Raw genomic sequence first — 144,179 nt, 5'->3', positions numbered from 1 at the left:
ATATATATATATATATATATATATATATATATGAAAGTGGTTAATTCACATTTTAATGTTAACTCACTGGAGATAACAATGTACTGTATTTCTGCAGGAGACTGACAATAATAGTGGCTCTCCCAGGTTGTTCTTAGTTTAATTACTCCCATATCTTGGGAGTAATTAAACCTCATTTGGGAGAGATTTATTTTTCTAAATTTTTGATCCAAAACCTTTTGAGGGCGAGAACCCGGGTTCACATCTCTTAATGCAATATATTTTTGAAATCACACCATATGTGGTTTTACAGTATCATACAGCACAATGACAATATCATACGTGTATCTCTTTATAAGAACTCTATAATAATATAATTATAAATGACTGTTCTGTATATTTGTTTAGTCTGGCTCGGACGGCTGACGTAGTGTTGGGTAGTGTCCGCTCATGCAGCTTGACAGCGTGTCGCGGGTTCGAATCCAGATCCCCCTCTCTCTCCCCATTTCCTGTCAGACTACTGTATGCTGTCTAATAATGGCAGAACAAAGCCAAATAGACAGAATCTTTATAATTGTTTAGTCAACTAAATGGATTTGTCTGTTTCCAGGGCTAGGTCAGAACAGTATGATAATCGTAGGACAGAAATGCAGTATATAACCAAACATATGCAGTGCCTGTTTATTTTATTTTTGAGTAATGCAACCACTCCCTTACGGAGCTATGTGTGTGTGTGGGTGGGTGGCTGGGTGCGTCTGAGCACGAAAACAGCATGGTTGTTTTTCACCACCTGTGCGCAACCTAACACACACACACACACACACACACACACACACACACACACACACACACACACACACACACACACACATTAACTGTATATATGGTGATTTCAGGTGTGCCAGTACAGTACAGTGACAGTACAGTACAGCTCGCCGGAATTGGGCCGGCACCCTGGGTGCGTTCCTGTGGGTCAGTACAGTGACAGTACAGTACAGTCCGTTTCGGACTGTACTGTACTGTGTTATGTATGTGTAGGCCTAGGTTTAATTATTTAAATTGTAGGGTTGAAAACAATTATCACTTCCCTCATCCAAGGCAAATAAATTCTAGGTAATTTATATAGTACAGTATATTATAGACAGTCCATCCATTCATCTTCAACCGCTTATCCGGAGTCACTGATACAGAGTCAGTTTCAGCAGAGAACTCCAAACATTCCTTTCCTGAGCAACACTATAGCCACTTCCTTCCTGGGGAATCCTGAGGTGTTCCAAGCCAAGTGTGGAGATGTATTCCCCCCCCATCTGGTCCTTGGTCTGTCACAGGGTCTTCTCCCTGGAGATGTATTCCCCCCATCTGGTCCTTGGTTTTATCACGGGGTGTGGAGGTGTATCCCCCCATCTGGTCCTTGGTCTGCCACAGGGTCTCCTCCCTGTGAGAAGTGAGGGCCTCCCTAGGTGAAGGAGCAGCACTTCTACTCTGATTCTCTCGCGGGTGACTGCACTTCTCTAAGGGAGAGGCCAGCCGCTTGTATCCGCACCGCAACCGTATTCTCTCGGTCATGACACACAATAATAATATAATGACCACAGGTGAGAGTGGGAATGAAGATTGCTCGGTAGACTGAGAGCGTTGCCTTCTGGCTCAGCTGTCTTTTCATCACAACACTAGTGCGGTACAGCGACAGTATTGCATAATGTTGAATATTATCCTCTGCATTCCCTTTAGTTGAGAGCCCCCCCCCCCCATCTGAAGCTCACTTACACCCCAAATGTGGGCCCATTCCCCGAGTTATGCCCCGGACAGAGATTCTGCTCACAGAGATTTGATGGCTTTATAGAATGATGATCATAATGCACCTTCTTGGGTGAAATGAGAGATCTTGTGAGGTCATTATGAATCTAGCGTGCCTTGGGGACACCTTGCTGTCCCCTGAGGGACACCTTGCTGTCCCCTGAGTGCTGCTAATATGTATATCTTGTTGTTCTCCCTCATGGGTTCTGTGCTGTTTTTGTGTCCACATCTGCTGCGACTAAGTTTGTGTGTAAATGTTTGTCTGCCACGCAGGAGTGCCTCGTGCGAGAGACGGAAAGAGAGACAGATTGAAAAGAAGTATAGAGAGATAAGAAAGGAATGAATGAAGACAATGAATGAGAGAGAGTATGCTGGCAGAGGCTTCCAACCCACATAGCTACCAGTTTGGCCTGACATTGGGCACAATGGGCAGAGATCCAGTTTGGCCTGACATTGGGCACAATGGGCAGAGATCCATATAACCGATTTTCCACATCATGTCCCAGCTAATCAAATCAGGCTAATGACAATGGATTGTCACTGTCAGTCATTGAACATCTCTTGCTGCAGGTCTGGGTCGAGGCTTCCCTGCGATGACCTCTCTGGCGCTGTGACCCGTCTTTAAGCACGAGATTGACGCACACTGGCAAATGAAAGGGCAAAAACAAAAACAAAAAAGTGTACAGTGTATACAAACCAGTTAGGACCAGTTAGGACTGGTTCAGAAACCGCAAGGGGTGGGGGTACGAGAATTGAGGATGAAAAGATGAGAGAGACAGAAAGAAAGGATGAAATAAACCAGAAGCTAGAGAGAGAGATGGAAGGAAAAGCATGGGAGAGTGGGAAGAAGAATGATGGTACACAACCATTAATCAAACAAATATGGAAGAGATGGAAAGAGAGACAAAGAAATGAGAGGCGTACAGACATAAGAGAAAGACAGACACTGTGAGAGAAAGATATCTGAGAGAAAGACAGATACCGTGAGACAAAGACACAGTATCTGAAGGAAAGAGAGATGAGAAAGACGGATACAGTTGAGTACTATAGAGAAAGACATATTGGAGAGAATGACATATGCAGTGTATGTGTATACTATATCCTCTCTTACTCAGACCAGTATAATGTTGTGGTTTTGAATGACCGTCTAATGTGAGTGCATACCAGTAAATACCATTAAATAGATACCAGGGCCCAGTGTGACTCGCATCTCGGCAAACTCTGTCACACACCTACTGTGCGTGTGCGTGTGTGTGCGTGTGTGTGCGTGTGTGTGTGTGTGTGTGTGTGTGTGTGTGTGTGTGTGTGTGTGAGAGAAAAAGACAAAGATTCTGTGTTTCATGTGTGTGGGTGTTTATGTGAAAGAGTCTCTGACTATTAGTGGGTTAGAGGTAGAATTTGTGAAAGAGAGCGTGTGTACTTATGTAAATGTGTGTGTGTGTGTGTGTGTGTGTGTGTGTGTGTGTGTGTGTGTGTGTGTGTGTGTGTGTGTGTGTGTGTGTGCGTGTGCGTGTACTTGCGTGCGGTTTAGTACAGAGGTTGGAGCAGAACTGAGCCATCCAACCCACATATTGACGTGCACACTGCACAGTCGTGCGCACGCGCATGCACACGCTCAGGATCAGTATGTTCTCCAGCTAGCAGACAGAACACTGCATACTCAGCCATTGTTTCCTCACAATGACGTTTGTCTCGATCCGTTCTCTCTCCTCACCTCCCCTCTCCACCCTCTTCCCTCGTTCCCTAAACTAAACCCCATACCCTCCCCTCTCCACCCTCTTCCTCTCTCTCCTCCCTCGTTCCCTAAACTAAACCCCATACCCTCCCCCCTGTCTGTTCTTCCCATTTTGCCGCCCTTTCCTCGCTCCCTCCATCTCTCCCTCCACTTGCTGTCTTCTCCGTCTAGCTGGCCTCTGCTCCCTCCATCTTTGCTGTTATTTCTCTCCATTTGTATCAACCCCACTACTCTCCATCTCCTCTCTCTCTCTCTCTCTCTCTCTCTCTCTCTCTCTCTCTCCCTCTCTCTCTCTCTTCGAGTCTGTTCTCCCTCTCTCTCTTTCTCTCTTTATATATAAATCTGTGCCACCTTGCCTTTTTTGCAAACTGTTAATAAAGTATTCAATCTCTCTCTCGCTCTCTCTCTCTCTGTCTCCTTCCTTCCGTCTCTCCCTCTCATCTGCAGTTTGACATTAACCAGCTGTCGACCTCAGTGAATGTAAGCCAGAGCCTCAGTCCCATCCACAAGCCTCTGGAGTCTCCAGGAAGCAGCGGCGGCTGCAGCAACAGCAGCCGCGGGAGCAGCGTGGCGGGCGCGGCCGTCGGCGTTGCCGTGGAGCAGTCGCCGGTAGACCGCTCCAAGTGCTTCTTCCCCGACGAATCAGAGCCGCTGCTGCGCTGCGACTCCACCTCCAGCAAAGACTCCGCCCTCAGCCGGACTGGCTCCTTCATTACCAAAGGTGAGCGGAACGGAACTGGTCGGAATAACGTGTTCCTTCCATGGATGGGAACGGAACTGGTCGGAATAACGTGTTCCTTCCATGGATGGGAACGGAACTGGTCGGAATAACGTGTTCCTCCCATGGATGGGAACGGAACTGGTCGGAAATAACGTGTTCCTCCCATGTTCCTTCCAAGGATAGGAACGGAACTAGTCATAATAAAGTGTTCCTTCCATGTCCGGCCGGGGAAATCCCCCCCCCCCCCTGTCAGATGAAAATAAGCAGCTTGGACTCCTCATGCATAGAAGGAAGCATGAGGTCAGTCCGCTGCCCCCCAGGTTGGCAGAGGAAGTGTAGCGCCCAGGATTACATTAGGTCAGGGGTTTTCAACCGGTGGTCCGCGGCCCCCTGGTGGTCCGCGGAGGTACTGCTGGTGGTCCGCAGCCAGGCATTCAGAAAAGTTATATTTTTGCCTTTTTTTTCTTTACTTTTTTTTTACCTTTCTAATATATAATATAAAACTTATTTGCACTCTTTTAACTTTTTACTTGTTTGTAAATAATAATAATAATAACTTAAGTCGAATCTAACATTTCAAAAAGTCAAATAAACCAAAAGAAAAGCTGACGGAGTCATCAGCTGCCAGCGGAACAACCATCCTGCTCTTCCACCCAACGCATGCATGCTTACCGTGCTTGCTGCCCAAGGCAAGCACGGTAAGACGGTACCATAAATTATTCATTAAATTCATAATAATACGTTTGGGAAAGTCAAATCTCCCTGCCATAGAGTTATAATATCTGCCGCGGATCGATTGAATATATAATACGTGACGTATTCACTATTCAATGTGCAACTTCTCAGTCTATCGTTGCCGAAAAAGCAGAGCTACAAGCTCACAACGCGATGCAACCAGGTGCGGGCTCCACCGGGCCCGTCAGCGTCGCGTCTCCGTCAGGGAATGTTCCTATTTTAATCAATGAAGGGTGGCTCCACTGGCACTGCCCACGTTGCGTTGTGTGACTGCATTAAAATTGCCCCGGTTGGCCGGTTCGTTTTTTGACGCACACGACGGAGGCACAACGCGCCTGGTGGAGCCCCCGTGTGAGCTTGTAGATTGGCTATTTTTGGTGCGTGACACCGTCGTACGATGATGTATACATTACGCTTTTAAAGTGACGGTACACAATGAACAGTTCCCTCTGTATGTTAGAAAGGTAGGCTACTGTTACTGTATAAGGCCCTAGTAAAATGTAGTGCAGGTTGTAGGTTGGTTAAAATAAAGAGAAGATTATTAAAATAGAATAAGATAAAAATATATATTCTGTGTGTGTGTGTGTGTGTGTGTGTGTGTGTGTGTGTGTGTGTGTGTGTGTGTGTGTGTGTGTGTGTGTGTGTGTGTGTGTGTACTGTGACTGTCAAATGCTCGTGTGCATGTGTCTTCAGTGTTTGGGTGATTAACTGAAATGGATTATTATTTTGAGACTTATTTTGAGTCCTGCTTAGTACAAGTAAAACACACTTTAGTAAAACTTTTGATAATAAAATACTTTGAAACATAGTTTATTTTGTCCAGCTCATGAATGTAGCCTGTGATAGTGTGATTAGTGAGTAACAAGTAAGAAGAAAACAAAAACAATCTTAACCCATGGTGCATGAATGCCCCACCACTATTGTGTCGGGTGGGTCCATCGTAGATCTACGATGAACCCACCCGACACAACAGTGGTGGTCCCCAGGCTGCTGCTAGTCAGAATGGTGGTCCCTGGGTCAAAACCAGTTGAAAACCCCTGCATTAGGTAATTGACACTGAAAAAAATGGGTTGCAAAATATTGGGATAAAAATTATTAAAAAAAAAAAAAAAAAAAAGTGGGATAGGACACTGCTTGCATTGTCATTGTTGGACTGTAACTCTGTAGAGTTTACAATGGGTTATCACTGGGACCCCAATCAACAAAAATAATCTGGTTAATTTAACACTAAAGGCGCTAAAGTGCCCAGCAGATGAGGCAGATTTTACTCCATTTCCTTGTGCACATTGTGCACAACAATGCACAAGGTCAACACGTAAACAGTGATTTAGCGAGGGATTGTCTTTGCTATTATCCTACACAAACAGATCATACTGTAAGAGTCACTGTACAATGTATCATTCTGCTCATTCAGCCGACCCCAAACTACAAAAACATCCACAGTGTTCATTTAACTGAGAGTGTACAATGGGTTCGTTCCATTTGTACACTCTCAGAGTTATAGATCCTTAGCATCATGTCGTGCTTTAGCTATTGAAAAATAGCAGATCTAAAAGCTCATAGCGCGCCACCGAGTGGCGCGCTACGAGCTTGTAGGTCTGCTATTTTTTTTAAATCAAAGAGAGACTGACATAGAAGACATTTTTAGAATCTGATCTCAGGTCAGAATGGAAAACTGTCAGGATGTAGAAGACATTTTTAGAATCTGATCTCAGGTCAGAATGGGTTAAGGGTCCATTTGGGCCCCTAGTGGGTCCCGGACCGAACAGTGCTATAGCATATTATGATAGTGTAGCATAATATATCACCTGGGTACTCATTGTTACGCAACTGAGGTCGGTACCGACTACCGACGGCTACGGTATGTTGAATGCCTGGATGGTCATTTATTTATCTATCACATACCCATTGCCTTATTTAGTCAAAACGACACAAGAGAAAACATTCAAAGTTTGAACAAGGCAGTAACTGTCGCAGCCATGTTCGATATGTTGAGTTCCTTCCGGTTTCCGCAGTGAGGTCACTCTGGGTGACAGTTCAGCGCACTTTGCCACGTTATAGCAGCTAACGTTGACTGATACTGCCGTAACTATTAGCCCAAGTTTGATATCCGTTATCACTCTCTTTGTCCTTTTATCACTCCCCTCACCCAGGGCAAGCATACTGTATAGTGAGTGAGGCAATAATCTTATTGATTCTTTGATAGCTTTCATGGTATAATTAAATTGAGCAAGTGAAATAATGTAAGTGAGAGCAGCATTCGCTGCTGTTGCATTAACATTGGGCCCAGCTTGGCAGACAAACAGCTGGGCCCTGCTTGGCAGACAAACAGCTGGGCCCTGCTTGGCAGACAAACAGCTGGGCCCTGCTTGGCAGACAAACAGCTGGGCCCTGCTTGGCAGACAAACAGCTGGGCCCTGCTTGGTAGACAAACAGCTGGGCCCTGCTTGGCAGACAAACATGGCCCATCCATGTGTGTGTTATAGACCTGTTGTCGAGCAGATGGACAGTGCCTGCAATAACGGCTATCTGTGATCTGTAAATGACAATATATGACGTACAACACCTCAAGTATAACTAAAAGTCTATATATTTGTCACTCCTTTAAGTCAAAACCAACAAGGACAAGCACACCCGTCCACTCCCCCTAAACACTCGCCACATTTACCAGGGGCCTCCTGGCATCGAAGACCTGACAGACAGCCTTGAAAGAAGCCATTTGCAGTGACTTTGATTCAGAACATGCCAGAAGTTTATATAATCCTCCATTTTAAAATCGCCTGCACTCCAAGGCCCCTGCTGAGACTTATAGAGAGGCTTGTGTAGATACAGTATGTTTATAACAAGATATTAGGGATTTGTAACAACAGAGTTACATTTACAACACAGTACAGCTGCGCTGATATGCCGTGTAGGATCAAGAGAGTACAGTCGGTACACGCTTTCATTCCAGGAAAACACAACACTACACTTAATTATTTACGTGCCCGTCCCTGGATGAAGGTGTGTTAATTAGTGACCTCGTGTTGTGTTAACCAGAAATGCAAGCCTTCCCCTCAGCCCTCCAATGACACATGATGATTGGACATGCTAGGCAGTGTTTCCTATGTATAAGGTGTGTGTTTAGCGCCCCCTTCTGGAAGCACGTTGAGTCACACCTTTAGTAGCATGAGAGGAACATGAAAGACATCTCTTTAAAGAAGTAGCTTTCAACACTTAAGTGTTAAGGTTCATTAATTATTCGGCATTTGAGCCACGGACCACCATTTGAAGAAGTTGTATAGAGGGTATGCATGTGACATCATCATCATACCCGGACGTTATGCAGGAATGCCTACTGTGTGGCAAAAGTCTACTTTCTGGCCTCGACAGCCCAACATACAAACAGAAAAGTCCTCTCATCGCATTGAACAACTTTAAACACATTAAATTAACTTTGCCACTCGATCTGCCATTCACTTTATGCATGCGCATGCCCTCTATTGATGTTGGTACTGTAGTAGGAGACATAACAGACAAACGTTGATCAAAATAACAGTACTTCTCCATTCTCTACTTTTGTAGACTTCTTGTAAATGAAGTAATGCAGATTGGTAATGGTTTGTAATGGTTGTTTACACCCAAGAGTTAAATATCTATAAGGGACCGTGCACTGGTGACCACAGGTTGAGCACCACTGATTTAAAGCATCATCGTCCCTCCCCCCCCCCCCCCCCCCCCCCCCCACCCTGCAGAGAAAAAGGACACAGTGCTGAGGCAGGTGCGCCTGGACCCCTGCGACCTGCAGCCCATCTTCGACGACATGCTGCACATCCTGAACCCCGACGAGCTGCGCAGCATCGAGGAGATCCCCGCCGCCGAGGACAAGCTGGACCGCCTGTTTGAGATCGCCGGCGTGAAGAGCCAGGAGGCCAGCCAGACCCTGCTCGACTCCGTCTACTGTCACCTCCCCGACCTGTTATAGTTGGTGGTGGGTGAGGAGGAAAGAGTCATGTCGAAAGAGTCATGTCGATTTAAAGATGGGCTGCTTCTTGCATAATCCGCAAAACATTCTGGGATCAAAAGACCAAGAGATGTCTCATTCTCCAATTGATATTTCTGTCCTTCTGTTTTCCTTTTGGTCAAAAGAATCACCCCCCCCCCCCCCCATCCTTTGTCTAAGGAAGACCAAATGAATCTCGGTGGGGCTGAACGTTATTTCCTCCCACCACCCTCGTAGGCTGACCAGGCTGACCAACCTGACACCTCAGTCCTCTTTACCATCCCATATCCCTATCACATTGCCTTCTGGATATCCAATATCACTCTTTCAGCTCTTCAGTTCTCTACATGAGGCCTGGGTGCCCCGGCTGGGTACATTTTAAAGGCAATGTAGATGAGGTTCATTGTGCAATTTCTAAGGGTCTCATTTCAAATGGCTCTGCATCCATTTGGGGGGATGTTCATTCAGCTAATTTCCATTGCACACACACACACACACACACACACACACACACACACACACACACACACACACACACACACACACATGCGCTAGCACCCTCTAAATTGTTGCTATTTTGTTAGTAAAAGACTGGGTATACTGTAGGTATCAACACTATTCTTGCACATTCTTGGAAGATGAATCAAATACACCTCAACTAAGTTCACGCCATATAAATGATATATATATATATAATTATATATAGTGTGTATATGTCACAGTACGATTGGAAAACCAGTCAGATTGAGCGAGCTAAAGGGAGTGTGTCTCCGTGCCGAGCGCTGCGAAGTCACCTTTGGGCAGCGGTGGCCGAACGGTTTGCGGAGCGGTCTTGATATCGGAAGGTCGCTAGTTCCTATCCCCGGACCGGCACATTAAAATTACCACCGCTGAAGTGCCCTTGGACAAGGCATTGAACCCCTACCATGAAATGTTCTATGAGCAGGGCCTGGCTGTAAACAAGTTCTTGAGCTTAGTCCAGTTACCCTGGGTAAACATAGTACCTTTCCTTTTCCTTACCTTCAATCGACTCAGCGCCGTCCAAGCGGTGGGCACTGAGTCCCCCCTACTCTCGATACCTCCACCATGACAGTATGATTTTTCAATCATACTGTAACATTTCGTCATGTGCCTGATGTTGTAAAATGGCTATTTACCAACCCAACAACCCCTCCACTCACTCTTCTGTATCTTTGCTGCTTACATCAGTCTCTTTGCTCCATAGCTTGTAACCACTCTGCCAAACCAGCAGGGGGCAGTGGTTCTCAACTCCAGTCATACATGCTTGTTTCCTTCTCTGCTCTACTAGATGGGTTAATCGAAATTCACCAGGTGTGCCAGGTGTGAATCAGCCCAGTGAGTTGAGAACCACCGGTCTGACCTGCCTCCCTGCAAACAAACCGCACCGTATCCTGAATATCACATCAATGTTGAATATCAATTAATATATTAATTTAATTAATATTCAATATTAACATTGAGTATTCGTTTCGGTATTAATGTCGAACAATATGCATAATGGTATGGTATTTAAATATTAGATGGATATCGATTCATCTAATTTTGAAATATATTATTAATATTATGATGTATCGCTCTGAGAGATTTTGTTTAAATGCCACAAACGATAGCAGACTGACAGGGGTGCAATGCTCTACTCGGCAACGAAGTCATACATCTACTGCAATATTAGATTACATTTCTGATATCTGAATATTCCATTCAGATTGGAATAATCTTGGATATATGGCGTTGTCTTGAACTCTGATACAATTTACAGGACGGGTCGGAATGTTCTTTTCCCTGACGGCCTGTTTCTTTGGAGCCAAAGCTATATATCTAAAAATAAAAAAGGGATGTTTAGATACGTGGCTTTGGCTGGTTTTAACACTGACGGAACTCATGTGGACAGCACACAGTAGAATCCTCAGTGGTAATCTATCCATTTGTAACTCCCGAGAGTGTACAAAATGTAACCGCGGGTCCGTTTGTATACTCTGGAGTTGAATGAACACTCAGGATTGTACGGGGGTGTACCACACATACTGTTACCAGTACGCACACTAAGTAAAGACTCACTGCTAGCGCCTCGCCTCAACAATGTAGCGTTGAAAAAGTGTTCTTGATACATTATGATGCTTCATGTCTGTGTGTTTTTTTTATTCTTATTTAGACACAGAGAGTGTCAAGGAGAGAGAGAGAGAGGCTTGTGATTTCATGCAGGTGTATGTCAGTATACATGCTCAATGTGATACTAATATGTGTAACAATATTGATGCACTAAATTCTTTTTTTTTTCCTTTTGTTGGAGAAGGATGAGTATGACCTTTTCTCATCCTCTGCCACTTCATTGACTTTGTTTCTAATACCTTTAAATGCTGTTAACTAACTTTTCAATTTGTTGTAGGTCTTTTTCTACATTTTATTTTAATATTGTTGTCATTTATGGTATCTTTTTTTGTGTTTTTATTTCCTTATTACAGCAATCTACGGTATGTTTTCACGGGCATTCAAACTTTTCTTTTCCCTGCTTGGTGTGATTTTAAGAAAATAAAGGAGAAAAAAAAGGCCTTACCAGGGATGTAAGATATGCATACTCCATACCATTACTCTACTTGAAATCTGTCTATTTGTGGTACTTGATTCAAACAAAACAGTAAATGTAAATGTACTCTCAATATTTGCTTCCGATTTCCACATTCTTAAAAAAATTATAATCAGAACAAGAAGGAAACACAAAAATAGAAAACACAACCACTACTACACAGGACACCACCAAAAAAGAAAGAAAGAAAATAAACAACTTCAAAGATGATTTTGCTCTGAAGCATGTTGGCATTGAACTATACCACGCGAGAGCAGACAGAACTATGGAACCGTCTTTTCTCACCAAGCCAAGCTTACCAACTCACCGATTGGCCTGGGATACTTGGGAGGAATCACTCGTCCCCTGATTGAATGAGTGACGAGTGAAGATTTGATTGCACTGCTGCAAACACAGCAGAAATGATGTGGGATAATAAAATGATAATTGTCATTTTGGTGTTGTTGATGAAGATTGATGAGCTAGCTCTCTCCATGTTTCTATGGAGACACTCCAAGTGCAGGATATGGGGAACTATATATTTTCTATATATATATATGATTCTAAGAGGACAGGGGTGAGGTTTGAAATGCACATGCGCTCCGCCCAGTGGCGGTTTTCATTGAACTTCACACGTGTAACCAGTATGTTTACTACTATGTAACCTCTTAAAAAAAAAATTAAAGCTCAACACGTTTGTCATAACACTGTTTTCTTAGTCATCTTTGTAACAGATTTATATAAAGAATATATGGCTTGAAGCTGCAAGGTGGCTCAGTGGTAAGCTGTCACCTCACAGCGAGAAGGTCTTATAGGGCAAGATTTGAATGCTATTATATATATATATATATATATATATATATATATATATATATATATATATATATATATATATATATTCGTAGTGATGCCAATAAATAAGAACTTAAAGCATACAGTGGTATACATGCTAATATACACTTTCAAGATTAGGCCCTGATGCAGAAAAGGTTGGGAATCCAAAGGCCTACCACCAGCCCTTCCCCTGAGCAGGATCTCTGTTTATTTTGTTTATGATATGGACTTATACTCTCTTGGCTTGCTCTCGTCTTTTGACTGTTGCAAGGTAATTTGATCAAGGGTGGCATAACTGGCATAGCCTACTTCATTCCAATCACAACATCTCTGCAGTATCATGTTCCATATAGTCAGGTGAGTGAGTGATGGAGGTCATAGCAAATACAGTTACCATTATGAGTTATTCCGTAGGGTGTGTGTGTGTGTGTGTGTGTGTGTGTGTGTGTGGGGGGGGGGGGTGTCCACAGTCCACCACATGAAAGGCAACACATTTAGTGATTTGTAGTGATTTGTGGCTGTTTTCCACCAAGCCACAGGGGAGTTCCTATTCAGCCATACAGTACAGAATAAGGGACAGGGTTTGTTTCCGTGTGTTTCAGCAGCAGGTACAATGAAAAGTCTCAAAACAATGCACAAGGTCAACACAGAAACAGTGATTTAGCGAGGGATTGTCTTTACTATTATCGTATACAATTTATCACTATTATTTAATTAGCTGCTCAGAGCTTTGGGGAGGCTTTGAGAATTAGCTGTCTGTAAACAGCCTGCTACAACTCAAACAAATATTTATTTTATAATTTGGATGTTGAAATTGTATTGTTAATGTTTTTATTTTACACTTTATTTGCACACAATGTTTTTGTTCTGTTTAATTCGTTTTGTCTTCAGTTTTTTTGCAAAGCACTTGATAAGTGCTATATAAATTGTTTCAGTAACACTTTGTGTTTGTGCAGTCTAATCTTTGCCAGAACAAAACGTCATAGTGACTTAAAATAACACTATAATGCATTATACAATTATTATAATGGAACACACTCTCTCTTCACTCAGAGAACAAAGGTTACAAAGTAACCGAACGTTCTCTATCGTATCGAGACCTCTCTCTCCACCAACATATTTCATATGTATGGGGAACTCTGTAAGAGGAAGCGAAGCAGTCCCATGGAACCCCAAAGACAACACCAGTGGGCTTCGACCCAGCACATACTGAATTTAGAATTATTTATCATGTATGTTCAATGTAATGTATTTACAACCCCTGGAACGGCCGGACAGCCAGACGCCATCCGCCCTTAGTGTATATATGAATAGAGAAGGCACCCAGAGGAAATCTTGAGGCGAAATGGACATAGTGGCCGAATGAAGGTATTGCAGCCTGGCCCCAAACACATGAACGCGCTGTCCGTTGACTAACATTGTACACGTTCACGACGGACGACGCTCGTGCGCGTTCAACGGCAGCGCGTTCATGTGTTTGGGGCCACTCACCATTGCAATCCGTCCCAGAATGCACTCTGTTCCTACCAGGAAGGAGGAGTGAATCCGCCTCATGCGCTTTTGAGCAACTTAATGCAAGTGGATGGAAGGAGAACTCGGGTGTCTTCTCTATAGATATATAACTCTATGCATCCGCCGCCAAATGCTCAGGCGCTAGACATCACCCAGAGCCCGGCCCTGCAAGACGCTAAGGCCAGAGACCACAGGGGTAATTCTTAAGTACTGCTACTAACTATTACAACTGCTGTTCTAAATCCTTTAGACCTGTTATTGACCTTACCAACCTTGAAACCAACCTTGAAACGTACTTAGTTACGTCACCATTAACAGCCAATAAGGGAACACCATTCTTACCCCGACATACACCCAGCCAGCCGATCACCAAATGTACCTTAGTTACGTCATCAAGAAAGGTGGTCCCTTATAGAGGGTATGTGCGTGACATCCTCATCAAACCCGGACGTTATGCAGGAATGCCTACTGACGAGTGGCAGAAAAACTACTTTCTGGCCTTGACAACCCATGCATCCAAACATAAAAGTCCTATCTGATTGCATTAAACAACTCAATTTGCATGTTGCTTTTCCATTTTAGTCACTTTAAGCATGCGCATACCCTCTATTGGAGGGTGGACAACACCGACATACATACCCGGCCGATCGCAGTACTTGCTCGCTCTGCTTGCGCAATACACTGACACGAAACAAGACAGGAACGCCCAAAAACGTCACAGCCGGTTTTTTAACAAGACAGGAACGCCCAAAAACATCACATCCGGTGTTTTACCCTGGGCAGAATTTTCTATGGCTGCCAATGCAACTTTTTCCAATCCTTAATCACATACGGCAAACACCTATGCCGATAATATCTAACTTGCGGAGGTAACGTGCCTTGTCCGCGGGCAACAGATCTTTCAACGTATGGCATTGCAAATACGTTAGATAATCGCTACTCTGCGCAATATTGTTTTGAAAATGCCGCAAATTGCATTGCAGTGAACGAGAGCAAATCACAAATCACAAATCTTACCCCGGGGGGTGGGCGGAGCCGCGGAGTCGCAGCTGACGCCCCTCCCTCCGCTCTGATGACGCGTTGTTATGTCAATGTATTGTACATACATCACACATATACACATATAACATTACGCGGACATAATAAGACCACTTACCATGGGGCAAGCAGAGTCCAGTGCACCATTGCAGAAATCTGCATTTAACATTTACATTTTGAACTATAAAAACGTACGTTGCATATAATTTATATTATAACTTTACCTTATGCCATACCACCATTCTTGCTGGTCACTGGATCCCACTCTGCTCACTCCATGTTAACATCTCTCTCTTTACTCCAAAGCACACTGCTTTTTAAGGGCTGGCACCACACCCACCTGCAATCAATTTGATCAGTTGACGTGTGCAGTCGACACACTGTGATTGGCCAGTCTAAACCTATAACCCTAACCTTAACCTCAGTAAAACTATACCTAAACCTAACCCTAACCTTAACCTCAGTAAAACTATACCTAAACCTAACACTAACCTTAACCTCAGTATAACTATACCTAAACCTAACCTTAACCTCAGTAAACTTAACTTGCCCGGGGGTGTGGTTATAAGCACAACCCGTGTAGGAATTAGTATGTAGCGTCAATGACACAGCTAGATACCAACCCCGACATCAAACTCCACCTGGTTACAATTACATAGAAATGAAACAAAGAAAAGAGGACAAAATTACATTCTGGTTAACATTGGGGTGTAGGTCAAGTCTCACAGCACTTAGACTCTCTGAGGACCCCCTGCCAAAAAACAAAAACCTAAGAAAATTAAAATATCATCTTCTATCTCACTCACTCACTCACTCACTCACTCACTCACTCACTCACTCACTCACTCTATATTTAATTCAAAAGGGCATTATTCCTCTGATCCTTCGACCATTGCCATGTCCGTCATATAGGATGTTGAACTTGCTGAGGAAGCGGTTCATGCTGTTGCAGGCCTTGGTGATGGCGCCCAGGTAGGCCATGAGGCCCACGTCATTGCACTGATCGTGGAAATCAGTCTTGAATTCTATAGTGCTGAGGACCGGCAGTCTATGGCACAGGGTGTTGGCTTCTCGCAGGATCTCGTGGCTAAATGGCACCTCTCCCGATTGCACCGCCTTGACGTAATCCAGGATGACCTTCACCCTGCTGTGAAGCATCTTGATCGCGCTGTGCTGGGCTATGAGGTGTTCGGCCACCGTCGAGTTTCCTCCTGCGCCGGGGGCAGTCATGCGAGCTACGTGGTCGACTCCAATTCTCTCTGCCTCCTCCGTGGCGAGCGTGTAGGCGAGCTCGGTGAACAGCATGGTGGCCTCGCCGTTGATTATGTCAATCACGGACTCGTACACGCTAACGGGAAGGTCGGTCTGTTTGGTCAGTGGATCGAGTTTGAGGAAGAGAGGGCTGTCGATGATCTCGCACACCTGCTTGTGGATGTGGATGTCTGAATGGTCAGGCAGGCCTCCGGTGATATACCAGCCCAGGAACTCCATGTCTTTAAAGACCTGTTTGAATTGTTCTTCCTTGGCGTAGTAATACTCCATGTCAATGTTATGTGCCTGCTGTTCGTCAGCGGGGTGGGACAGCAACTCGAAGGAGTTCATCACCTCAATGTTTCGACCCTCCTGCTTCCCGATTAGGGCTCCAATCACCTGCATTGGTCGCCCTTGCTGAGAACGGACACGTATCCAGTGGTCCGATATGTTGAGGATGACCAGAGGGTGCAGGGCCACAGAAACACTGGCTGAGCCTGTTATCTCTGACGCCATTACATTGGAAGTGGCCACCTCGCCCGGATCCATAAAAGCACTGCTTGTCACCATTGTGAGAGAATAAGAAGTAGGTCTGAATAACGTTACTAATATATTCTATGTATATGAGTTTTACGTCATTATGCAATGATGTCATCACAACACAATGACAACATATATTAATTTAGCTGTGTGAGCATCAGTACTATTAGTACTAAGTTCGCTTGAAACCGGGCTCTCCCAGGGGTTTCCCCTCTACACCAAATCTACTACTATAGTAGTAAGTAATTATAATAATATGCAACTAGTCCATGTGGTATCCATTTTTCATAATAGTCAAATGTTCAACTATGTAATTTTGATCACTGTGCTAATTTGATGGTTAGTTGAGACACATTGTCTAATCAGAAGAGCTTGGTCTGAAGGTCTTCCTTCACTAGAGATCTCAGTCAAGTACCCTGTGGGCAGGCATTGTTCTTTACTCTTTGAGGCTCGGTGAGGTGTGAGAGAAATTTAGCGTTCTATTGTCTCAAGGAACCTTTTGAGATGTGCCATAATTATGTTAAATCTTAACCCCACCCAGAATTCAACTTGTTTTGATGTGAAACCTATATCTTGTCATGTGATGAATTAAATGTCTTGACTGGCCGCGTCCAGCGGTCAGTACTATGGAGCCCTGAGCTCCAAGCTCAGGGTCTAAGGCGAAGCTCTGCTGTCTTGGTCTCGGTTGCAATAAATGGTCAACAACACTTCAGTTCATCTCTCTTTGCCTGCGTTTTCTTCATCCGATCATCTGATGCTTTGATGCCTGGTTTAACTCTTCTACAAGTTTGCTATTTAGTTTAGAGAACTCCAGTCTTCTATAGGCTATAGGTAGTTTGTTGAGATGTGATCTTTATTATATGGTATATGCTCTTATTCTGAAGTGACCAATGCTTAACAGAAAGTGCCCATTAACCTGTGTGTATATATTGGCTGAATAAACACTCTCGTCAGTTCTGTTGTGTGTCAACATTGCTGACGAGTGGATGATGTGAGTGCTGTGCTCTGTTCACTTCATATGGGACATGTCACCTGGGTTATATCCACTTAGCAGATTTTGTATTGACCTGTTTTTAAACAGTTTCAATCAATCAATCAAAGGACAAAAACAGTTAAAGTCCCCCAGGGGGTCTGCAAAGCATTCACCACACATGACACGTAGCTTGCGGAGTTAGTTCAGTCAGTCACACTCGAGGGGGTTCAAGGTTCATGCTGTGCTCAAAGCCGCATACTATACTCAAGAGGTTAACATGCTGCATTACTAGGTGGGTGTATTCAGTGTGTGCAACACCCACATGTCATTCGCTGATTCGTGGCAGTCAGCTGACCAATTGGGCGGGCTACTTAAGCTCACTAGTCTGCATGCTCTTCCCTTCCTGCCTTCCTTCTGCTAAGGTTCCTGGTTGTTATGTGATGTTTGCTGTTCCTCATGGTTGTTGCTGCTTGCTGTCTGTCCGTGCGTGCAGCTACTGCTGCCTAAATTATGCTTCTCAGCTACTGTCCATGCTGTGATAAGGGCCAGGTTGTATGCAAAATATATTGAGTTCGATATGATCCTGCTTATGCTGCTGAATTATATTACAAGTAAGACGCGCAAACGCGGGAAGCGAACGCAGCTCGTGTGTGTGTGGTTGTGTGTGTGTGTGTGTGTGTGTGTGCGTGTGTGTGTGTGTGTGTGTGTGTGTGTGTGTGCTACAGATGCGCCCTGTGTGTGTGTGTGTGTGTGTGTGTGTGTGTGTGTGTGCTACAGCTGCGCCCTCTGGTGGCGGGCGGGTGGTGTAACAGCGGGACACACAGACATTCAGCCCTTGCTGTCATAGTAAGTGGCTCACTGCGTTCGCAATGAGGCTTCAACAAGCTACATAATAGCCTATCTGTTTTGATAATTAAGCCGGATGCGCAGACAGTGCTGCAGCTTCTATTGTAATGTGGTATGTGTTCTATAGTTAAAGCCAGGTTATCTTTTTGCTTATGTTTTGCCAAGTTAGCTCAGGTGCAGTGTTTGTCCCCTCCAGCTATGGGTCCTCAACTAATGTGCACTGTGTTGCCACGTCTGCTTTTATAAGCAACGTTGGGCTTGTTTCCTGTAGTCAATTGTTTGTTTCTGGTGTTCTGTCATGGATCCAAAATTAACTGTATTGTTTCAAGTCATTGTAGTCATTAGGGTACATATTGTAGGTTACTAGGTTTGAGTTCTCATGTGGCGAGTCTTAGTCGGGTATGGGACGGTTCTACACCTGGTTGCTTTCTTTCTCAAGATCTGGTAACTCTGCTGCCTGGTTGTGTCTCCTAGCAGTTTCATTCATTTTGAAGTAAGACTTCAGTCACACTCTGCTTGAGTATTCCTTAAAACACTTTCTATATGTGCCTTGGAAAGTATTGCCTGTGAGTTAAGTACCTTAATTGTCATCTTGATCTAGGTTTGGTGCTTTTGTAGCCATGTAGTTTGTTGAGGTCTCCTCATTGCCATGAGGGTTTGTTCATGCTAAGCTAATGGTAAACCTAGCACCCTTTCACCCTGTGCTTTATTATGTTTCAGTTCTTCGTCTGGTTAACAAATAAGTTTATGCATCTCCAGAAGAGCTCTTTGACTGTGTCTAATCATATGCGGCATAGTTATATATCTTAAAGTTATCCCATGTTTCCAATTCATAAGAACAGTATCATATGTTGTTAATTAATCTCAATCCATTTCAGTTATATGCAGTGCTATTTTAAAATGGGTTCAAATTGCATTTGCAGTAATTGCATGTCAAATATTAGTAATTGCATGGCAAATATTCAAAATCTGTTTCATGATCGGGAGGGGGGTTACAATCTGAGGGGAGAATTTAATTTCAAAACTTTAAGTCGTAATACCACATTGAAAAGTTTCTGCATTTCCATTTCTGTTGTAACACTTTGGAACAGCTTGAACAAGGAACAAAAGCAATGTCCAAGCATCAATCAATTTAAAGCATTGTACAAAAACATGATATTTTCAATATACAGGGAGGAAGAAAATGATTAATTCACGAGTACTCAAAATATATTATATTTATGTATAATGTTATGTTATATTGGTATTTAATTGTCTATATAATTAAAATAGACAATTTTTGATATGTATAATATGGATGTATGTGTGTAAGTATATGGGTGTACATATGTGTATATATGTTTATATGTATACTCGTATTACTCTTGAAGAGCAGCTTAACTGGCACAGAATCCAGCGAGTAATTTCAGTTATAGAGGGGTGGGAGTTTATAAGTTTTTACTTCTTCTCACTCATTTTTGGATATGCTTAGATTTCTTTCTTTTTTTAATTTCCTTTTATTTCTTGTTATAGGTTGCGGCTCGATCACCGGCTGGGTCATACCAAAGACTCTGGAAAATGGGACCCAGTGCCTCCTTCGATCCTCGGCACTCCGCATCAATGGTCGGAATGGAGTAAGTCCCTGCGTCATACTAGTGTCACGTCCAGGGGCTGTACCAATCAATCCGCCTCACACTAATGAAGAAACGTTAACCTCCTGCCCCCGGGCCTCATGACTCGGCAAGGCTAGTTTTTCCGCTCATCTTAGTTATTGCAACTAATGCCTTTAGATGGCAATCTAAATTAACTAGACCGCCCAGGCGATGGCGTAACCGTCTGGGCACCCGACTGGTAATCCAGTCGCAGTGTGCCGCGGGTTCGACTCCCGAGCCCGACACAGCCTTTACTGCATGTCTTCCCCCATCTCTCTCCCGTTTCCTGTCAGCCTACTGTCTGTCCCTTAAAAAAAAACAAAAACAATAAAAGGCGTAAGCCGCAAAAAAATATCTTAAATTAACTAGACCTGTACGTGCCCGTCGGCCACCGGCCTACTTGACGTTGAGAATGATGCAACTTGGGAACCTAATAATACCCGTCGTCAACTTGTCATAGAACCCATTTTAACTATCTGTCCCTTTTGTGCCCATACTGTATATGGAGATCTTCGTATCTGTGTCTGTCTGTCTGCATGTGAAGAGTGCAAACTGACCGTGAAAGTGGACTGGTTAAGTAATCAATTTAGGCCGATTAGGCCCACTGGCAGAGCCTGACCAGAGCTTTCGAGGTGGTTCTGGACAACCGTGGGTCCGAGCGACTCGATGCTGGGCACTGCACTCCCTGTGGGGGTGTGGAATGCGTGCGTCAAATTTGAAGTCGGTGGGGAACTCGGTTCTCGAGTTACGTGCATTACAACCGCATGCATGCTTGCACGCACACAGAGACGTGGCGCATAATTTATAGTAGGATGCAAGTAAATAAATTCATATAGTTTGGCATCGATGTTGTCAAATAACCGTAGCCATTCGTCATCGCTTCCTCATAGAAGCTGTTTAGTGTTATGTTAAATTAATTAATACATGTATTAATTATTATTATAATAAAAATAAGTGGCTATACAGGACAGGCATATATCTTGCTTTCTCTCAAAGCATATCATGTCTTATCTATTATCTGTGGCTCATTTTGTTCAACAGGTTCATGACCCTCAGATGTTCTTTTGGTCCTAAGCCTTCTTTCAACACAGATCACTGCAGATGTCCTAAGGTCAGATTTACCAATGCTTCTTCAGCCGGTGTTGGCAGGTTGGGGTCCATCACCCATGTGCAGGCTGCAGTGCTGTTGATTCTGCAGCATGATTATAGAGTTCTTGTATGGGACATAGTAGTGTATCTCATCTTAGTTCTGGACGAGGGTGGTCTTGAACAGTTCTCGGGTCTGCATGACATGAAGCTTATAACTTCTTTAAAGCTCATAATCAATTGCTCAAAGCAAAGGCCTCATGAAGAGCATATGCCACTCATGTAAATTAATTTATAAAGGGCCTCTATCACTTGGGTGTTTAAATAGTTTAGGATTAAGATCTAAGGCTTTTCTCTTTAAATATTGGTATCTCTCTAGTAGGTAACATGTTTGGCACTACTTTCTCCAATTTAATTGTGTAATAATTGTGAACACAATGGTCAATACAACCAGCGACGTAGAGTCTGTGGGGGCCACGGCGCCATGGCCCCCATGAAGAATCCTAGGGCCCCTTTCGGCCCCCATGAAGATTTTCGTGGACATTTTACATTTACATTACATATTTTCTGGGAATTCCGAACATTTTGGACCTCTCCGCCGGCAATCTGAGAATCCCATCGTCAAATATTCGGGAAAACAGCGCCTCCCCTGTTGTTCCTCAGGCAACAGTCTGTCTTGAGAGACACCGGCCGTCCAAGAGGTGTTAAAAAGTGCTAATCGGGTTTCTTTTGTAGATGATCTTGAGGCGTGACATAATAACACTGATCAAGAATTCACCAAAGAGACCTAACCACAGACTAGTGAGACTACACACTGACTCGAGAAAAGACCCATATCGTCCAAAATAGGTTGATCAGTCGCTGTCTGTGTATAGGCTAATTCATTGGTAAAAGTATGCTAAAGAACTCATTTTTAGACCATTTGGGAAATAAATAAATAAATAAATCCGCGGCGGCGGCCTCGCTTCGCTCGGCCGCGACAGTCCCCCCCAACGCAATTCTGTAGCCTATACCCAAAGGTAAAACGCACCCGCCGCCTATGATCTCTCTCTCTCTCTCTCTCTCCCTCCGTCCGTATCTCTCTATATCTCCCTCTCTCTCTCTCTCCCTCTCTCTCTCTCTCTCTCTCTCTGTCTCTCTGTCTCTCTCATAATAATAATAATATAGTCCTGAAAGTCCTCACCTTGGCTTGGACATTGGCCTATAGAAGCTGCTTTAAAAGTACCAGCGAAAACAACTTATTTTTTTCCGCGCTGCGGCGGGGGGGTGCGGGGAGGCGGGGCTGTGGGGGGGGGGGGGGGCCCTTGAGGATTGATCAAACTCTTCGGCTCTGAATACAACTATAGTGTCATTGGTCCTGATTCTTCAAAAACGAAATGCGCCAGAGTGTAACGGTGGCGGAAACAGATATCGTATTTATCCGTCCGATCAAGCTAAGTTGAGATGACGTGTTATTCAGAGAGTGGTGTGTACCACAGGTTCGCAGGCGTATCGCAGGTGTATGTCATACTGAATGCAGCGGGTGCAAAGTGATCGGAAAAGCAACCGACAACCTCATCTGCATAGATCCACGCCCCATATCGTACCATAAAAGGCTTCAAGCATGACTCAGCAGACAGCAGTTTGTCTGAGATCCGTCTGTCAAAAAAAGAAAAAAGGCTTTGCAGCCGCAGACTATAGGCCTATAGCGGCTTCACAAATTACAATAAAAATGATTGCTGGAAAGAAATTACAGCCGCGGTCACTGCTATGAATATAGCCCGCACTCTATTAATTTAATAATTCTACACATGTAGGAGCATGACAGTTAGGGCTTTTATGTTATGTCGTTTTTGCACCATTGTATATTACCACTGTAGGCTACTATATATGTACAAACTATGTACAACGGTGCGTGCTCCGCTGAAGCAATATAATTATAATTTATTTAATTAAGTTCTGGACCAAGGCGGGTGCTCACTCACACCTTTGCAGAGGTAAAACATATCCGATATTTAAAATATCGGATATATGTCAATGCAAAAGAGAGAGAGAGAGAGAGAGGAGAGAGAGAGGGAGGGGGGCATGGGCCCTCGACACTGGTTTGCGCGATAAAGAACAGTAGCCTATACATTCATAAGTGAATAATTATAGGCCTACCTCGTAGGCCTGGGATCCTCTTGTCTGAAGAAATTATAATCCAGTGAGTTTATCCAGTGAGTTAAACTATTCTGTGTGTGGCATCCATGCATGTGATCAATATCAATAATATACATTATTATAAAGTCTGTCCGTCATGTTTGTGAACAAGCGCGAGTGGAGGTGAGCTGGCTTAAAACTATGATATGACTGGCCGACTTTCAAACACGCTGATGCCATTCATTAGGCTAATGTGGTCTTCTATTTTTTTCCAATGTGAATCGGATCGGCAGCACGCTGCTGTCTGCCCCCCCCCCCCCCCCCCCCCCCACACACACACACACACGCACACACACACACCGACAGTCAGAGAACTGACTCACTAACTATACAACACTAACCAGGCCTATGTTCTTATTATAATTGTGAGTTTGTTTTTTAACATGCAGCGAGTCCGCGAGAGCCGATCTACAAGCTCACAACGCGTTGCACTGCGAGTAGAAAGCTGTCAAGTGAGCAGCCCCAATCGCGCATGATAGAAATATCCTAATGCATGCATTTAGGCATACAAGTGCACTCGGCTTTTATATATATATATATATAGGCTATCATTTTTTTATGACCAATATGTTGGGGACACATGCCTACATATTTTATCTGAGATTTGGGAACAATTTATTGATTCAGCATGAAGACTAAAGCCTTCTGAATAAATCTATACGCAAGTGTATGCTTCCGCAAATTTCTCCGCCACCTAAAGAGGTCCCGGAGGATTTAGCGGAATTTCCGACCAACCAAAGACAGCGTCAAGTTCACGGCCATTTTCATGAATTCCAAATGAATGTGGGAAATCCACGTAAATGCCTTTCCGCTAGCGTCACGTCAATATATAAGCGGAAGCGCGTTGAAGAATCAGGCCCATTGTGTGTACTTTGGGAGCTGTCAGAAGAAGGAGGGTACAACTCCCGAAGCACCGCCCATTCACCATGAAATCTGGTTTAAATACTGTACCTAGGTTCCATCCTGGAGGCCAATCTTTCCGGTGATAAGATGGCCACCAACGTAATCAAAAAAGTCAATCAAAGAACAAGATTCCTTTACAGGATCTCCTCACTGGTCAGCAAAAACACCTTGAAGACCTTAACAGGAGCCCTCGTACAAGGTTTCTTTGACTATGCATCCACCTCTTGGTACCACAGCACCTCAAAGGCCCTTAAAACAAGGCTCCAGACCTCCCAAAACAAACTGGTCAGGCTCCTACTTGGCCTCACCCCCCGAACCCACCTCACCCCTGCCCACTTTGACTGGCTGGGATGGCTTAGGGTCGACGACAGAGTACAGCATCTTGCAATGGGTCAGGTCCACAAGATTCGATACACCACCAAGATACCCATGTACCTGTCTAAATACTTCCTTAATGTAAACGAAGTCCACACCCACAACACCAGAGGGAGTGCAACAAACCATGTACAACCCAGATTCGGCACAAACAAGGGACTAAATTCTTTTCGCTCCTATGCCACCAAAATGTGGAACGCCCTACCAACAGTCATTAAGACATGTGAATCCCTTGACTCCTTCAAAACCGCTCTCAAAGGGCACCTACGGATGGCTGCAATTCGAAACTGGCCTCTGTAAAATCTGAATCCCCCCCCCCCCACCCCATTTCCCCTCACTGTATATATATCTTTTCCCTTTTTGCTTCCTATATGATGAATTCCTGTTCTGTTCTTTAGCTACATAGAAGTGTCTATTTGTATGTCTCTAAATGTTTTGATGAATTGAACAATGTGGACCCTGTTGTAAACAAGTGTAATGCTTAATTGGGTCGTCCACTCACAGTTAACAGTCTTTGTATTGAGTTTGTGCTTAAAATGTACTGTAAATTCTACAAACTGTTAATAAATATTTCAATCAATCAATCAATCAATCAATCAATTAATCAATCAATGTTCTTTCAAATGTGTCTGTAGGAATGAGCTGTGTTGAGGCAGCCGGACACAATGATTGATTTATTAATTCATTATTCATCATATTCGGTACAAAGGCATGGTTGGTGCCACGGTGGAGAATACGATAATATAACGCACATCCTCCGGTCTTGGTGCTGAGCCAAACGGATCATAATCGAAAACAAGGGCTCGCAGCCTCCCATTTGTTAATGCTCCAGGTGACTTTATTCACGAACACAGCAACGTTTCGAACTTTCGACCCATATGGTCTTTCTCAAGTAAGTGAGATGAGATAACAGGTAATTAGTATTTTCATACAGATGCCACGGTGGACATGCACATTCACAATATAAAGCACCTGCACCACTTATTGGCATGTGAATCATAACTCACCCGACAAGATGTTTTTCACTGGAATACATATCCACAATAAATTTACCGGTATCGTTCCTGATACAATTTGTAGTGGGCCAATTTAATGTCAAATCGATCAAATATTTTTATTATTATATTGGCTGCTCTCTCATTGCAATATGGCAAACATTTTCTGTCTCCATGGGCTATTAGAAAATGAATGCCAACATTAACACACGTTTGAGCAGCTAATATCTAAGCAGGTCGATGATTGATGTCCTAAACCATGTTAATTGGGTAAATATATATATATTGATATATTATTTATGTATAGTAGTCTAGTCTACTCGTCATATTTAGATAGACGTCTTGTCACCATGTCAATTCAGTGCAGGTTTTATAGTGGTTTAGTTCCCGAGTTTTACGGACACGTACTGAATGATCTACAAGCTGAGTTGTAAGCTTGGAGATTTGCTATTTTCGTCACAACTGCGCAATCGTAACCATTACCCAACTACCTGTAACTAAACGACCCCGTGACCCGGACTACAACGAAATGAACATGTCTGCAGTGAGAGTGACAAGAACAGCGTGCCGGCCTCCTCAGCAAGTTCAAGTGAAGATGATGATGATGATGTGGCGATTGGTTGTGCAGCAGCAGCTCACGTCCAACCTTTTAGGTTTGAACCTGTAGCAGCTGCACTTGCAGGCCTCAGCCAGGCCCAGCTAGAGGATCTCCTCCAAGAGTGGGCAACACCAATTGGTAAATAATATAGTCTGCATAGTTTTAAATCGATTTTTCAATTCAATTTTCAAGTAATCGTGGTAACCGTAAATCTATATTGCTGTTGCAGGTGTAACTGTGGGAAGTGCGTGCCATAGTCACTGATCGAATGTAGTGAAAATATGATTGTCAATGCTATAGTGCTCTTGATTCTATTTATTTTATTGTATTATTATTTTACTGGGCAACAATCAACCATAGAGTCCAGCAGCCCCCATGCATGCAGATTCTAGTGGTTGCTAGTGGAAAGGCCACCATGGGGTCACCAGAATATGTATAGGGTTCATCCTAGAACCTTCGGTTAATGAGATTTGTACAGTATTTCGAAATGTGTTGTTTGGGACCAAAGTGGCGAACGGATAATTTGACAGACAGACAGACAGACAGACAGACAGACACTGTAGACCAGAGCAACCAAGACCGACCGACATATAGGCCTACATACAGTAGCTATTCTTATAGCCCCACACTGCGAGTGACTACAAATCCAGTCTTCTCTTCAGTGAACGGAATTCTACAGACTGTGTGCTGCAGTATGTTTATCATTGTGTAGCCTGCTCTCAAGGGCACATTGATAGCATGCGGGACTTGCGGGTTGTTTACAGAGAGAGGGAATAATACAGTAGCACACACTTAGCTATATAATACATTAGAGTTTTGTAGGCTACTATAATAATATTAATAATAATATCCTGTAGAGACAATGTAAACATGTCAGTCTGTTGTAATATTGCTTATAATCACACATACAATGCATTTACCGTATGTTCATATTATGTGCAGAGATCTACGTAAGGAACATTTTGATGAACTAGCCTATGATATTAGATGGATCAGATGAGGTTATTGATTATATTGTTATCCCATATTTCTTTTCTTTAAAAGAAATGCAAAAATGTGCTTACTGTTTTCATTGAGATACTTCAAACTTTCATATTATCTTCAAATTGATTATTTAGTTTGAGATAATGTGATCTTCCATTGGAAAATAACGCATGCTTATAGGCCTACAGCAAGTCAGATACAGTAATTTATTTAATCTCACTGGTGGCCACTAGACCACCTGTACAATCCATGTTTTCACATTATCTTTTCATGGTATTTGCAAACAAGAAAAACAAAGATTTTGACTAATGACATGTGTTTTCCATGCTTTCATGTCTGTGAAAACATTAGGATTATATGGGTTACGTTAGGGTCAACCACAAAAGGGCTGCAAAAACTAAAATCCCAGATTGAAAAGACAGTGGTTGTTCCACAATCCCTTTCAATTTAAAGAGATCTCTGTCGCTCACATGCAGCACATATAACCACATCCTCATTATTTGAAGAAAATGGGGTTCAGCACATTTTGCATATCATTTGTATTTACAACTACTTACGTTTTTCCTTCTTTTTTAGTTCAATGTGTCCATAGAGATAAGTAAAGTGGTTGATACATCCCTCTTTATCATCGACTTAATTTCATGCTTCTTGTGGCCTTTACCCACCTGAGTCAATTTGACTGTGAGGAGTGTTTTAGTTTGAAAGTACACAATCCACAATCCAGTTAATTCACCTCTGAGTATACAAATAGTGTAAAAAAACAATAGTTGTCACTGCTGCAGACTCCTATACAGTTAATTGAAAAGCACAATAGTTTAGCAGTTTATGTAGTTTCAGTGGGTGATTTCTCATCCAGGATTTGTACAACATTCAGGTGTGTGGCTTGCATATTTCTAATGGCATGTTGTCAATAAGCAGATGGGGAAAATCCTACACTGCCCTTTGATACCGAAACAGTGCTTACTGCCAAGGACTCATGTATATAGGATTGGGATTTATTTCCAGTAGCACTGTTTAGTCATAGCTCTTTCATTGTGTGTGTGTGTGTGTGTGTGTGTGTGTGTGCGTGCATGTGGTGTGTGTGTGTGTGTGTGCACACGCGTTCATGCGCCAAATTACGGCTGGTCCGGTGCATCTCACATCTTCATCATAGACCCGATGAAGATGTATTGACATTGAAACGTTGTCACGTTCGCCTGTACCCTGTTATTAAAAAAGGGCGTTCATTGTCAGAGTTTGCTCCAGTGCCTTCCTTCTTCATATAATTATGTGTGTACTACTGTGTGAAAGAACAAGGGTGCAGAGAGAGAGAGCGAGAGAGAGAGAGACTTGAAATGAAGTGGCTCTGGTGGTACTGTACACACAGCTACACACTACTGTGAATTGGCCTCTAAAATAGCACCCAGCAGAGAGGCACCAGTTTGCCAACTACAGTATGCCAAGTCTGTTGTGGAGCCAATATATTGGCAGAATTATTCATGGCAGCCCAGGCGAGCATTAGTGAGGCTCAGATGGATTTCTGGCACGTCTGTCCTTTCAACAAGTGTTGTATTAAAGAGACACCTAATTTGACGGTTGGTAATAAAGGTTTGATTCTTCTGCTATAAGTATACTGGGAATCCCGCCACCCCTTACTCCTTATGCCTAATCTTATTTTCCATTTTTTAACTATTTTAAAACATTTAAAAATAGCCAATCTACATCGACACGTTGTTAGCTTGTAGATCGGCTATTCGTACTATTTTAAAATGTTTTAAAATAGTCAAAAATGGCAAATAAGTTTAGGGATAAGGGGTAAGTAAAAGAATAATTGCGAACGCAGTGAGCCACTTACTATGACAGCAAGGGCTAAATGTCTGTGTGTGTGTCACGCTGGTGTGTGTGTCACGCTGTTACACCACCCGCCCGCCACCAGAGGGCGCAGCTGTAGCACACACACACACCACACACACACACACACACACACACACACACACACACACACGAGCTGCGTTCGCTTCACGCGTTTGCGCGTCTTACTTGTAGTAAAAGAGTGAGTCAGCTTTGTTTTCTCTGGATCCTGACTCGAGTCCCCAAAAAGTACAATGTTCAATTCAATTCAATTCAATTGGAGATGAGAGGGGTTCTTCAGGATAGTGTCCAGCTTCCTCCTCACCACAACCACCTCCAGACTGTCCAGTTTAACTCTCCAGCTATGGAGCTAACCTTCCTCACCAGTATGTTTGTTGGAAATGGCATCCCTTGTGTTGATGTTAGCCTACCCAACAGACCATGGAAAAGAAGAGACAGTGGCTAGTGGCTACTACAGACTGGAAGAACATCTGCTGCAGCCTGTTGCACACATTGAAGGACCTGAGCCATCCGATCTCAGGAAGAACCGCTTGTTCCAAGTGCCTTCCAGTGTAGAGCATAATAACTCTATGGTATAGACTGTGTAGACTAGACTGAGTGTGCCCGAGGGCCACATGCGGCCCCCACCTTCACTTAATGTGGCCCACAGGTTAAGAAGCAAGCATGACCCGCTTTAAATACTATATAGTCTATTAAATAATCTATAGTCTAGATTAGTATAGCTTAATGAGTCAATGACTGTAGTATTAAAATGGTGTTATCTTTTTTATGTTCAATATATTTAAGTTCATGATGTTTACATAAATGTATAACTAAATGCATTTGAAATAAAATAAACATTTAACTTTTCAGGATTCAGGATTCCAAGTTAAAATATAGAGGTATAAGAAGCGTCTGTTCTGTCCTACAGGCTACAGCTATACAGCAATGCAATGTGGCCCTCTGGAGTGACAAGTGAGTGTGGAAATATAGTGGCCCTCGATCTCATCTAGTCTCCATCATCAAAGTTTCCCACTCACGCCTGATTGCATGTTTTTGTGTGAAAGTAGTAAGTACACAATACAATTCACCTCTGAGTATACAAATAGAGTGTAACGAGATCGAATCGATCGATGCACGTTTTTACTTACTTTACTGTTTACTTACTTATCTTTTAATATCTCAGTGATATTAAAGCATCATAAGCAGAGGCGAGTCCATGTTTATTTGAGACTCAGTTTTCAACAAATTTCCCCTGAATGTCCATCTCTCTTCTCGTCTGTACCCTGGCAGTGGCCTCACTGGCCTGTCATATCGCCATAATTAATCAATACCCTACTCGCTGAATGGGCTAATAATAATAATAATACAGGAGAGGAGAGATCAACATTCCATTCAAAGTTCCTCTCGCGGGACTGTCCCGGCCCGAAACATCGCGAAGTTTCCTTCCATTTAGTATTTTGATGGCAGCCAGGCAGCAGCAGGCAGCGGCAGCACAGAACAGCCAGGGAAGTCCAAGAAAGGTGGAGACTCCTGGATAACTTCCTGCACAATAATCCACATCCACAAGCCACCAAGTAGATACGTTTTTTCGGGAGGCTGCTGCTGGTGGAAAGACGAATGGATATACGACGCATTTTGCTCATTTATCGGCGGTGAACCGACCAAATCCACTCCCAGGCGTTAGTAAATAGACATCTACCTGGCTAGTAGCTAAGCTAGCATAGAGGGCTGCAAGATAAGATTCCCAACATTTGATAGCGAGGCGGTGCGGGCTTCGAAGCGCAGGAATGGGTGAGTTTTCCCACCGTGTGTCGATCGTGTGGTGTTTCCAGTGGTGTGGTGTGATGTGTACGTAATACGTTATATTACATTTTCTCGGCGTCGCCGAAGGAAGTTGAGCGCAGAATAGATCAATCATCAAGCCAGCCATGTATCAAGGATTCCCCTGGTATTGATCTGTAGTGCACGCTTTGCCAACTGGGAGTAAAGTTAGCTCTGCAGTTAGCTGGTTAGCTTAGCGAACTATAGCTAGCAAGCTGGTTTAGCTGGATAATGGCCAGTATCGAATGTTAACTTGAGTCTTGAAGTCTTGAACTACACTCTGACTGTAACCAATGTCAATGTGGCATTTTGTAAGTGGTACTACTATCACAGCAGTCGCGAAGCCAGTGAAATAAGCCGGGGTTCAATTTCCAACTCTGACTAAACTTTCATGTTCTCTGCAGTGACGTTTCTCAAGTCTAGTCTCAATTCTATTCCAGAAATCATAGTAGCGTCTTGAATGTTTTCTGCGTGAAACCTTTCCATTTCCTGTCTTGCTGACTTATTGACAAGATTGCGTGCTCTGTATGGAGTCTTGACATTCTTTCCATTTGACAGCCAGCCATCATGTCCAGTCCCCACACCCATCTGCATTCTGCACCTTGTAGCCCAAAGTTGAGTGAGTCCATGGGCTCTGTGCTGTGTTGAGAGAAGAGCCAGAATGCTCACCTGACGAGAGTAATTATGTATTTATTAATGAGTCTGGATCTCAGGGTGAATTTCATTAAGGAGGATTACATACGGTAATGTTTTTTATAGGCCTGGCTGTGGATTCACTCGTCAACCTGTTATGTGAACTGTGGAACATCACATAGTAGGTAATAACTGTATGAATAGTACTCTGGCCAACAACAGTCACAGTCAGAACTCCCACAATGCCACCAAGGACATTTTCTATATCGTTATTTTGAGTCACTAATAAGCCTGGATAATGTTTTACTATTTTACACTTTCCTCAAGGTGAGTTTTTGTATGAGGGCATGACTGTTGGCTCCATTTAGGGGAAACAAAGCCTTTCTCCTGGTCAAAACAACAGACCTAAATCACAAGCTTACTGTACTTTGTGTGAAATGGTCCCAAGTTCCTCCAACTGTGAGCTCGCTGAGCTGTGTGATTCCTGAGATTGTGTGTGTGTGTACCGGTAAGATTGTTGTTCAAAGTCTTTGCTATGCAGTGAAACGGGTTACTCAGCCTAGCTCGTCTGTCTTCCCTTTTTTAAAGTTTGCGTATTCAGCCTCGGAAGCAGAGCTGCCAGTTAAGACCTTATTATAGCGTGCCGTGCACAAGGAACTTGGTCACATTGGTGGTTAAAGTCACCGTTACTGTATGTAACAGTACACATACAACAGTGGCAAAGACGGAAACCGTGAGGGTTAAGCGTACGTAGGTCCCTTGTTGAATTTCCCAGACGCTCAAGCTGTGTGTTGTTGTGATGGGTTGCTCTTCTCACTGTGGTATGCCTCTTCTTGTTACAGGAGATTTGTTGCATAGCTTTACCTCCTCTGTGTTTGAACATGTCCTGCTTAGTTGTGTAAGCGAGCCCCTCACATTCTGTGGTCACACACACTAGTATGACATGGTTTAAGTTACATGCATGCACCCTGCTTATTTGGTTAAATGATGTATGTATTGGAACTATAATATAAGTTGTCTAAAATTTGAATATTATTGTTATCTGTCAGGGCTGTATAAGAAGTCAGTTCAGCTGTTCAACTTCTCACGGGTCTATAGTTTCTATGAAATAGTAAAAAAAAATATATATATTACGACTGGCTGGCTGGCATCTCCCTTAGAGATAGGGTGAGAAGTTCAGTCACGTGAGAGAGACTCGGAGTAGAGCGACTCTACTCTACTCTACTCTGCTTCTTCGCCTGGAAAGGAGACGGCTTAGGTTACGGGCATCTGGTTAGGATGCACCTTGGCTTGAGCGTCTCCCTAGGGAGGTCCTCGATGCACGTCCCACTGGGAGGAGACCCCAGGGCAGACCAATGATCAGATGGAGGGAGTACCTTGACTCACTGGCCTTGGAACGCCTCGGGATCCCACAGGAGGAAGTTACTAATGTTGCTCTGGAGGTCTCTGGTGGAGCTGTTGCCCCCCCGTGACCCGACTACGGATAAGCGGTTGAAGATAGATGGACATTTTTATTAGGATGACTGTTTTCACAACGTTGATGATGTTATTTCCATACAACATTTAATGTTGTTACAGGCCTCTTCTAAATCAATGAATCAAAGTCTAACTCTTCAGTTGGACTGAACTGTGGTTCTCAAGAAAACATGCAGATAAGAAGCTGAATTTATTTTAAGAGGCCTCAAAAGAGTCATCGTGCCATGATTCCACTACCCATGGATTTTTTGAGTATACCATAACCTCCAAATTATCATTCTTATACAGTAGATATGACCACAACAAGTCACACAGTACAGTCACTCTAGTTTATCAGAATCTAGTGGTAGTAATTAATTTCCTTTCCCCTTTTTAACATGTCAGCTTAGTCTAATCAGGTTTGTTTGTTGATGTTTTGAGGTCAGTTAATTTGCAATCTGACTAACCTAAATTGGGCTACTCCAGTTAAGGGAAATATCCATTTAACCCCCAGAGTTAAATGAAAGCTGAGGATTTTAAAGTGTAAAGTTTACTGCATGTGGCCATACATACATTAATAGCCGTTTCTTAGGCTACTTACTTTGTCACCAAACCCCAACCCTTCTTGGAATGATGATTTCTAACATAAAATGTAAAAATAAATAAAAATCCACAGTTAACCATAAGTATTACAAAGATGCACAGTTTGCACATCCCCCTTCAAAAAAGCTGCCATGGCATATTTTTGAAGGGGATGTGATGACTCTTGAGAGTCGGTTCACAAATCATCACAATTATCCTAACTTCCTAACTCAACCATCAGACCTTTAAATGACTCAACACAGATGTCACTGCGAAACTGTGCTTCCATTCTTTTGTGTTTTAAACCTTAAAATGTGCACTTGCACAAAGGTGAAAAAACGAGCAATGCGGAGCATAATATAATCGTGGTCAGCACTCTATTTTCAGTATGACTGTATAGTTAACTATAGTGAAATAAAATCCCTGGTTCTCACTTTTACCACCCACCCTTGATCAGTTTCTGTTAACTTGCCCTAAAGCAGGGCCTGCCTTCCACATATCATTGAAGTATTCCATAGGACTGTATGGTGCTAAGGTTGAGTGTTACTGTTTTCTTGCCTCATGTACCTTGCTGATGCTAGGATATTCTTTAGCCTACTTGCAAGTTACAGGTCAAGTTTGGTTATTTACAGTGCATAAGAGTTGGATGGCCTGCTCATGGGCACATACTAGGGTGACTAGGCCAACTGTATTACTTTTCTTCCCCCTCCAAATAGGGAAGCATGTTTGCAACACTTGACCTTTCTTGGCCTGTTGAGCATACGCCGTATTTTCCACATTGTAATTGCTTGTGACATCTCTTTTTGTAAGTGCTTGGCTGCATAATGTTTTCATGTAGCCTCTAGCCTGATTATCAGACTGTAGCTTTCTTGAAGCTTCAAGAGATGCAGTCCACTCAGAGAGTGGGCGGGGTCTTTGGGCTGGATCCAGGCTAGTTTTCATGTTCATTGTCCAATAGAGGGGATGCGTGTGACATCATCATCAAACCCGTTATGCAGGAATGCCTACTGAGTGGCAAAAAACTACTTTCCGGCCGTTTCACTCATATGGATATGAAGAATCAACTGACTGAGAGAAAATGCTATTGTTACTGCTGCTGAATTGGTTATGATTTCACTAGAGACAGACTGTATCATGAGTGACTGACTGTCGCAAACGATGCAGAGATCAGAGACACACACACACACACACACACACACACACGCTCCCAGCAGGGGTGAATGTGGTTGCCACTGCCAGTGATCTCCCAGCAGGAGTGACTGTGTGTGGATGCCAGTATTCATTCACCCAAACCTTAGCTCCTAGCAGGTGTGTGTGTAGATGCCAGTGTCCAATCTGTCCATTAACTCGTCTCAAACCCTAGCTCTCAGTTTGTGTCTGTTTTTACTAGTAGGTGGCAGGAGGGTGTTGCTGAGAAGTACACCAATGGGCCTAATGTGTTCAGTGAACCTACCTTGGGTAAATACAGGTTTAAGGTCAAGGGTTGAACTATGGTGCCAACTTCCAAGAATAGCCTATTCCACGCACTCCCTCCTTCCTCTTGTTCTCCAGTAAAGTAAAAGTGCACCTCCTTGCCAAAGTCTTCTTTCTAGCTGAGTCTCTGCACATACATTTAAGACAAGTAGATAACTCGGAATTCATGTATTTATCCATTTTGCTCGCCAGTGGCATCGGTCTCTCTCCCAAGTTGTCTCTTCCTCTCTCTATCACCATCTCTGTTCAACCCATTGCGGCCTTTCCTTCATATCAGCAAGCTCACAAATCAGTGTGAAAGAATGTTTCCTTTTCCCGGACCGTGTGCATGTGTGTATGAACGAGCACAGTGACAGAACGCCAGCGTACAGGAGTGCAGAGTGCAGGCTGGATTGGCCTGTGGAGAATGCGTCTGCCTGGCACTCTGCTCGCCTGCGTGGCCTTGAATACCCCCCCCCCCCTTCCTCTCCTCTTCCTTCCTCTCTCTGTGTTCTCTTAAATTCTATCGATCGTCCATCTCTGTCGCATGCATGCAGTGCCATGCACTTTCTCCATGCATGCAGTGCCATGCACTTTCTCCATGCATGCAGTGCCATGCACTTTCTCCATGCATGCAGTGCCATGCACTTTCTCCAAGCATCTGTGTGATCCGTTTATTGTTGTCTTTTTTTGGCATGACCCCCCTCATCTCCGTTTCTCTCGATTCTCCCCATTATCACATAAAATATGTCAAAAGGCCGATGTGAAAGGGCCACGTTGTACTTGAAACGGACTCTCCACCAGGACCAGGAAGTACGTTTGTGTGTGTGTTTGTGTGTAAGGGGGTGTGGGGGCAAAATAATCTGGGACCTGCTTTCCTCTCTTCCTGTTCACTTCAGCTGAACTCTGAGAATGTGCTCTTTCCATGATGCCTATAGAGCCAAATAAAAATATATTACATGTTTAGAGGCAAATTTGTCATTGGTCAAGCTTTAGAAGAGAAAAAAAAACTTTTCTCAAGTTCTCAACGTTGTTATCAACTCGCAGTACAGGCTACAGTAAACTTCTTTTCTTTTTCTTCTTGAAATTCTATAGAATAGTTGTGACTGTGAAAAACACATGTTTATATATTAAAATAAAAACTCTCCAGGCTGGTAGTTTAGATGGGAGCTCAGCACTGAGAGGCAAATTGACACCGCAGGGAGAGGAGAGAAAAGATAAATTAGTGCTTCTGATAATACAGACGGGGCTTTGAGCAAGACTGGGCATGGCGGAGGTATGTTAAAGAAAACACACTCATCATGTGCCCTTGCACACTAACGCATAGTAATGGAATAGCCATTTACTCTGTAGGACACGGGCTGCGAGAAATCGAGGAAGAATTTGTTACTTCATGTTCTTGACATTCTGTGATAAAACAGCCCCCATAAGAACAATTGCTTTAGACTTCTGCCCAAAGTATCTTGAACGCTATACTTTGTTGTTGTTGAGACAGACGGCAGTAAAGATGATTGAGAGACTATGTAGAGGCAGTCACAGCAGGAGGTCTTTGAACAGGCCAGCGGTGGCACGTGTTGTTCCTTTAACCACTACCCCATGCACTGGCACCTACCACTGTTTAATGACCATCCTCTGCTGCCAACAGGAGACCTCTCAATCACAGCCATGAGACATGGCTTTATTGCTGTTGCTTTGAGCCTGGAGGGGGGAAGGAAGGGTACATTCAGCAGCAGGGAGTAGCAAATTGCACACACGCACGGTCGCACGCACGCACAATAGCCTTGACTTTCAGCGAATGCGGATTATTCTAGGACTCTAGGTCAGTGCTTCTTCACTATTTTCAAACTGGGACCTACCTAGCTGTCAATGGTGAAGTCTAGGCAAATCTAGGCTGTTGCAAGGAGGAGTTGTATTGGTGTGCCTAGTTAAAACTAGTTTTGTTGCAAGGAGTTGCAACTAGTTGCGTTGGTGTGGTTTGGGCCTAAGAATGTATCCCCAGACTTTTTGATCATCTCTTTTTTTCCGTCCACACTCTTACGGTCCCCTTTATCTCTTTCTCCATCTCTCTGTGGTATTCTTCCCGTATCTCAACAGTTTTATGTAAGGAATTGTCAGCTGCCTGCCTCTCTGCGGTCCTGTAATGCGAAAATGTCTGTTACTGTGCCTTTTTCCAAACAAAAATGTATAGTCAATCTCGAAGTTGAAATATCTTTCTCTCCCACTGGTCCGCTCTTGTTCTTCCCGACAGAAAAAGGCAGCTGCTGACTTGTGTTGCTCTGAGCCTGTTGAGCTTGGAACAGGATGCTCCATTGTATTGGTTAAGATTAATTGCCACACTTGATCATAAGATACCAGGGAAGAGCAGAGACAAGACTTTCTTGGCAGATATGTTTATTGGTTGATGATTTCTGAGACATCTTTGTGTGCACGCAACTGTGCTTGTGTGTAACCCTGGGCCTGCACACACATGGTGCTTGTGTCACAGTGTGCCTCTAAGAGTTGGAGCTGGCAGTCTGGGTACACAATATCTACCTATAATTTTAGAGATGTCTGTATGAGGCAATTTCGCTGCTCTCTGTCCTCACTGGCTGCACCAATGGCTCTGCATTTGCACACAGGCATTGACCATTACCTTTAATACCTTATGGAGGTCTTATTTAAGCCCTTTTCCGCGGACCACCTGTCTCAAAATACACATCAATAATAGGCTATGATCCATCTTCGACAGGTTAGGACTAGTACTACATAAAGAAGCAGACTGTAGCAGAGATGGTGCTCAGTGATGTTGTTGAGTTTGGAAGCGTTAACCTCCGTATCCATATGCTTCCACAGGATGTGCCCTAATTTTCCACCCCCGATAATGCTTTTTTTCCAAGTTAAAACCAGTCAACCTCTCTTTGAAGTTTGTTTGACATAATATAAGTTGAACACTGCACAGCACGTTTGTCATATAAATGCCATGGGTTTTGTTTAAGAGAGACATCAACTTGTAATATATGTGGGGGACACTTGACTTGCACATCAAAATAATTATGTTTAATAGTGTTTAGAGAAGTTGTTAAAAACACTTATGTGGATGGAATTTTTATTGTCAAAAATATACCAGGGAAATGTTATAACAAAATATAATTTAAATAGTTGACTTTAATTTGGTGTTGGAACTTGGAAGTGGTAAAACGAAAATGTAATGCATGTGAAATGTGTTGCTTGTTAGTGTTCATTTGTAAGTGTTAATCCTGTAGAAATGTGTTGCTCGAGCTCGCCTGTGTGTTATTAGAGAATCCTGTAGACAAACTAATGCTCTTCTATCAGGTGAGAGATGAGTCTAGTCTAGTGATGTTGTCTAACTACAGAAGCCCATATATATATATATATATATATATATATATATATATTGTCTGTGACACAGTATTATAGCCATGACTGAGTATCACGTTATCTAGTATCTACCATTTACTCTTAAATGGTTTGCCCTATTTGGAAATGGATTTCCATGTCTGAGTGCCTGAATAGACCCACTGACCCACATCCACTCACTCACGGCCACACTAATGCCGTGCTGCGAGACGAGTCATGATGTCGGAATTGCATTGTCAGCTAGTGACTAGTAGTGAGACGGGCATTAGCAGCACAGACACGACCTCCCCACCTTAACAAATATAATTGAAATGCATTAGGTAAATTAATATTAATGCAGGTCACACAACGCACTCAAGTCACTGGACTGCACACTGTGCACTGTGCAGTCCAGTGTAAGTGCTTGGGGAATGTGTTTGATTTGCTTATTATAAGTGTGTGTCTTTCCTAAATGCATCTCTCAAAGCTCAAACAGAACATGACAGAAAGATGAAATCTACAAACAGCTTGAGTTTGGTGTCTATTGTTAACCACACTTAAACCCTCTAGTCTTAGTGTATAAGACTTGAATTACAGCTGTTCTTTAACTGCTATTTATGTACAGTACATCTTAGTCGTCTACACCAAATCTCGTTGCCAAAAATAGAAGATCCATAAGCTCAAAACTCATCACATTGCGGCACGTTCCCCCCCCAGAATAGGGATGCTTGAGTTCACATGGTTAAATGCAATGTAATACATATTCATTAAATTGCTACTGTTAATTTGTTTTATAGTGTCATAATCATGTGTTTTTGTTGTTGTGTAACACTATGCTTATATTTACATTACTTGCATCATAGTGCTGCCGTAATTGTCCAAAAATTGGATTCGGATATTCGTTTTAAAAACCCACGTGGATTCGAGCCATTCGGATTTCAATTCGAGCCATTCAGATTTTTTTATAATTATATTTACACCAATACAACCTGAGACATAACATTTAAGATCGCATTGCTGGCACAACTCTCTCTCTCTCTCGTCTCCGCGCATTGGTGCTGCTGAAAAGTGAACCGAGTTGGAACACAACGCATGCATTCTCCCTTCTTCAGTAAAACTTCACTGACATTTTTCTTATAGGTATATTCAGTGATTTCACTTAATTCAAATATCACTTATTTTTTTGTTTTGTTGTGATAATCCTCCCTACTATAGAGTGTGCTGGCCATATAAGGAGTTCCTCCCTGTCCCCAGTTAACCCCTGGGGGTCAAAAAACCGTAGGTTTCGTTTTTGACTCTCTATCCTGATTGGACGAAAGGCTGGGTCCCACAGACAAAAACGAAACCTAAGGTTTTTTGAGTGAAATCACTGAATATACCTTTAAATGAGCAAACCTACCACACAGCCTTATCAAAACGAGGCACGGAGGCAGTATTAATTCACAGAACAGAACACTGCATTGCTGCTTCTGCCGGACCCGGCACCACATTTCATCCTTACGCATTTTATTTATCTTTTTATAATTTCCTGAAGGATAAAGTCGCTTCATGATTGAAGATTGATGAGTGATAGATCTGTGTGTTGTCTAAAAATATACTCTCCCGTCCGTCCGAAACAACACCGAAGCAAAGCCTGTCCCAGCTGATCACTAGATACGCTGTTGACGGAAGATTTCACCCTTCTGAGCAGCGTACACCCACTGCGCAAAGAACGTAAAAGGCTCCCACGGCCCCGCCCGCCTTGTGCTCACTATGCAGGCTGTGCTGCATAGTCTGCGTTTAGGAAGAGTACGAGGCAGAGCTGATTTATTCTTCAATGTATGCCGGTGTCGGCGTGTCGCGTGGCAAATATAACTAATCTACAAGCTCACAAGTCACAACGCGTTGCTTACCTATGGCACCGTCTCGCGAAAACTAATAATAATAATAACAAAAAATATATATATATATTTTTTAATTCGAACCTTAATTTTATATATAAATTTTTTGATTCGAAAATATATTCGGATATAGAATATTCGTTGGCAGCACTATTGCATCATGGTTGTTGGCTATATTTACTTGGGTTTTCACCCATATGTTCATGCTGCCAAGGGAGTCTCCTCCAGGCTGCTTGACCACTCAATAGGACTCTTTGCAGTATGCCTAAAGGCCCCCAGCCTCAATAGGACTCTTTGCAGTATGCCTAAAGGCCCCCAGCCTCAATAGGACTCTTTGCAGTATGCCTGAAGGCCCCCAGCCTCCATAGGACTCTTTGCAGTTTGCCTGCCCTGAAGGTCCCCAGCCTCAATAGGACTCTTTACAGTATGCCTGAAGGCCCCCAGCCTCAATAGGACTCTTTACAGTATGCCTGAAGGCCCCCAGCCTCAATAGGACTCTTTTTTTTTTTTTTTTAAGATATTTTTTGCGGCTTACGCCTTTTATTGATTTTTGAAGGGACAGACAGTAGGCTGACAGGAAACGGGAGAGAGATGGGGGGATGACATGCAGTAAAGGCCGTGTCGGGTCCGGGAGTCGAACCCGCGGCACACTGCGACTGGATTACCAGTCCGGTGCCCAGACCGTTACGCTACGGCCTGGGCCCTCAATAGGACTCTTTACAGTATGCCTGAAGGCCCCCAGCCTCAATGGGACTCTTTGCAGTTTGCCTGCCCTGAAGGCCCCCAGCCTGGCTGGTACCAAAATGGCAGGAAGTTGTGTAGCTTTCTTTACACACTCAACACACCATCCAATCACCTGCATGCTTGCCTGTCTGTGGTTATGTTTAATGTAACTTCCTTTTGAGTGAACAAACCCAGGGTGCTTTGTCCACGCACGCACGCACACACACACGTACACGTCGTACACGTACACAGAGCTGTGTTTCCTGGGGTGGGGGGGGGGGTCTACATTATTTGGGAAGATAAACATAAGATGATGAGTCACAACAGTTCATTATTGAATGAATTTAGATTCAAAGTACCTTTTGGAGCAAGTGTCTGATTCCCCCTCAACAAAATGAGGCCTACATCATATTTTCACTTTGCAATGCACTGTCAACAGTGTTTAAGACTGAGGTCAACAAAGTATAGCCTAAACATGCAGATTGCAATTGCCATGAAGTTGAAATACCTCAAGTTTACCTCAAAATGTACTGTATAGGCCCATAGTATTTTGGAGGAGAACGCTTTCAATGTACAAAACAAGACAACATTTCGATGGAAATAGAGCTAGGTGCAAATCTTGGTTTACAGCACTGAAATTAGGTTACGCCCAACTCCTGGTTCTAGCAGAGGGCCTAGTGGAAATGGAGAGGAATGCTGAAGACTCGGAGCTGGCTTGGTCTGGGGAGTTTAAATTGCTCCAAACCTCAGACTCAAATTGAGTAAAGTTAGTTGTAACTTGTTTGTCACGTGTTCATATCGGATCGGTCAGAAAAGCTGGCTTCTGCACCGGAGGTTGTTGATCTGAATACCTAGGTCTAGGAGAGGGAAAACTAGTCTGACTCTGGGGCCACTCTTCCTTTCACAAATCACTATTGAATGAAATGAGGAATGTCCAATGAGTCCAAAATGACTCTTTTTGTATAGCTTGTAGATCTGCTATACTAGTATATACTATAATGGAATTTCTTTTTGACAATCTACTTACCGGTACTTACTTTACACTTTAGGAATAAGCCCAAAAAAACACAACCTGCAACTACCAACCGAATTTGACAGAAAAAGAAGCCCAAAGTCGCTTATAATAAGCCGACATGACAACACTGCCTGTGAATGTGACCATGTGAGCTGTGAACCCGGGATCTGGGAGGCACTCAGGTGCAGCCCATTGGCTCAGGGCCGATTCATACTCCTATTTTACCACTGTAGTGCCGAAATGATTTCGGCTCGTCAGATGTTTTTAGTAGCACCGAAGAGCCGACTTTAGGACGGTACCCCCCCCCCCCCCCCCCCCCCGAACCTCAAATGAAGTCACATTGTAGGCTCTACAGAGCCGAAACGACTTTTATTCGGCTCTAAAATATGTATGAATAGCGCCTAAGATCCCACACCCTGTGACGATGGGATCTATTTTCAAACCACAACAAGCACGCCGAGCGGAGCATCTCCTGCAGCACAGGAGATTCACACGTACCTCTCATTTGGAAAACATTTGATCATTTTATTACATTTGTGAAACGTAATAATGTCAACTTAGTAGTACTAGTAATTTCAATTTCATATTTGTTGTTATTGTAAAATTTAAGCTGTCCAGTGTCCACACACACATGTGTACATAATCGTATGTAAAATGTTCTCATATTGGAAGCCATTTCCTCCAGCTTAGTAATAGTCAGTGCCGCGGCCCACGACAGATGAATGACTGTGGAAATAGAGTTATTTCCGCCAGCCACTGCGAGCTGTTTATTTTTTTTTCTCCCTTTTTTGCTGTGCATAGAGCTAGCTCAGCAAGGCGTGAGGGAGGGCCTCAGTTAGCATCTTGTCCTGTCAGTGGTGTGTTTTGTTTACCACAGCAGACCATATCTCATCCTGTGGTTTCATGGACAGATAAGCAGAAATTACTGTCTGGTGCTGTACTGGGGCCCTGGCCCACTTGTGTGTGTGTGTGTGTGGGTGGGGGTGTGTGTGTGTGTGTGTGTGTGTGTGTTTCCTTGTCGCCCCAGTGCTACGTGTGTGTGCGCTTGCTAGTGTGTGTGTGTATGTGGGGGATGCAGAACCTTTGCCAGATCAGTGTTGCAGCTAGAAAGGATCTATCATAAGATGTTTAAGTGCCGTGTTTAATTCCCTAGCTAACCAATGAAATTACATGCCAGCCAGATAATGTTTTTTTGTCTATTTAAACTATTTTAAATCTATTGTAAATACTATTATTAATCGTTGGCTCTGCTACATAATGTTTATGCTGTGGAGGAGGCTGCAGGAGGCTAGCCGTCTGTGAGAGGTTCGGTCTTTGTGTGTGTTTGTCAATTGTCCGTGTCCACACTCCACTGTCCAGACTCCACTCCAGAGCTAATCTGGCACACTGCTGGACCGATCGGCGACAAATGTCTGCAAGGCACACTGCCAGTAGGTCAATGAAGTATCCCTGTACATAAGGTTGCCAACAGGCCAGGAACGTTTGTTATCGGTGTGCACTGTTTGGTATTGAGTTGAGTGATCATAGAAGTAGCCGTTAATGACCAATAGACAATGACTTAGATGAAACATTGAGTGTGTTGTAGGTAAAGGATTTCTTATGACGGGATCACAAAGAAAAACAGTAGGTTGATGCGTTGCGTGCGTCCTTAATTTGTAAATCAAGTATGTTTGCTATTTTATAATGTTTTAATAATAGGGCAATGTTAAAAGGGTGGCATTTGTTCCTCGGCCTAGTGGGAATGTGCTTGCACAGAAATCGCACGCTGAGCTCATGATTTGAGGCATTTTGTTCAAAACCGAGCACTCCTGCAAACTTTGGAAGTCAATCAGGATGGACTGATGGAGTATGAAAAATCGGAAAACACCAGTTTTGTGTAATGGCTATAGAGATACTGTGTACCGATTTGTACAAACTATTGGATTGTCTCTCTTTTTACTTTTGTTATCACTTTCAACCCAAGGTGCATAATGGACTACTGAAGGCTACATGCCTATAAGTGTCTTCCTCTGGGGTTTTTAACTTGAACACCATGTTGCTGTAAAATCAGGCCCTACAGTAACAATTTAAAGATATTGATTGGCCAGAGTAGCAATATAATACAACAGAACTTCAAAAGCTGCTTCTATAAAAATGAAGCATGGAATGGCACACGCATTCAGTAAATGCAACTTTGGGAAAACACCATGATGCTGTGCGCGCCATGTTATTAATTTATGATTTATATCGGTCTACCCGCCACCCGGTAGACCGATGCAAGGTTCGAGGGGTTTTACAAATCACATATTGGGACATGGTCTGACAGCTTTTAGTCTTGGGATTGTTTTTGGCTTTAACCCCTGGATGCCGGAGATTAGCTGTTCAAAGACGGACACATAGACGGACGGGGTGCAAAACAGTCCCTCCCCATGCCTTCGGCCTGGTGTAGACAATAAACACATTAGCCAGTGGAGAGGGAGGGTGCCTCCTTGTTTCTAGGGAGAGGTAGTGCACGCACGGATGGAAGACTAGTGAATACAGAACTGTGAACTTCCTTCCACATTCACATTCATTAATATATTATGAACATTACTGTGAGGGTGTGTGGGATAGGGCTGGGCGATATGACAAAATCTCATATCACGATATAGAATTTATTTTATCACGATAACGATATACTCACGATATAGCATATTTTTTACGATACCTATTTTTTTATCTAAAATAATTGATTTTTGTTCAAGTCGAGTACTTTACTGTACTTGGGCTGTACTGTACTGTACTGTACTGTACTGTACAAGCTCTCCTCCCTGGCCTCTGTCTGTGTTAGGCTGCACAACAGTGACACTTGGTGGTGACAATAGTTATGCTATTTCCGTGCTCGGATACAGGGACAGGGACACACATAGCTGTCTATAATGGTTGCACCACTCAAAAAACAATTAAATTCACATTATCCAGTCTACTTATATGAATATAATACTGATGCCCTTCCCATGCACAGACAGGCCCAAAGCAAGTACAAAAATATTACAAAATAAAATGTATATAATAATAATTAGAGGCTGAACTCAATTGTTCAGCCTCTGTAGACATTTTTAAAGCACAGCTCAAGACCCACTTCTACAACATTGCTTTTAATTGATCTTTTATTTTTTGTTATTCATGTCCTCACTGTATTGCATCACTGCTTGTTTTTTAATGTCGTTGCCTTGCTTTTCTTTTTTTCTCCATTGCTCTGTAAAGCACTTTGAGAGCTGCATTTCATGTCATGAAAGGTGCTATACAAATAAAGTTTTATTAGTATTATTAATAATTATTATTATTATGACAATTAAAAAGAAAAAAGAAAGAAATAAGACGTTGCCATTCAGAGTTCAGACACAGAAGTACAGGCCTGTGTCTGCATTAAATTGGCTTAAGGAAAAAATAAATATCTCATGTCACAGTTTGTCACTACAGTTGTTTCAGTTCATTTAAGCTCTGTATAGGGAATCAACATGTTCTGTTGTAGTTATAGTTTAGTTTGTTAAAGACGTTGGGCAGCTTAACGATGTTTAATTGACTACAGGCGATAGAGTGAGAGAGAGTGAGAGAGAACGCGATCTTGTCGTCACCTCTCCATGCCCAGCTGTGCGTATATGCGAGTCTGGGACGAGTGGGGCTTTTTCTTTTCCTTTTTTTTTTTGATGATCACAACAAAGTCAGCGTCTTGTGTTGTTGTTGTAAGCTGTTGCTGAATTAAGGACTTTTCAAATGGAATAATTTATTTGGAACAATAAAACAAGACAGGACTGCACAGGTAAGAGGAACGTCTTCGTCTTGGAAGAAGTTTGCAGTGCACCCGACGACGGACAAGCTTATTGTTCAACTGTGTAAAACATGCGTGGCTCACGCAATTTATCAATTTGACCCAACATGAAACCTGCATTTATAACAGTGAATGACCGGTTACTTTAGGGCGCGTTCGGAAATAGCGCACTAGGCGCACTGTGCAATGCAAACTGATAGATGAGTTCGCTCCGGTGTGGTATTTCCGAACGTGCCCCTTACACCGCTCTGAATCTCGTCAGCCATCATCTCCCTTCATGTAATCAAAACCACTTCCATATCCATACAATGGAAGACGTTGCCCCTCTTTTAGGTGCAAGCACCACCTCGGCTTGTGTTGTGGTCGTGTTAGAGTATATAATAGAGAAGACATCCGAAAGGTGTTGGCTCACTGTTTTCAGTGCGCGCGGTGGGCTGCTGGGCATGCCGTATATAAGCGCTGTGACGTAAAATACTGCCGTAAAGCGAAACGGCGATATAAGCGATATAGCTTTTTTTTCGTGATAGACATTTTCTATCGAAAATACGATATATATCGTCATATCGCCCAGCCCTAGTGTGGGAATCTCCTGCATTATAATCCCCACAGTGAGATTCTGGCCCTGAAGGCAGTAGTTTAGGGAGCGTTTGTACTATGGGCGGGGCACACATTTTAAATGTCAATTATGAATCGAATGACCATGTTCATTTAATTGTTTAAAGCCAAACTTGCCTTTGCAGAGTTCTGTAAGACTGTTTGGATCTCAGCCTGAAGAGTGTAACGATCAGTAAAGTCTATATCTGTCAGCTAGGCTGGCAGTCTCTCGCTCTCTCCTCTTACTCTCATCCCACTCGCGATACACAGGGATGCCCGTCTCTTTGTAATGTCTCATTTAATAAGTGCGTTGTTTGGGATGTGGGGTAATGAAAGCTGATGTGAGACCGTTCAGGCCCTGGCTGCTGTGATATTGTGGGCCAACTCTGATCTCAGAGAGAGAGGCATGCATGCATGCACGCACACACACACACACACACACACACACACACACACACACACACACACACACACACACACACACACACACACACACACACACACACACTCTGGCAGGTTTAATAGTAGTTATCACACACTGTTTTCTCAGTGCAGCTTATTGCTGACCTTGCTGTAAACCCATCCTTCACCTTTACTACAATGTTCCTCCTCTGAATACTATCGGTTTTGTTGAAGGAACACTTTGCCCATTTTCAACCTTATCTTCAGATAATTGGTCCTAATGCCTTACTAATGCTCATTATAAGATGGCACCATGTATTACCCACTCTGCATCATATCTGGGGCCGGCTATGGGCAGTTCAGAAACCTTTCTATGGATTCCAAGCTAACAGTCCGACAGAAACTACTGCTTTCTCTTACTGGAAAGTTAGCATGCTGAAATAGGTTTTTGTTAATTGTAGCCATTTTCTTATTTGAATTGACCAAACCTGTCTACCGAAGATGTCACTGATTGGTAGGCAGGTTTCTGAACTGTCCACACGGCCCTCCTCTGAGACATAGACAGTCGACAGAACAGTGTATCTTCTATGAGCAATAGGATCTTTACATTTCATTTATTTTATCGTTTCTGCTCTTGCAATGATCTTATTTGATATATGTTGTATTACTATTTTAGATGTACAGTACATGACATTTCAACCCGCTAAGTGGCCTATGTGAGAGCTTGCATGAATGAGTGCATGCATGTATTTTAATGAAGAGACAGAGCTACATTCCACACAGTTGGGTCTGCACAGCTATGTGTTTGTGTGTTTATGTCATGTGTTGAAGAGCACTCCAGTTAGGAGACAGCAAGCCTCCACTCTGTCCTATTATTCCACAAACGGCAGACATATGTATTTATAGAAGCTGCCAAGCCTGTTGTGTTGTGCGTAAAACGGTGCAAGCAATGGGAGGTTGGTGAGGGGTGTGCCACTAGTATTACTATAGCATTGGTTAGACATAAGGTTGGTGAGGGGTGTGCCACTAGTATTACTATAGCATTGGTACCGTTAGACATAAGGTTGGTGAGGGGTGTGCCACTATGGTTAGACATAAGGTTGGTGAGGGGTGTGCCACTATGGTTAGACATAAGGTTGGTGAGGGGTGTGCCACTATGGTTAGACATAAGGTTGGTGAGGGGTGTTCCACTATGGTTAGACATAAGGTTGGTGAGGGGTGTGCCACTATGGTTAGACATAAGGTTGGTGAGGGGTGTGCCACTATGGTTAGACATAAGGTTGGTGAGGGGTGTGCCACTATGGTTAGACATAAGGTTGGTGAGGGGTGTGCCACTATGGTTAGACATAAGGTTGGTGAGGGGTGTGCCACTATGGTTAGACATAAGGTTGGTGAGGGGTGTGCCACTATGGTTAGACATAAGGTTGGTGAGGGGTGTGCCACTATGGTTAGACATAAGGTTGGTGAGGGGTGTTCCACTATGGTTAGACATAAGGTTGGTGAGGGGTGTTCCACTATGGTTAGACATAAGGTTGGTGAGGGGTGTGCCACTATGGTTAGACATAAGGTTGGTGAGGGGTGTTCCACTAGGGTTAGACATAAGGTTGGTGAGGGGTGTTCCACTATGGTTAGACATAAGGTTGGTGAGGGGTGTGCCACTATGGTTAGACATAAGGTTGGTGAGGGGTGTGCCACTATGGTTAGACATAAGGTTGGTGAGGGGTGTTTCGTGCTGCCTCCGTGTTTTGTTAAGCTCTCATGTTTTAAATGTTTTGTCTCAGTTGCAAATGCAGTTTGAGAGAGAGGCACTCTGAATGAAGTAAGACAGAAATGTATTGTCTACAAATACATTAAAATGCCTTTTAGTTTATTTACAGGACTTGTCTTTAAACGGCCCTGAGGCTAGTCTAGTGACATAAGATTTCAATCTCTGCTCATTCAAGATTTCTATATCCTGTGAATTAACAAAACATTATTTATTTAATGTGGCTCTTATCACATAGACTAAACTACGTATTTTAACAAAGACTTGTGCGTGTGGCAGTCCTTGTTTGTTAGCCTTTCAGCCTGACTGGGAAGGGAACAACTCATTGTAACACTGCACTTATCTCATCATGATTAAAAAAAAAGAAGAAAGTATACAATCCTCAATCTACAGTAGGACAATGATGAAGTGACATTGTCTCGTCATTTCCCATGTGCAAATATAGTCTCATGTGTGTGAGACTGCAGTGGGACCCTTTCCAGACTGTACCAGGGCAGCCCCTATAATTATTAATTTGTTTTAGAGTTTTGGGGGAAAGTCAAGGGAAAGCCTGTCCCCAGAATTCCATATACTGTAGTTTAACTTTAGAGGTAGGCTAGTCCATCATGATCTGATGAAGGCTCATAGCTGAAATGCCTAAGCGTTCCTTTTCGGTATGTGCCAATAAAAACATGGAAATGTGAGAACTTTGTCCGCCATTTATTACATTTTTGGATGTGCTACCTTTTTGGAATTTTTGAAATTCCTCTTTTTTTTTTTGCTGTATACTGGATTTGGGTTTAGCACTCGACTGAAAATCATTGCTGATGCGCAACCTATTTTTCTCATTTAGCTAGTCAAATATATATATGATTGACGCCGTACATATTGGGACGGACAAATTTGAAGGTTTTGTTTGTTTCAAAACTATGCACATTGTTGAAAAAGATAAATATTAAAAGGTATTTATCTGTTGAATTCAAATTTCCTAACCACTTAACCCATATTGGGCGGGAACCACTTTTGGTGTTTTAAACATTATGTTATAATTTAGCTATTGAAAGATCTACAAGCTCATACGAACTTGTAGGTCTGCTATTTTTGAAAAATCGTAAAAATGTGGCGCAAATCTTTGAATATATATTCTTTCAAAGTGAATGTTTTTAACTCTGGTCTAAATGGGTTAAACCCCAGTAACTAACTACAAAAATATTGTTTGATATTAGCCTATTCTCCATTCTCCTATTTTCCTGCTTGCCAAAATATCACTATCAATCTCTAAGAATCCATATCGGACGACCTCTAATGTAGTTGATAAGCCTGATGTGTACGGCATTAACAACAACACGTTTGTGAGCTTGTACAGTAGACCAGCAGTTTTTGTCTCGTGACACCATTGTACGATAAAGTATCACTCAGGCTTAACCACTTGAACCCTAGGGTCCTTATTCTGGGCATGTTATTATAATACATTTAGGCCAACATCGAGCAAAAATGGCCAATCTACAACCTTGCAGCATGTCCCAACCATAGACTGTAAAATAATATGGACAAAGTGTTCTCCGGGTCTGATATGGACGTAAGATGAAGCCTGTCAGTCCTTGAATTGTAAATCGCCATCTTTCTAGATCCGTTTGGGCCCAGCTGGCCATTGGCTGGCCCAGACAACGAGGCAGGACTTCCCCCCCTTCTTCTTTGTTGGTTTTTATTTTGGCTCCCGTTCATAGACTGTAACGGTAGCCACGCCCCTCAGAACATACGCGACTTTATGGATTTAAAATAAATAAATGGGACCATAATTTTCCAAAAAGAATATTATGACATGAGAAAAAATTAGACTTTAAACTAGTGACTGGAAGCAGAAAGTATTCATGACCTTGTTTATTAAGGTAAGGTAATACAGTCTAGGTCAGTGTCTCTCAACCTTTTTTGTCCCGGGGCACACTTTTCATAGCCTAAAAATCTCGGGGCACACCTAGATATATGGTGTGTGTATATACTGTATATATGTACCGGTGTGTGTATGTATGTATATATATATATATATATATATATATATATGAACCCAATATACTTTTAAAAACACACATGACAGCACTCGTCAAATAACTTTAAAGAGAAAGAAAAGGACAGACAGTGCCTCAGTTTCACCAATTTATTTTTGAAAACTCATACAAAATGTAGCACACACATGTTCAATTTGTCAATGCAAAGTAATACTTCTAAATAAAAAAAGGAGTTGTAAAAACAAGAACAAAAATATTTTGCCACAATACAATGGTCTTAAACTTGAGCACTTTTGTACAAAGAAAATCGTAAAAAGTAATTGATAAAAAGAAAAGTAAATATCTTTGACAAGTTCTGTCTTAGTGTGAACCTTGAGCTTGTTTTCCTGAACAAAGAGTTTTTATCCTGGCTGAGACGCTGGACAAACAGACACGGAGCTCCTCATCAACTGCTCTCAGTCTCTCTCTGCGTTTGTTTTTTATGCAAGTCAGGCTTGAAAAGCTAAGCTCACACAGGTAGGTTGTGGAAAAGGGGAGCAGCACTGACATTGCGCTGGCTGTGATGGCTGGATATTCTTTGCCAACAGCCAACCAAAACCTGTCCAGACTTAGTTCTTTGAATTTCTTTTTGTATTGATAGTTCCCCCGTATTTCCAATAACTGCTCTTGCTCCAGCATTGGGCTGTTCTCATTTTCCGCGATCACTCGGCTAACAAATCCCTTGTATCGCCCGGTCATAGCTGCAGCTCCATCAGTGCACACACTGACACAGTCTTCCCAGTTTAAATTCCATTTCGCCAAATATTCAGATGTCACCCGGAAAACTTCCTCTCCTGTTGTATTTCCAGGTAGTTGTTTGCAAAACAGGTAATTCTCTCTGAAGTCACCATCCGCGTCACAATCAATGAATCTCACGTTTGCCAACAGCTGTGCGTGTCCACTTATATCTGTTGATTCATCCACTTGCAGTGCAAATTTACCACTCGTCATAATTTTGTGCATGACAGCACTCTCGATGTCTGCAGACATTTCTTCAATGCGTCGCCCAATTGTGCTATCTGAGAGCGGCACATTTGCTAATTCCTTTGCAGCATCTGGTGGCACCAAGCCCACACCCCCCGCGAGTTTGAATGATCTGGCTATTACTGTTTCTGCCAATGTATGTGGCATTTTTAACTGTGCCAACATCTCTGCGATTTGGTAGCTTAATTCCAGACCTTTTTCAGAAGTCTTAGTAGTACTGCGTATCAAGAGACTTGCCTGCTTCGTTGTGTCTTTCTCCTTTTTTTCTTTCAAGCTCACGAAAAAGTGTTTGTCCTTCGTAGCGAGTTCATCATGATTGGTATCAAGGTGGCGCTTCAGTTTACTCGGAACCATGCCGCTGTTTGCAAGCTTGAATCCACAAACTATACACAGCGGAATCGGGTACGTTTTATCCCCAGTAAACGTGAAGCCAAACTTCATGTAATCATCGCGGTACAGTCTGGCAGGGGCTTTCTTTGTAGGCGTTGCGTTAGTAGCCGGCGTTGTTGCTGCTGTTGCTGTGCCGTCGTCAGGTGGAGGTGACTCTGCGGCGCTGTGAGTGCTGCTGTCGGGTTCTGGTGGTGTCTTTCTGGAGGTGGAGGGAGCGAAATGTAGCGTCTTCTGGATGCATCTCTTCTTTGCTGCTGGTGGTTCCATCTTGTAGTAGAGGCTGGACAATGTGAATGCCATGTCTATGCTGTGCCCCATTTATACAGTAAAGTTGCCAGGCGATTAACATTTCTATAGCCGATGGTCGTTAAGAGTCTATTGTTCCGTCGTCATGTTGTTTTGGGCGTCTATTTAGACGTGTGACAACAACAACGACGCAACAATAGGACGCCTAGCTATCGCTTTCGGGGGAGGGCTAGTGTTAATTTTGGTCAAAATCTCGAGGCACACCTGGGGATTTCAAAGGCACAGTAAAGTGCCGCGGTACATAGGTTGAGAAACACTGGTCTAGGTGAAGTTGGGCCAATGACAGCGCCACAACAGGCCATTATATGAACTGAAGGAAGTCCCGATTTCCTTAGTGGCTTCACAAAATATCTGTCTGACTGCCCCTCTGGTCCCAACGCAATGTGTAATGAGCTTGTAGATCGGCAATTTGTGTGAAGATTTGTTGTAGAGGTTAAAGATGAGGGGATAATGAGGATAGACCTCTGGGGGACCTCAGTCGAAGAAGTGGTATATTGAGTTCAAGTGGCTAATGTTGTTCAGCATGTCTTAGATCAGATTTGTACGGAGCCAGCTGATGATTTTCCCTCCATGTCTCTAACAGAGGTGGTAGTGGAGTACGAGTACGAGTCCCTCCATGAGGACGAGCTGACACTGCGCCTGGGTGACATCATCAAGAACGTGCGGTACATCGAGGAGGAGGGATGGATGGAGGGAGACCTCAACGGGAAGAGGGGATTGTTTCCGGACAATTTCGTCAAGGTGAGAGAGAGCCCGGTGGTCCCAAGGGAATTCCTAATCCTTATTCCAAGTCCACTGCTAATGGGAAACGCAAACCCGTTCACACACGTCTGTGTTGCAGGCGAAAAGAGCCTTAGGCCTAAAAAAAAAAAACTTTGGTTTCCGGTTGCCGACCGACCGACTATTAAATATGCGCGACCCATATTATTTTATTGGCATTTGGTGAAAAATAAAAAATTAAAAAGCTCAGAATACGACCGAGTCAAGACCAAAAAGGTCTTTGATCATTAAAATTCTCTTTGATGAGACCATCGGGACACGCGACCTCATCCTACGTTATAAAAAATTAAATCCACGTAGGAATAGTTGTAGAACCACTATCGTTTGTAACAACACTGTCAACACAGCGCGCTGTGCGCCGCCATGTTGCTCAGCTCTGACCGGGGAGCGGAGCGCAGCCTCTAGACTAGAGCTGTTTAAAGACAGAGAGTGACGACAATGGACTGATCAATGACGCATGCAGCCCCACGAATAAGCAGTGAACGGAGATGTCGCAACTCTCTCAACTAAACCGCGCTGCCTCCGACAGAAATATTCAGGGGAACATGTTTTAACGTGACATGCAGACCCGGTTCAATGGGAAACACAAACACACATTGAATAACACACGCCGATATTGTTGTGTTTCTGTTGCGTGTGTGTTGTGGTGCCACTGCCACCGCACATTAAAATGCCACCAAAAAAAAGCCAAAAGCCAACCGCAGGGCAGCAGAAAATATCAGCAACCCTATTTTCTAAACCTGCTGCCTCTACTCCAGGTATATGTCACTGTGTAATGAAAACAATGTAAAGTTGTATTAACCATTAAAACTGCCACAGTTATTTCACATAGCCAAAATATGAAATATGTAGAAGCCTATCCATCATTGCCGTAGGATTTTTTTTTTTTTTTATCCTTGCTACCCATCCTTCCCACGAAAAAATAAATAAGTAAAATAAAATAAAATAAATTCCTTGCTACCCATCCTTCCCACGAAATAAAATAAAATAAAATAAATTCCCTACCTACTTAGGCCTTATAAGAAGTCACTTCAGGACACGATACGCGTAGTTTAGTTTCCCAATCCCTCTTTGAGACCACAGCTCTGTCACGCTCATCGAGGACAAATGCCACACACTTCACACCACTTACTGGATTTCATATCATATCCAGAGTCATAATGGAGTTAGCTTGTGTACATTCTACATTGTCGTGCTGACCCTGTCCAATCGCCAGTCATTATGCTGCTGTTGGTTCATGTACTGTAATGCCACTACAAGTACTGTAATCTCATTCAATCTGTGAGGATAATTCTGCATAAAGCAGTCCTTGGCCCGGAGCTTCACAAGCAGGCTACAAAGGGAATGAGTTTCGTATCTCAATTGATTGAGACATTCAGAATGGGAAGCTGATTAACCCATTCTGACCTGAGATCAGTTTCTAAAAATGACAGTTTTCTGAAAAAGCTATGTTTCTATGTCAGTCGTATTTTTCAAAAATAGCTAAAGCTTAACCATAACGTAATGCTAACACCAAAAGGGGTTCCCGCCTAAAATGGTTAATCTTAGGTTTGCGTTTGGGGAGACTAAAGTCATACTGGGTAACTTCAATTAAACAATTGTTGTTTTTGATATAATCTTTAACTGGTATATTTTGCACAATAACCATTCAAGGTTTGTGTCTGCTTTGGACATTAGTGCCAAAATGACACATAGGCATGTAAATGGCATGGAAATGTACTTCTTTTCCGTATACTTGACAGTTTCAAAAATAAAAATACATGTTAAGTTCCAAAATATCCTCAGCCTCTAGGACCAGTAGCATTCAGTTCCGAGTGGTATTTCTATTTCTGTATAGAATGGGATTGAAAATATAATCACTGTGTAAATCCTGCCATGTAAAAGCTTGTTCCAATGATACTAACGTGAGTGTGTGTGTGTGTGTGTGTGTGTGTGTGGGGGGGGGGGGGCAGGGGAGAGGGCAAACTCCGACTTTTAAAGTGAACGGGTATGGTGTCACCTGGAAGTTGGAACTAGGCTTTATGCTAACAGCTAGCCGAAATAAAAGAGTTAAAGAAACAGAAGAGCACCACTACTAGTTAGTGTTACGGCATTTATGACCATCAGTGGTGAGCATATCTTCTCAGTCTCGTTTCAGAGCCCCTGCAATGAACAGAACTTTTTTCTATGGGATAACTTTCCTGCTTGCTCCATTTGCATTGCGTGCTTCTGGTTCTTGGCCTGTTCTTCAGCACCAGCCTGTGGTGGAACTATACAGGCCAGGGTGTTGCAGCCGTGAGAAACAATGCTGCAAATATGAATGGTGCTGCAAAACCACAATGTGAATGGGAAGACTGCACAATGTTCATTTGTGCCAGTGCACTTCCCATAACGTGGCTGTGCTAAATGGCACCTTTCATGGGTGTGCTGCCAGCAGTCTGACATTTAAACAGTCGATTTAAAAATTTAATCATTATTAGCCTACATTTCTATTTGTCCATAGCCCTTGCCATCTAGCAAAAAAAAAGTAGAGTGAAAGTCCAGTTTACAAGACAGAAAAATGTACAGATATGCAAATGTGTTTAACCCATTCTGGGTGGGTTAGCGGGTACCCCTTTTGGTGTTTTAACTAAGCACTATGTTATACTTTAGCTATTGAAAAATATTTTTGGAAAGAAATGCGGCACAAATCTTTAAATATATATTCTTTCAGAGCGAACGTTTTTTTAAATTTCGACGTCGGGCCTAAATGGGTTAAGTATAGTACTCAAGTAAATTAACTTTCCTACTGTCCACCATTGCTTTGCATACACTACCCCCCACCTAAGAGCAGTGCAAATTGATATGCTATACTAAAAGTCCTTAGGGGGTCAGACTGATTGTTTCACGTGGTAAGCCTTATCCTGGCAAGCCCGTCAGTAAGCAATGTTTCTCCCACTGTATTGTGGAAAAGATTGCTCTATAAGTCTATATAAGCCTTGTGTGAAATAGCAATTTAAAAACGTTTGCGCATATTCTGCTTGTATACAAATTCACTTAATTAAAACCCATTTTGGGCAGGAACCCCTTTTGGTGTTAGCATTATGCTATGCTTTAGCTATTGAAAAATAGCAGATCTACGAGCTTGTAGGTCTGCTATTTTTGAAAAATCGAAGAAACAGCTTTTTCAGAAAACTGTCAGGATGTAAAAGACATTTTTAGAATCTGATCTCAGGTCATCATGTGGAGGGATACAATATATCACATGCAGGAGCGAGCGAGCAAGAGGGCATGAATGTGAGTATTCATTGCAATGTGGCTGCCTGTCAGTCCAACCTGCTCGCTTCCTCCACTCCGGACGGCACGAGTGAAGGACACGAGTGGTGGTGTATTGGAATTTGGCTGTTGGAATGTCCTAGGATGCAATACTGTACTTTCATTACATTGAAAAACCTATTTACATCACTGTATTAATACAGATTGCTCTACATGCGTTATCACACGATGAAAGCTGGCATTAACCCATTTTGGGCGGGAACCCCTTTTGGTGTTAGCATTATGTTATGCTTTAGCTATTGAAAAATAGCAGATCTACAAGCTCATAGCGTGCCACCGAGTGGCGCGCTACGAGCTTGTAGGTCTGCTATTTTGGAAAAATCGAATAACGACTGACATAGAAACATAGCTTTTTCAGAAAACTGTCAGGATGTAGAAGACATTTTTAGAATCTGATCTCAGGTCAAAATGGGTTGTTGAGTCTCTTCTCCTGGGATTTTGAGATGCTTGGATACACGTGGACCATGTTGTTTGTATACACTCCCAGCCGCTGTCGTTTCCCGTAAGCCTCACCAGTCCACCTGGGGACTCATAGAGGCTGCTCTGTGAAATCTGCCCTATCAGTGGAATACACTTAACCAGCTAATGCACCGTGTAACAGAGCTGTACTAGTAGGCTCAATCCATCACTGGTAATTCTACCTTCTCTTCTCGTCCATCTTTCCCGTTGTTCTCTGTCGTGTGCGTTCCGTGTAGTGATGGCTGACCGAAGCAGTCACACATGAGTCAAACTAATTATTAGATGGATCCCGCGAGGGTTGCTGACACATACATGTATTGAATAAAGATACCGTAATTTCCGGACTATAAGCCGCGGCTTTTTACCCATGATTTGAACCCTGCGGCTTATACAACGGTGCGGCTAATCTATGGATTTTTACAGCTAACGCAGAGCCATCTCAGGCTCTGAGCTAACGTAGCTGCGGCTTATAGTCCGGTGCGGCTTATAGTTCGGTGCGGCTTGTATATGGGATTTTCCCTAAATTTGGCTGGTGCGGCTTATATTCAGGTGCGGCTTATAGTCCGGAAATTACGGTAATTGTCTCCACCAGGCCGAAGGCATGGGGGGAGAGTATGTTTTGCACTCCGTCCGTCCGTGTGTGTGTGTGTGTGTCCGTCCGTCCGTGAGCAGCTAATCTCGGCCACCGTTAACCCGCACACTCCCTGGATGCCAACGATGAACTTTTTCCAGAACGGCCTGTTATAGCGCCACCAGGAGGCCGCTTTGTGCAAAACAAGTTTTTGCACAGTACACCTACAGATTTTGTCCAAACATCACGCAAATTGGTACACAGTCTCTCTAGAGCCATTCAACGAAACCGGTCTTTCACATTTCTCAGACTCCATCCTGATTGGTTAAGATTGGCATCCAAAGTTCACAGGAGTGCTCAGTTTCAAACAAAATGCTGCAAATCATGAACATGTGATCAACACGGAGCGGCACCATTTCCCATCTTCCATCCTGATTGGCTAAGATTGGCTTGCAAAGCTCACACGATTCGTCCATTTCGAAAAAAGCCCACAAATCACAAACACAGTGTGCAATTTCCGTTAAATTATACACGCACATTTTCACTCGGCCGAGGACGACATGCCACATTTTTTTCCTCAAAATCAGCCTCACGGTGGCGCTATAACAGGCCAATTCCTGTTTTTAGCTATAACTGCATCAATCTGTATACAACTTATGTATGCACACATGGAAAAACATTGTACCTGCATCCCTCCAACACGAACCTCCGGCCCAAATCTTCCTCAACAGCCTGTTATAGCGCCACCATGAGGCCACAACCTGACCTGCCCTGGTGGAGACCTGTGCCGATTGGCACTTTGTCTAGTTTCAACTGATTTGTCTTGACCTGAGATCAGATTCTAAAAATGTCTTCTACATCCTGACAGTTTTCTGAAAAAGCTATGTTTCTATGTCAGTCGTTCTTCGATTTTTCAAAAATAGCATACCTACAAGCTCATAGCGTGCCACTCTTTGGTTAACAAAAAAACATTTTTGGCATGTGAATAATGGGTCTGATATTTACTTCAGTGACCATGCCCCTTGATTAACCGTCTTCCTGCCATTGCCGAAGCCCTTCGGCAATCAAAGCCTCAATTTGATAATACACCTTGCTGCCATTGCCGTAGCCCTTCGGCAATTATACTTTTATAGTGCATATGATCGATCGAGCCATAATGCTACTCACGTTAGCCGGTTAGCTAGCAATGTTGTTAGCACTGCACTGGATCGTTCAGATTAGATCGCGGTCGCCATAAGAATCCATTCTATCCGTTTCTTTCAATCGCCTGTATCTCCTATTCCTTGTCCCAGATGGCATTTTTGGTCAAACCAGCGTTTCTTTGACGGCACAGAGCCGACGTTGTGCAGTGCTATATGTACCGGCATTGATTCGATTATGTAAACAAAGGTTGTCTTGGCAACGTAAAGCTGGCAGGGATAAGCTCACTTCCGGTTGAGGCAAAATGTGGCTTTTCAAAATAAGAGCTCAAATTAAAAAAATGCTGGCATGAATTAGGTCCTAATTTCTCAATAAATGGCAGCAGTAAAAGGGTTAAAGAATATCATAATCTGTGTGTTCACGTTCACTTCTCCCATTTTAATTAATAAATGGAGAATAATAGACTCAACACAACTGTCTGTCTCCTAATGGGGTGGGCACCCACATCACCCACACCCAGATACATACTGGAAGTCATGCAGAGGAGTCAATTGTTCTCCCATTGCATTGTTTTTTGTCATGTTCAAAATTGGGGAAATGTGATTGCTTCAACCAATAGGAAAAGCGTGTGTTTGACCCCGCTTGACAAGCTTTTTGCTTGTAGTTTTCCTTCAGTGAGCCAATGACTCCAATGTAAGTCAAACGACTTACACACATATCAGCACTGCCCACAATCTTCAAGACAACATGGGTAATTGATGCGTTGGCATGCATTGGCTACTCCCTTCTTCAGATATGTACAGTATGTTGCATAAGGAGAAGAGACTGGAGCAGCACGGACATTTAGAGCCTTTTATCAGGTGCTAAAGTATACAACGACTAACGTTTCGACCTTGCGGTCTTCATCAGAGTCACAGTATGTGTGTCCGTACCATTAACCACTTGAACCCCATTCTGCCAGGAACATTAGCCAAGAATGGCAGATCTACACGCTCACCACGTGGTACAGAGCCAACTCAGGTTCATTTTTACCAAGTCTAGAGGTAGTTATCAATCAGCCTTCCCTACACACAATCAAGAGAAGCCTTTGTCCTGAGAGTATGTTACGTTTGAACTCTGTCCTAACTGTGTTTGGGGATGGATCTGTGTGCATCATACCAGGACAGGTGTCCTGCGCAGAGCCTAATTAACTGGAGGCCAGGTGTGGCTGCTCAAACCACACTTTGTGTCCATCCTTTTTCCATCCATGCGTCGCTCTCTCGGGTTGTTACTTCGCACCGCCTTAGTTCCTAGAAAGTAATGAGGATTAGATGCAAGCACAGAGGAATCGATCGGGTTCTTCATGACTTCCCATTCCCTGTTTGAAGTATCGTATTGAAGCGGTCAATTACTTATTACAACTGTGGGTCACTGGTAGCAAATTGTACAGTATAGTTTAGTTGTTTCTCATTTGTCATATTGACTGCTGTATTTCTCTCTAAAAGTTACTGCCATGAGAGAAGAGTCACGAGACCCTCTCTCTCGCTCTCGCTCTCTCTCTCGCTCTCGCTCTCGCTCTCGCTCTCGCACTCGCTCACTCACTCACTCACTCACTCACTCACTCACTCACTCACTCACTCACTCACTCACTCACTCACTCTCTCACACACACCTCTTCCAGTCAAAGTGCTGCTGTGACATCCCGGAGTTTCTACCTTCCTTCCCTTTTTCTGCTTCTTCTTCCTCTTATCTCCCTTTCCTTCTCCCTCCACCCTACTCTCTCCGTCCCCCCCACCTCTTCCTTCTCTCCTTTCCTCTTCTCTTCCATGCCATTTGCTTCTGTTTTGACACAACTCCCCCTCCTTCCTTCCTTCCACCTTCCCTTGGCTCCTCTAATCCTCGGTTGTGAGATAGGTAATCTGCTAAGCGTCCTGCGCGGGTGACTGATCTAGGACACTTAATCCTTTAAGTAGGCTGCGTAGCGGCCGTGAGGTTATACCTGTGTGAACTTTGCTCCCAAACACTGCTGGTCCCAGACGCATTCCCACTTCCTCATTCCTCCCGACAGTACTTAGCGCTCTAGCTGAGAGCGCTACGGCTACGACTATATAGGAGACAACATGTCAGAGGAAGAAACGGTAAGGAGTTTAATACCGTATTATTACCAGGTACTCATTGCCTGGGTTAAAATGAAATACGGCATTGGCAGGGATGCCAGATGCAACTCTGGTGTGTTTTCTTGATTGAATACAAGTCATGCAGTTGTACTGTACTGTTCTAGTTAACGTTTATCGTTGTGAGTAGTACTACTAAATGTCTTGAGGTAGAGGGAGAAAGTGGGTTTTTGATTACAGGAGGTAACATGGAAGTTGTGTGTGAATATCTGTTTAGTCTTTTATGTGTGTTGAAGGATTGTGAATGAGTCAGACTTTCACACTCAGACTTTCACACTTGTAGTTGTTGGTCTTGGCCCCTCAGCCTCTCCTGTGGCCACAGGCTCGCTCCGTTTGTAAAGAGCCTCCACATTTAGCTCACGGAGACACATGGAAATGGGAGGAAAAACTCTGAACATTTCCACACAGCGGGTCTGTTTGTGTCTTTCCTTCACTCCCATTTTTCTCTTTACATCTCTCTCTCTCTCTCTCTCTCTCTCTCTCTCTCTCGGTCTCTCGAGCACGCACTCACAAAAACAGCTGTTGTTGCTCTGGACTTGTCAGCAGCATGTATTAACTAGGAAGTAGAGAGTGCACGGATTCTCTCTCTCTCTCTCTTATATTTAAATCCAATTATTAATACTGTGTATATTTGCACCGTCCACCTTTTGTAAATATGCATATTGCATAACGATGTGCTGTTAGACACTTTTATGGAGACATCATGTGGACTTTGTGCTGTTATCGGGAAGTCACACAGACTTGGAGAATCTCACACTTAAAAGTCTTACAACCTCACTGCCTGCAATATTGTGCAATACCTTGCATTTTCTCTAATATGACAATAGGGGCAGGTTGTGCAGTGCCTTGTAGGTGGTGAGGAGTACTTTGTCGTAAATAATGAAGCGCGATTATATGGAGACATCAAATGTGGGCTTTCGGTGCACAAATCTCATGATGTCACCGGCAGTGTTTAGTATCATTGTCTCATTATCAGTCACACAGGCCAGGAGAATCTGACACTTAGTTCATGTTCTGCTGCCTGCCAGCGGTGGTGATTGTGACATCATCCGCTCTAGTTAGATTCAGCATGACCGCGGTTCATCTGCTCCCACAATGGTGCATTGAATGCTGGAGGCAGGTTGCCATGGTTATTTGTATTTGTTTTGTGATGTGGATGGCTGACGGAGAGACAGTTATGAAGGCAAGGGGACGAGACAAAAAGAGTGGAATGCCATTAGAATTATTTTCTTTTAGCTGGGACTTTCCGGTGGTGGTGGATGAGTGTTGTATGGATGTATGTCTGTCTGTCCTCAATGGTTTTAGGTGTCTGGGCTCCTTCCTACCTTCCTTCCTTCCGACCTAGTGTCTGGACACTTCATTGGCTTTGGTACCAACGGGGTCATCCCTGTTCCCCAGGTTCTATGTTCCCCACTTACCTTAGGGTTTAGGGTTAGAGTTCTGGTTTAAGGACTTCAGGGTTTTGTACTATACAATTGTATGTATGTACAGAACAAAGAATGTTTGTTTTTGCCATCTTTGTTGAAGAGTCTGAGCAATTATGTTTTAGTTTATTTTATGCCAGTGTTAATCTTTAGTTGGCTAAGACTAGATAGTTTAAGTAGCCTAGGCAGGCCTAAAGTTCAATGGATTGTTGCTAAGACTGAGCTTAAATCAGAATTTGATACTAAAAGTAAGTAAATACTTTTAGTCTTATTAGAATTACTAGGTTAGGTTTCTGGTTTAGGTTTATTCTAAGTGGGGAACAAAGAACCTGGAACATACAGAACATACAGTAAGTACACTCCCGTACCAACCAATAATTTCTATTGCCTCGATAATGTTGTTGCTCACTTAATGTCCAAATACTTAAGTACACTGCGTAGTGAAAATCCAATCTTCAATCTCCCAAAATGGGGAACCCAGGTTGAAAGTGGCTATTCACCATCATGACATCATGGCAGTGGCTTTTCCCTGCACTGTTCATTCAGTATGTGTTTGAACCTGTTGCACCTGCAGTCCATTGATGTCATTGTCTAATGGGCTTTAGCCATATATCATGCATAAACATAGACCAAGTCATGACTTTCATTCCTACATAGATCTCAAGAGAGTTCACTGTGATGGATTACTTATTTCAAGCCTCCGCAAGTACATTTCTTGCCATACTAAAACCTATTACTTGCCAGGAAATAAAAACGATACTATGATTTGGAAAATAATGTAATGGCAAGTATAGCGTGAGTCATTGTCAGTGGGCTACACATGCCAGATCACTTTTCTAGTCCTTTTTAAAATCGTGTCTTTTAAAAGGTGCGCAAAAACAGTTGTCCACTGTTGTACGACAATCATTCCTCACTAAAATAAAAGCATAGCCGCTAGCTTGTAACTTTTAGAATCAATGAAGGTAAATGGGACATGCATCTCTGAAGCCTTAACTTTAACACTTGCAGTAATATACAGCAGTGATGTAAATAGGGTTTCAATATAATGGGCCACGGGCTGGGTGCTCTTTTGGGTCCCAGGGACATTTTATCATTCCCACTTGAACGACGTTAGGAGTCACACAAATTGCAGCATTTAAATCCCATTTCATCTTATATTGTTATAATATGGTTAGATTCATGTAGAAAATGTATCTGAATGAAATAAGCACAATTCAAAATCTGACAACTTTAATATTTGCAAAAACAACAGCGCAAAGTATATGTAAACAGAACAGTGTATAAAGTAATGAAATGCCACCAAAAATTAAATAAAAATATAATTAGTAAATTAAATACTTTTGTGGCAGTGGCACACTCGGTGAACTAAATATAGTCTATGGTGCATTTATGCACCGCTCAGTTAAGGTCTCTTATTGTCATCCGACGGTACCAGTCCCAGGATGCAGCCTATTTGCAACACTGCTGCTATAAGTGTACCTGCTGCAGGCCTCTTGTTTTTGTTGTGACAGAGAGGATTTGCTGACCCTGGGTCAGTGTGGGTCAGGCTGAACTACACGCTAACTCCAGGCACAGAGCAGCAGTGCTGGTGGTGACCCTTTGACCTTCACCTCACCTGGCCCGTTCCCTTCCACTGTAATTCCCCTGTGTGTGGCCTACCTGGAGCTTACCAACACTTTGCTGTGATAACGCACGCACGCAGTGGTTCAGGCCAGGTAGAGTGACCGCATGCGAACCGCAAGGTTCCCAGTTCGAACCCGGGCTCCCCCAGAGTTAGTGTCGACGTGTCTTCGAGCAAGACTCTGAACCCCAAATTGCTCCCGATGTGCAGGTTGGTGCCTTGCATGGTTTCCTCCGGCATCGATGTGTGAATGGGTGTGTGGATGGGTGAATGTGATGCACAATCGCTGTAAAGCACCTTGGATAAAAGCACAATATCAATGCACCATTTACCACTCACTCACTCTCGCACTCTCACACATACCTTGTTGTGAGAGTGTGTTTAGGAATGGCTGATTGATTCTGTTGTGATGCACATTGTACAAAAGGTGCGTCGACTCATCACACACAGCTCAGTCTCATTAGTTTGCCTCAGGCCAGGTGTGATCGCTTAAATCAGCCATATAACCTCCACCCTACACAGAGGCACGGAAGGTCAATTAAGAAAGGTATGCGCTGGATGCTGGGCATGCGCCATGACCCTCATGGGTGGCAAACTCACACCGGAAGTTCGATGAAATGCATTGCAGTGAAACGAAGCCTGCTGGACCAGCTTACAAACAAACTATTGCAACCATTGGCATATAATCGGCCGGGGGTAGAAATATAAATGAAGACATATCACAGGTTTTGTGATCACTGGGGTGTGCACAGTAATATGTAGTTTTATTGAGGTATCTAAACGGCGGCAGGTATAGTTTCAGGCTTGTATTAGCGCAAGATTTGGTTGTCAGACTGGCAGTGGTGGACAGTCTTGAGATACTTTGGCACGTTCATGAACCTACTTTTTCTTAAAATGAAATGGTGTACACAGCAGAAAAGCAACACAGCAGAAAACAATGTGTGATGTGTTCTTTTATTTTCCTGGACTGAGGTCTCAATCATTCAGAAAGTATCATTAATTATAAGCCAGGTACACTAATTATAAGCCATTAATTATCATTAATTATAAGCCGGTACACCTGGCTTCCATTGACTGCAATGCATTTCATAATTCCATCGGCTACAAGAATTCGCCAGAATTGCTGGATAGAGAAAACGACGTCGGTGTCCCTTCCTTAATTTACCTTCCTTGCACGGTGCAAAGAACCTCTACCCAAACAAACTCCACAACTTCTATCCACTACTCACAGACTCTCTCTTTGTCATTTTCAGGAGGTGAAGAAGGAAGCAAAGGAGACAAAGATCGAGGCGAAGGAGGAGCCAACACAGCCGCTCAGCCAGAAGAGAGACAAGAGCGCGGGGAATGTCGCCAACTTGGTCCACAGGATGAGCACCATCGGCATCCCAACCGGAGGCTTCCAGCCGCACGCACAGCCCAACGCACAGCCCCACGGACCTCCAGTGCCCAGGAAGAGTACGTTACTGCAGTGTGTTGGTGTTAACTTATTTTGGGTGGGAACCCCTTTTTGTGTTAGCATTATGTTATGCTTTAGCTATTGAAAAATAGCAGATCTACAAGCTCATAGCGCGCCACCGAGTGGCGCGCTACGAGCTTGTAGGTCTGCTATTTTTGAAAAATCAAAGAACGACTGACATAGAAACATAGCTTTTTCAGAAAACTGTCAGGATTTAGAAGACATTTTTTAGAATCTGATCTCAGGTCAAAATGGGTTAACTTATTTGTATGACCCTCTAGATAAGAGCATACAGTGCTAAATGCCCAAATTGTGAGAGAAAGTGTCATTTTTTGGCAGTAATTTTTGTGTGTATAATGTTTAAGCCTTCATTTGATAGTCAAAGTGAAGAAAGATGAGGAAATATGGAGAGATACTATGGGAATGACATAACAGTAAATGATCCGGCCTGCTGGTACTCACTGATCAGGGCATTTATATGCCGAATGTACAGGTGTTAATATAATAATAATATTATTATTAATTTATAATATATAAATATATATTTTGTGTGTAATATGATAAAAGAAAATATATATTCACGTGTGCCCCATAATTTTGAAGTTTTGATAAGAGGTAGAGTAAGAGCCGGAGAGGAAAAAAAATCTAATCATAGATTCAAATGGTCCAATAACCCTCACAATGTTTTAAATGTGTGAGACAGTGAGATAGAACTTAACTTTAAGTTAGACATCAAGTATGCTGAGTGCGTGTGTGTGCCTGTGGGGCATACTATACTATCTTCACTGATCCTGTTCCACTGGATCCAGTGATATCCGCTGCATTTGATGACGGTCTCTCAAGATGTTGACACAAAGTGGAATTCCTTCTACTAGACTTAACCCATTTTGACCTGAGATCGGATTCTAAAAATGTCTTCTACATCCTGACAGTTTTCTGAAAAAGCTCTGTTTCTATGTCAGTGGTTCTTCGATTTTTCGAAAATAGCAGACCTACAAGCTCAAGCTTTTATATTTGCTATTTTTCAATAGCTAAAGCATAACATGATGCAAACACCAAAAGGGGTTCCCGGCCCAAAATGGGTTTAATGCCGTGACACTGACGCTAGTAGTACCACATTTGCTTTCCATTGTGGATGACGTGTCACAGTAAAAGCAAATCAGATGTGCAGAACTTTGAGCATATTCTTGTCATTACGCGTTTGCTCGTGTGCTAATTTGCTTTCCCCTCTTTTATAAGTCAACAGCAGCGCTTTGTTTTTGGTGCAGGAATTCACTGGTGCGGGGCTGCGGGGCAGCTCTGCTTGTTCAACAGGGTGTGTCCGCCCTAGGATCACCTGGTTAAAAACTCCCACACTGCTGTTTGTGATGGGGCGGATATTGTTTTGTTTCCTCTCACTTCCTGGTTTCCCAGGTCACATGTCTACCTGCATGGCCTTACCTCGTCTTGGCACGCGCACGCACACACACGCACACACATGCACACACGCACGCACATACACACACACACACGCACACAGGCGCACACACAGGCGCACACACACGCACACACACGCGCACACACGCGCACACACACACACACACACACACACACACAGATGAATGATTAATCGGTGGGAATTTTAATCATGCAATTCAGACTACTGTGTTTTTGAATGCTGAAAACAGAAAGTCATAAGTCACGTTGCATTTTTTTGTTTTGTTTGTTGTAGTCATTATCTTATACATATCTTGGGTTATATTACGGATGATGACTCACAGAGGAGCATTAGGGGATTTTTCAATAGCTAAATTATAACAATGTTTTAAACACCAAAAGGGGTTCCCGCCCCAGATGGGTTAATCATGCAATTCAGACTACTGTGTTTTTGAATGCTGAAAACAGAAAGTCATAAGTCACGTTGCATTTTTTTGTTTTGTTTGTTGTAGTCATTATCTTATACATATCTTGGGTTATATTACGGATGATGACTCACAGAGGAGCATTAGGGGAAGGTATGAAGAGCTTTGGGATCTATAATAAGCAAGCTGAAGATTTGTATAAGACTTAGTTTATGGTTCAAAGCACAACCTGCTCAGAATGGTGTTCCGACGCCAACACGCACAGTCTTTTCGAACATAAATAAACATAGGTACACATGTGTGTGTGTGTGTGTGTGTGTGTGTGCGCGCACGCACTCTCAGTCAGAGAGGTGACGCCTCTATCTTCTAGGACATTGAGCTAGCTAGTGGTCTAACTGGTATATTCTCTCTCCGTCATTGTCGTTGTAGAGCCAAAGAAGAGGCAGTGCAAGGCATTGTTTGTGTACCTGCCACAGAACGAGGATGAGCTGGAGCTCAAAATAGGAGACATCATAGACATCGTCGAAGAGGTACGTTTGGTTTAACACCCTCGCCTGGCACCAACACAGCTGCAGTACCTCGCTAACTCCAAGCTAGCGACCTTACTGATTCCTGTGACAATAAGAAATATATTTTCTTAAATGCATGTTAGGACCTATATTCCTCTATATATTGTATGTTGTACAGTTAGAATATGGGCTCGTCAGGGAAGGGACATGTAGTGAGACAATGGCACAAGACAACTGGCCTATATTGTAGTTTGCAGCTTTTATATGGCCATTGGGGCACTCTCATCTTGTTTTGGACATGTTGTTCATGGTTTGTAAAAGGACTGGTGGTTTACTGCTTGGATGATGAGTGAGTCGCAACATCTTTCCAGACTCTGACCTTGGACCTGGGTTTTATTGTTTTAGATATTCTTTGGAGCTTTTTCTGCCTTTATTTTAATGGTGTACAATAAGCTGACAGAAAATGGGGGGGAGAGAGATAGAGAGTGACACGCAGCAAAGGTCGTCGGGATCGGCAGTCTAACCCGCGACACGCCGTCAGGCTGGATTAGCAGCCTAGGTGCCCGGACCGCTAGGCCGGCCCGGGCCTTTTTTGTTTTAACAAAAATGCCGTTTCACCCTTTGGGCGTAATTACGCCTAGGTCGTGCATCTTTGAAGCTCGTCTGTAGCATATTTTAAATACTTTGATCAGCCATATTTATAATAGATGATAAGGTAGTGGCAAGCCAGGATATTTAAGAGACAGAAGGAGTAACTGGGACCATGTACTACAATCTACAATTTAGGCATTTAGCAGACGCTCTTAATCCAGAGCGATTTACATCAAGCAAGAACAGAAAGCATGGCAATACATCACATACATAAAATGTTATGTCTCCATAAAAATGGTATTAGTCTACATAAAATGCTATCCAAGTCTACATAAATAAGTCGGGGCTAGGGCGAGTGCTACGGGCCATGATGGAGTCTGAAGAGGTGGGTTTTCAGACTACGGTGGATGTTTGGGATGGAAGTGAGGCTGCAGTTCTGATTGTAACGGGAAGTGCATCACATAGTTTTGGGAATGCACTAGGGAGAAGAGTTTGGGACGTGTGGAGCGCTGTCCTGGTGTTTTTAGTGACGGTACTTTCAGCTTCCCTGGAACTGGTATTAATGTGAAGCTATTAATCATGTGGGTTGCTTATCTATTTATGCTATAGTAATGATATAATGTCTGATACTGTTGTGGGCCTGGCTCCACCCATCAATCTATATGGGCAGAACTGTATTTCGTTGATTTGATTTACGTCAGACGATGTACTGTAAATCACATTTGCACACTTTCAGCCTTTGCCAACTCTGTTTGGGTCAGCAATCTCAGCATTGTACTCATTACGTAAAGGGGTGTTTCACTTCTGGGGTAGTTTTGACGTCTACTTGGGCTTTTGTCTGCACCCCAGACAGTTTTTAGGATGCTTGAGTCAATATTTAGAATGGATATTTGATATTCATTTCATCAGATATTTATCATTTATTTTATTTATTATAATAAACAAAAAAACATTTAAACATAGAAAAGAAAGTAATCACAGCCTCTAACGCAGCGGTTCCCAAACCTTTTTGGCCATGCATCCCCTGTTAGCTCCTGACCTAGCTGACGCACCCCACCCCTTTAAATATAAATTGCATACGATAAATAGTATTTATCCACATATATGCACATAATATGAACCTGGTATGGCATATATACTGTATGCAGCATCGGCTATATTCTGCATATACTTGCCATATATAGGCAAAATATATTTAAAATAACATAGCACCACCATTAGCCTTTTCATGTCGCGCACCCCTAGAAGGCGCTCGCGCACCACAAGGGGTGCACGCGCCACAGTTTGGGAACCACTGCTCTAACGCATTAGAAGGTTAATATCAGTCACCAGAACCAGCGACGTGTGTTTTCAATGAGTAACGTTAGTTAGTAAAGTTAAAATGGAGTTTGAAGTTCAATGGGTTTATATAGAAGGGGGCGTCTCGGAGAAGTATTTTAAAGTGTAATACCCCTTTACAATCTGAACTTTGAATGCCTTAAAGTCAGAGATCCTAGAATAACTACAGTACATGGATCAAAGTAGTAATGGAGGCATTACTCTTACTAGGGTCGGATGATTTATTGACATCGTCATAGGAGACGAAATATCATCTGCGATTTTGCACGTTGTATGTTACTTGTAACATCATTATATGGCAACGGGTGTTACCCTTTCATGGTTCTAGTCACCTGACCTAATGAGGATTTAATTTAATTTTATTATTTTTCTGTCAAAAATCCAAGCTCTTTCACAATACGTTGTGAAATGACAGGTTGTTTTGTTGAAGTTTGGTCGAAAAAGTGAAATTCTGCAGAATGTGGTTGTGTGAGCTTGTTGCCAATTGACAATTTTTGAAAAATGCATATGATCGATATTTAGGTATTTGGTTTTGAAAACATTGTGATATTAGAAATTTGAATTTGTCCATATTGTCCAGTCCTAACTCTTAGTCTAAAATGTAGTACTTTCAGAGCAGGCTGGAGCAATCGCTAATTCTTTACATTTTTCAGCAACACATGAAAGTACACACACACGACAGGTGGATTAATAATGCCTGGCTTGTACCTGCAGGTTGAAGAGGGCTGGTGGAACGGCAGCATGAACGGCAAGTCTGGGCTTTTCCCTTCCAACTTCGTTAAAGAGTTGGAGGCATCGGGAGAAGACGGAGAGCCCGGCGACGCCACAGCAGATGAGACAGGTGAGAGAGACGTACTGTACTGTACAGTTTACAGTACAGTACGAGCTGGGACAGGAAGGGCTTCACTAATGGGCAAAGATACAATTCCAGAATCAAGGCGTCATAATTACGTACGCTAATAGCTTTGAATAGACGCCGCTAAAGGCAAGGTTCGCTTGCCGAGTCAATTCTGAAATGTTTGTCTGACACCAGACACTGTTGACAAAATGACAGCAGCGTGTCTCGTTTTACCGTTTCTTCAGGCAGTGAGTTTGGTCGGGTAACAATACCTAAAGCAAGGTTATTTCATGTGGAGTTGGAACAAGAGAGAAATGACCACAAAAGGAAATGCCTTCTTTTATAGGCACGCGATTTGCGAGCACGTTTAGTCATTAAAGATAACGTGTGACTTCAGCTTAGCTCCACTGACACCAGAATTATAACATAATGAAGACAAGGTTGGCTTACATAATTATTGCTCGGAACGCACATACACAAGGGTGTTATTGCAGGTTGTTTGCAGCTGAGTTTCTCCGCACGGGCACTTTGATGTTATTTCGTGGCTCTCATTGCCTGGTATAATTGTAGTGGTGCAATGCTCCACTTCTAGGAACTAGATATACAGGCCAGTTTTTGTAATAGTATTGAGGTGTGACTGCTGTCCAAGTGGAACAAGCCTCAGCAGGCAGGATTGAGTGTGCCGGCTGCGTCTCTCCAAGCCTTTTGTGAGCGTTACTGTGAATGTATCATAAAGAAGCTGTTTGAACAGGCATGTGTGTGCGTAATGCATATAGGTAACAAGATACTGTGTGTGTGTTAGGCTTTGTGTGAGGGAGTTTGCATGCTTGTAATGTATAAGAATCTTTGAATGCACTTGTGTACTGTACATGTCATGGGTGTTTGTTTACCCTCATTTAAATAAATGTGATACATTTGAGAATGCACCTTATACAGACTTTGATAGCTCGCCTAACGGGTCCCTCATCATGCGCCTGTCCTCCTCTAGTACTGATGTAGATAAATATTGTGTAAAACTGTCTTTCTCCGTCCCTGACCCCCTCCATCCCTCATCAGACGGTAGCGGTAAGGACGGGGCCATCAGCCCCCCCTCGCCTCACCCCTCTCCAGGGAACGGAGTTATCGCCCAGCCTAAGAAGATCCGAGGAGTTGGCTTCGGAGACATATTCCGAGAGGGCTCGGTCAAGCTAAGGGTCAGACTACCCAGCCCAGACAAAGAGGAAAAGAAGGACAAAGTGGGTGCAGAGCCATGTTTTTCTTGTACATTACACTGCGTTGCATATCAGAAATAGATGCGCGATGTAGGTGTTTCTACCATGCGAGAAAAAGAAAAAATAAATATTACTGGATTAATGCTTATTATTATTTATTTTTTTAAGATATTTTTTTGCGGCTTACGCCTTTTATTGATTTTTTTAAGGGACAGATAGTAGGCTGACAGGAAACGGGATAGAGATGGGGGGATGACATGCGGTAAAGGCCGTGTCGGGTTCGGGAGTCGAACCCGCGGCACACCGCGACTGGATCACCAGTCCGGTGCCCAGACCGTTACGCTACGGCCTGGGCCTTAATGCTTATTATTAATCAAATCTCGTAATCTCTTAGATGGCACAGCGGAGTACAGTAGCTATTCACGAGATTTTCTCGTGCCAGCACAGATTGTGTTAACAGTTATTCATGCATGCAAAAAGAATCACTGTCTGTTACTTTTCTTTATTGATTTCATAGTTCTAAATAAATCAAAGTGGTCCTCCTGACCTAGTGTTTTGTGGGTGGTACAACGTTCTTGCATGACAGCTTGATTAATACAGGCATGTCACTCTAGTCAGCTGATTTACAAGATGCATAGTTGAGGTTGCAAGTGTCCCAGACAGCTATATCTGGCCATTTAATTAGTAGTATTTTTCACGGTTCCTGCCTTTGTAAAATGTCTAGGAAATGTATTTGAGTTATCAGCTCTTGGAAAATGTTATGCTTATACAAAAAAGTGTAGAAAGATGTTCAGTCCAAATATGGAAATGACCAAATACATTGATATAGATACAGTATGTAACTGTAGACCCACTGTAAAATGATATCCCTTTGTTGACAATGTTGCGACAACACTCGACAGATATGACCAACCATGTTCCAATTTGGAAATTACCCAGTTCCCATCTGGCATTGGTAGACATTGTGATCTGCAGGCTTTCAGCTTCTTCCTCTGGATTATCTACGGTCGTGTTATTGTTCAGTCGGCATGCACCACACTGACTGAACATTGATCAAATCTAGTCTTATATTCCAGTCTGGAAATGTAGGCCTTTGAGTTGTGAAATGGACAATTATACAGATTTAAGCTTCTGCTTGGATATGACTCTTATTCTATTTTCACATCCTACTTTATGTTAAATTCCTATACAAGACACCACTGTCTGAGCCTCTGGGACCAGAGGGAATAGTAATGCATAACGTGGCTAATAACTAATTGTGTCCTTAATTAGCGATATTTAGCATGTATCCTTCCTTCTGAAACCTGCTCCCCTTTTCCCCTTCTCTCTTCTACCACAGCCTCCACTCACTGCTAACATGGCTTGCTCCACTCTCCTCCACAACATGTCACAGCATCACAATATGTTGCATGGCCTCGTTGCCGCAACCCACAATTCTCCCGTTCTCACAATATATGATCCCCTCACCCTTTATTTTACCATCCTCAAGCCCCTGTCGTCCACGCACTGCTTGCCTCTCTAAAGATAGTGGTGTTACTCATTCATACTACGATGAAGACTCTATAAGATAGCATTGAAATGCATTCTTATTTCCAGTTTTTCCTCCAATACGAATACCTGATTCCATTTGAGTGCTCCAGAACATGGCTTATTGTTTGCATAGTATAGTATTGTCCTGCAGAAGGAGTGCCAGGTTATTGTCGTCACTTTGCCACGCATGGTGATCCGTCTCTAGTTTTTACTTCATGCGGCTCCGTGTTGGTAGATTCACTGTCACAGGAAACATGTGCTAAATGTCTTTCAGATACTTTCCTCTTTGATGCCCACACACCACCCTTGTGGTTCCACCAGTGTTCATAAACAATATCCATTTGTTGTATTCCGAATGCTCCCTCAACCATTACTAAAACAAATGTCAGAACATCACTGGATTTGTTTAAAATGGCTCCCTCTTCTTACTCTTGCCATGGTACAAAAACACAACATGCAGATGCCAGATGTGTTTTCACTGTGTATCTTTTCAGTAATGTATTTTCTTTCATCCCAACATTATTAACTACAACCACTCGTAACCAGTCGGATAGTAGACGCAACTCTCTGTCTGTGTGGATTAAAGACATTACACATGCATGTGCACATCCAATCACGTCTAGGAAATCATTCCCATTTGTGTCGTTTGCTTCATTTTAGCCAATCCCATCATTACCATCCGCCGCAAAGCCCGCCCTCCCCACGCCAGAGTTACTGAGGCCGGACGGAGACTGCAAATCAAAATGTAAGTGAATTCATTAATGACACAATGAATGTTGTTTTTAATTTGTGAGGAAAATGTTTCCACTTTGTCCTTTTGGTTTCCCTCACTAATGACTGGAAATTATGGCACTCCACAAAGCCAAATGCATTGTGGGTAGCTGTGATCACAATGTTCCTACTCTGTGATCTACCAGTAGATCACAAAGGATGTGCAGGTAGAACACATGACATATATGTCCCTATAATATATATAATCTATCACTTGAATTAAGGTGACTTGATTGATTGACATAAAAAGGGCCTGTCAGCTCAAACCCACAATGCAATACATTGTTTTCAAGAGTGTTGCACACAAACATCAGTAGCATCACAAAGTTATACAATATAACCTACCAATTCCATTTCCCCTCTATCTCCTGTTCCAAGTGTGTCTTATGTAACCATTTCCAGCAAACGGATAATACTTATGTTGGTTAGTAGATATTTTTGACCTGGTCATTTTGAAGGTAGCTCAAGTCAAAAAAGTGTGGGCACCCCTGCTGTACACCAATTCTAGAAGTGTACACCAATTCTAGAAATAAATGATCAAGCAGCAGTTAAACGGATGCCTTGGTGTGCTTTTAATTGTTAATATTATAAAAATATAACATCCTTTTTGTCAGTATACTGTAAAGCTCCAATATGTTGATCTCACATGTTTAGTGATTCATTGTGAGATTTCAAACGGAATCAATGATTAATATGAAAATGTGTCTTGATGTTGATGATGATTACACACCAACACATGTACTCAGCCTAGAGTTACAGTTTACCTCATTACTGAAATGTACATCTTCATTATTCACGTTGGATGTGAGCATTATACTCATGCATACACTTGTACACCTTTGTTTTTCCCCCCTTGGTATGAGAAACATTGTGTCCAGCTCACCACCTGAACCCTTTTCTTTCTCCTGTCTCCTCAGCTAAAGAATATTGTAAAGTTACGTTTGCCTTTGACTCCACAAACGAAGACGAGCTCAGCTTGAAAGAGGGTGATGTCATCCAGATACTGAGCAAGGTAAGCCGCCACAGGCCTATACTAAGACTCCACTACGCGAGGAAAAGCCGCATTGTGCTTAGTGGTTATATTAACTCATTTATTGCAGCTAGCTGTTAGCATAAACCCCAGTTCCAGGTGCCACCATACACGTTCACATTAACCCATTTTGGGTGGGAACCCATTTTGGTGTTAGCATTATGCTATGCTTTAGCTATTGAAAAACTGTCAGGATGTAGAAGACATTTTTAGAATCTGATCTCAGGTCGAAATGGGTTTTCTCGTGTCTACGTGTCTTCTCTCCCACACATAATGTCCATGATACGAGACAAAATGCAAATGCTTAGGCTTTTGTCAGTTTGAATAAAATGAAAGTTTCTCTGATTTACATATTATTGTTTGTATGACAGTGATTCTGCACAGCACATATTTTTTTATAATCTGCCTGAAACTCCAGCTGTAACGATAAAAGGGGAACCCGATGGGATTTTGAAGTTCCATTATTCATAGTTGTGAGACTGCTTCAATTAAACTTGCATGCCTTGTCTATACATAGAAAGTGGTTATGACGAAAATGAGACAAAGGTGCAAAAGTGCAGTGAATGCAACCTCAGAATTCTTTGTTTTTATGAAACTACCGTTTAGTTTGTCAAGACTTAAAGGATTCAACAGAGAAGGAAGAATCGATAGCCCCAGCAGGGCTGGCCAACGCTGAAGCGCTCGGCCCTACTGGTCACAGCTGGGACTGCAGACAGACCCGTGCATTTAGCATGAGGAAACCCAGTGCAGTTGGGGACATTTTTGGACACCAAATTTCGGTGTGCAAATCGAAAAAACGCGGAAGTAGAGCGTTCTTCAAAACACCACTGAGCAACGTCCATCTATCCGCCCTCTATCTTTTATAACTATGGGGCGACAGCAAGGGCACAGTCACTGCTGGAGTTTAGTTAGTTTATAACTCTATGGGGCGACAGCAAGGGCACGGTCACCCCTGGAGTTTAGTTAGTTTATAACTCTATGGGGCGACAGCAAGGTCACGGTCCCCCTTGGAGTTTAGTTAGTGGGAGAGCTCAGCTGACCTGACGGACCTGGATGTAGGGAGAGGGGTTCAAAGTTCAGCGATGTACGGGGGTCAACCAAGAGCTTTGTAAACCTACTGGCAGCCAGTGGAGAGAGGCCAGGATTGTGCTTCAATGGTCCTTCGTCCTAGTACAGTACCTGTCGAGATCCTGGCTGCTGCGTTTCAGACCACTTGTAGACGGGACAGGGAAGACTGATTCTAGCGTTTTTTTATTTTTCTTATAATTTTTATCCCATTTTATTGACCCAGTGTCGATTATTGAATCCTGGGCGCTACACTTCCTCTGCCAACCTGAGGGGGCAGCGGACTGACCTCATGCTTGCTTCTATGCATGAGTTGTCCAAGCTGCTTCTTTTCACCTGAAAGTGGAGAGTTTCCCTGGCCCGGACGTAGTGCATGGGAGGAACACGTTATTCCGACCAGTTCCTTTCCCCTCCATCAGGCGCCCCGGCTGGAGGCTGGCCATGGGGAGGTAGTTTAGAGACCAGGATTACTGCATGTTTTTTGTGAGGGTACCTACCCAGTACCCTCCTAGGGGACACGGGGAGAACATGCAAACTCCACACAGAAAGGCCCTTTCGCCAACCCCGCCTCGGGTATGGGCACTGACGACGCGGAGGAGAGGGTTTTTGATTCTAACGTGAAAGCATTACAGCAGAAAGTATACATGGTGATCCCATGTCATCCCATTACTCAGTTGACATCTTCGAAACTCAATTTGACGGCCTAATTTCTCTAATAGACTGTCCAGCCTACAGCCACCTTCCCGGAACCACTGTACTCATCTGATTAATATTGACGTTGCAGTCACATTTGATCGGTCTTACTGTTGCTTGCTTAAAGTGGAATACCAGTGACTTTAAAATACATAAAAAAATTCAGGAACACTCATTGTACTGTAAGTCACATGACTTTACAGTTTTTATAGAAAACTCAAACGTTGAACGGTGTGCCGTATGTTCAACGACAGAAAACGGTGTGTAGTACCAGCTGTCACAGAACCGTTACTGTCATTACTGATATCAATACATTAAAAAGCAGACGTTTAAGCAGAAGTTTAATGTATACACCATCGCTACGGTGTCCCTTGCCAAAATGTACAGATCTTCAAGCTCCGACTCGTTCTTTTTGGCAAGTGAAACCATCGTACTACAAAACACTGCATAATGTATGCTGTGTAACTTGTGTTGAGTGAATGTTACCTTATGCAGAGCATGAATATCGTTAGACTCTGTCATGTCAGTCATTCTTAACCTTTTTCTTTTTACTTTGATGTACAACACTGGAATGTAAGGCCAAATGAGGTGTAGACTGTCGCCACACTAGGACACATTCAGCTTGTATAGTCAGGGACGTGCACACATAGGCCCCTTTTCCACTAGCAAGGTGGAACCAGAACTTTCCAGAACCTGAACCTATTTTTTTAGTTCTGGGTTTGTTTCCACAGCGCACAGCGCGGTACGGCACGGTTTCAGACCAGGTTCTCAGAACCTTTTTTCGGCCCTGCTTTTGAGGTAGTACTAACACTGAGTTCTGGGAACCTATGGGCGGGGCCAGCAGCGCTGCTGCTCTCGATTGGTCGAGCTGAGGTGACAGCACTCTGAGCACTGAGGAGACCGGAGCGAGGACAAGCGCACACAACACAACAGCGCACATTTTAAACTCCTAAGTGCGACACAGCGACAGCGGACACACAGAAAAATAACCTGGAAAAGCACACAGAAACACTATGGCCACGAGAGAGGGAGAGACAGAGCTTGTGTGTGCGTGAGGGAGAGAGAGAGAGCCATAAAGCTGTCGCGACGAGTTGTTTGCTTGCAGTTGTTGTTCTACACTACAGCTAACAGCTAGGCTAACTGCAGATAGGGGTGTGTGTGCGTGTGCGTGTGTGTGTGTGTATGTGTTTGCGTGCGTGTATGTGTTTGCGTGCGTGTGCTTGCGTGCGAGAGCGCCATATGATCTATTCTAAATTGCCAGAACAGAATTTTCTTTCTTTTTCAGGGCAAGGCATTAGGCATATCATTACTAGAAATGTGCTGTACACAATACTACACATTGGAAGAATTAAATTCAACTAGCACAACGGTTAAATGATTTGTATTTGCACATTTCTTGATATTGACATTACAACTGGACTGGATGTTATGGCACAATTTGCTCAATCTGCTCAAGAGGCACTATAATTTCAACCCACACAATGTTAAATGCTATATTCAAAAGGTGGGTTATCATTTATCATCATATGAGCTATAGCCTATATGAGATATATTTTTCTCTTGCAGTTTAAGCAAAATATTGTAGACAGGTAAAGGTTGGAGAACAACTGGTCTAATGCATTTAAAACGGGTGTTTTACTGTTGTCCCACTCCCCACATGGAAAGGAAATCCATATCGGCAAATATAGCCTATATATAATGTATGCTGCATATATCCATGTTCATATAAACTACAGTATGTTCATATACAGTATATGTATTATGTATAGGAAATATATGTGACAGCTGTGGCATGTGGCTGCCACAGCTGTGGCACATGTGGCATATAAAAATATGTTCATATTATTGGTTTAAAAAGTACAATAAAGCAAATCAATTTGAAAATAGACAATCTACAAGCTCACGTGTCTCATCGAGCTTGTAGTTTGTCTATTTTCAAATGGCCGAAATGTATTTAAGTACAATACTATATACAGCTACTTTCCACCACTGTTGAATAATAACCAGTCATTATTTAAACATGAATATCTCTGTATTCCGGGACCCCCCCGGCCGTGCCAAGGGGGGTCCCTGCCGAGCTACACAGCAGTGGGGGAATAGGGGGGGGGGGGGTTCTTGAAAGTTCTGGGTTCTGGTTATATGGAAACAGAAGCAGAACTTGGTTCTGGAACTTCACAGGTTCCTGGTAGTTCTGGGATCTGGAAAGTTCTAGTTCTGGTTCTTGTTCCACCCCATAGTGGAAAAGAGGCCATAGACATCAAAGGGGGCTTCAGCCCCTGCCCTTTTACCTGTCTGTAAAACAACTGCCCTCTCCAGACCACGAATGCAGCATTTACTACGGTGAAAGAAATGCAAATGCCCCACCTTTCCATGTCATACCGGAAGGCAGCGTTCAGTCTCCTGAACTTGAACGTAGCATTTTGCGTTGAACACATTTGTTTTGAAATCCATGTCGTACACCACATCGCCACTAGCTAAAGATTGCTGGGTTGCACCCCGAAAATAGCTGATCTACAAGCTCTCAACACGTCGCAGCGGGACGTGCTGTGAGCTTGTAGATCTGCTATTTTCGCATTTTTTTTGTCAGCCCCTGCCTCTCTGACACTCTGCACGTCCCTGTGTATACTGTAGTACAGCTTTACAGTTTAGACTAGTCATTGGTTAGACATGGGTTAAGGTTAGGTTTAGGTGTGCTGCCCTGTGGGAGGTTAGGTGTAGGGTGAGGGTTTGAGATAGGTTGTAGTTATAGGACTAATGACTGGTCTAGCCAATGACTAGTCTAAACCAAAAACTGTCTAAACTAAGTACTGCACCCCTATACAACGCATTGTGACTTGTGGTTTCGTTCCACAAATGGCACACATCATAACTTACTGTCAAGCGCTTAGTGTTTGGTCAGGGAGACCACACTGTTAATGGATTTAAACAAAATGGTATCTCTATCATGCCTAATACACTATTTATTTTCAATGTCAGTAGATGACACTTTCTCCCCCAGACCTTTAAACCTGCGCATTAAGCATCGTACTTTCCACACAGTGTGAAAGAGGAAGGAAGCCTCATGCTTCTTTTTTTTAACAAGCCTTTTAAGCGCTTTCCCCTCTTCAGGAAGGACATCCCTCTGTTCAAAGACAGGAAATGATCCATCAAGTTTGACAGATTCCCTCATTTCCCTCTCTCTGTGTCTGTATTTCTGCATTACTGTGCCTCGTGGGAGATGGACACATTGTTTGCTGATCTCTCTCTCTCTCCCTGCACCCAGCCCAGTCCCACTCATATTTAGATCCGGCTGTGCACACGCAGGCCCACTCACATTTAGATTATTTATTTCTACCCAAAATCATATCTGTCAACCAACTGGGATTATTGGTCTATTGATCTACCCAAGTTGTTGATGAGACAGTGTCTCAGGAACTCATTTGTCACTTTAAGTCCTAATTGTGTGAATTTGACTTAACTCTTTCAGCGCCACCTGGTGGTCACCAGTTTAGGCTTTGAGTGCCAATTCTTCCATTATAAAGAAAGAGATAATTTGTAATTCTATTATACATGTAATGTGCATGTCATCACCTGTACACCAGATTAGAGGAATTTTCAAAATATGGATAAAAAAAAAAAAGAATATAAAAAAATATATATATTTCCAAGGGAAGACGTCTTGTCGTCCGTGGCATCCAGTACTTAATTGGCAATTAGACGTCTTGACGTTTATGGCTACTAAACAGTTTTAATGTGTGCTGCCTCAAGCATCTTTTTCTTCACCCTTGGCAAGGCACTCAGAAGTGAAGTGTTTGTTTGGGAAGTAGCAAGCAAAGAGAAGGGGGTGGTTTTTTCTGTCCGGCAGAACCAATTTAAATCTTGTTTGTGGTGGCCGTTTGTGACGCACGTGTGAGCCTATTTCAGCTGTGTTGCATTTCAACAAACATTGAGACATATTATATTACATGTTCGATGACATCTTTGAATATTGGTCAAGACATCGGTAATTGGTGGTCTAGGATTCTTCAAAATCTGTATTGACATCAGACCCAAAGTCCATCATGTCATTCTAATTTGAACAGATGAAGTGCTAATGAACCAAATGTTTAAATCATAATAAATCAAACATGATAGTCCACATAATGTTAGATCGCTAGATCAGTGTTTTCAATAACCGAAGGATCTTTTAGATGATCAAAGTACTTTTTTTAATACCTCCCCCCAAATAAGGAAAACATTTATGATGATCAAAGTATGTGTGCAAACAGTTTTTTTGCCAATATTCTGTTTGTCCTGAACCTGAAGACAGGGCTTAAAGTTCTCAGTCCTGGGGACGGATTTCAGTCCTGAGGATTTCATAGGGGTCATTTAATGAGATCAGTGCAGTCTTGGGATTATTTTTGGCTTTAAGCCCTGCCTGAAGACCAGATAGGGGGATCTACTCTACTTTGTAATATCAGTTCAGTTTACTTTTATTTATTTTATCACCCCGACAGTGTTTAAACACACAGGGTAAGAAGAGGTGGACATACTGTAACAATAAAACCAATCAAACTAGGGGGAATGCAAGGGGGAAAAGGCATCTCTCACAGCTGGAGGGAAAGCATTCCAGAGACAGGGTGCACGATGTGTGAACGCTCTTCCCCCACAGACTTATAGCTTGTTACGTAGACGGCACTAGAATTGCATTTTATGTAGTCATAGCACTTTATAGTACACATGTATAATATAGTATAGTATGTATAGTTTACATAGATACTCGTTCTTAGTTTATACATGATTCATGATAACTACTTTTTATATATGTGATGTATGCCATGCTTTTGTTATTGCTTAATGTAAATCGCTCTGGATTAAGATCGTCTGCTTAATGCCTAAATTGTAAATTGCCCCCAACAGTTTTTTTTTTTAAATGATGCTTTGTGACTGTGAGGTGACCAGCAACCTGGGAGTGTAGCGGTCGTCCGGTCCAGGGATGTATGGTTCTATTAAAGTGGACATGTAGGATGCAGCATTGAAGCTTTCTAGGTCAGCAGCAGCACCTGATGTCAGCTCTGGCCTGTGTCTGCAGCCAGTGGAGTGCTACGAGTGCTTGGTGTGATGTGGGCGAGGTTCCTCTTCCTAGTTGGTACTCTAGCTGCTGCATGTTTGACTAGTCTTAACGGCATTTATGGACCAGGGTTTTTCCGTGTCGGGAAGTGATGGTGTTGGTTGGGAAGAATTCTGCGCAGATGAAAGAAGGTAGATTTTGTGATGTTTTTTTAATATGGTATATCTATGGTATGTGAAGAGGTTGGTTGATTATATTGATAAACCCTTGCCTTCTGAAATTCCACGTTGGTAAAAAAAATAAACCTGATCGTTTTGCAAGTAACATTATTTATGTATTTGTATTTATTTGGCAGAGTAGATCAATGCATAATCTCATTGGGTAGCGACAAAGCCTATTGTCGGGTCCCGAGACCCAGACTGTGACGCGCAGACCCACTTCTAGCTGTCCAACTTCATTGCCTTCATCGCTAGAGGTTTGGCCCCTGGGTATGTCGGCCCTCTGAAATGGTGCACTCTGGCTGTAAGGCATTACTGCCAGTCAGTCACAGAATGCCTCCTAAACACAGGGTTTGCGGCTTCGCTCAGCACAACAGCCACTGAGACTCCGTTGAGGTATGATGCCTCTGACTCATGTTTAGTATTAAGTAACACCCAGAAGCACTGTAGGAATCTGCTGCCATCTAGTGGGGACAGTGGAGAAAGGATGGTAAAATAAGACCTTACTACTCGACCTACTCCTCGATGTGTTTTTTTAGTGTAGTTGCTATAGGCATTGGTCAACACACATCATCATTATTAATTTTGTATTATTATACTCCTTGATGTGTTTCTTTAGTGTAGTTGCTATAGGCATAGGGCAACACACATCATCATTATTCATTTTGTATTGTTATTATTAGTGTGGTTGCCCAAAGGGCAAACAGACTATAGTTATTGTCACACTTTCTTATTTTCCTTTTTCCGGAGTAACCTACCTAACGTCCTCTGTGATTGGCTGAGCTTTGCATAACAGTAGCTAATTGACCGTTGTTACGTAACCAACAACAGCTATGTTTTACAATAGTTTATAAAGACATGAATTCCCTTGCAGGGGCAAGAAGACCAAACTATTCAAGCGTTATAGATTTTTTTCAAAATTACGACTTTTCTAGTTATTAATATTATTATAATAATTTTCCATTAGTCCATTACTACATTTCTTTCTGGTGTGAACATTTCTGTATAACACCCCTCCCCCATAAAGACATGCAGGACTCATGGTGATACTCATGTCATATCCCAAGGTTGGCAGGTCTGAGAGACTAATATCCATGCAGTGATATTAGTATTGCTACGCGAGGCTAGTCCAGACCCTGGGCACTGGGCCCTGTCCAGACACTGGGCAGGGGGGCCCTGTCAGACCCTGGGCACTGGGCAGGGGGGCCCTGTCAGGCACTGGGCAGGGGGGCCCTGTCCAGACCCTGGGCACTGGGCAGGGGGGCCCTGTCAGACACTGGGCAGGGGACCCTGTCCAGACCCGGGCAGAGGGGCCCTGTCCAGACCATGGGCACTGGGCAGGGGGGGGCCTGCGCAAGTGTCCTTGAGCAAGACACTGAACCCCTAATTGCTCCTGATGTGCTGGTTGGTGCCTTGCATGGTTTCCGCCGCCATCGGTGTATGAATGTGTGTGTGAATATAATGCACAATCTATGTAAAGCGCCTTGGATAAAGGCACTATATAAATGCACCATTTACTCAAGGTCGGGCATCGCACTCCCTGTGGTTGTGTGAAAACGCTTGTGTCGAATTTGAAGTCTGTGGGGCGAACGGTTCTGGAGTTAAGATGGATTACAGACGTACATACACACTTACAGAGACGTGGTGCTTTTATAGATGGATTTCTTTGGGATTTGGGTTTAAGAAAACTGGCTATTTCACCCTTTCTTAATCTTCATGTTGAAATGCACTTTCTTATGGGCACGAACAATTATTATTTCCGTTTACAGTTTTCCTCTTTACATTTTAGTTGTAGGAATAATATAAATACCACTAACGGTACTTCTAGTACTATTATATATTTATTTATACTTATCAGCTGCTACTTATAATGAATAATAGACCTAATATTATTATTAAGGCAAAGTAAAGAAATATACCAGCAGTGGGGGGTCCCTTTTAACCATTATAGCAATGTTCCGGTCTTACTCATTGCACTGCAGGGGGGCATGTAAATATTATATGAGGAGAGAGAGTTCATGGAGTTGTGCAGCTGGAGGATGTTTCTATGTTCTATACATTTGTGTGTGTGTGTGTGTGTGTGTGTGTGTGTGTGTGTGTGTGTGTGTGTGTGTTCGTTTTACACACGGTTTCATATGTTTGTTTTTGTGTAAATTAAAGTGTCATACAAAAGTAGTGAAAATGGCACATGTACAAATGAGCTTGTACTGTAGATCTGCTATAGCTTCACGCCTTCAAATGTTTAAAAAAAACCCGATTATGAATTAAAATGGAACAGCTTTGGACACACAGTTTGTAGGTTTGCATCTGTTTAACCAAAGGCATGGCTCCCCCATATCTTGCAAGTATGATCGAACCCTACAAACCCTCGGGGGAAGCTGGAAGTACCTTCACTAAAAACGCCGGGACAGCGCTCAACACGTCCCAAACTCTTCTCCCTTCTGGCTCCAAAACTATGGAATGCACTTCCCATTGCAGTCAGAACTGCAGCCTCACTCCCAATCTTCTGCCGTAATCTGAAAACCCACCTTTTCAGACTCCATCATGGCCCGTAGCACTTACCCTAGCCCCTTAGATATAACTTTATGTAGACTTAGATAGCATTTTATACAGAGTTATAGCATCTTACATAGACAGCACTAGAATTGCATGTTATGTAGTCATAGCACTTCATCGTATAATATATATATTGTATAGTATAGTACAGTATAGTATATATAGTTTATATATTATATTATGTATTTATTGTATATATTTTTGTCATTATATAGATATTCCACTTTTACGTTCTTGGCTTACGCATGTTTCATGATAACTACTTTTTATGTATGTGATTATTGTAAATCGCTCTGGATTAACCCATTCTGACCTCAGATTCTACAAATGTCTTCTAAATCCTGACAGTTTTCTGAAAAAGCTGTTTCTATGTCAGTAGTTCGTGGATTTTTCAAAAAATAGCAGACCTACACAGCTTGTAGATCTGCTATTTTTCAATAGCTAAAGCATAACGTAATGCGAACACCAAAAGGGGTTCCCGCTCAGAATGGATTAAGAGCGTCTGCTAAATGCCTAAATTGTAAATTCCTTCAGTCTTCCTTCATGGCTGTCTGTCTGTCTGTGTTTTGTTTACAGGACACAGGAGAGCCGGGCTGGTGGCGAGGGGAGGTCGGCGGCAGGGAGGGCGTTTTCCCTGACAATTTCGTTACAGAGATCGACAAAGAGGTGAGATGAGATTAACAAACTATGAAAGGGAATGAACACTTGTTGACACCTGTCACTGTGGATTACAGCTGGTGGTGCATGGCTTACACGAAGGCCCTGTTTGATTTAGCCCAATGCCTTTCCACATGGGCGGCAAGTAAGGTCCATTGATAATCTGGCTGATTGCTTTTGAGCCAAAGAGTTGTATCAATGCTCAGACAACTGAACAACAACAACTGAACAACTGCACTGACCTACAAGCTCACACCATTGTTTGGTGAAGTAACCTAAAGTATGGTATGGGGCATAATCATGCATCATACCAATATAAAATGTTATGAATTGTTTTCACCAGGCTCCCACACCACGAGGGTCGGTGAAATTATCCCCCAAACAGGACACTGAAGAGGTAAGATTCCCCAGCTGATGGTATGTGTGAAGAATGTCTTCCTATAGAAGACGAGTGCATTGCAGATGACCCACTTTTATCATACATTCCAAGCTCTCTGCATAATGAGATTACAGCTCATTGCTCACAATTCCGTGTGGAACAGCATATGCCAAAACTGTTTGGAAATTCCATAGCAAAGTTATAATACCGTACGTTAACTTACCACTGTAGATACTTTTTATTTTCCAAATCGTTTTGATTGTCCAAAGGATGTGCTTGAAACTCTGAAGCACAATACCTCCCCTTTTCCAACAGGGGTTGGCCTAGTCTAGCAGCAGTAGTTGTTGTTTGGTCTCCCATGCCAGAGACCGGGGTTCAAAACCTGGGTTACGTGGTATGTCATTTTATGTATGCCTTGTGGCTTTAATATGCACCCTAAAATGTCAATGGGTGTAGTGGAGGTGTAATTAGCCACCCAATATGCCTCATTATTACCAGCCTTGAAGAGCTACTACCGACAACACACAGGCAGCCATTGTATAGTACCATTAAAAATATATAAAAACATGTGTACACATATTGACGCTGTCGGACAGAAACCTCATAACACTATTTTTATGACTTTTTCAGTCACTTAACGTCCTACTTTGTTGTAACAAGACAAGACTGACAAGCAAAAGTAGTGAACATAGCCAATGTGACGCGTTGTGGCCTTCCAGATCTCCTATTTTCAAGATGTTTTGTTAGTTCCTGAAAATCAACGGTGTTGGACATACAAGGTTTCCACCTGATAGCGACGATATAATATATACGGCTATACGCATGCTACATGATGTACACTTCCTGTCCCCCTTCATCCCGCTGGGACAGTTCCAGAGATTCTTTTTACGTGCATTTCCACCGTCAAAAGGCAACAGAATGTAATCTTGTTGCATTTGTCCCTTTTTTGTTGCCGGCTAGCAGTTACAGTAGCATTTATGAAGTTCCCAGTGCCACCATACGCGTTCATTGTAAGAGTCGGAGTTTGCCCGCCCCACACACACACTCACCACACACACTTTAGTATCATTGGCACAAGCACACACTATTTACCTTTCGTCAGAAGCTTTTACACGGCGGGAGCGTCGCGGTACAAAGGCACAAATTTAAATCCGTAATTTGGATGGCAGAAGATCCACCAAGGACAGCTCTCCTGGATTACGATTTATGGACGCTTGAAAATCCTGCTTTACACAGTGATTATATTTGAATTGAGAGTGAAAGTGTGTCTGCATCAGCAGACACACTTAGCTACAGTCATCAATCATAAACAGTTAAAAAGCAACTTTCGTTTGCATTTGCACTTTCATTTTCCTGTAGGCGTTTTGACATTCCACACTGCAAGGGGACCCACAACACACATTCTGACAGGCATGATTGTACATTAAACAAGCCTAGCCGGGGTTGTTTGGATAATGTGATGGGATTGTTAATGACTCGTTTGTCTAACAGTTGTCAGCCGTCAATCGTATCGGCACCGACTATTGGATTCCATCCAACAAGGAAATGTGTTAAAACCCATTCTGGGCGGGAACCCCTTTTGGTGTTAGCATTATGTTATGCTTTAGCTATTGAAAAATAGCAGATCTACAAGCTTGTAGATCGAAGAACGACTGACATAGAAACATAGCTTTTTCAGAAAACTGTCAGGATGTAGAAGACATTTTTAGAACCTGATCTCAGGTCAGAATGGGTTAAGATGATGAGGCTGCTGCCTTTAGGCAGGATATGTCAAATAACTCAGAATACCTATCGCAATGCTATTTCAGGGAAGAAGGGACTTGATAAGAGTTACATAAGCAGCTGACTGTGCATACATTAATTGGCAACCCTAATGGAGTGTCAATATTTGATGTGTAATACTGTCATGTTATGCATTAAATTATACTGTGAAATTATAAATGTTGTCACAAAGGTTACCAAGTTGAGATGAAACTGTCACATTATATAACAAATCTACAAGCAGCATGATTGATAGGGGTATATACTGTAGAATCTGTACAGATTATGTACTTAAGTACATTTACTCTGTAAATGTCCACCTCTGGATATACTGTATAGGGCTTAAATTCTTAAGAAAATGCTTTCCGCGTTGTTAAAAAAAAAGCCATTAAGATAATCGATCTACAGCTGAGCTTTTAGATCTGCCATTTGTCACCATTTCTGAATAAAGGCGTTCCATTCCGTGGCATGTAGTGGTTTTGGACATACAAGGTTTCCACCCGACGGCAACGATAAGAAATTATGTATCAAAGTAGCCACAGATATAATTATGGCACTGGTACTGCATGGTGCTTGTAAGACCTGTCTCGATGCACTTAGGAGGTGCTTGATAAGAGACAACCTTTCATTATCCTTTTAATTGGGAATATGACATAATGACATAGTCGTGCTATGCCCTACCTAGCATGATGACTAATATTGTTGTGTCCAGGGTCCTACTTATTCATCATTAGATTAGTCCTTCCACAAGAACTGGTCCACAAATACCATATTGCAATTACATACAGTACATGCATTTAATTGGCCTGATGTTTCTTGTTCCCTGTGGAAATCGGAAAAACTAATTAACGATTTTCTTTCTGCCTGTATTATTGTCCATTGGCATTTAAACTAATGAATGTCGGTACATCTCAGTGAGAGTCATGCTCTGACTCTGATTGACCCAATCAATTTATTTTTTCTTCTCTTCCCTCTCATAGAAACCCAAGAAGCCACCGCCGCCTTCTAAAAGCGTCGGTAAGGAAACTTCTTATCTTCTAAAGCCCACTCTTTCCACTCTGCAGTCACCTCAGGGGTGTGTGTGTGTGTGTGTGTGTGTGTGTGTGTGTTTAAAAATAGCAGATCTGCAAGCTACAACAGTTGTGACTATTTTCGAATGTCCCAATAAGTATAAATTGGTTAAACAGATTTTGACACTCTATTAACACAGAGTGCCACCTGGTGGACGAAAGTGGTGGTGCTTGCCTTGGGTGCCACGTGATGAGAATGAATTCCACTATGTCGCGCGTCCGGTTTTGGGTTCTATCTTGGATGCTAAAGTATTAGCGTTAATGCTAGTGAGCTAAATTGAGGCCTCTATAAAACGTGTTCCAATCTCAATCACCGGATAATCACAAATGACTTGCGAACATCGGCGATTTGTTCAAAACTTCGGACGGCACCGTAGTTTCCGAGAGAAGAGTGTGCAAAGGCTGCGGCTAATACAGAAGCTAATGGCTACAGAGAAACGGAAGCAGTGCTGGCGAGGCCGGGTGCAGTACTTAGTTCAGACTAGTCATTGGTCCGACAAACGACAATCTACCTCAAACCCTAACCTAACCATAACCGCAAGCACGGGAGAAGTGCATGTTCGAGTAGTTCCCGCATGTCGGACTAATGCTCCGTCGGAATTGCGTGCGGAACCCGGCGAGGCCTTAGCCAGCGTCCGTAGCAACCAGATTGATTCCAAAAATGAAACGTAGCGAGGCGTTCTTATAGAGATATCACATGCCTTAAGACAAGCCTACGCGACGAACGAACAAATGTGTTATATAATTTAGTTGGAGACCCCCTTGCAGAGACCCCTGGAGGTCCCCAGATCCCACTTTGAGACCTGCCGTTGAACAGATCTGAGGGTTTGTTTGTTCATCTGGAAGAATCTGAAGCAGCCAGAGCTGGAGGGGACAACACGTTGCCCTTCAGGGATTGCATCTATTTGACCAAGATGTGTACTTTGTTTTACAGTGGCTTGCTTTCAACCCAACCCCCCCTATTATCACCCCTAAACACAACACCACTACTGAGCACACACACAGACCACACTAAAAGCCCTGCTAGCGGCCCCTGGAGGCTCTGCTGATCCTCGCGGCCAACCAGATCAAAGTGGCTTGAACCGACTGACATTGTCATCCCCCTAGAATCCCTTTTAACTACACATTCACTGCTATTGACTACATCATATCTATAACACCCTAAAACATGAGTTAATTAGACTAGTCACTAGTCCTTACCCGTTCGAATATATAGTTCAGTTCAGTTTTATTTTCGGAAGGAGGACTTGCAGTATATATATATTAGGGCATTAACATAATAATCGAATAGTCAACTAGTCGACTAGCAAAACACTAGTCGACACTGTTAATTGACATCCGATTATTTGCTAATATTATTTTTTATATTTTTTATGATTATGATTTTTTTTTTTTTTTTTACTACAGCAGACATGCAGGCATGCAGCTGTGATTGTGAGCTCTGTTGTTTTGTTGGTAGTTCGCCAACTTCAGTACTAATCCATTCCTGGCTGATTGTTTTCATATCATATACACTCGTGTAGGTGTGGTGGGCGGCGGACTGGCGGAGGCACTAGCAGCATTCAAGACAGTTTTTCTTTGGGAAAAGCACAATGTGATATGCCTCATAGGCTCATACGCTCAATGGGGACAACTACAGTGTGTAAATACTTTTACTATTGGTGAGTTTATTACTGTAGTTTGTTCAACAAGTTAGATTGGAGACGTGTCGTCGTGTCGTCCGGTACAGTAAAGTATAGCAGGATTTCCTCCTCACGTGATTGCATGTTTCTTCATGCTTATCCACCAAAAAAACAAACCGCTATGCCGCACGATCATAGTTATAATAGTCGCGATGAAGTTAAGTAGTTGATCATCTTCATAGAGTGGCAGCCTTGAGCCTGCTAGCTTGCAAACCTAGTATGTAATCATAACCTCCTCCTAGCTTGTAGCTCCTTCTAAAAACCAGGAACTGTGGTTGTAACCTGTTGTTGAACATTTAGGGTTGTATGAAAAACATTGCATGGTTCATTCCTCCTCCTCCTCCCCGCTCCAGTCTCCACTCTCCAAACATTGTGAACAACGTAACATGCTATGCTGCTCCATAGAACGGTCTTGCGCATCAAAAATAGCAGATCTACAATCTCACAACGCGTCCATCCGTGAGTCAGTGGACTTGCAACTTTGACTTGAAACAGCTGAGCTAATTTCGGCCAATCAGAGCGGCATTCAGCGTAATCTAGTAAGAGAGTGGCGACACTCGTGTTGACTCCCACTGTGACAATGGAATGCGGAAATGCTCATTCTATCTCAATGGGATAGTTCCAATGTTTGGAACTATAGCCCATAGGTGTCGCCACTCTCTTAGTACTATTCCACTCGGCCTGCATTCACCGGCTCTGTTTTGCTCCACTCGCTGGCTGTTTCAGAACACGATATTTTAATGCTTGATTGGATGGAATAAATATCATATTTTACCACCGACTAATCGACTATAAATCGATTTTGATGGTATTCGAGTCGACTATCAAAAATCACGTTTGGTTAATGCCCTAATATATATATATATATAAACACCAAATTATGTACAGTGTGGGTAATGTGATGTAATGGATCACATTATTGATTGGAAGGGAATTGCTGATGATTGCTGATTGGAACGGATGAGCTTGGGAAATTGGGATGGGCACAAAATTGATATTATTAATATTAGGAAAGTGGTGGGGGGGGGGGGGGGGGGGGGGGTTGTGTATTCCTGGGACTCACATATGTGACCAGTGCCAGTGATTTGAACCACAAGTCGCCAACTCTGTTATGTCACTATAGGACCAAATAGATTCTTTCTTTTTTTTTGGTGTTTTTCGTTTTTAGCCACATTAAAACAGTTGGAATGTTAAAGAATGTTTTTATTCCATCAGAAAGTCGTTTTAGTGTCATTAAGTCGTTGTATTTACATTGCAAAAATGTCTCTATAAGTACAGTTTATTTGCCGTATTTTGGGGGTGTGAACATTCCTGCACGTATTTACATAGAGTCGTTTCGATTGGCCATAGCTATCTTTGTTCTCCAGTCACAGTAGCCGTGTGTTTGTGACAATAGTCAATAAATAGCCTACAACATCAGCATTTTTGTTAACTTGATATGATGCTGTTGGATGTTGTAATAAAAGTATAAATTAACTGATTTACCCGTCGTCCACTGAAGAAAAAGTTGCTGTTTGTTTGTGGTCTCCACACGGACCACACGCATTCTGACGATTGTCTTAGTTGTAAATCCATTCTTCTGCCCTTTATTTCAGTGCACACATGTGCATGTTTAGCACTGTGTTTTAATCTCTGTAACTTTATTACCGTTGGATGCAGCTGCCTGATGATCAATAGCCTACATGAATTAATAACATCGCGCGTGATCGCGCGTCGCGGTAAAATCCGTCTTTTATATAATTTGATCAATCCATGACATCCATGCGTGATCGCGCGTCGCGGTGAAATCCGTCTTTAATATAATTTGATCAATCCGTGACATTGTTGTTCAAATATTGAATGAGAAGACATTGATAGCACATCAGTGAGCTGGATGCAATCCTACCTGGAGGGGAGAGAACAGATGGTGGAGGTGAACGGAACACTGTCCCCTCCCCTCCCAGTGAGCTGTGGTGTCCCACAAGGAAGCATACTAGGGCCTTTACTGTTCCTAATTTATGTTAACGACATGACTTCAGCTTGTGACTGCAACTTGTTCCTGTTCGCAGATGACTCAGCACTGCTGGTCTCGGACAGGAACAAACTGCAGGTTGAAAAGACCCTCAGCTCTGAACTCGGTAGAATCTGCACCTGGCTCGCTGATAACAAACTATCCTTACACCTGGGAAAAACTGAATCCATCCTCTTCGGATCAAATAGTAAACTCAGCAAGGCAGATGGCTTCTTGGTTAGAGTGGGTGACAATATTATCACACGAAAAGATCAAATTACCTACCTAGGTTCCATCCTGGAGGCTAATCTTTCCGGTGATAAAATGGCCACCAACGTAATCAAAAAAGTAAATCAAAGAACAAGAATGTCTATTTGTATGTCTCTAAATGGTTGTATGTCTTTAAATGTTTTGATGAATTGAACAATGTGGACCCTGTTGTAAACAAGTGTAATGCTTAATTGGGTCGTCCACTCACAGTTGACAGTCTTTGTATTGAGTTTGTGCTTAAAATGTACTGTAAATTCTACAAACTGTTAATAAATATTTCAATCAATCAATCAAAAAAACATAGTGTAGTACTTCAAAGTGGAAGCATCATAACACACGTCTAAGGTATTTTTTCCCCTGACTTTCTGTTGGTAAGGTTTTGACTCTTTCACATCAGTGCACGGCTGATTCAAGCCATGCATTTAGGGGTAAAAAGGTACCTTTGTACATATTAATAATGTAATGTAAATGTACAGCATTTTTAAATTTAGCAATTAAAAGCATGGGTCTAAAACTACAAGTAACTCCATGGAATAAATTATAGCCTACTTGCAGTGTTAGCGGCAAGTAGTTTTACTCCACATGTAATTATTTGAAAACTCAATTAGCCTACTAGTTATTTTTTAGATTGTATTATTACAAAACATACACTAAACAACGTCCGTCCTATATTTCTATATTGCAATATTGATACTTTATCATCTCTATTTATTCTTATTCTAAGAGTTCTAGATGACCTTCTGGCTTCTTTTACTAAGTGTCCACTCAAGTCATTCTGTGCAGTTGACAGTGTGGAGTGGTTAGAGGATGGGGGGAGTGTTTATGCAAGTATCTAGGGGTGGAGACAAGTAACCATTGTCACACCCATTCCTTGGCTCAGCGATGCTAAATAATTTGAAATCTTAGAATGGCTAATTCTGTACTTTGGTGTTTACAGTTAAACAAGTTTCAAATGGTCATATCTTCTTCATTTCCCCCCCAATTTCAATGAGCAATACATCATATGAAAGGTTACAGTGTGCAGTTTCATAATATGTAAAGAACTGAAAAATGACCATGGCCCCCTTGTATATTAAACCACTGGCACTGGTCACATATATGTCTTTCTCTGACACACACACACACAAACACAGTGCTCCGTCGTTGCCATAGATAGAATGTGTGATAGAATTTGTCCCGGCCTGCTCGTGTGGTGTGACACACACGCACGCGCGACCTGTCGTTGCAAGACACACACACACACACACACACGCGTGTGTTGCTGATAGACTGATAATAATCGATCCGATTTTGTCCTGCCGTTCATTTTATCACATTAGGTGCAGGGCAGGCTGCTCGATGGTGAGTTTATAGTAGCCTATTGTAACATTGTCCTTGGCTTTGACTACCTCAGACAGGACGTCTGTAACCGCACGTCACCAGGCTTTCAGCTGCCTGTCTGCCACACACCCCCCACCACACCTCGGCGTGGTGGTGGGGGGAGATCTTTGGCTTTTTGCCAGGGATGCCTTCGCTGTTTCACCTGCGTTTGTTATATCGAGTGACATTCGAACATTGCAAACTTTTCAAATAACTTCAGTATGCAGGTTGGCAGAGGAAGTGTAGCGCCCATTAGCTAATTGACACTGGGTGAAAAAAAATGGGTTGCAAATTCGTGGGATAAAAGTTATAAGAAAACTGTGAGGCAGGCAGCCAAGCGAGAGCGGTGTAGTTGTAAAAGGAGGGGGGGTGCGGTGCGAGGCAGATCTTCAAGCTAACGACGCATCGAGCCCTTCCCAGCATGCACTGCACTGCGTGAATCGCATGTCACGTGATCTAAAATGGAGGTATACGGAAGGGACTAAGTATTGACTAATAAATATAATTAACAGTGTTAAATTTGTTAAATTGAAAAAGAGAGGCCGTGCATGATGGAATGGTCAATGTTTGTGTTCAAATGCAGATCAACTGGCCAAGCCAGTGAGGAGCAGGGGGGGGAATGGGACAGACAGACAGACAGACAGACGCTTAATTTAAGTAGAATACTCTATAGATGTACATGCGTTTGGCACTGACATGTTTGAATGTCCATTGTCCAACTCCCTCCTTAATTTGTGTGCAATTATTAGCTCAAGGATAGTGTTCTTTGTGTGTGTGCCATTTCTATGCTTCATTTCAGATGGGTCAGTGTAGACAAACTAGACACAGGAAATTAAAGGTAGAGAATAGAGATATGAGAAACATGCGAGACGAGACAGATATTGGATTCAAACTGGTTCACAAGGATAATTGTGATCTGTGCAATCAGATGAAACTGAGCCACCAGGCCACCCATTCATCACATTTACCCAAAATTGTGACGTGAGGGTTAATGAGGTTAACAAAGTGTGTTTTATGAAATTGGTACATTGTAATATCAAACATGAATAATTACATGTAAAAGTCTACATTACCTTAAAGGAATCGTAAACTCGGGCATGGATTTCCCTCCAGCCAATGGAACCCTGGATGCAGCAACAAGGATCTCAAGACATAATTTACAATTCAGGCATTTAGCAGATGCTCTTAATCCGTGATTTACAATAAGCAAAAGTAACACAAGCATCAAATGCATAGAAATAGTCATCTATGAATCTAGGATCACAAGTAAACTGAGAATCAATCATCCGTCCAACAGTAGAATATCCGTACAATGAAACTTAAAAAACTATAGAATGGCAGATCAATAATGGCCTGGCATCTGTAGACATTTTTAAATCTCAACTCAAGACTCACCTCTTCACTCTTGCTTTTAGTTGAGTTTTAATATGCATGTTCCTACCCTGTCCTGACTGATTTGCTGCATGTGGTGTTTTTATTTGTTTTGATTTATTTTATGTTCTTATATTCTATTTTGTTCTTTGCCATTGTTCTATCATTTTAACTACTTGTGTTTTATTGTATTCTATTTTTGTGTCCTGCCCTGTGAAGCACTTTGAGCTGCATTTATGTATGAAAGGTGCAATACAAATAAAGTTTATTATTATTATCTGTCTAAATTACAATTCAAAGTCTGGGTGGCTCAGACTTTGAAGATACCTTTGGTGTCTTTGTAGACCAACATCAGTGTTGTGTACTCAGTAGTAACTGGGAGCCAATGGAGGGAGCGGAAAAGGGGGGAGACATGTGAAAATGTTGGTCCCACTTTACAACGACATATAGCAGATCTTTTAAATCTACTAGTTATGTAGTTGGAAGTTACATTTAAAAAGTAATAGTATAATTTAAATAATTATTGTAAGCATTATTATTATTTGGCCATCGGCACAAAAAGAAATTGTGCATAAAATTAAATGGAAGCGGGTGGGATATCGTGACTAGAGCATCATAAACAATATGGGATGTTGTTGGTAATTCAAAACATTTTAGCAGACTGAATTCCAACGATGATAAACACAATCAATGTTTTGAAAAATCTAATATGCATGAATACTAGAGAATGGTGAACTAACACGGCATTACTGTACATGAATTAATACAGTATGACATAATTTGTCAAAGTAACACATTACATTACTTTTTTTTTTTTACTCAAAGTAATGGTATTATGCTTGTAGGTCTGCTATTATTGAAAAATCGAAGAACGACTTTTTCAGAAAACTCTCAGGATGTAGAAGACATTTTTAGAATCTGATCTCAGGTCCGAATGTGTTAACCACAGGAACTACAGGTTTAGTCTGCAGGTGCTCTGAATGCTGCTCTGCTTCGAGATGTGGTATCTAGGGCAGACGACTACTGTAGTACTGTTTATGCAGCGTAATCTTTAGTTAAAGTGCCAGAAGTGAGGTTTTGTTCCCCTTATCTTAACCCATTTTGACCTGAGATCAGATTCTAAAAACCCAAAATGGGTTAAGTAGCAAAGACATTCATGATGCCGAGTGCTGCAGGTTTGTTCCGTACACAGCTTGCAATCAATACCCAACATCTGTACAGATTCTACACAACACAGTTCATCAATAAAAAACCACTGTGCATAATGCTGCATGGATTTATCTCACTTTTACTGCTCTGCACAGGAAATACTGCAAATGTGTGCCTCCGCACCTTCTGCTGCCTTGTGGTGTGTGTGTGTGTGTGTGTGTGTGTGTGTGTGTGTGTGTGTGTGTGTGTGTGTGTGTGTGTGTGTGTGTGTGTGTGTACTGTGTAAAGTATGTGTGTCTATGTACGTTGCAAAGAGACAAGTGTCTGTGTGTGTTTTAGCGATTGTCTGTACATTTGAGAATCGGAAATCAGTGGTTGCATGCTTTTAGTCTTGAAAGGGGATGTAATAAAAGTGAATTTGGATAAAGACAGACTAAACACACCAAAGGGTCACCATGCAACTCCTTGGGTCCAAACGGTTGCAAGGAGTTAACGCTAAAACCCTCTCGTCTCGACCCTTTGGTGTGGTTTGGGCCATTGAAATCCATGCGTTGAATCACTAGGGTCTTGACCCTTTGGTGTGGTTAGGGCAAGGCTGTGTGTGAGCATGTCTTCCTCGTATATCAGAGACCGTGTGTGTGTGTGTGCATGTCTTCCTCATATATCAGACTGTGTGTGTGTGTGTGTGTGTGTGTGAGCATGTCTTCCTCGTATATCAGAGAGTATGTGTGTGTGTGTGTGTGTGTGTGTGTGTGTGTGCATGTCTTCCTCATATATCAGACTGTGTGTGTGTGTGTGTGTGTGTGAGCATGTCTTCCTCGTATATCAGAGTGTGTGTGTGTGTTTGAGCATGTCTTCCTCGTATATCAGAGTGTGTGTGTGTGTGTGTGTGTGCGTGTGTGTGTGTGTGTGTGTGTGTGAGCATGTCTTCCTCGTATATCAGAGTGTGTGTGTGTGTGTGTGTGCGTGTGTGTGTGTGTGTGTGTGTGTGTGTGTGTGTGTGAGCATGTCTTCCTCGTATATCAGAGAGTGTGTGTGTGTGTGTGTGTGTGTGTGAGCATGTCTTCCTCGTATATCAGAGACTGTGTGTGTGTGTGTGTGTGTGTGTGTGCATGTCTTCCTCATATATCAGACTGTGTGTGTGTGTGTGTGTGTGTGTGTGAGCGACATGTCTTCCTCGTATATCAGAGAGAGTGTGTGTGTGTGTGTGTGTGTGTGTGTGTGTGTGTGTGTGTGTGTGAGCATGTCTTCCTCGTATATCAGAGACTGTGTGTGTGTGTGCATGTCTTCCTCATATATCAGACTGTGTGTGTGTGTGTGTGAGCGACATGTCTTCCTCGTATATCAGAGAGTGTGTGTGTGTGTGTGTGTGTGTGTGTGTGTGTGTGTGTGAGCATGTCTTCTTCGTATATCAGAGACTGTGTGTGTGTGTGCATGTCTTCCTCATATATCAGACTGTGTGTGTGTGTGTGTGTGTGTGTGTGAGCGACATGTCTTCCTCGTATATCAGAGAGTGTGTGTGTGTGTGTGTGTGTGTGTGTGTGTGTGTGTGTGTGTGTGTGTGTGTGTGTGTGTGTGTGTGTGTGTGTGAGCATGTCTTCTTCGTATATCAGAGACTGTGTGTGTGTGTGAGCATGTCTTCCTCGTATATCAGAGACTGTGTGTGTCTTCCTTGTACAGCAGAAACTGAGATGTAGGCGTGTTGTGAACTACCTCACACAGATTCTGTCTTTGATCAGACTTTGATCACAGACGTTAGGCAGACGTTCATCATTGATTGTGAACCATGTTTCGTTTCTCAGCCATGAAGCCAGATGTCCCCAGTGCCGACAAGAAACCACATCTTGCCCGGCCAGAGGAAAAAGGTAACATTTCCACGCGCCTTACACCTTTCTTTCTCTCCCTCTACACCCTCTAGCTTTTTCTCCCTCTTTTACCTTCTTCTATACCTCCATCCCCATTCCTCTGTTCTTCCAGACTCCCTAACACTAATTATCTCTCTAATCTGCCCATTTACATCACTGCTTCTCCTTGCTCATTGCTGCTGGTGGAGTTACTGTCAATCTAGACAAAGATGGAGATTCGCAGGGCTACGGGGTTCCTGTACTTCAAAGTGCCCCTCTTTGATGTTAATGCTGGCTTGCAAGAATTTGAATTCTTTGATTATGGATTCCTTTAACATAAAATTCTTGATTGACTGTGGGCCTAATGGGTATCTTATGTTTGAAGGACCAGTTCAAAAGGCTAGATACTGTATGTATGATAAACGGATGCCAATGTAAGTCATGTTTCTCGCAACGCATAACTTGTGTGCCACAGGGGACACCCATTATATATATGTTGCAGAGGGTAGGGTGGGGGGAGCCGAGATAGAGAAAAGAGGGGGATGGACTTGGTATGTGATATCCCCGGATGGGCATGGACTAGTGGATACAATTAATTGTAATACCGTTCTAAAACAATGCAACTGAAACTACTGGTTATAACATAATTAACACTTTCTTTGTCCCTCTAGGTCAGATTTATTTAGCAGCATAAGCTCGGGCATTTTAAGTGCACACACACTTTCTCACACTGTCTCTCACACACACGTACGTCACACACATGTCACACACACACGTGCGTGCATCGCTCCATTGTGCCTGTTGCTGTCAAAGTGTCTGGGTTATGACTCATGCTAGAACCCGCCTTCTCCAAAACTATATATACACACACACAATACAGCAGTGCACACACGTTGCACGTGACCTCCATATCCAGACCAATCTGCCGTATTCTGTGTGGCACAGCTAACTGGCCTCTGTCACCACCTTGCGACAGACAATTAGTTTAAGTTACTATGCAAGTGTGCATTGCACAGTGGCAGCTGGTTGCAAACTAATGAAAAGGGTGACGTGAAAAAGAGCCATTTTTAACACACTTGGCGCCATTGGCATAGTTGTACGGCAATTGGTCTTTTTATAGTGCTTATGAGCGATCGAGTCATGATGCTACTTACATTAGCACTGGGTTGCTATGTGATGTTGTCAACAGCAATGGAGCGAGCCATCTTTAATTTCACGTGCACCTGCGCCTTTCTGTTTCTATCGACCACCTTTATCTCCAATTCCTTGTCATAGTTGGCATTTCTGGTCAAAGCAAGGTTTATTCCACGGCCTATAGCCAATGCTGTAATCCTTACTCAACGTGGAGTGGTAGATCTGGATGTGGTACCACACCAGTGTTGTTTTTTGCAGCAAATCTTGATTTTAGTTTTAGTCATAGTCTCTTGGAATAGTTTCAGTCACATTTTAGTCACCTGGAATGTTTTAGTGTCGACTAAATATCATAAGATTTTAGTCGATTAAATCTGCAGTTGATTTAGTCGACTAAAAATAGCCTACAAATAGCCTACAAGCTCAAAATGCGTCGCAGCGCGACGCGTTGTAAGCTTGTAGATCGGCTATTTTCAGCATTTAAGTTATTTTCATTTTATTTGGAAGTTATCTTTTATTTTTGTGAAAAATATTTTCCTGCGAAATTATTTTGAACCTTAATTTTTGGAAACCTTTGAAGAAATAAACCTTTGGCAACGATGGAGCTTTTTGGTATGTCATTTTTCTTTGCACCTAGCCCTCATCAAACGGACTCATTTACAGTGAATTATATCCCAACAATGACCAGCTAGCCAGATATTATCCCACTTATTACATAGCTACCTAACATAAATTAATAAATTAATTGACCCAAAACACAACAAAAAAAGTATTCCATACGTTTGCGCTGGCTGCGTCTGGCCAGCTGCAGGGCTGCAGCACTGTCGGGAAACAAGGAAGTGAGTTGATCAAATGGAATCCATTTTCGGGTACTGCTTCGTCTATTTCTCGCTCAAATGTTTTCAAAAACATTTTTGAGAGCAATGTTTAGCTGTAAATGACATTGTGTGTCACTACTATAGTGTGTGTGTGTGTGTGTGTGTGTGTGTGTGTGTGTGTGTGTGTGTGTGTGTTTATACATGGCTGTCATGTTGGAAACAGCAGTAAATCAAGCGGGGCGCAGCCGTTGCTCGATTAGTCTGTTATACAGCGGGGCGGTCATTATCAACACATAACTCACCGCTGAATTCAGCGATTGACCAATCAGAATCAAGCATTCATTCATGGAATCCCCCGATGGCTGACTGAAACAAGCCAACGTTGTGTTTTCTAATCAGCCTCCGAGTAATCCATCTTGCCTCTAATCTCCAGACACCGCTTAAGAAGTATAATTACGCACTAATGCAACACCTTGGGTGAGGTTATAAATGTTATCTGTAATTAATGTGATATGTAACGTGATACACATAATTTATATGTATGTACACTTGGTGTGGAAAAGTCATTAATCGCAAGATACAATTAAATTAGATTCTTGTGGTCATGACATTCATCATGTTTCTCCATTTGATTATTGATTTGATTTATATGGTTAGATTATTTTAATTACTCCTATTTGATTGTAGTATGTAACAGTTGACTGCACTGTACTCCAAAAAAAACACCCGTCTGAAGTGAGGGGCGCTCTTATTATCATACCGTACGTCATCATACATCATTTCATTCTGGCCAATCAAACAATAAATCGAACAAACAATGTTTTGCTTTCAATCTTTGTGTTTACACAAACCCTCAAAGCTGGACATAATAAGGCCTAGCGCTCCTCAAAAATAATATTATGCAAATTATCGAGGTCAATTGTATTTACTCCAAGTGAACCATACACAATACACATAGTACTTCAACTGAACCATATATCAACAAGCGTGAATGTAGACACATTGCCATCTATATAAGAAGCGGTTGTCATACGATAACCACTGTTAAGGTTGCTTGGTGTGTAGAGTGTGCTGAGCTGCCTGCCTTCACCGTTGGCTGATGACTAACCAGTGGTTTATTGTTGAAACCAAACACACACACACACACACACACACACACACACACACACACACACACACACACACACTTATAGTACAGGTGCAGTAGAGTTACACTCACAAAATCATGGCATGTATTTTCATGGTACAAAAGTCACGTCACTCGCCATCTATCTACTATGGGTATAAGTAGCAGCGTCTCCGCCATATATGACGGCCGCCGATTATAGCAGAGGCACCTGCCAGCCTTTTTGCCTCCTTTTTTTGGGCATCCCAAGTTGTTGGAACTCTCTAACAACCAGTCTGTGGGTATGCCCTAGGCTAGTAAGTAAAGCCCATCACACAACGTCTGCGACCGCCGCGCGTCAAAACAGCCGCCTCCATTATTTTCAATGAACCTATCGCACACCGGCGGCGTCCGACGCACGCTGGCGCCTCGCCTGGCGCGCCGATAGAACCAGTTCTATTTTCCAGGAGGCGCCGCGCGGCAACGCGTCGCATCGGACAGAGCCGGTGTGTGTTGGGCTTAAGTAGCCTTGCCGAGCCATGAGGCCCATAGAGCAGGAGCCTATCTCCTGTTTCTGTATAGCGTGAGGCAGCTTGATGTACAAGGACACCCCCTGGACATGACGCTAGTATGTCGCAGGGACTTACCCCCAATCCAACCCTCGATGCTGAGTGTCAAGCAGGGAGGCATTGCGTCCCATTTTAGAGTCTTTGGTATGACCCGGCCGGTGATCGAACCCCGACCTCCCAGTCTCAGGGCGGACACTCTAACCACAAGGCCACTAGGCCAACTAGTCTGCACCTACTGTATAGCCCAGCTCTGAGATGTTATTTAGAAGTGGTTGGTATTTTATGACCTTGGTCATAAAGGCTTCCTCTATAGGCTGTGGTCAAAGGTGCAGGTTATCTCTAATACAGACACTTCTCTGGACTCTTCATCAACCACAACAACATCTGGTGTATTGGCTGTCAAAGATGTAAGCATGTCTGGGTTATCACAGAGTTGAATGACCCTGGAATGTTTGTACATTCTCACTGAAGATACATGGTATTCCTTTGCTATGAGTTCCACTATTCTATCATGGCGTGCTACATGTATTATCCTTTGTATACATAACACCCATGCAAGATGCAAACACACACACACACACACACACACACACACACACACTCACACACACACCTCTAACATACCAAATCAGATACACACTGCGCTTTGCTGTATTGTCCTGTTTGTATGTGTGAGCGGGCCACATGATGTGGGCAAGTCTTCTGATTGTTACTGGATCAATGACATCCAGAACTTTGATTGGATTTTCCACTGGTGTGTGCCAGCCAGGAACAGATGTTTTATGTTTGCTTGTCTGTTGTTTACATGAGCTAGACAGGTCCTGGGAAATATGTTGTGATATCTATATTTCTGTTAATGATTACCCAAACACTAATGGACCTGCTGAATTTGTTCCTAAGTGCATAAGCAGTGAGAACAAGACTTTGGGTGCCTATTCAGTGGTTTGCGATCACTCCAGATAAGACTGACTGATAAAAGCTGATAAAACAGGCAAATCATATGTCTCTCTGTATGAATTTATTTCGAGAAGTAATTTGAATACTGCTATGGTTGTCGCAAGCTTACTTTTCATAGAAAAGGGTGACCCGGTTACGTTAATATTATCTTTACATTCGACACTAAGCCACTCCAGCATCCTTTGACTGAGCAAGCAAAGATGTTTCGACGTTAAAGGCACGCGCAGTAGATCTCAGCAGATAATCTATTCTAATATGCTTTGCCATTGTCCTTCACAGGAAGGACAATGGCAGAGAAAGTCTGTTGTTTTAATGAACAAGTCTACGACAGCCTAGATGTACCAGTAAGCTATTAATCTCACACATCCTCTTGTTTTGTAATGCATTATTGCCAGAGGTGACATTTTCCAACCAATGCCTTTCCCTCCACACCCACATGACACAACACATTTACAGACGGGGAAATCCCTGTATAATACAGAATATTTCCAGGACTGTGAGCCGTTTTGAGGTGGCATTTAAGTTGAGCTGAATATAGACGTCTTCCGGGTCGGCGGTTATGAGCAGTGACAGTCCTGTCGCTGTTCTCCGGGCTTCTGTGTCTGCTTTTGAATCCTCGGTTAAGGCAAGCGGAATAACAACCTCCTGCTGCCCTGGAAGATGGCATCCTTCTTGCACATTTTCATATCTGACCTTTTCCCTCTGGTGGGGGGGGGGGTCGATTGATTGATTGAACGTGAAGTGCTGAACACTTCTGCAAAGTACATATTTTTGTACAGCTTTTATACATTCTCTTTGTCTCTTGCAACCACTGATGATCATGATGATTTCTGTGTTGGAATACCCCGCCATATGTAAATCAGAGTCAATTAAAGAAGAGTCACCACCTCTTCTATTTTCCTCTCTTTTCATTCTTTCCTCATTTCTTTTGGTGTTTCTAGGGTCACATTCTCACCTAATACTTCGGTAGACTCAATGCGTATGGGCAGAGAATTTGGGATTCTTGCATATAAAATTTTCTGCGGTTTGCCTTCACACTGTCATTCGCAGCAATTGGAAACGCAGCAGGGGGGACCTTTATCAATGTGTTCCATTCATAAACTAGCCTACACAGTGAAATCTACGGTGATGAAATTACACTCACAACGTGCATGTGTCGTGCCGTCTGGGACCCCCCCCCCCCCCCTCTCTCTCTTTCTCTCTCTCTCTACGCACGCAGCCGCCACACACTGTTCTTTTGGGCATGGAGGCACAGCGCTGAGTGCACTGATATAACTCCCCAGTCCCCACACAGTGACAGCACTCCATGTTTACGGCACGCACAGACAGACAGACAGAGTATTCTGTAGGCTATAATAGGCTACACTGCAGTGTTTTTATTTGTTTTCTTAAGCAATTGATTAATGTACACGACCTCATTTCGATCAGGGCTTCAGTCTCCTCATTCGACCACGTCTATCCACGGTAACGGGACATCTTTGCGCTGCGTAAAATATGCCTTCTCCGTCTCCAACTGTGTTCAGCTCCTCACCCGCCACATTGTTTGCTTCATTTCCTTTATTTACTGTGGATTGCATTCACACCTGCACCGAATAGTAATCAAGTGCGATTGGAAGCAAAGCGAAACCCACGTTTTTGCTCGGAGCAAAATGCGGTTCTTTGATACGCATTTGGATTCGAATGAGCCTTCACACCTGCCAAACAAAGTGCACTTTCTGAAAATGCGCAGCAGGATTTGTTTTAATCGCAGCAAAGCTCTCTGGTGTGAATGTGACCTTAGTCTCTGAGTGACTTCTCTTTCTTGCAAATGCTTTTCCTTTCCTGTTTGCTTAGTTTTTTGCCTTAAGTTATTTTCTTTGCTTTGTAAACTTTGCTTTGTAAAGCGACTTTGAGTACTGAGAAAAGCGCTATATGAATTGTATGTATTATTAGATTAAGCTAACGCTTATTTTCGATAAGTGGGAAATTGGACCTTTCTTAGTAGGTCACCAACCTGGTCAGGAAGTGTTACCCCAGTTAGATAACGGTATTCAGCAAAAAATGCTTTATCTCTTTAAAATAGCCACGCCAAATTGCTAGGTGAATCATAAAGCAGAACTATGTAACGTTCCTCTTCTAACCCAGATTTGAGCCTTGTTTCCTGCTGATTTTTGAGGGGCGCTAGCAGCCCCTCCTATATTCAGCTATTTGGTGTAGATTTTCGTCTTACACAAACATTAAATTCCCATTGACAATGAATGGAGAATTTACGTCCTATGTGGATGAGCAAATGTTTGGTGATACAACACATTCAATGCAACTAAACATCCCATTGAGGTTTGAGTTCATTGTGCCTTGTGTTGAAAATAAGATGGATTAACCACCATGATGTGTTCATAAGTCGCTTAAACCCCAGTAAATTCATACAGTCATCCCTGATGTTTCTATAGGTAGGCTATACTGTACATAAAACTTACATAAAACATTCTTTAATGTGCTGAAATGAAGACGTATAATATAAATACCGTAAGTGTGTGCATGTACGAAATGCATCTGAATAGATAAGGACGTGTAGTTGTCACTCTACTTTGAGATCACCTTGCTAAAATAGCTAATTATCATAATCTGGTAGAAAATTAGACATCACCATTCACCAAGGTTGTTGTGGCTCTGTTACACGGTATATTGTTGTACTTGGAGTGGGATAACAGGGAAGGCACAGGACAAACCTTTCTTAAACTTGGTGTGGGATAACAGGGAAGGCACAGGACAAACCTTTCTTAAACTTGGAGTGGGATACCAGGGAAGGCACAGGATAAACCTTTCTTAATTGTTCTGTTGGGTTGTCACAACATTTCACAATGCAAGTCTCTTATTGGTAATAAAGGGTGTTCTATTCTGTGCGTGAGGGAAATTATACAGTACCTGCTCTTGAGATGAGGGTTGGCTGATGGTACGCTTTTTTATGTCAATGGCTTAATTGTGTTTAATCCTAGTCAAACATTATTGTTTGACTAGGATTAAAAATAATTAACATGTCTTCCATTTACGTTGACTGTAGCCTGTTGCCATTTCAACAGTGTAATAAAGGGAAGTGATAATAATACATGTCTTCCTCGTCCCTTTCCTTAACTCTAAAGTTGTGCCAGATCACAAACCATCTAAGCCTGCTGCCCCTGTGGTGCCGCCCAAGAAGCCTGTCCCTCCGCCTGGCAAGGGTCGACCGGGCAGCATTCCTCCTAAGAGACCAGACAAGCCTCTCACTCCTTCACATAGCCTCATCAAGTAAGCATGTCTCTCTGCTCTCCCGCCATTTAAAAGTCAAACACTGCTAGATTTATTTCGCCCCCTGTTCTCCCCTTGCCAGGATTTTTTATTATATATATATATTACCTTTTCAAGACATGCTGTGTTTTTGGGGGGTTTTTGTTAAATGTTTTTAGCCATTTCCGGGAAAAATGTAATAAACAGAACTAGTGGATCAGCATGGGATTTCTTGGTTTCAAGGACTGTCAAACTGTGACTCATAGGTTAGCGCCATCTAGCGTATATCCACTGAAAACACAATGTTCATCTCGTCACTGTGGACCTAGGAGTTTCATTGGCCTGCAATGAGTTAAGATTTTTTTTCTTCTGTTCCTGTTTCTTTCTCTACTCTAGACACAATGGAGAGATGCCTTCCTTGCGACCGAAGTCCGAAGTGGAGCCAATGTTACCCACTAAGCCCAAAACCCTGTCTGGGGACTGGGGGGAAAAGGTCCCAGACACATTGGGTATGTATGGCCTGCTTCAAACCACTCATTAAGGCACAGGTTCACTCAGCACATGGCCGGCAGTGCTGTCATGCGTGTCAGGGATCCTCTGCTAGGTGTGTGCTTTTTATCGGTGGGAGTTGTCAGGGACCAGGGGTGGATTAATCATGTTTAATCGGTTCATCATGTGGAATTAAGGGCCTTTCTCGGGCCCCACCCCTCTCCCATTTCTTTATATTGTGTTAAGGATCCAAGATGGCCCCAGCACCAGGAGGGACTTTTAACTTGTCACCTCTCGACAGCAACAAAGGCACAGCTTCATGGAAAGTGGTGAAGGGAGAGAGAGAGAAGGCGAGAAGAAAGGGTGTGCGAGAATAGAGAGATGGGGTGGGAAATGGGAAGAGGGCAGAAAAAGAAAGGCCCAAGGGCCTTACAGGATCAAGACCGTTAGTAGACTTGGTCTGATGGTGTTTCTTTGGGGAGTTCATGTTTGCTACACGAACCATTTTAAAAAGTGAGAAAGAGCTGCTAAAACGCCTTGGCCACGCGCTCATCCACCAGGAGCCACTTTGACACGAAAACTCAATACAAGCACAGCACATACTGTACAGCGCATACTGTACAGCACATACTGTACAGCGCATGAGCACTTGGTTAGCCTTGGCTTGTACCGCGCTTTGCACGCACGCACGCCGTACACATAATGACTTTGAAAGGTATGAAAGGGCCAGCCAGATGGCTCTTTGTTCAACCTTTTGAATAAAGTGGACGGATATCTGAAGTTGCCGTCCATATGATTTAACCCATTTTGACCTGAGATCAGATTAAAAAAAAAATCTGTCAGTCGTTCTTCGATTTTTCAAAAATAGCAGACCTACAAGCTCGTAGCGCGCCACTCGGTGGCGCGCTATGAGCTTGTAGGTCTGCTATTTTTCAATAGCTAAAGCATAACGGAATGTTAACACCAAAAGGGGTTCCCGCCCCAAAATGGGTTTATTGTCCTTGTAACAGAAAAATCTAACAAAGAAAATATGATATACGAACTTCCAAGAACGTGATCTGACTCTTAAATTGTTACAGGCCGACCCAACAACAGTATAGATTGGCTCGAAATCATAAAGCGATTCATGAGATGGTAAAACCAGTACTGTCTTACAGAGACTGACAGAAAATATATTATACATGGTAATATATATTCAGTGGAATAAGGAAGGAGGTTGGCTGTAATGTCATTTACGTTACTTCTGCTGTATGCTTTTCCAATCAAGGAAACGCATACTGTATACATGTTGTGCTGTTTAGACACCCTACAGGCTACACAATAGAGACCTGGCAGATGAGCTTTGAGCGTGTGTGCATATTTATAATCCGCCCGTTATCCCACTGCATTCATTAATTATTCCTATTTATATGGCGAGGTTTTGTGCGTTTTTAAAAGCTATAGTAAGCCTATAGATAGTTGCCATTAATTTATTTCCCCTCATTATTCCACCCGTGGCCAATAGGCCGTGTTGGGACCCATGAAAAAGTGCTTAGAAAATTAGTTTCGTTCCCATGTCATGCGAACTACTCATTCAATGCATTTTTTCATAGATAATACCCTTCTAGACTTTGGGTTAAAAGTTCTACTCATAATATCCTGCAGTATTTTGTCACAAGCCATAAATGTATAAACAGTGTATAACCAAAAAACATCTGAAACAAGTATTGGTGCCTTTAGTTTACTCATATGTGAATTTAGATCATGTATTGTAGCATATTTCTTAAAGAATATGCTTCAACTTAAGTGTTTGCCACACAGTACAATGAAACCTACACAGTAAATTGTGCCAAGAGCTTATGTTTCATACATAGAAAATGTCTCAACCTACTGTGTAATGAAAGGTAGAAAAGAAAATCAGGACACCTTGGACCAAAATGGCAGAAAGTCTATCCAAATGTTACCACGCCCCCTAAATTGCAATAATGCAAAAAATGCACAAGACTAAAAATGTAAGTACTAGAGGTCAGAATGATTACAACATAATTGTATGAAACATTTATTTATTTACAAGTACCGCAAAGTGTCACAGCATCTGTCATTTGTACACCCGGGTACACCACGGGTGCCAAGGGTGACCACTGGCAATGCCAGTGTCTCACTCTAATGCTAGTCTGGCATTGGAGTGAGAGAGGATTAGCCTGCATGTCTGTAACCGAGTGTACAAATGGAACCAATGGACCCCAAATGGACCCTTCTTAGGTCTTAAGCCTACAGGTCTGTGAGAGTGGAACCAAATGGACCTTACAGGTCTGTAACTCTGAGAGATGGAACCAAACAGACTGAGTGTACAAATGGACACATGCAGGTCTAGTCTGTAACTCTGACACTATGGGTCCATTTGGTTCCATTCGTACACTCTCAGAGTAAGTTACAGACATTAAGGATCCATTTGTGCAATAACAATCAAAAGTTATGTGGGTCCTTGTAAAAAAAAAAAAGTTTGATAACCACTGTACTAGTCAGTGGACTCTTAATGTGTCATATAAATCAGTGTCATACGATATTCTGAGGAAAACCATGGAGACTTAACATTCAGTAACTGGGTGTGTTGATCAAAATAAGAACATTAAGGACAAGTCTTTCCACGGAGTCTGTGTGTGTAGAAACACGTAACAACATGTTGATGAGTGATTACTCTTGACCAGATCTCTTTCAGGGGAACGGACTATGTTAATCCACTTTTTTGTCCACAAGAAGAGAACTCCGTTAGGTTCGTTTAAAACGGGACATTGTGTGAAAAGGCCCTTTTACATTGAACGTATGGTTTTACAAAAAAACATACCTGACACAAAGTGAAAGTGGCAAATCCATGTCGGTGTCTGGAGTAGCCAGAAGTGCAGCGATCCATTTACTTCTTTTTTCTTTACATTTCGGCAGTCTGTAAAAGGATAGCTCCGAGTTCTTTTTTAATCTGTTTGTACAGTCAATCGCACAACAGCTCTTTCAAATTTTTTTGCGCGGTGTTTAGAGTGAATGAAAACAAACAGCGCTGCAACAGTGACTGTCAGTGAGTTGCTATGGACAGCAAAAACTTCCGCATACGATGACGTCACGCGCATACTCAAGGGAATAAAGCTGCTACGCGATTGGTCCACGTGACCAAAACCACACCACTCCCCTTGCACATATTAGTACGCCTTGTAAGAAATAGTCCCGTCTTTGACCACTGACCACAAAAAAACTGCAGGACGGCACGAGTAGAACTTTTTTATTTGGACTTTCTACCTATAAATCTCTTTTATGGAGAAAAAATTGTGTAGTCCCCCTTCCGTGGGAACGGAACTGAACGAAAAGGGACCTCACAATACGGCCTACAAATCCGCCATCAGCAGGTCTCTACTACTGTAATCCATATTACATTTTGTTCTCCATCTGACTGATGTGGATATATGTCTGGCAACAATGTTGTTGTACTGTGATTTTTGTTGTTGTTGAAAAGGTCTAATGAAATAATAATGTAATTCGAAAAGTATAATGCAGAGATGTCTTTTCACCACACACATATAACCCTCCCTTCTCCCAATATCTTCTCTTGAAGTGTGTCTCAGTCTCTATCTTAACGCGTGTGTGTGTGTGTGTGTGTGTGTGTGTGTGTGTGTGTGTGTGTGTGTGTGTGTGTGTGTGTGTGTGTGTGTGTGTGTGTGTGTGTGTGTGTGAGTGATGCGCAGATCTAATGAGTTTTGACGAGCTGTCGTCTACCTCAGAGAAGCTGTCTCACCCCACCGCTAACAGACCAAAGATGCCAGGCAGGAGGCTGCCAGCACAGTTTGGAGGACACTCGGTGAGCACGCACGCAAGTTAGGGCTGTGCAATTAACCCACATGAATAATAAATATTATCTACATTATACAGGCTCACTGCTATTTTCACACACAAAAGAAAAGTCGAAAGAGCGTACTCGAGGCAAACGTTTGAAATAACGGCGATATTCATTTGAAGTCCTATCGCCCAGCCCTAGAGCGTGCACGCACGCATGCACAGACAATGATTATGGCTGACAGACTGAAGTTTAGTCAGAATTTCAATTGTCAGTGCTTAATTATTGCTACTTCGCCGCACAGCCGACCAAGGACGTGAACGTGGAGAAGTCCTTCAAAGTGGACGAGGAGGACGTCGCCAAACCAAAGCTGCCAGAAACCAAGAAGGTAACGTCACAACAATGCACCACTGATACAGACACGAGCTATTAGATAAGTTAGATAAGTTAAGTTGACTCTTAGACCTACATAAGGCCGATTCTGCAAAATGTCTTCTAAATCCTAAGAGTTTTCTGAACAACGTATGTTGCTACACCAGTGGTTCTCTCAACTTTTATTTTTTTTTGTATTTGGCCGACGTCCCCATCTAAAAAATATTTAGATCCAGGGACCCCCAGGAGCAAATATACAAGTTCAAAATTGCTCGCTTTAAAAATACGTGTTCAAAGTTTTGCACACACTTTGAAGATTTGTCAAAAATAATGGCGGGGGGGGCGAGAAGCCAGGAGGTTTTTTACAAGTCAGCTGCTTGCTGTATAGAATTTGACGCTTGTGTCTGTCCGTTTTTGGCGAAAAAGGGAGATGCATGAATGAACAAAGATGGAGTGAGTAGCCGGGGAGCCACAGGCTCAAAAGTGATGTCATGCCGTACTTTTTATTTGTCCACAGAATGAGAGATGGCAGACCTGCTCTGCCGGAAACATCGCGAAAAAAAAAGTTATGGACATTTTTGTATACCACACCATAGACAACCAATATAAGGCAACATTTTCCAAATTCCATCATGCTTTAAGTAGCATGAGACAATTGTGACATGTCAAACTAAGTGGCTATTCAATCATAGCCACTTGCCAAAATGTGGCCAAATGTGCTGACCTCATCGCATTTTGTGATGACGGCTATGGCCGTTTTTAGGCCAAGGAGTGTTTTTCGTGCCAAACTAAATTTGGAATTCAGAATCATGAAAACCTCCTAGACATTTGACATGTCACATGATACTTAAGCGTGATGGAATTTGAGAAATGTTGCCTTATATTGGTCGTCTATTGTGTGGTATACAAAGATTGCCATCGCTTTTTTCCGCGATGTTTCCGGCAGAGCAGGCCTCTCATTCTGTGGACCTTAATGACCAAATTAATAGAAAAAACACAAATAAAAAGGCTATAGAGAAAGAGGTTGGAAAGAGTCCTTCAGTTAACCCCTGAGAGCCCTCCTGCATCAGCAGGAGACAATTACCACTGGATTCTTCACAGGCAAAGCACCATGGATTTAGGCAGAGTGTGAACTTTCCAATAATGCACACAGAGAGGGATGAAATGAGAAAAATAAGTGTGTTTTGCGTGACGCGGTGGTAACACAAAGTAATTGCCACATCTGTCCCTCACTTTTATGTAGTTTACAAGAATCAAGAAGGTTTATTTGTCTCTACCGATACAGGTACAAGCAGCGGAATGTCTGCCTAAAACAGTGCAACAGGATAACATCAATGTGACAGTATCAATAATAAAGCTAAGAAAAATACAGATAAGAAAAAGCCTTGTGCAATAGGGCATAATCAGGAATACAGAGACCCTGTATGTACAGTATATACATACACACGATTGCAGCAATGGCAACATGTCTGGTTTTCCTTTCGCTCTATCTTGCTCACATGTGCTCGCTCTCTCTCAAGCACATGCATATCCCGTCCCCTTCTGTAAGCCTTTCAAACCAGCCCTCCAGCTCACATAACCCAGTTGATCTTTCTTTTCAATTAACTCCCTGTGACCTGTGTCGGCCTGCCAAAAAGAAGGAATTTTATCAAAATGAGAGTGCAACTCTCTGAGCCTCTCCAAAGGGCCGGGACAATATGCGAGGAGCAAAATGTCAGAGGGTGAATCTTCCCCCTGAGGGGCTGGAGTGGATGATGCACAAAGGAACAAAAAGTGAGCATGTTGGAATTGATGCTGGGGCAAATAGCCAATTACTGCCCTGTAATTTCACGTCAAAGCATCGTGAAAAATTCTACATGTATTGACAATATATGGCAAGCTATCCGCCAGCACTATGGATTTCAGTGCACAAGGGCACACTTCATTGACTTTGCTGCTATTAAATTGGAACCCAATGAGAGACCAGAAGACTTATTCCAGCGCTTAATGGCATTTATGGAGGACAATTTATTGCACAAAGACTCTGGTATCGGTCATATGGGAGAGGCTGTGAGAGAAGATGAGGAACTGTCACCATCACTTGAGAACTTTATTGTGCTCACGTGGCTCCGCCTACTGCATGAGGAGTTACCCAGACTGGTGAAGCAGCGATATGGCACAGAGCTACGATCACGCACGCTCGCATCCATTAAGCCAGAGGCCCTTGATTCCCTGTTAGATGAGCTACAGGCATCAGTGGATTCAAGGGTTATGCGCACAGCTGTTGCTGGATTTTCCAGGTCTAGTTCTAGATTTTCTAGCTCTAGATTTCCCAAGCCAAAACAGACAAGCTATGTGCCGAGGAGGAGGGTATGCCCCCTTTGCAAGGAGGCCAGAAGGCCTGATGAACATTTTCTGAGTAAATGCCCATTCCTGCCCCCAGAGGACAAAAAGTTCATGGTAAAGACACGGCAGGTCACGGGTGAGCATAGCGAGTCTGAAGAAGAATCAGACAACTTCACGGGTGAAGAGATGACTGCAGCCAGTGTAGTTCAGCGTGTGGACATCAAGTCATCACCATATCTCGACACGTTTCATGGCCATCTAGCCGTAAGAGTCACGATTGACAGAGGCGCAACAGTAAATATGATGAAGGCATCATGCGCCACGAGACTGGGCGTGATCACAACAAAGACCACACAGTCGGCCCACTGGCGTGTATCCTCATGTGTGGCTTTATTGACAACTCTTATTAATGTAACACCTGAAGCTGGGTGCGTCACCTAATGTGTTCCCCGTACCTGCACACATAGGTTCCTATGCATATCTCCACAACGGCCCTGTCATCCGATGAGGATCCAGAGGAGTCGTTCCTACAAATCCTTCGTTCCTAGGAATCTTGGTGTTGTCCTGGACAGTCAGCTCTCGTTCAAAACTCACATCACAGCTGTCACTCGATCCTGTAGGTTCACACTCTATAACATACGACGAATTAGACCGTTCCTCACCCAGGAATCAGCCCAGCTCCTAATCCAGACAACAGTCTTGTCAAAACTCGACTATTGTAACTCCCTCCTTACTGGCCTACCAGCATGTGCACTTAAGCCTCTCCAGCTGATCCAAAATGCCGCAGCTCGCTTGGTCTTCAACCAGCCAAAATTCTCACATGTCTCCCCCCTGCTCCGCTCCCTCCACTGGCTCCCGGTCGCTGCCCGCACAGAATACAAAACTCTGATGCTGGCATTCAAAGCAACCAAAGGTATGGCTCCCCCATATCTTGCAAGTATGATCGAACCCTACAAACCCTCCCGCGCACTCAGATCAGCCAACGCAGGGAAGCTGGAAGTACCCTCACTAAAAACGCCGGGACAACGCTCCACACGTCCCAAACTCTTCTCCCTTCTGGCTCCAAAACTGTGGAATGCACTTCCCATTGCAGTCAGAACTGCAGCATCACTCCCAATCATCCGCCGTAGTCTGAAAACCCACCTTTTCAGACTCCATCATGGCCCATAGCACTTACCCCACCCCCTTAGATAGCATTTCTGTAGACTTAGATAGCATTTGATACAGACTTATAGCATATTATGTAGACAGCACTATAATTGCATTGTATGTAGTCATAGCACGTCATAGTACATATGTATAGCATAGTAGTATAGATGTATAGTTTATATGTATAGCTTCATTATATAGATATTCCACTGTTACTTTCTTAGCTTACGCATGTTTCTTGATAAATGTTTTTATGTGATGTATTCCCATGCTTTTTTGTTCTTGCTTAATGTAAGTCGCTCTGGATTAAGAGCGTCTGCTAAATGCCTAAATTGTAAATTGAAATTGTAAATTGTACAAGGCCCTGATACACCACCAGCGATTTCGGAGCCTCCGTTGTCACCCCTGTGTCCCCGTAGTGACGTATCAGACATTGCGGAGCGGACGGATGAGACGGTGTCTCCTCCTGAGGCACCCGGGCCCGGGGTGAGGCCTGGGGAGGCGGTCGGACCGGCGTGTGGCTCAGCTGCGGGGCCTCGCCGATCGGAGCGTGAACGCCGCCAACCAGAGAGACTTCAGCTCTTTTTTTAATGTGTATTTTGTGGGGTGTATATGCACAGTGTGTGGGGTGTATAGGGGTGTGCATTTAAAAAAAAATTGTTTACCATTAAACGTTCGTTACCATTCCTCTCGTGTCTGTGGCTCCTTTGGATATCCCTGTGGCTAAACTGGCGCACGAAGAAATCGATTGGTCTTTGATATGAGACCACCTCATGGGTCCTTGGAAATGTGATGATGTGTCCCCGCTATCGCAGGTTGTTCGATAGCCACTAGTATGGGTAGTGGTATGAATTAATAGTTTATTTCTGTACATGATTATTACAGCAACAAAATGTTTTACAGGACATGTTTGAACCGAAAATCTGTAGGTTGAAGCCGTAGCTTATATAGTGCCTACCCTTTTTGACTTAACAAATATAGTCCCTTTCATGAACCCAAGGACGCTTTACAAAGTGTACCAACAACAATCAACAACTATATGCCATAAGCCTGAGAGAATAAGTGTCTTTTCAAGGCAGCCTTAAAGGAGTCCAGTGAATCTCTATTGGGAGAGAGTTCCACAGTGTGGGCGGGCTGCCACACTGAACGCTCTGTCCCCCAAGGTTCGCTTGACTGCGTAACAATGTTTATTTGCTCTGCTGTTTTCAAATTCAGAAGACTATTGTATCTCATTTGTTTTGTTCTAAGTCTGACTGGTTCCTTGTGAGTAGTAGTAGATTACAGTACACGTCGTTCTACTGCCATATCAACCCCTAACCATGCTTCCATTTACTACAAGAATGTCATTTCCACAAATTAGTATTGATGCCACACAGACCTGTGTATCTTATCAACTCAGACTCACTTATTGTCTCCCTTCCACCCTCTTTTTTTCTCCGTTTCTCCACAGCCTTCAGCCAATGCCATTACCATGTCACCTTCATTCCTCAAGCCCACTGTGGTCGCAGCAGAGCCCAAGCCCAGCCCGTTGGCACCAGCGCCTGCGGCCAGTCATGAACCCAGCTCGCTGAGCAGCACGGATGGCCCGGGCCAGGGCAGCAGAACCAGGCCGGAGCCTGAGGAGCAGGTGGCCCAAATGGAGGACATGCAGACCCAGATGAAAGATCTGGAGCTGTCTGTGGAGCTTCTCAAGACCCAGCACATGTAAACTGAGCTGAATATTATGCATGTTAATGTTATGTTTGATAGACAATCTACAAGCTCACAACGTGCCGCAACACTTTGTTAGCTTGTAGATCAATTTTTTTATTTTTGAAAGAAATCGAAAATTGCCCAAAATTGGGGACACCAGGGTTAAAAGGCTTAAAGGCCTCCAGCTTGTTTTACTTTACTGTTTCTACCTCTAATTTTCAAATCAATGTGCACAGCGGTCTGACATCACCTTAGCAGCACTGTTGCAGCCATGCAGACTTACAGGTCGATTTGTCCAAAATGGTCTGTTTTCTCTTGAATTGATGTACTGTAAAGCACTACAAGTCGGCATAGGAAAATATTAAACGGCTGAAAGATTCAAAGAAATAGTGTACGGGTGCTTTAAGTCATTTCTACACAATTCTAGAAGTCCGTTCAGGTGTGCTTGTATCAAACTCTAAATGGCAACATTGTGAGCATCAGTTTAGACCTAAACCCAAAATACAATTATGATTCACTGCGGGATCTTTCTTGATCCATGTATATAAAATACCACACTTCGTCTGCTTTAGATTGAATTACATTATGTTTTGAGTGGTGCAACCACTCCTATAGACAGCGATAGTGTCCGAGCACGGAAGTAGCACATTGTCACCACCAAGTGTCACTGTTGTGCAGAGTGTCACTGTTACAACACAGACGGCCAGGGAGGAGAGCTTATAGAGTAGAGGTGTGTGTGTGTGTGTGTGTGTGTTCTTATATAGAATTATTTTCTGTTTCTAGGCTACATGTGTATTCCAAGAGTATACTGTGCATTTTAATAAACACGCGTCTGTTTTTTGTTCTTCCAGGAAAGAGATCGGGGAACTGCGGCAAGAGTTGGATGACGAAAGGCAGAAGCGCGTGGCACTGCAGGTAACTGTCTCTCGGCGACACACTGAGATGCCTCGACACATTCCTCTCTGAGCGCATCGAATGCTCATACTGTACATATTGTACAATAACAAGGTGTCAAGGTGTCACCCGCTCACCCCAATTGATTTTTCTTTTGCACTGCGTGGGAGCTCAGCGCAGGAGGAGGGCTAACCATGCAGGACTTCCTGTCGAGAGGCTTTGGGCAGCTTCTTTCAAACATTTTCTGACCAAGGCCAGGGGGCGGGGCAAGTCAAAATGTCATGACCTAAATCTCAGATCTACATTCATATCTGTGCAGAATTGCATCTATAATATCCGCGGTTATCACTCTGTAAATAGTCTGTGACCTGTCGCGGGGGCCCTCTCTACGGGGGGCTGTGATCCGACCATGTGGCACCGAGACAATTCGTAGGATTCATGTGTACAGTTTAGCAGACGCTCTTAATCCAGAGCGATTTACTGTAAGCAAGGAAAACATCAAATGCATAGCAATGGTAATCTAGGATCATAGGTAAACCAAGAATATACCATCAGTCTAAACCGTATAATATAAAATAAATAAGTAACCTACCTGTGCAGGGTGCCTGGTCTACAAATTAATCTGGCATCTGTCTACATAACATGCTACTGTATCTAAATTACATTTGAGCCTTTGCATAAGCCTTTGTCATCTAGGGCAAGTACTACAGGTTAAGGTGGAGTGTGTGTGTGTGTGTGTGTGTGTGTGTGTGTGTGTGTGTGTGTGTGTGTGGTACACATTCTCTCAGCACACGTACGCTCAAACGCCTCCACAATTTCCACAACCACTGTTAAGTACTCTGACAAGGGTTTAGCCTTATCATCCCGCCGTCTACGCCTTTGCCTACTGTACAGTTAATATAAAACACTTTCATTCAGGCACATTACAGCTACCACTTTTGCGCCACAGACATAGAACGCCATCAACACCGCGCTGCGCTTCTTCCCGTGGCATATTTCACCAGGTAGCCGAATTTCCCGTAACACCGCCATGCTGGAGTGAAGTGCCACACAAAATATCCATGCACTTTGCACAGCGACACAGACGGGGACAGAGAGCAGCTTCGCGGAATATATTTCACTTTTCCCCTCTACACGTGGGTGTGTGTGCGCCAGCTATATGCGCAGCACCGCAACTTCACAACGCATGCGACGCGGCACAGAGCGGAACGCTGCGCACAGAGCAGAACGCTGTGGCCCGGGAGTGTTCCCACTGACACTACTGCCCCGGGGAGATGCCCCCCCTCCCCCAACAGCTCCCCTCCCCGTTCATCTGTCCTGGAGGAGCGACGCGCACACCGAAGGAATAACACAGACACCTTTCATATACTCACATCTTCCTTGTTTCCCTCTCTTTCCCCTCAACCCTCTCAGTACAATTCACTTCACCTTCCTTTATTTTTGCCGGAAATTATGTACATTTCCTTCACAAATGAGGCCGCTATTCCACATCCCATCTTAACGCACTGTTCACGGTAACATGCATTTCTCTCTTTCGGCAGACAAATTTGCAGAGCGTGCGCAGATTGCATATAAACATAGGCACATCGCATTGAAAGCCCTTCCAGTTTCCACTTTGCCGTTCCCAGTCATCATGCAAGGAATCACTGATGGTGATGCCAGCCACCCTTCTATTTCATATACGTTTTCATACACGCTGCTGCCGTTTCCATTAACATTCTACACTGTTACCATTAACATACTACAGCACGCTCTGCACGTTTGTTCGCACCGAAGGATAAACACTCACCTTGCATATACTCATATCTTCCTTTTTTATCTCTTCCCCCTCACCCATCTCAGCACAATTTACTTTAATTTTCCCATCCTGCATAGTGCATACTGCTAAAAAGTAATTCAATCAATCCATCCGCAATCAGGTAGGCTATCTTTGCCACGGGTCTCAGAGCTGAGACAGAAACAAGCAATCAGGCCTATGCTTTCATTCACCACTCTCTTGGAGAGGTTCAGCCACTCCAAGGACCAGCAACGTGTGTCCCTATGTATGCTTAGGGCATAGACATATATATATAAAGGCGGAGTCTCTGATGTAGTTCACCCGGCGGCCATCTTGCTGAGGGTCTACAGTACAGTAGGTTCAATGGCAGCTCATAACTCCCTCAAATCTTGGCGGCTATGATTCAGGACGTTGTTGGCTAGTGAGACGCACCCTAGCGGTTACATGCTTTAGTTTAGACATACTATTGGTCCGACTGTCATTAGACTGACAACCTACCTCAAACCCTAACCTGACCGCAAGCACGGGAGCAGCGCATGTTCGACCGCATGTCTGACCGTTATTTCTGCATGTCGGACCATTGGTGTGTCTAATCTGCGGGTGCATCCCCTGACATACAAGCTCACATCGCGTTGTGGATGTGGCCGCTGTGAGCTTGGAGGTCTGCTGTTCTGGGCCGCTCCCTGCGCAGCGGAGCATAAATTCGGTTTGAAGGGGATACAGCTCATAGGGAGCGCTCCCTCAGCGACTGGAGGTGGGGTTTGGGGGACGAATGCTTTGAGAATCGTTGACGCAACATAAACAAAGTTATATATTTCAAGAGCAAGAGATCACAGAAAACATCCACCCTAAACCTTCTTCCTCCACACTGGGAGGAAAACGGCAGTTTTACACGTCAGCGCTGTGACCACTTTTACACTGCATCTAATGAGCCATCGGTTTCTTTTGCCACCGACCTGCGCGCGCATTACAGATTCTTATCCGTGTGACTGGAAATGGTCTGGAAATGCGTCTTATGCACTGTCTCTGTCTCCACAGGTGGAGATAGAGAAGCTAAAGCGGATTGTCCAATCGACGTGAGGCCTCTACTCCAATCAAAACCAAGTTTGAAAGTCACCTGCTGACCTGTCGACCAACCAGCAAACCAGAAGATGATACTGGACAGACAGACGGACAGACAGACAGGTGGAGGCGGGGCGGGACCACCTCTCGCACAATCTTTTTTTCTTTCTTTTTCTTTTTTTTTTAACAAAAAAAAAGGAGAGAAAACAAAAAACACCTATTTGTAAGATTTACATTTTTTGCACATATTTTGTTCAAACTAGATGTATATGTTTCTTTCTTTTTTTTTTTTCTTTGTTCCCCCTAAATACATGAAAACTAAATCGAGGCCTTATAACTACTGTGCTGGACTTGCGGTCCCACACAACACACGCACGCACGCACACACACACACACACACACCACACACACGCTTACAGCCCCTCTATGTCTTCCCTTCCTAATAGGGAAGCTCACCTGAGAGACAGATAGGGTGGCATTCTCGCACTCAATACTACTGACTGTGTATAAGAGCTGGGGGAGGGGAGGGGGGGGGGGTGCTTATTTTTGTTTTTCGTTAAAAATGTTCATTTCTCATAAAAAAATTTTTTTTATATATATATATATATAATGCTCCTGTAGTTGATTTTAAGTAAGACAAGAATACTCGGTTTAAGTCAACATTGACACAACATAGCCTCTCCTTCTGATTAATTAACGTGAAATCTACACAATGCTGTGGAAATGAGGTGACATTTCTCTGCGTGATGCTGCTGCTGCTCTCATTGCTACGGCGACGCGACCGGGGAGTTCGCTAGCTTGGCTTTTTGTTTTGTTTTTATTGTCTTTTGATGTATATTTTCTAACATTCCTATCCAGGGTAACACTACTGTGCCTGTAAAGTTGAAAACAAACAAAAAGAAATCTTAAGTGTTGATAACGAGGAACTTCCATTAATCGGGATGGTTTCTTTCTGGATATCTGCAGCATGGTATTATATAAATATATATCTATTTTTTTGACACCTAGTCAAATATTATAATAGAGGGCCCGATTTGTTTTGTATTTGTTTTTACATTATTCCAAATGGAGAAGGTTTGTTCAAATGTTTTTCACCCGATCAAAAATGTTCTCGGCAAGCCTGCAGTGTGTAGAATTAACCGAAATTTAAAAAATTGTTTTCTGAAATACCTATGTTTCTATATCAGTGTTGCTCAATATTTCATATCAAGGACCCCAAAAATGATATGTAATTGGCCACCGACCCCCATCTGAAAATATGTTGTTCCAGGGACCCCTCAGAAGCAAAGCTTTGAGTTAAAAACGTTCACTCTGAAAGAATATATATTCAAATATTTGCGCCACATTAAAAAGAAAAAAAATCTGATCTACAAGTGTGCCGCACTACGAGCTTGTAGATCTGCTATTTTTCAATAGCTAAAGTATAACATAATGCTTAAAACACCAAAAGGGGTTCCCGTCCTGAATGGGTCAAGCAATATTACACGAGGTTATTTGCACGACAGTGATTGCAGCCGAGACCCGGACTGCAACATCACTGAAGTGCCAATAATGGTGGTAAAAGCGCACCCTCAAGTGTACCATAGAGCTCCCCAAGTCCTGACGTCAGTCGCTCATCCCTTGGTTCACAGACGTTTTTCACTATGGAGAACTACATTAGGTCATCTTAATATCGTCTCATATAAGAATTGTGGTCCAAAAATCAGTCTCTGTATCGTTTAAGTCAGTCAGTCATATTTGATACAGTTGGTTTCTAGCGAAAATCTAACTTATTCAGAAAGCAGTAACATTAGCGTTTTCTCTCAGTCAGTTGATTCTTCATATCCATATGAGTGAAACGGCCTGGAGGATTTGTTTTTTTTTCAAACGCAGTTCTTATATGAGGCGATCTAAAATCCCCCCCTATGGGGATTACAATGAAAAAATAAAAAGTACATGAACCCGTGGACTTAGTGCCCTCTACCGATTGACGTCACACTTCGGTGCTCTTTTGCGATTTTACAACAGTTACTTACTATCAAAATAAAACCTATCAAATGTATTCATATTGTAGGGCAATTTGCTCTCTTTCTGCAAGTGTTTTCTGTTATCCTGAAAATATCTGGAGTCTGACGGAGACAACTCTCTCAATCAACTCGGCATTCCAGACCCAATGATATGGCTGTGTGCCAGACAACTTTTCCCAAACGGAATCAACAAAACATAGAGAAACGATGTGTAGGAAAAGAGAGAGAAGTATACATTCTGTTAATCACAAAACAAATTATAAAAAAAAATCTAATGTGGCCAATTGGATTTTTTTTTTAAATTTTCGTTTTTTCATGTCATATGAAAGCAGGGAATCTTAGCTTCAAATGGACATACTGGTTGTTCAGTTTGACCCACCGGTTTTGGAGATGTGGTTTATAGAGTAATGTCTTGCAGAAAACTGGCTTGAAAGGTTCACTTCTGTGGACTCTTATCATTACACCTAGCATTTATTTCATATTTACATCTGACATTTATTTCCGACATGCTCATAACTCATTTTTGATAATAAATACATTTCAGTTTTTCTCCTCTGGTGAAAAGCTGCAGGCTGCACGATAGCAGCCCCTCAGTCTAATCTGGTCACAAATGTGTCGCAGTGCGTTCTCAGCTTGTAGATATATATATATTTTTTTTTCAAATACGTTTTTTTTCTTTTTCTTTTCCTAAGTAACACCGATACACACATTATATTCCTATAGCGATCATTGTTATGGTGTTTGTTCAATAACTGGTCAGGACAGATACAGGATAAAGGTTTACATTGAAAGCGATGAAACAAATAAACAAGCAGACACATTTGGAAGTGGAACACAAGCTGATGATCTTTGTGGGGTTCTCTCTTCCTGATTGGATTAAATTTGTAACCCAACTGAAAATGTATTGTCTATTTACTAAAGAGACGTGGAGACCCCTGTTACTGAACAAACACTATAGCAGTGATTCCCAACCTGTGCTGTGCGTATATATTGCAAGTGGGCCCCCAAATAATTGCCAAAACGGTAAGATTCCATTGATGATTTAACATTAATATAAAAAATGTATTAAACGTATCATTTTATTTTTGTCTTCAAAAATTGCATTGTCATCGATACGCATGTTCTGTTGGCTCCACTGATCCAGGCCCGGAACACGATCGATTGGTCATTAACCCATTTAGGCCTGACCTCAAAATTTAAAAAGATTCTTCTAAATCCTCCAGTTTTCTGAAATAAATATTTTCACGATTTTTCAAGCTCATAGCGCGCCACCGAGTGCCGCGCTATGAGCTTGTAGATCTATTTTTCAATAGCTAAATTATAACACCAAAAGGGGTTCCCGCCCAAAATGGGTTAGCATTGACATGCTTTGACAATGCCCACGGTCCAGTGGGCCCACCCATCTGACCATAGACATAAAACTGTATAGACGCCGCCATCGGCTCTGCAGGTGTGTCTGTATCTCGAGGGGAGGCAAGCCACAAGCTTCTATGACGCACGTGGAAGTTTTCCACTTGACTTAACGCATTTCAGTGGGAAACGGCTCGCTTCAATGAACTGCAGCAGCCAACGAGGCATCCCTCTGACCACTAACACGGTGTTCTGTGGTCAGATAAGGGGGCCCTGATCCATCTGACCACTAACACGGTGTTCTGTGGTCAGATAAGGGGGCCCTGATCCATCTGACCACTAACACGGTGTTCTGTGGTCAGATAAGGGGGCCCTGATCCCTCTGACCACTAACACGGTGTTCTGTGGTCAGATAAGGGGGCCCTGATCCCTCTGACCACTAACACGGTGTTCTGTGGTCAGATAAGGGGGCCCTGATCCATCTGACCACTAACACGGTGTTCTGTGGTCGGATAAGGGGGCCCTGATCCATCTGACCACTAACACGGTGTTCTGTGGTCAGATAAGGGGGCCCTGATCCATCTGACCACTAACACGGTGTTCTGTGGTCGGATAAGGGGGCCCTGATCCATCTGACCACTAACACGGTGTTCTGTGGTCGGATAAGGGGGCCCTGATCCATCTGACCACTAACACGGTGTTCTGTGGTCGGATAAGGGGGCCCTGATCCATCTGACCACTAACACGGTGTTCTGTGGTCGGATAAGGGGGCCCTGATCCATCTGACCACTAACACGGTGTTCTGTGGTCGGATAAGGGGGCCCTGATCCATCTGACCACTAACACGGTGTTCTGTGGTCGGATAAGGGGGCCCTGATCCATCTGACCACTAACGCGGCTGCCATGTTCTGTGGTCAGATAAGCTAAAGCAATGATTACTATTGGAATATAGAGCTTTAACAATATTGAGATTTTAACACGAGATATTTATTTTAACCCAAAAAATATCGCTTACAACAACTTTGACCAGCTCAGTGGTTAAGTGGTCGAAGACGTCTGCGCTGAATGCAGCTTTCCATCTCGTTTCCTGTCTTATCTCTAGACAGATGAATGGATAGACTATCTATTTATCTATGGTATATTATACTGTGTGTGTGCACAACACACACATACAATATATTCTCATTCCTCGTACACACTCCTTTCTCTCGGGTCTTTTCTCTTGCTTTCAAATAAAGAAGGCTTTGAGATCAAGCCGTCTCTTTCCAAACTTTTCGGTCCGATCATCCACAGCTGTCATTTATTACGGTCTGTATCCGTCTCTCTCTCTCTCTCCTCCTGTCTTTAGTTTAGACCACTGGTTCCAAAACACTGGGTCAGGATCCATTTGAGGGTCACGGACAAATTTGTATGGGTCCCTTAATTTTTTTATTTCTTACTTTTAGTTTTTAATTATTTCAAAACATTCCCTTTCTTTCATGAATTGTATGAAGAAAAATCTAACATTCGACAAATTAGAAAACAAAATGTTTAACTGTAGTAGTGATAATGGCTGATCTACAAGCTCATAATGCGGCATAATGTTGTGAGCTTGTAGATCAAATTTCTCTTCTGGGTCACGGGCTAAAAGCTTTGGGAACCACTGTTTTAGTTTTTTTAAACTACAGTACACTTTTCCTCATGGACCAAGCACAGGAACTATGACTAACTGGAACTTTGCACGACACAGATCAATAATCAATTTCCTCCCGCGTGTAAAAATGATGGACCTGATGGTCTATTTTTACACGGAGGATGTTGCTGTGCGTCAGAGTGGTCATGCTATATAGAGTACAGTATGTTGCCGTGGGTCAGAGAGGTCAGGCTATGTACAGTATGTTGCTGTATTGTTTCTTAGCCCTGAGAATCGTCCTTGATTCTTTTGTGCTGATTCTTACTCCAGTAATCTGTGTTCTAACTGGCAAGTCAACTGGGCACAATAGCTGAAAGAAACTGTTGCTCGTACTTCTAAAGCAAACAATAATACCTGCGGCCATGGTATATCTTCGTTATACCATGGCTACGGCTGTTGTTGGCACGTTGACAGTGACTAGCAACGATATTCACCCACAATGTTATGGTTATCGTGATAACGTGATTATAAGAATTTTGGTGCATGGGGAGTTCCAATTCGACTCTGATATAAAGTGGGATAATTCTGATGCCACTGAGTTTTTCTCACACAAATACTGAAACAATATGCATTGTTTAGCACGTAGCTTTGAGCTAGAATCTTGAGTGTGCAGTGTGGCTGAATTAGCCGTTAAGACTAAAGATATCCTGGACTAAGGACCTACACAGCATGGAAAGCAGTGCCATTTCTCAGCATTTACACAGTGGCCTGTTCCGAAACACTTGTACTGTCCTGCAAATCAGAATCCTGTAGATGTGTAAATTACACATGCATAACATATGACTTTCATACGTATGTATACACACGGCTCTCGGCTGGCTTTAGAAGATGCAAATGTTAAATGTGCTTCTTTATAGTCTTTGTGGAGTTTTTATAAAACCCACACAACTTTCTCAAAGGAACGTACCATTATATTCTGTGAACATGTATGAAGGTTGAAAGACCTGCAAGCTATGCATCATTGACTTGTTGGGTTGGGGCAACGTTTGTCTTTTTGCCATGTTTAGAATTCCCCAGTTTTTTTGTTTTTCCCTCACAACCGCAAATTCACTATAGCCTTGTGTAAATAGTTGATCAGGATTCTTATTTTATTTTTAGACTTACCGTAATTTCCAGACTATAAGCCGCTACTTTTTCCCCATGCTTTCAACCCTGCGGCCTATACAATGGTGTGGCTAATCTATGGATTTTTACAGCCAACGGCCACTAGGGACTTAATAAATCCATCTCTATGGCCGGCTATGGCCTCTATGCGGCTTATAGTCCAGTGCGGCTTGTATATGTACACATTTGATTTTTTCCCTAAATTTAGCTGGTGCGGCTTATATTCAGGTGCGGCTTATAGCCCGGAAATTACGGTATATCTCACGGATGTCTTACTAAGGCAATGATAATCTTCTACACGGCTGTGTATCTTCCTCAGGCTTCACTCCATTGTGTCACTTAAAGGAATACTCCACTGTTTTTCAATCTCATCTCTACTGTTCAACTTTATTGCATAGTAAATTCAGATTAAGACCTGGGAATTTGTCATTGCCTGAGGCTGTTTAACCCATTTTAGACGTGAGGCCGATTCTACAAAATGTCTTCTAAATCATTACAGTTTTCAGAAAATCATGTCAGTGGTGCTCAACCTTTTTTCATGTCAAGGACCACCAGTATTTTCTGTATTTGGCAGCGGACCCCCCATCTGAAAATATGTTGTTCCAGGGAGGGACCCCCCCCAGAAGCAAAGATTTGAGTTAAAAACGTTCACTCTGAAAGAATATATATTCAAAGATTTGCGCCACATTTTCACGATTAAAAAAAAATAGCAGATTTACAAGCAGATTTACAGACTTATGAGCTTGTAAGTCTGCTATTTTTCAACAGCTAAAGCATAACATGGTAACGCTTAAAACACCAAAAGGGGTTCCCGTCCAGAATCCAAGGGCTGACTATATGCCCTATGCGAGGACGAGTGATGCAGCTGGGCCCGACGTTGGTTACTAAGGGCAAAAACAAATGCCTGGATTAGAATCTGATTTATATAATGAGGATCAAAAGAGGCGCACATTCATCCATTTTCCATTTAAAGGCAGGTGCTCCAACAAAAGTTGGAGACAAATACAAGTTTGCACTCTGTAGCTCCCATTTGGACATTTATTTTTGGTACCACCAAGACGGTACCATACTTCGTTGCGATAATACTTATTCATTAACCGTAGCTTTTACCACTTAGAACTAAACCGGTCAACTGAGTATAAAGTAGGTCGGACCACCAGGGCGGCACTATAATTGGTCCGCTCCTTTTTTCACTCTACACCAAATCGCTTCGCCGAAAGTAGTTTAGACCTACCTATTCTGGATGAATGTTTTCATCCAGAATAGGGGCACTATAGGGTCCATGTGGTTATTGTCACTAATTAATTAATTAATAATTAATTTGACAGTGGGATATTCCTTTAAAGATTGATTTCCGATCAGCCACGTTGTTGGGTGTGTTTGTATGTACAGTATGTGTGTTTTTGCTGAAGTGTCGGCATGCTTGCAGAGAAGTATACAGTTATGCACACATGCATAGATCTCTTGAAGAGGAAACCATGTGTGTCTGAGAGGGTGGAGAATTCGTTTTGTACTTTGGCCTTGTTGACTGATTTTAGCCTCGCTCACGGGCGGCAATCACATGTTGATCCCAGGGGCAGCAAAGAAATTACATCTCAGTTCTTTTTTCATTTTTTATTTTTTCCATCCGTTTTCGCACGCCACTCTTAAACATATGCAGCGAGGAGATAAAATAACTGTTGGATGTAGACGCTCGCATCCAGCTTAAAACATGTTTGTTTGTACATTCCATAGTTTTGACGCCAAGCAAAGGAGAAATATGTGCACATTTATAACATCTTTTTCAAGTGATTTGTTTACATGTACTGTATCATTGCATGAGCGGAGATTCTTTTCCAAATGAATAAACATCTTTATTTACTGTAAGGACAATGCCTTTTTTTCTGCTTTCTGCTTTTTCATGGTTTGAAAATGCAGATAAAATGTAACCAATTTCACTTTCATTTCTCTGGCATTATTAACGAGAACAAGAAAAATGCCAGAGTCCTATTCTCTACCATTGAACGACTTTTAAACCCCCCCCCCCCCCAGTCCTACAAGCAGTCATTCCCGGCCTCTAAAGCTAAGTAATGAGTTTGCATGCTTTTTTGATAACAACATTTTTAACATTAGAGCTGATATTATGAATGATGCTGCTGCTAGCGCAAACCTTCAAACAGCAGCTAATGGTCCCAGGGTAGATCTCCCCAGGGGGAGCCTATTATCGTTCTGCGCAATTGATGAAGACGAACTCCGCAAAACCATATCACAGATGACATCTTCCTCCTGTTCATTGGATACAATTCCCACCACCTTTCTCAAAGAGGTCTTAGACAGTGTGATTGGAGATATCCTAAAAATTGTAAACAGCTCTCTACAATCAGGCGTCTTCCCAGACTCACTGAAGACTGCCGTAGTTGGGCCCCTACTCAAGAAACACAATCTTGATCCCTCTGTTTTGGGTAACTATCGACCCATTTCAAATCTACGCTTTCTGGGCAAGGTTTTAGAAAAATGCATCTCCCATCAATTGGATGTATTTCTACAGAACAATAATGTGCACAACAAATTCCAATCTGGCTTTAGGAAAGGTCACAGCACAGAAACAGTAAAAGTAATGAATGATCTTAGGGTGTCTGCTGACAAGAAACATGTATCCGTTCTCTTACTTCTAGATTTATCGGCTGCATTTGACACGATTGATCATTCAATTTTAATACAGCGTCTGGAGCACTGGATAGGCCTGTCTGGTACGGCCCTGTCCTGGTTCTCCTCCTACCTATCAAACAGAAGTTACTTTGTCAATCTAGCCGAGTTTGACTCAGACAAACACGACATCAGTTCTGGTATTCCACAGGGCTCGATTCTTGGTCCTCTGCTTTTCTCCTTGTACATACTGCTATTGGGCGAACTCATTACCAATCACGGAGTCAATTTTCATTTCTATGCTGATGATACCCAACTATATCTTTCTGTGGCCCCAGATGATCTCTGTGCCTTAGACCCACTGCTGACCTGTCTGTCTAGCATCAAATGCTGGATATGAGAGAACTTTCTCAAGCTAAATGAGGATAAGACAGAAGTCTTAGAATCGGTTCTAGCGAGCAGAAAGAATCAATAATAAGCAGGCTTGGCAACCTGACTGTAGAAAGTAACAGTACAGTAAAGAACCTGGGGGTTATTATTGATTCTGAAATTAATTTTAATTCACACATTAATCATGTTACCAAGATTGCCTTTTTTCACCTTAGAAATATTGCACGAATCAGAGCCTATTTGTCCTTGGACGATGCAAAAACGCTAATCCACGCCTTTGTTTTTTCTCGGCTTGACTACTGCAATGCGCTCTTTTCAGGACTGCCTAAGAAAACAACTGACAGACTTCAACTTGTCCAAAATGCAGCAGCTAGAGTTTTAACTAGAACTAAGATGAGAGAACATATTACTCCAGTTTTGGCATCACTGCACTGTCTTCCGGTTGTTTTTAGGATTGATTTTAAAATTATTTTACTTGTCTATAAATCTCTCAATGGTCTCGCACCTTCCTACCTACATGACTGCCTGCCTAAATATGTCCCAAACCGGCCCCTAAGGTCTTCCACTGCTGGCCTGCTCGCTTTGCCTAAAAAAATGGCAACAAAAAAATACGGGGAAGCAGCTTTTTGCTTCTACGGGCCGTCGGCATGGAACAAGCTCCCACTGTATCTTCGTCAGGCAGCCTCTGTAGACATTTTTAAAGCTCAGCTCAAGACCCACCTCTACAACATTGCTTTTAAGTGATCTTTTATTTTTTGTTATTCACGTCCTCACTGTATTGTATTACTGCTTGTTTTTTAATGTCGTTGCCTTATTTTTTCTTTGTACCACTGCCTTCTCCTGATTTGACACTGCGTTATTGTCCTATTGTTTTAACTGCATGCCTGTTTTAATGCTGTTTTGTTTTGCTTTTGTTTTTATTATTTTTTTCTGCTCTGTAAAGCACTTTGAGCTACATTTATGTATGAAAGGTGCTATATAAATAAAGTTTATTATTATTATTATTATTAAAAAATAATTGCCCCTGAATAGGCCTGTCTCACAGCCTTTCCACGCCCCCTTTACAGACCTAGTGTGTTGAAGTGACGTCAGTCCATAGACATTACATGTTAACTTTATTCAGCCGGTTCTGGATGTAGCTCTGGTCCATAGCCTTACTTATGGACCAGAGCTACATCCCTACCTGCTTTCTCTGCACCATTTAAGGCCGTTTCCAAATGTTAAAATGTAAAAGACCAATATTATTATGAAGAAAACAAGATTTTAAGACCGCTAAACCAAATAGAATAAATGTTTACCTTCAGAAAAAGCGTTGTTTATGGCTTCTGAATGTAGGTCTTTTAACATGTAATGTCTATGGAGTGAAGTCACGTCAACACCACTAGGTCTGGACAGGGGTGTGTGTCAGGCTAGCAATAATGGCCAATCTACCAGCTCACAAGATATGTCACATTGAGATGACTTGTGAGCTTGATCATTTTTGGATTAAATGTTAATTAAAAATAAATAAAAACATTGGTTTGCATGGAAATTGACTGTTGATATTTTTCTCCCTTTTGTGATCAGTGGACCCAGTGTGCAGTGTGGAATTAATCTGAAACCCAGCCTTTCAAGTGGAAATTCCCTGATACTTTGGCTACTTCTACATAGGAGGGCCTACACTACAGTATCTGTCTGGCCTACACTGCCGGTAAGCAAAATAAGTAAATTTCAGCCCAGATACTAAACAAAATCTTTGAAGAAACATCAGGAAATGTCCATAAATACAAAACAAATTAAAAAATAACAAAAACACATTACATACAGTTAAACAAACAGATGCACAATGTCCCATCACAGTTCCCTACCCCAACCCTACGGCTGACTACTCCAATTAACCACTACACATCCAAAGCCTCTTCAATATCACCTCGCTTAAAGAAGTTCAAGAACTTCTCATCCGATTTATATTAACCACACCAACCATGCATGGTTACCCGCGGCAACCACGGCTATAAATCCGCCCTCCACAGGGCTCTACTGGCAGTTGGGACACCACAATGGCAATATCTGAGGGCATAACTCATAACCCAACTCACCCGTTATCCCACCGCATTCATTATATCATCCTATTTGTATTAACCGCACCATCTGCCAACCGTGGTTACCCGCGGCTAAATCCGCCATCCGCAGGTCTCTTAATTGGTGTGGTCTACCTTAAAAACCGTTTTGTCGGCCTGGGCCGTGGCTCAGTGGTCCAGGCACCTTGGCTGGTAATCCAGGCTGGCAGTGTGCCATGGGTTCGACTCCCGATCCCGACGGCCTTTACTGCATGTCTTCCCCCATCTCTCTCCCCATTTCCTGTCAGCCTACTGTCTGTCCCTCCATAAAACATATAAAATAAAGGCGAAAGCTACGGGACAAAACCCCAACTCAACACTTTGGTGTGGTTTGGGCTTAAGGCTGAGATCCACGTGGGAAACATGTCGTTATTAGAACCCGTCTGGTTTTAACGGTGTGTGGGTGCGTGCAGCCGTGCATGCAACATCTTTCAGTTCAGGCTGTTTTATTTGCACATTGTATTTTATGTCCATGCAAACGACAGCTGACTCGGGACGAACGTCACCACAAAATATATTACTTTGTAGTCTTCTCACCTGCAATGTGTTTCTAATGTATGTGAGAAAATCAGTAGGTGGAACAAAAATATGCAGCCGCCTGTGATGGTATGAATCTATGAATCTTTTGGCTGCCTGTTTTGTGTGAAATTTTTACAAATGAGGCTGGGCCGACTATTGTTCCAAGCTGTGCGAACCTCTTCAAAAGCAACATTTTATTGTGGTTCAAGAAAATGCTTTGTCATATTCAGCTTTCCAGCAGACGCCTGAAGGGTTTGTGCGGCGGCTACTATATTCATAATTCTCTCCACCTTGACTTAATAGCCCCGATTCCAGATAAAGAAAAGCAGCCCCAAAGCATGAGGGCACGGTCGGTCACACACGTCGATGCATGCTGAAACATAATGCGTCAATTTCAGTTTGTTTTAGTTAACGTTGGAGGAGTTGGCTTACTGGAAGAGAGACTTTTCTACTAAGTGAAAAGCTTGCCAAGTGCGGTCAACCATGTGCTATTTTCCTATTGTTTGATGCACAGTCAAAGTTCACGAATGTTGAGCTCCACTCGTTTGAACGTGACGCAATCAACTCGCCGCAAACGCACACTCCACCCCTAGATAGAATGGAAGTGCACATTCTGAGAGTGAGACCGCAACCTGATGCTGCTGCCATCACCAGTTATTTTAGTAAAGTGTAGTTTTTTGAACTTTTTGAATCATGCCCAAAACAATCAACCGTGGTCTCATCAAGCCATAACACATTTTTCCACATGGTTTTGGAAGACTGGATGTTTGTTTTTAGCCCAGAAAATAACAGGCATTGTTGTCACAAGTAGGCAACTAGTCTGGAATCCAGACTCATTCGCTCCGTTTGGCGATCTATTTCTTTTTTTAAGTTCGCTGAACGGAGCGAATCCGTCTGGATTCCAGGCTATGGAGCAACCAGTATTTGCTAGAAATTCCTGCATGTCCTTTACATGTTATCAGAGGCCTCCATGACCAGTTTTCTCCATGTCCATATTTTTGGGAGGGCAATCGAGCAATAAGAATACGTCTTTTTGGTTGTGCCATATTTTCTCCACTTGATAGATTGTTATCACTAGTGCGGATAAGTTTGCACCTTGGTATTTGTTTGATAATGTCTGTATTTAACAATTTGATTAAAATGTATGCTGACCTCTAATCTCGTCATCTTTATTTTCGCCAAAACATTTGTTTTCAATTTTTTTGTGAAACAAGACAAAAGTATTATATTATATTATTCAAATTAAATCATTTAACAGTGGACTGATGTGTAGCCTACATTGATTCAATTATTCAGGTACGTTCAGAAATGTTGAAAAAGTCTGACGTGTATTAGCAACTGATATGGACCAGTAATTTAAAATAAAGTTTGGATCAATCCTATGGAAGAGTCCGGCTCTGAGAGGCTTCATGTCTGCGTGCGTGTGAAGATGAAAGGAGAGAAATATTCCTAGATAGACAGCCGGGAGGTGCAAAAGGAGCTTTGCAGGGAAGGCTGTGAAAATGAGGCAGTAAGTGGTGGGGATCTCAGGGGCTTTTCCTATTAGATGAAACGCATTCTTGTTGGGATACAAGGGCTTTTACGGCAAGGCAGCAGGGGTGGGTTAAGCAGGGCAGGCCTGGAGACCTTGGGCATGTTACTCTAGGTCGTCTTCAGATGAGCCCTCCATCGTTGCTTCAATGTCACCCCGGTTCTCCATACATCTGGCTAATGGAATGGAATATGGATTCTATCTGTATCGCTCTCCCATCACACACTCCCCCTACCCTCAGTCACTGACGTTTTACCCCTTTTCTTCCAGTCAATAGTGTCGCCTCTCTCTTTCCTTCATTATGCCCCATTCCTTATCTCCACTCCACCATGTCTTCCATCTGCTGCAGTGCCTCTCACTACTTAACCTCACTGGCTTCTGGTTGCTGCCTGCACCCCAGTTCAGAACGATGAGTGATGATGCTGCCCTACAAGACAACCACTGCCCTAATGGCACCTCTGAACCTTCAACACATCCCTTCATGCACACTAAAGGCTCATACATATAGTCTGGATTTTCGGTGGTTAGGTGACCACCGAACTACAACATGACGTCACAATCTGGATCCTAGTTAATTTGAAGCAGTTCATGGCATTTCCATTGATCTTGCACTTTGCAGGTCACTCTCTGTATGAGTCAGCCTGCTGCACTGAATGGTCCTTTTGTCACGTTTCTGCCACTCTTGGGAGGAATCGACCCTTGAGGGAATTATCTCCATCAATGTTTGATAACCCATGCACAGACTCTGGTAGACATGTGCATGCACTCTGCCCTCCCAATTTAAGTACGGTAATCCCCCTGTTTGTTTATATTTTGTCATTTAATTACTCACAATTATGCAAATTAATTAATGATATTGCACTATGCATGATTGTACATCATCCTATATACATACAGTAATCACACCATGCAGATCCGCCATCTAAATGAGTTGGAGCTTAATACAAAATGATTTCATTTTTAATTTTGCTCCTGTACTTCCCTTTGAATTCACTCGCCTTTGATGATGGTTACGTAGGTAGGGTAAGAGGCGTTGGAGATCACACATTTTCTCCACGTATGTGCTGAGCAAGAACATGCTTTTTGCCAAGGGAGAGGAAGGACAGTCCCGGCAACAGATCATGGAAATGAAGGTGCAATTACCGTAATTGTTGGTGCACTAATTATAGGCAACAATTACCATTTTAATGAAGGTACTTCTGCTGTCACGATTAAAGGACCACTTCACCACTTTTCAACCTATCTTCATATAATAGGTCCTCACTAATAATAAACCGTCTTCCAGTGACATCGTCATTTCTATTAGCTTGTATTCCCCATCAATGATGTCACTGGAAGCCTGTTTCTAAACTGCCCACAGCCCTCCTATGAGACACAGACAGTAGGAAAAAAATGCGCCCATTTTTTCATGATTATTAGTGAGGACCTATTATATGAAGATGGGTTGAAAAGTGGTGAGGTGGTCCTTTAACTGGCAAAGCCAGAAAAGCTGTAAACAGTACAGTATCTGTATAAATTCATACATTTGGAGGTTGCGATATTATCGTTTCAAAATATGTTTGGACAAACTAGGACTGTAGAAACGGTGTCTCTGTGCATTACAGTGAATAAGGACAATATTAAAAACATTGTTATTGTTTAAAAATAGATACAAATTAAGATAATGTATACAGTGAGTAAGGGTAAGCCAGGGGCCAGGGCTTATTGTCGTTTATCAGCCAGAGAGCGGGAGTCTGTCCCCATTTCAGTGTGCTAGACTCCTGGGAGATGGATTGCTGAGGTGGAGTGCAACACCTATCATCTCCCAGTTCTGAGCGCATGACATGCCACATCCAAGTCGTGCTACTAACTCATGCTGAGTTGGCTATGCTCGGGATCGATTCGACCCCATGACCTTGGTCTAAAAGGCGAGTGCTCTCCCAACTGAGCTACACGGACATAAGCTACACTTAATAATACTAATAATAAAACACATGTATTTGTATTTTGAAAATTCATCAAACTTCTCAGACATCTATCTGTAATGAATGGGTGTTGTAACCTGCCGTTTTCTTCTTCTTTCTAATTCTTTGTTCGGCCAGAAAAATGGTGTTGTGATTTCTCACAACTCGAGTTGGCTTTGTACGACACTTAAAAGGTCTTTAAATAAATACTTTTTGAAATGTCTATGATGAAAATAATCGAGGAATCATTTCCTGGGCCCTGGTAGGGGGTGGGACTGCGACTCTCTATTGGATACATAATTAATGTTCTGACATATATATATTTTTTAATCTGCTTCATTTTAATAGTGTTCCAATTTTCTCTGCTCATTTCTTAGTGCCATCACATCCAATTTAACTTGTTTAAGGTTCTCTCTCCTGATTGGATAAAATGGGTATCCCGACCTGATCTGTTTACTAAAGAGCAGGAGAGACGGGGAGTCTCTGAACAAACACTATTTGAGTGCTCCCCCCCCCCCCCCCCCACACACTTATTTTAACAACAATTTTAATCACATTAATAGTGTCACTGAGATTTAAATTGACCTGTCCACTCATACAGTGATGAAAGTGATGTTTAAGTGATAATAACGACAATGAACAGCTTGTTGCCAAATGGAACACCATAATCGGCCGCCCCCATGCTGGGTTCCCCCATGCCGATGCAGTCAGATACTATTCCTCCTCCCCTATAGATTATGCCACTCATGCATGTGCTCATTGCACTCTCACAGCTGGACGCAGTGCTTCGACGACATGCACAGATTTTATTTTCTTTCATTGGCTCTCGGCTGCATTCTGTAACTTTCATGATGTTCTTCCCCGCATTTGCACTCCTCCTGTGCAAATGCTGAATTATTTAGAACTAATAGAGCCTGCCGGCTTGCTTTAGTGGAGAAATACAATTTTGACATGCAGGCATACATACCACTCATAACTGTAGGCCAAGTCAAACCAGACACTAAATGTCTAAATAGAAGGGAGACAGGTATGCGCGTGACATCATAATTCCGGGAAGTTATGCAGGAACACCTTCTGGCCATGACAGCCCATATACATCCAAACAGAAAAGTCCTATCTGATTGCATGGAAATAAAAGTAATGGGTCGCATTTCGTTTTTAATCTTGCATGATGGATCGGAGACGAACGTTTCGGCCATCTCCGACCTTAATCAGTGTGGAGAGTTTCTGAATGTCAGTCCCTTTTAAAGGAGTGGTGATAGTGCAGGTGCACCTAATCGCCACTGATCACCTCGTCATTAAATGGTAAATGGTACATTTATATAGCGCCTTTATCCAAGGCGCTTTACAGAGATTGTGCATTACATTCACCCATTCACACACACAATCATACACCGATGGCAGCTGAAACCATGCAAGGCACCAACTAGCACATCGGGAGCAATTAGGGGTTCAGTGTCTTGCTCAAGGACACTTCGACAGTAACTCTGGGGGAGCCCGGGAGCGAACTGGGAACCTTACGGTTATCATCCAGGCACTCTACCCCTGAGCCACCGCCGCCCATAGCTGGGGAGAAGGCCCCAGACCTGCCCAGTTGACGACACATTTTCGGGACGCCATCTGCCCAGGGAGCGGCCCACAGGCCAGGCCTGGCACCGCCCAACTCCATCCATCTTCAACCGCTTATCCGTAGTCGGGTCGCGGGGGCAACAGCTCCATCAGAGAGCTCCAGACGTCCCTCTCCAGAGCAACATTAAGGTAATGAATCAAGTGAGAAGAAAGATAATTTTCTCATTGACTTTTACATAGAACAGGAGCTATTTGCAGCCAGTGGAGTTGACCCTGCTCACCATTAGATAGAGTGCAAGTCACTTTGATGCATCATTTTTCAGACCAGCTTCTTGCTTGAAAGTTGAAACCGCCATTTTTCACCCTTTTGTGAGCTTGTAGATCAGCTATTCTTCGCCCGTGACAAGTACTGTATAAAGCCTTCCTCCTCCTGGACCACTGAGCAGCCCCACTGAAACGGCTCAGCAATAATCCCTTGAGGTAAATCAAATGTATTAGGTGGTTGGAGCGTTACACATTGACTCCTCATGGCTTGATGTCTTTTCCTACATCGTGTGTGGATTCATTGGCACCAGAGAGAAAACTATTTCCTTTCCCCTCAAGTGTTGTTAAATTAAATCTTTTGTGGACTCTTCCACAGTACATCCAAGCTGCTACATATTGGCCAATTTCCAAGTGTAATGTCATGCTTCCACTCTCCATCATTTCTCCACTCCGTTCAGAATCTAACTCCCCACCAGTGCCCACATTGAAGAGAGTATCATTTTTCCCCTGAATGCATGCAGGGTGTGCAGCTCTCCGTAGCCGGATACAGTGATCAGGGCCATAGCTAACCATTTGGTTGCCCTACTCGTAGGATATTTGTGCTGCCCCCTCCCGACGAGAGCGCTGCTATTCCTCGGCTATTGTCACTGTTTGTGAGGACGCACACACAGCCACTTGTCATTATGCAGCGGAGCCACAGAGAAAATTGTTATTTTGAGGGTCAGCTTGGCACATTTTGTTGCCCCCCTCGGCGTGTTGCCCTACTCGCGCGTGTATAGGTAGGTAGTGACGGCACTGACAGTGATCTGTAACCAGGGGACAGTGACAGTCCTAGACATAAAAAGGTAGATGCCTCCTTTGGCTCTGGGACGTTATTGTTCTCGAGAAAAGGCAAAGCTTTCCAGAGATTCCTTGCGAAGCATAGCGGAAGCATGAGCAAGTTCGGTAGGCCAATTGGAGGCGTGACTGCGTCTTTCCCAGCAGCAATTTCTTTGGCAATGTAAATGTTTGTTTCCACATTTGAAAGAAAAAAAAAATTCCCTCACAGATTTTGCTCGTGTACTACTGTGTCTGTGTCCCATGATGATTCATTCTGTCAGCGTACTGTATGTAAAGGGATATGCTCAGAAAAGAGCAGGAACTTATATAAACCCAACCTTTGGGCCTCACTTGTCATCTGACAAGGACAACCGTGATGACAAACACTGCCATCACGGATCAACAACATGTCAAATGTCAAAACCTGCATTGGCAGAATGCGATGCTACTTCCATGTCTCAGAAGTGGCGTGGTGAACATTCTTGAGGGTCAACAGGTCAGTTGACTCTGGTTAAAACTGTCCTTGAGCCGTCCACTTAATTCTGCTTTTTTATCAACCCTTAATCACTACATCATTAGAGGTGGCAGATGTTCTGTTTCAATCAATCAGGTGGAGAAACCGGTGTGGGAATGGAGGCCCCATGCTGCTGAGCTTTGAGCACCATGCCCAATTATCCACAGGCCTTTGAACCCATTAAAACAAAGAAAGCATCTGTGTTATTTTAGATTTTTGTGTTTCTGGAAGTGTAAGGATTACTGATTTAGAAGGCATTTATAGAATCTGTTAATCTGTGCTTGCCTCGCACCCTGCATGTCTTAGTAACGGCAGTGGTCAACGGAAGCACGGTCAAAGAGCCCCAAGGAGTTCTCTCTAGGTCGGTTGGTTCCCACAGCACTAACTGGCTGGCCGGCAGCTCTTGGTGTTCACACACTCAATGTCGAGGTGTTTTTGCTAATCAAGGTTGACTGTTTTTCTTTATTTTTTGCCCCACAGACATGACATAAGACGGAAGCAACTACAGTTATTGCAAGAGTGCAGTGTTAATAGATTTGTCACTTGAAATGGGATCATGCTGCACAATGAAACTTTTGGTACTTTAAATACATTTAGATGCCAATACTTTTGTACTTTTACTCGAGTTCATTTTGTGTTCCGGACTTTTACTCGTAGCAGAGTATTTCTGCATTGCAGTATTGATACGTTTACTTAAGTAAAACATTTGAGTACTTTTTCCACCACTGCATATATTCTAGATATTCTGGGAATTGATATACAGTAGATGCTATAAAGTCACGTCCCTGTGAATTCATCATGCTCTCGCCTCCTTGTCTGTTGACCCTTTAATGTATAATACATCAGTGTGGGAGCTATACTGTATATACTATACTCTGTACTTTACTTATTGCTCTGCTTCTTACTACTGTATATAATCATAGTAGGCAAGAAGCACATCAAATATAATGACAGGCTAAAAGAACACCTTGACCGCATGCTGCAGCACCAAGCCGTAGCCTACAGCGTGCATACGTATACAGAGGGATGAAAAGCTTAGAGCGAGAGATGAAGAATAGCTAGAGGCTATGTGCTGTAGAGAGGGATGGAGAGGTCGCTTAAAGATGAGCTGTGTTATAACTCTTTGACCTGCCCTGTGCTTCCTAAATCTCTCAGTTCTCTTTCTTAATTGTTCTCTCACTCCCCCAATAGATAATAATTACCTTTGTGTGTGTGAGTGATGGCGAAAATAGGGCCCTATAATTCAGCAGCTCACACCTACAGTACTGTTACTCGGTAAACGAAACGCAGACCTTTTTTCTTTGATTTTGATTTGGAAAGAAAATTGGTGTTTTTGTGGATGCTCAATTATGAACTGCACTTCCCTATACGTTAGAAGCCTGGAAACCTCATTCATTATGTGTGCACTATCTGCTGTAGTAGTACCCTGAAGCACGCACTGTCACCGCCGTCTACAGAAGCTCTTGGATGATAGTTTCTCACATCATCAATATACAATTCTGCAAATTATGTTTTCCATAATGCCTGACTGTCCTTGTCGGAATGTGCCAGCTAAGCCTATGACACATAATTGGCACTTTACATGTTGCTTTCTCAAAGCCGCACTCTCCCATAATGCAGTAGTATACACTGTATAACATAAATAATGGAAACATAAAGGCATTTCACACCCATGTCATGCAACGGACATCGCCCATGGCACAGCATGTGACACATACAGTACGTTGGGCCTCATTCACTACGCTCGAGTACGCTCCATTTTAAGAGGGTCATTAAAAGTCTGTGGATTGTGCTTGGACGTACACTCTTTCTTGCAGACTTGCAGTCCATGGGATGGGACCTGTGTTGCATGACAAAAGTGCCCACTAATATTGTCTTCACGGTCATCAGTAGTGGTGCGTGCAAATGTAGTCCAGGTGCTTTCCAAGCACCTGTAGCAAAAATAAAAGATTTACAACAGTTTACTGAAGATAAAGATAACCCGATGGATCAAAAGCAATATACTGTAGTGTACACAGTGTACAGTACACACTACACAAACTGTAGTGTGCGCACAAATTGCTTCTAGACCACACTATAGACGTGCAAATCAATGACATCAGCATGCACACTAGCATGCCCATCAATACCATGTGAAATAATAATAGGTTTGCACTTTTTATATAACCTTGCTCGAGTGTGCTCCCATTCGCTGAACATCCATCGCCCAATACATGACCCAATACATGACTTGACTGCATGGTATTTCAGTTAATGTATGAGTGAGTGAAAATGCCTGTGTGTATAGTAGCATGTGTCTCCGTGCGAGTATGTGAATAAGTCCAATGCCATCCACTATCTCTTTTTCTCGTACTGTTATCATCACAAATTACTTTGCTCTTATTTCCCCACCCTGTGGTCATTACGTGTCATTTATGAATGTGTCACATGTGGATATGCATGTTTGTATGTGCACTCGTCTTTAAAGGACAGCCCCAGGGGTCTATTTTTTGTTGATGTGGTGAATTTTACACTGCGGGCACAGTTAAGAGGATCAAAGCATTTAAAGATTATAACGCTTAGAGGGATTGAAGTCTGATTTATACTTCAGTATATACAGTGATGTGTCACTCACCGGAAATCACAGATTTAGAAGCTCACAAGGTGCCTGCCTCTCTCTTCATCTCTCCATGCCTGTCTGTCTGTAATCTGTATCTCTTTGTCTCCCTTTCATGTGTTTCTCCATGTCTCTTCATCCTTTTGCCCTATAAGTCTCAGTATCTTTGAGCGGCACAGCTGAAGGATGGCAATGTAGGCTACTAGTGTAGTCAATATGTTGTTTTCACCCAGGGATGTTGCAATAGTGAGAATTGTTTTAAATATTCACACACACACACACACACACACACACACACACACACACACACACACACACACACACACACACACACACACACACACACACACACACACACACACACTTTGTGTGACACACGTGCTGCAGCGTTCTGGACCAGTTGGAGTTTATGGAGAAGTTTGTGGGGGAGACCAAAAAGAAGGGAATTATCCAAGCGGCCCCTCTGCATCACAGTGCATCAGGTTGATCTCATTAGTTAAACCAAAGATACATACTGTACCAAAGGGAAACAAGATAGAGGATCTAGAACAGGAAGAATTGAAATTGATGTCCACTACAGCGGAAGACATGAACATACTGTATATGTATGGTAAACAATTAACGCTAGCCTTCTTAGGCCCAAGTGTCATCAACTGTTTTATTACCATGGCAGCACACATAAAACATGGGCACTAATTCTAAATAAGGCAAACGTTGCAAACGTTAAGAGGTCTGAATTATAGCATCAATAACTCAAAGGGTTATTATGCAGTAAGATCCTCAGTGTACGTACGGGTGCATGTGTTTGGTCCGACGTATTAACAGTCCTACAGTCATGAGTCCGACACCCTACCTCAAACCAAACCCTAAACATAACCTCACAGGAAGCCACAGGTTAGTTTTAACCTGCCACGGGTTAGTTGTAACCTGCCACGCATGTCGGGAGCCACGGGTTAGGTTTAACCTGCCACGGGTTAGTTGTAACCGGCCACACTGGAGCGACAGTGTTGTCGGACTAATGCCTGTCGGTCTGTTAATATGTCTAATAAACGTATGCACCTCCATGCTCTCATGGTTAAATGGTTAAGTTGCCGACAGATTTCAGCTGCGAAGCTCTGAATCTGTCTTGAGAGATATTAGACTGTACCTCAAACCAATGTAGTTAATTTAATTCAATCATTTTAAATGAGAAAATACTGTTTATTCTAAAACATCTTAAGGGGAAGCAAGCATTATCTAAATTAGTGACTGTTTGTGTGTGTGTGTGTGTGTGTGTGTGTGTGTGTGTGTGTGTGTGTGTGTGTGGTGGGGGGAGGGGGTCTCAGAATAACTTAATATTATTTTCTTATTTTCTCACACTTGGGATGGTAAAAACAACATGTAATTTGCATATAATTCAGCAAACTGTGTACTGTAAACATCAAGTCTTCGCCCTGGGCTAGAACATTTCTTAACTTCCACCTATAATTTGGCTCTACTCCTCGTGGGATTTACAGTGCCAATGCCAATGAATGATTGTTTTTCTAAATTAATTCAGTGCCAATATGAAAATGTAACTCTCTCAATGACAGGGAAAACAACTGCTGACTGACTGAATTAACATTAGAGACTCGAGGGAAAGTGAGTTTTTAGAAGAAGGTAGGCTACTGTAGAAAGTAGCATCTAACGTAGCCAGCTCATCTTCTCTGCTTTTGAATTCAAGTATTTGAAAATCCATCTCAAACAAACAAACAAAAAGGTTAACTGTTTGTGTGTGTTGACATAGCAAGCGGTGAGCGCCGCAGGGGAGAAAGAAAATGAGTCTAATCCTAATTATTTTTTCCTCATATCATTCGCCAGCGATTCTCCATGGAAAGGTATTATGTTGGAAAATGGGAACGTCTGAGAGAGGGAAAGAGGGAACTTTTGATGCTGTTGCAACCAAATGAAAAGAACAAGAACAGCATCCCAGGCCAGGAAGCATAGAAATTATCTTCGAGGGGAAGGAAGGAGGAGCGAGCAGCACCCTGCTGTGACCATAATCCCTCCACGGCATGCAGTCAGCAACAGAAAGATTGAACTGCTTCAGAATTGCAGAATGCTGTGAAGTTTAGCAGGGCAGGCACGTGATAAGCTTTGGAAGCAGGCTGCCTATAGACACACAGGTATAGGCCTAGATGTAAAATGCTGTGATACATTAACTCACAATAATCTCATCATGGGCTGACACTGGCACTATATGCTAATACATGCAGGGGTTTGCTTTGAGCTTCTCAGGACCACTGGGATGCTATGTGGCCTATAATGTCTGTGGGGGGACTGAGTATGCATACCCAAATTGTGTAGTGTTGGACTGGAATCTGTCTGCATGACATAAAAGATAGGAGACAAGGCCATTCATTTTTACCTGGTAAAAAAAAAGCCATGAATGGTAAATGCAAATGGTAAATGGTGCATTTATATAGCGCCTTTATCCAAGGCGCTTTACATAGATTGTGCATTACATTCACCCATTCATACACCGATGTATGCAAACCAACCAGCACATCAGGAGCAATTAAGGGTTCAGTGTCTTGCTCAAGGACACTTCGACACTAACTCTGGGGGAGCCCGGGTTCGAACTGGCAACCTTGCGGTTACCATCCGGCCACTCTACCCCTCAGACACCGCCACGCCACGGCCGCCCCATGGATGAATGAATGAATGAATGAATGAATGATAGATATAATGTGACAAAGCGAAGTACAAATCAAAAGAACAAAGCAGTTTTACTTATACTGAACCTCGACTTTAGTGGCCAAATGTACACAATTTGGCAGTCTATTCACATGACACGCACAAGTAAATACAAAACAAAAAAAGCAGTGTTGATCAGAACAACATATAATTATAAAATTCAGTTACATTTGTGTATATGACATGTTGCACTGGGTTGCAGTCAGCTAAACTATGACAGTTGATAGTCACTCTGATTCATTTGAAAATTTCAATGTCTTAAACCTAGCCCAAACATTTAGAATCTCGTAGAGGGTTTTTTTTCGATTCTGACGAATCTCTCTACGAGAGTCTAAAAGATAACCCCCCCCTTTACCGTCGAAAGTTGAACGTTTGTGCCTGAAAATCACTCTTACCTTGTACAAATGCAAAATCTACGCTGCTTTTAATGTTGCCCCACTTGTTTGTGAGGTGTACGGATTCAGATTAAACACGGAACATGCTTATTTTTCAATAAAAAAGCTATTTTAATCCACTCTGTTTCTGAATCCTCCATTGTAAATGCGGTAAACGGCGCAACAGAATATTGCCCGCGCCCCTAGCGGCCAGGGTTCTCTTGCGCATTTACAATGGAGAGAAAAGCAAGATGGCCGCCAGATTCCGAGACAGAGTGGATTAAAATACCCTTTTTATTGAAAAATAAGCATGTTCCGTGTTTAATCTGAATCCGTACACCTCACAAACAAGTGGGGCAACATTAAAAGCAGCTTAGATTTTGCATTTGTACAAGGTAAGAGTGATTTTGAGGCACAAACGTTCAACTTTCGACGGTAAAGGGGGGGGTTATCTTTTAGACTCTCGTAGGGGGGGTAGGTAATAGGGTAATGGTAACCGTGCCCTCTCTGTCGCAGCCCCCTTAGCGCCGCTAAGGAACACCATCCCCTACTCTATTAGAACCTCTCCCTCCGTTGAAGTTTTTAAATCCAGGCTTAAAACCCTGTTTTACTCCCAAGCGTTTGATTGTCTGTGATATATTTTTGTAGTTTTCTTTTTTTATATATATTTTTTTAACTATTTTTATAATTATTCCTATGATAACACCAGATGTTCTGTACAGCACTTTGGTACAATGAAAATTGTTTTTAAATGTGCTTTATAAATAAATGTGATTTGATTTGAATGTTTTCCCC

The 144,179-nt window shown here is 42.8% G+C and overlaps 3 protein-coding genes across 4 annotated transcripts in view; 2 read left to right on the top strand and 1 right to left on the bottom strand.

Annotated features, from left to right (window-relative positions):
• Window positions 1-12,238, top strand: part of tnfrsf21 (tumor necrosis factor receptor superfamily, member 21) — a 62,129-nt gene extending 49,891 nt beyond the window's left edge. The window contains exons 5-6 of the mRNA XM_083790844.1: window positions 3,959-4,232; window positions 8,702-12,238. Of these exons, the coding sequence (XP_083646970.1) occupies window positions 3,959-4,232; window positions 8,702-8,931 (504 nt within the window). The 3' untranslated portion in view covers window positions 8,932-12,238. The remainder of the gene's footprint in view (window positions 1-3,958; window positions 4,233-8,701) is intronic.
• A 3,537-nt stretch (window positions 12,239-15,775) lies between these two features.
• On the bottom strand, window positions 15,776-16,684 carry LOC310876869 (COP9 signalosome complex subunit 6-like; the record flags this gene model as incomplete). The annotated part of the gene is made up of 1 exon (XM_083790521.1): window positions 15,776-16,684. One exon carries the CDS (start codon window positions 16,682-16,684, stop codon window positions 15,776-15,778), a length of 909 nt encoding a protein of 302 aa, XP_083646647.1.
• A 13,763-nt stretch (window positions 16,685-30,447) lies between these two features.
• cd2ap (CD2-associated protein) lies at window positions 30,448-122,448 on the top strand (the record flags this gene model as incomplete). 2 transcript variants are annotated; one of them, XM_083790405.1, is made up of 19 exons in its annotated part: window positions 30,448-30,901; window positions 52,846-53,003; window positions 64,958-65,159; window positions 67,431-67,531; window positions 70,154-70,280; window positions 71,334-71,512; window positions 73,679-73,763; window positions 74,707-74,801; window positions 84,957-85,046; window positions 85,381-85,434; window positions 88,158-88,194; window positions 97,871-97,933; window positions 105,612-105,756; window positions 106,132-106,244; window positions 109,935-110,047; window positions 110,328-110,411; window positions 115,320-115,573; window positions 116,413-116,476; window positions 119,271-122,447. In XM_083790405.1, the coding sequence occupies 19 exons, from the start codon at window positions 30,898-30,900 to the stop codon at window positions 119,310-119,312; spliced, it is 2,010 nt and encodes a 669-aa protein (XP_083646531.1). In that variant the 3' UTR covers window positions 119,313-122,447. The 2 variants fall into 2 exon arrangements, with proteins under 2 accessions (XP_083646531.1, XP_083646530.1); XM_083790404.1 differs by lacking the exon at window positions 30,448-30,901 and having other exon boundaries at window positions 52,833-53,003; window positions 119,271-122,448.
• Between the last annotated feature and the right edge of the window lie 21,731 nt (window positions 122,449-144,179).

Source organism: Protomyctophum parallelum (assembly GCF_964188405.1).
Source record: "Protomyctophum parallelum genome assembly, chromosome: 19".
In the NCBI taxonomy this organism is placed as follows: Eukaryota; Metazoa; Chordata; class Actinopteri; order Myctophiformes; family Myctophidae; genus Protomyctophum; species Protomyctophum parallelum.
This window is presented reverse-complemented; position numbering and strand designations above follow the sequence as displayed.